The sequence below is a fragment of the Aulostomus chinensis genome, chromosome 1 (genome assembly GCF_037954235.1).
Source record: "Aulostomus chinensis isolate RoL2024-O1b breed Wild chromosome 1, RoL_Achi_v1.0, whole genome shotgun sequence".
Lineage (NCBI taxonomy): Eukaryota > Metazoa > Chordata > Actinopteri > Syngnathiformes > Aulostomidae > Aulostomus > Aulostomus chinensis.
The window spans coordinates 25,031,572-25,175,750 of record NC_141320.1 but is presented as its reverse complement, the minus strand read 5'-3'; the positions used below and the strand labels follow the sequence as shown (position 1 = coordinate 25,175,750).

Sequence of the window (144,179 nt, the reverse complement as noted above, 5' to 3'; positions counted from 1 at the left end):
GGTTCTTTGAAACTCTTACTGCATTACTGTAAGCATCACTGAGTTTATTCCCAACTATCATTACATTACTGTTAGCATCATTTTGAGTTCATTAGCAATTCTTACGACATCACTGTCCCATCAGTTTGAGAGCATTACCAATTCTTCTGACATCACTGTCGCATTATTTTGATGTTCGAAGCAACTCTTACTACTTTACCGTTGCATTATTTTAAGGTTCATAGCAACCCTTACTACATGACTTTCAGAATCACTTTGAGGTTGTTCGAAACTCTTACTACATTACTGTCAGCATCACTTTGAGTTCATAAGCAACTATCACTACATTACTGTTGGCATCATTTTGAGTTTATTAGCAATTCTTACCACATCACTGTCAGCATCATTTTTAATTTACTCGCAACTCAAACCACATGACTGTCAGCATCACTTTGAGGTTGTTCGAAACTTTCACTCCATTACTGTTAGCATCATTTTGAGATCATTAGAAATTCTTCCGACATCACTGTCGCATTATTTTGAGGTTCGTCGCAACTCTTCCTACATGACTGTCAGCATCACTTTGAGGTTATTTCAAACGTTCACTCCATTACTGTTAGCATCATTTTGAGTTCATTAGCAATTCTTACTAAATCACTGTCGCATCATTTTGAGATCAGTAGAAATTCTTCTGACAATACTGTCGCATTATTTTGAGGTTTGTAGCAACTCTTATTACATGACTGTCAGCATCACTTTGAGGTTGTTCGAAACGTTCACTCCATTACTGTTAGCATCATTTTGAGTTCATTAGCAATTCTTACGACATCACTGTCCCATCAGTTTGAGATCATTACCAATTCTTCTGATATCACTTTTGCATTATTTTGAGGTTCGTAGCAACACTTACTACATGACTGTCAGCATCACTTTGAGGTTATTCGAAACGTTCACTCCATTACTGTTAGCATCATTTTTAGTTCATTCGCAATTCTTCCGACATCACTGTCGCAATATTTTGAGGTTCGTAGCAACTTTTACTACATTACTGTCGCATTATTTTGAGGTTCGTAGCAACTCTTAGTACATGACTGTCAGCATCACTTTGAGGTTATTCGAAACGTTCACTCCATTACTGTTAGCATCATTTTGAGTTCATTAGCAATTCTTACTAAATCACTGTCGCATCATTTTGAGATCTTTAGCAATTCTTCTGACATCACTATCGCATTATTTTGATGTTCGTAGCAACTTTTACTACATGACTGTCAGCATCACTTTGAGGTTATTCTAAACACTTACTACATTACTGTAAGCATCACTGTGAGTTTATTAGCAACTATCACCACATAACTGTTAGCATCATTTTGAGTTCATTAGCAATTCTTACGACATCACTGTCCCATCAGTTTGAGATCATTACCATATCTTCTGACATCACTGTCGCATTATTTTTAGGTTCGTAGCAACTCTTACTACATGACTGTCAGCATCACTTTGAGGTTGTTCGAAACACTTACTACATTACTGTAAGCATCAATGAGTTGATTAGCAACTATCACTACATTACTGTTAGCATCAGTTTGAGTTCATCGGTAATTCTTCCGACATCACTGTCGCAATATTTTGTGGTTCGTAGCAACTTTTTTGACATTACTGTCGCATTACTTTGAGGTTCGTAGCAACTCTTACTACATTACTGTTGCATTATTTAAAGGTTCATAGCAACTCTTACTAAATTACCTTCAGCATCACTGTGAGTTTATTAGCAACTATCACCACATTACTGTTAGCATCATTTTGAGTTCATTAGCAATTCTTACGACATCACTGTCCCATCAGTTTGAGATCATGACCAATTCTTCTGACATCACTGTCGCATTATTTTGAGGTTCGAAGCAACTCTCACTTTTTTACTTTTGCATTATTTAAAGGTTCGTAGTAACTCTTACGACATTACTGTCAGCATCACTTTGAATTTATTAGCAACTATCACTACATTACTGTTAGCATCATTTTGAGTTAATTAGCGATTCTTACGACATCACTGTAGCATTAAATTGAGTTCATTAGCAACTCTTACTACTTTACTGTTTCATTTTTTAAGGTTCGTAGCAACCATTACTACATGACTGTCAGAATCACTTTGAGGTTGTTCGAAACACTTACTACATTACTGTAAGCATCACTGAGTTTATTAGCAACTATCACTACATTACTGTTCGCATCATTTTGAGTTCATTAGCAATTCTTCCGACATCACTGTCGCAATATTTTGAGGTTCGTCGCAACTTTTACTACATTACTGTCGCATTATTTTGAGATTCATAGCAACTCTTAGTACATGACTGTCAGCATCACTTTGAGGTTATTCGAAATGTTCACTCCATTACTGTTAGCATCATTTTGAGTTCATTAGCAATTCTTACTGAATCACTGTCACATCATTTTGAGATCTTTAGCAATTCTTCTGACATCACTGTCGCATTATTTTTAGGTTCGTAGCAACTGTTACTACATGACTGTCAGCATCACTTTGAGGTTATTCGAAACACTTACTACATGATTGTAAGCATCACTGAGTTAATTAGCAACTATCACTTCATAACTGTTAGCATCATTTTGAGTTCATTAGCAATTCTTCTGACATCACTGTCGCAATATTTTGAGGTTCGTAGCAACTCTTACTACATGACTGTCAGCATCACTTTTAGGTTATTCGAAACTTTCACTCCATTGCTGTTAGCATCATTTTGAGTTCATCAGCAATTCTTACTAAATCACTGTCGCATCATTTTGAGATCATTTGCAATTCTTCCGACATCACTGTCGCATTATTTTGAGGTTCGTATCAAATCTTACTACATGACTGTCAGCATCACTTTGAGGTTATTCGAAACACTTACTACATTACTGTTAGCATCACTGAGTTGATTAGCAATTATCACTACATTACTGTTCGCATCATTTTGAGTTCATTAGCAATTCTTCCAACATCACTGTCGCAATATTTTGAGGTTCGTAGCAACTTTTACTACATTAATGTCGCATCATTTTGAGATCTTTTGCAATTCTTCTGACATCACTGTCGCATTATTTTTTGGTTCGTAGCAACTCTTACTATATTACTGTTGCATTATTTAAAGGTTCCTAGCAACTCTTACTAAATTACCTTCAGCATCACTGTGAGTTTATTAGCAACTATCACCACATTACTGTTAGCATCATTTTGAGTTCATTAGCAATTCTTACGACATCACTGTAGCATTATTTTGAAGTTTGTAGCAACTCTTACTACCTGACTGTCAGCATCACTTTGAGGTTGTTCGAAACTTACTACATGACTGAAAGCATCACTGAGTTTATTAGCAACTATCACTACATTACTGTTAGCATCATTTTGAGTTCATTAGCAATTCTTACGACATCACTGTAGCATTAAATTGAAGTTAGTAGCAACTCTTACTACCTGACTGTCAGCATCACTTTGAGGTTGTTCGAAACTCTTACTACATGACTGAAAGCATCACTGAGTTTATTAGCAACTATCACTACATTACTGTTAGCATCATTTTTAGTTCATCAGCAATTCTTACTAAATCACTGTCACATCTTTTTGAGATCATTAGCAATTCTTCCGACATCACTGTCGCATTATTTTGAGGTTCGTAGCAAATCTTACTACATGACTGTCAGCATCACTTTGAGGTTATTCAAAACACTTACTACATTACTGTAAGCATCACTGAGTTGATTAGCAATTATCACTACATTAGTGTTCGCATCATTTTGAGTTTATTAGCAATTCTTCCAACATCACTGTCGCAATATTTTGAGGTTCGTAGCAACTTTTACTACATTACTTTCGCATTATTTTGAGGTTTGTAGCAACTTTTACTTCATTACTTTCGCATTATTTTGAGGTTTGTAGCAACACTTACTACATGACTGTCAGCATCACTTTGAGGTTATTCGAAAGTTTCACTCCATTACTGTGAGCATCATTTTGAGATCATTAGCAATTCTTACTACATCACTGTCGCATCATTTTCAGATCTTTAGCAATTCTTCTGACATCACTGTCACATTATTTTGAGGTTCGTAGCAACTCTTACTACATTATTGTTGCATTATTTTAAGGTTCGTAGCAACTCTTACTACATGACTGTCAGCATCACTTTGAGTTTAATAGCAACTATCACTACATTACTGTTAGCATCCTTTTAAGTTCATGAGCAATTCTTACTACATCACTGTCGCATCATTTTGAGATCATTAGCAATTCTTCCGACATCAATGTCGCATTATTTAAAGGTTCGTAGCAATTCTTACTACATTACTGTTAGCATCACTTTGAGTTCATTCGCAACTATCACTACATTACGTTTAGCATCATTTTGAGTTCATTCCCAATTCTTACGACATCACTGTAGCATTAAAATGAGGTTAGTAGCAACTCTTACTTCATGACTGTCAGCATCACTTTGAGGTTGTTCGACACTCTTACTACATTACTGTAAGCATCACTGAGTTTATTTGCAACTATCACTACATTGCTGTTAGCATCATTTTCAGTTCATTAGCAATTCTTCCGACATCACTGTCGCAATATTTTGAGGTTCGTAGCAACTTTTACTCCATTACTGTTGCATTATTTTGAGGTTCGTAGCAACACTTACTACATGACTGTCAGCATCACTTTGAGGTTATTCGAAACTTTCACCCCATTACTGTTATCATCATTTTTGGTTCATTAGCAATTCTTACTACATCACTGTCGCAACATTTTGAGATCATTAGCAATTCCTCTGACATCACTGTCGCATCATTTTGAGGTTCGTAGCAACTCTTACTACATGACTTTAAGCATCACTGAGTTTATTAGCAACTATCACTACATTACTGTTAGCATCATTTTGAGTTCTTCAGCAATTCTTACGACATCACTGTCGCATCATTTTGAGATCATTAGCAATTCTTCTGACATCACTGTCGCACTATTTTGAGGTTCGTAGCAACTCTTACTACATTACTGTTGCATTATTTAAAGGTTCGTAGCAACTCTTACTACATTACTGTAAGCATCACTGAGTTTTTTAGCAACTATCACTACGTTACTGTTAGCATCGTTTTGAGTTCAATCGCAATTCTTACGAAATCACTGTCATCATCATTTTTAATTTACTCGCGACTCAAACCACATGACTGTCAGCATCACTTTGAGGTCATTCGAAACTTTCACTCCATTACTGTGAGCATCATTTTGAGTTCATTCGCAATTCTTATTACATCACTGTTGCATCATTTTGAGATTATTAGCTATTTTTCCGATATCACTGTCACATTATTTTGAGGTTCGTAGCAACTCTTACTACATGACTGTCAGCATCACTTTGAGGTTGTTCGAAACACTTACTACATTACTGTCAGCATCACTGAGTTTCTTAGCAACTATCACTACATTACTGTTAGCATCATTTTGAGTTCATTAGCAATTCTTACTCCATCACTGTCGCATCAGTTTGAGATCATTAGCAATGCTTCCAACATCACTGTCTCATTATTTTGATGTTAGTAGCAACTCTTACCACATGACTGTCAGCATCACTTTGAGGTGATTCGAAACTTTCACTACATTACTGTTAGCATCATTTTGAGTTCATTAGCAATTCTTCCGACATCACTGTAGTATTATTTTGTGGTAAGTAGCAACTCTTACTACACGACTGTCAGCATCACCTTGAGGTTGTTCGAAACTCTTACTACATTACTGTAAACATCACTGAGTTTATAGCAACTATCACTACATTACTGTTAGCATCATTTTGAGTTCATTAGCAACTCTTACTACATGACTGTTAGCATCACTTTGAGGTTGTTCGAAACTCTTACTACATTACTGTAAACATCACTGAGTTTATAGCAACTATCACTACATTACTGTTAGCATCATTTTGAGTTTATTAGCAACTCTTACTACATTACTGTCAGCATCACTTTGAGATCATTAGCAACTATCACTACATTACTGTTAGCATCATGTTGAGTTTATTAGCAGTTCTTACTCCGTCACTGTCGCATCATTTTGAGATCATTAGCAATGCTTCCAATATCACTGTTGCATTATTTTAAGGTTCGTAGCAACACTTACTACATGACTGTCAGCATCACTTTGAGGTTATTCGAAAGTTTCACTCCATTACTGTTAGCATCATCTTGAGTTCATGAGCAATTCTTCCGACATCACTGTCGCAATATTTTGAGGTTCGTAGCAACTATCACTACATTACTGTTAGCATCATTTTGAGTTGTTGAGCAATTCTCACGACATCACTGCAGCATTAAATTGAGTTCATTTGCAACTCTTACTAAATGACTGTCAGCATCACTTTGAGGTTATTCGAAACTCCTTCTACATTACTGTAAGCATCACTGAGTTCCTTAGCAACTATCACTACATTAATGTTAGCATCATTTTGAGTTCATTAGCAATTCTTCCGACATTACTGTCGCATTATTTTGAGGTTCGTATCAACTTTTACTACATTACTGTCGCATTATTTTGATGTTCGTAGCAACACTTACTACATGACTGTCAGCATCACTTTGAGGTTATTCGAAAGTTTCACTCCATTACTGTTAGCATCATCTTGAGTTCATGAGCAATTCTTCTGACATCACTGTCGCATTATTTTGAGGTTCGTAATAACTCTTACTACATTATTGTTGCATTATTTTAAGGTTCGTAGCAACTCTTACTACATTACTGTTAGCATCATTTTGAGTTGTTGAGCAATTCTCACGACATCACTGCAGCATTAAATTGAGTTCATTTGCAACTCTTACTAAATGACTGTCAGCATCACTTTGAGGTTATTCGAAACTCCTTCTACATTACTGTAAGCATCACTGAGTTCCTTAGCAACTATCACTACATTAATGTTAGCATCATCTTGAGTTCATTAGCAATTCTTCCGACATCACTGTCGCATTATTTTGAGGTTCGTAGCAACTCTTAGTACAAGACTGTCAGCATCACTTTGAGGTTATTCGAAACGTTCACTCCATTACTGTTAGCATCATTTTGAGTTCATTAGCAATTCTTACTAATTCACTGTCGCATCATTTTGAGATCATGAGCAATTCTTCTGACATCACTGTCACATTATTTTGAGGTTCGTAGCAACTCTTGCTACATGACTGTCAGCATCACTTTGAGGTTATTCGAAACACTTACTACATTACTGTTAGCATCATTTTGAGTTCATTAGCAACTATCACTACATTACTGTTAGCATCATTTTGAGTTCATTAGCAATTCTTCCGACATCACTGTCGCAATATTTTGAGGTTCCTAGCAACTTTTACTACATTACTGTCGCATTATTTTGAGGTTCGTAGCAACACTTACTACATGACTGTAAACATCACTTTGAGGTTATTTGAAAGTTTCACTCCATTACTGTTAGCATCATTGTGAGTTCATTCGCAATTCTTACTACATCACTGTCGCATCATTTTGAGATTATTAGCAGTTCTTCCGACATCACTGTCGCAATATTTTGAGGTTCGTAGCAACTCTTACTACATTATTGTTGCATTATTTTAAAGTTCGTAGCAACTCTTACTCCATTACTGTCAGCATCACTTTGAGTTTAGTAGCAACTATCACTACATTACTGTTAGCATCATTTTGAGTTTTTGAGCAATTCTCACGACATCACTGTTGCATTAAATTGAGTTCATTAGCAACTCTTACTACATTACTGTCAGCATCACTTTGAGGTTATTCGAAACTTTCACTCCATTACTGTTAGCATCATTTTGAGTTCATTAGCAATTCTTACTAAATCACTGTCGCATCATTTTGAGATCATTAGAAATTCTTCCGACATCAATGTCGCATCGCAATATTTTGAGGTTCGGAGCAATTTTTACTACATTACTGTCGCATTATATTGAGGTTCGTAGCAACTCTTAGTACATGACTGTCAGCATCACTTTGAGGTTATTCGAAAGTTTCACTCCATGACTGTTAGCATCATTTTGAGTTCATTAGCAATTCTTACTAAATCACTGTCGCATCATTTTGAAATCATTAGCAATTCGTCTGACATCACTGTCGCATTATTTTGAGGTCCGTAGCAACTCTTACTACATGACTGTCAGCATTTCTTTGAGGTTGTTCAAAACACTTACTACATTACTGTAAGCATCACTGACTTGATTAGCAACTATCACTACATTACTGTTAGCATCATTTAAAGTTCATGAGCAATTCTTCCGACATCACTGTCGCAATATTTTGAGGTTCGTAGCAACTTTTACTACATTACTGTCGCATTATTTTGAGGTTCGTAGCAACACTTACTACATGACTGTCAGCATCACTTTGAGGTTATTCGAAAGTTTCACTCCATGACTGTTAGCATCATTTTGAGTTCATTAGCAATTCTTACTGCATCACTGTCAGCATCATTTTGAGATCATTAGCAATTCTTCTGACATCACTGTCGCATTATTTTGATGTTCGTAGCAACTCTTAGTACAAGACTGTCAGCATCACTTTGAGGTTATTCGAAACTTTCACTCCATTAATGTTAGCATCATCTTGAGTTCATGAGCAATTCTTACTACATCACTGTCGCATCATTTTGAGATCTTTAGCAATTCTTCTGACATCACTGTCACATTATTTTGAGGTTCGTAGCAACTCTTACTACATGACTTTCGCATTATATTGAGGTTCGTAGCAACTCTTACTACATGACTGTCAGCATCACTTTGAGGTTATTTGAAACTCTTACTACATTACTTTAAGCATCACTGACTTGATTAGCAACTATCACTACATTACTGTTAGCATCATTTTGAGTTCATTAGCATTTCTTCCGACATCACTGTCGCATTATTTTGAGGTTCGTAGCAACTTTTTCTGCATTACTGTTGCATTATTTTGAGGTTCGTAGCAACACTTACTACATGACTGTAAGCATCATTTTGAGGTTATTCGAAAGTTTCACTCCATTACTGTTAGCATCATTTTGAGTTCATTAGCAATTCTTACGACATCACTGTCGCATCATTTTGAGATCATTAGCAATTCTTCTGACATCACTGTCGCATAATTTTGATGTTCGTAGCAACACTTGGTACAAGACTGTCAGCATCACTTTGAGGTTATTCGAAAGTTTCACTCCATTACTGTTAGCATCATTTTGAGTTTATTAGCAATTCTTACTACATCACTGTCGCATTTTTTTGAGATCATTAGCAATTCTTCCGACATCACTGTTGCATTAAATTGAGTTCATTAGCAACTCTTACTAAATGACTGTCAGCATCACTTTGAGGTTGTTCGAAACTCTTACTACATTACTGTAAGCATCACTGAGTTTCTTAGCAACTATCACTACATTACTGGTAGCATCATCTTGAGTTCATTAGCAATTCTTCCGCCATCACTGTCGCAATATTTTGAGGTTCGTCGCAACTTTTACTACATTACTGTCGCATTATTTTGAGGTTCGTAGCAATTTTTACTACATTACTGTCGCATTATTTTGAGGTTCGTAGCAACACTTACTACATGACTGTCAGCATCACTTTGAGGTTATTCGAAAGTTTCACTCCATTACTGTTAGCATCATCTTGAGTTCATGAGCAATTCTTCCGACATCACTGTCGCAATATTTTGAGGTTCGTAGCAAATCTTAGTACATGACTGTCAGCATCACTTTGAGGTTATTCGAAACGTTCGCTCCATTACTGTTAGCATCATTTTGAGTTCATTAGCAATTGTTACTTAATCACTGTCGCATCATTTTGAGATCATTAGCAATTCTTCTGACATCACTGTCGCATTATTTTGAGGTTCGTAATAACTCTTACTACATTATTGTTGCATTATTTTAAGGTTCGTAGCAACTCTTACTACATTACTGTCAGCATCACTTTGAGTTTATTAGCAACTATCACTACATTACTTTTAGCATCATTTTGAGTTAATGAGCAATTCTTACTACATTACTGTGAGCATCATTTTGAGATCATTAGCAGTTCTTCCGACATCACTGTCGCAATATTTTGAGGTTCGTAGCAACTCTTACTACATTATTGTTGCATTATTTTAAGGTTCGTAGCAACTCTTACTACATTACTGTCAGCATCACTTTGAGTTTATTAGCAACTATCACTACATTACTCTTAGCATCATTTTGAGTTCATGAGCAATTCTCACGACATCACTGTAGCATTAAATTGAGTTCATTAGCAACTCTTACTAAATGACTGTCAGCATCACTTTGAGGTTGTTCGAAACTCTTACTACATTACTGTAAGCATCACTGAGGTTCTTAGAAACTATCACTACATTACTGTTAGCATCATCTTGAGTTCATTAGCAATTCTTCCGACATCACTGTCGCAATATTTTGAGGTTCGGAGCAATTTTTACTACATTACTGTCGCATTATATTGAGGTTCGTAGAAACTCTTACTACATGACTGTCAGCATCACTTTGAGGTTATTCGAAACACTTACTACATTACTGTAAACATCACTGAGTTGATTAGCAACTATCACTACATTACTGTTAGCATCATTTTGAGTTCATTAGCAATTCTTCCGACATCACTGTCGCAATATTTTGAGGTTCCTAGCAACTTTTACTACATTACTGTCGCATTATTTTGAGGTTCGTAGCAACACTTACTACATGACTGTAAACATCACTTTGAGGTTATTTGAAAGTTTCACTCCATTACTGTTAGCATCATTGTGAGTTCATTCGCAATTCTTACTACATCACTGTCGCATCATTTTGAGATTATTAGCAGTTCTTCCGACATCACTGTCGCAATATTTTGAGGTTCGTAGCAACTCTTACTACATTATTGTTGCATTATTTTAAAGTTCGTAGCAACTCTTACTACATTACTGTCAGCATCACTTTGAGTTTAGTAGCAACTATCACTACATTACTGTTAGCATCATTTTGAGTTGTTGAGCAATTCTCACGACATCACTGTTGCATTAAATTGAGTTCATTAGCAACTCTGACTACATTACTGTCAGCATCACTTTGAGGTTATTCGAAACTTTCACTCCATTACTGTTAGCATCATTTTGAGTTCATTAGCAATTCTTACTAAATCACTGTCGCATCATTTTGAGATCATTAGAAATTCTTCCGACATCAATGTCGCATCGCAATATTTTGAGGTTCGGAGCAATTTTTACTACATTACTGTCGCATTATATTGAGGTTCGTAGCAACTCTTAGTACATGACTGTCAGCATCACTTTGAGGTTATTCGAAAGTTTCACTCCATGACTGTTAGCATCATTTTGAGTTCATTAGCAATTCTTACTAAATCACTGTCGCATCATTTTGAAATCATTAGCAATTCGTCTGACATCACTGTCACATTATTTTGAGGTTCGTAGCAACTCTTACTCCATGACTGTCAGCATCACTTTGAGGTTGTTCAAAACACTTACTACATTACTGTAAGCATCACTGACTTGATTAGCAACTATCACTACATTACTGTTAGCATCATTTAAAGTTCATGAGCAATTCTTCCGACATCACTGTCGCAATATTTTGAGGTTCGTAGCAACTTTTACTACATTACTGTCGCATTATTTTGAGGTTCGTAGCAACACTTACTACATGACTGTCAGCATCACTTTGAGGTTATTCGAAAGTTTCACTCCATGACTGTTAGCATCATTTTGAGTTCATTAGCAATTCTTACTGCATCACTGTCAGCATCATTTTGAGATCATTAGCAATTCTTCTGACATCACTGTCGCATTATTTTGATGTTCGTAGCAACTCTTAGTACAAGACTGTCAGCATCACTTTGAGGTTATTCGAAACTTTCACTCCATTAATGTTAGCATCATCTTGAGTTCATGAGCAATTCTTACTACATCACTGTCGCATCATTTTGAGATCTTTAGCAATTCGTCTGACATCACTGTCACATTATTTTGAGGTTCGTAGCAACTCTTACTACATGACTTTCGCATTATATTGAGGTTCGTAGCAACTCTTACTACATGACTGTCAGCATCACTTTGAGGTTATTTGAAACTCTTACTACATTACTTTAAGCATCACTGACTTAATTAGCAACTATCACTACATTACTGTTAGCATCATTTTGAGTTCATTAGCATTTCTTCCGACATCACTGTCGCATTATTTTGAGGTTCGTAGCAACTTTTTCTGCATTACTGTTGCATTATTTTGAGGTTCGTAGCAACACTTACTACATGACTGTAAGCATCATTTTGAGGTTATTCGAAAGTTTCACTCCATTACTGTTAGCATCATTTTGAGTTCATTAGCAATTCTTACGACATCACTGTCGCATCATTTTGAGATCATTAGCAATTCTTCTGACATCACTGTCGCATAATTTTGATGTTCGTAGCAACACTTGGTACAAGACTGTCAGCATCACTTTGAGGTTATTCGAAAGTTTCACTCCATTACTGTTAGCATCATTTTGAGTTTATTAGCAATTCTTACTACATCACTGTCGCATTTTTTTGAGATCATTAGCAATTCTTCCGACATCACTGTTGCATTAAATTGAGTTCATTAGCAACTCTTACTAAATGACTGTCAGCATCACTTTGAGGTTGTTCGAAACTCTTACTACATTACTGTAAGCATCACTGAGTTTCTTAGCAACTATCACTACATTACTGGTAGCATCATCTTGAGTTCATTAGCAATTCTTCCGCCATCACTGTCGCAATATTTTGAGGTTCGTCGCAACTTTTACTACATTACTGTCGCATTATTTTGAGGTTCGTAGCAACTTTTACTACATTACTGTCGCATTATTTTGAGGTTCGTAGCAACACTTACTACATGACTGTCAGCATCACTTTGAGGTTATTCGAAAGTTTCACTCCATTACTGTTAGCATCATCTTGAGTTCATGAGCAATTCTTCCGACATCACTGTCGCAATATTTTGAGGTTCGTAGCAAATCTTAGTACATGACTGTCAGCATCACTTTGAGGTTATTCGAAACGTTCGCTCCATTACTGTTAGCATCATTTTGAGTTCATTAGCAATTGTTACTTAATCACTGTCGCATCATTTTGAGATCATTAGCAATTCTTCTGACATCACTGTCGCATTATTTTGAGGTTCGTAATAACTCTTACTACATTATTGTTGCATTATTTTAAGGTTCGTAGCAACTCTTACTACATTACTGTCAGCATCACTTTGAGTTTATTAGCAACTATCACTACATTACTTTTAGCATCATTTTGAGTTAATGAGCAATTCTTACTACATTACTGTGAGCATCATTTTGAGATCATTAGCAGTTCTTCCGACATCACTGTCGCAATATTTTGAGGTTCGTAGCAACTCTTACTACATTATTGTTGCATTATTTTAAGGTTCGTAGCAACTCTTACTACATTACTGTCAGCATCACTTTGAGTTTATTAGCAACTATCACTACATTACTCTTAGCATCATTTTGAGTTCATGAGCAATTCTCACGACATCACTGTAGCATTAAATTGAGTTCATTAGCAACTCTTACTAAATGACTGTCAGCATCACTTTGAGGTTGTTCGAAACTCTTACTACATTACTGTAAGCATCACTGAGGTTCTTAGAAACTATCACTACATTACTGTTAGCATCATCTTGAGTTCATTAGCAATTCTTCCGACATCACTGTCGCAATATTTTGAGGTTCGGAGCAATTTTTACTACATTACTGTCGCATTATATTGAGGTTCGTAGAAACTCTTACTACATGACTGTCAGCATCACTTTGAGGTTATTCGAAACACTTACTACATTACTGTAAACATCACTGAGTTGATTAGCAACTATCACTACATTACTGTTAGCATCATTTTGAGTTCATTAGCAATTCTTCCGACATCACTGTCGCAATATTTTGAGGTTCCTAGCAACTTTTACTACATTACTGTCGCATTATTTTGAGGTTCGTAGCAACACTTACTACATGACTGTAAACATCACTTTGAGGTTATTTGAAAGTTTCACTCCATTACTGTTAGCATCATTGTGAGTTCATTCGCAATTCTTACTACATCACTGTCGCATCATTTTGAGATTATTAGCAGTTCTTCCGACATCACTGTCGCAATATTTTGAGGTTCGTAGCAACTCTTACTACATTATTGTTGCATTATTTTAAAGTTCGTAGCAACTCTTACTACATTACTGTCAGCATCACTTTGAGTTTAGTAGCAACTATCACTACATTACTGTTAGCATCATTTTGAGTTGTTGAGCAATTCTCACGACATCACTGTTGCATTAAATTGAGTTCATTAGCAACTCTGACTACATTACTGTCAGCATCACTTTGAGGTTATTCGAAACTTTCACTCCATTACTGTTAGCATCATTTTGAGTTCATTAGCAATTCTTACTAAATCACTGTCGCATCATTTTGAGATCATTAGAAATTCTTCCGACATCAATGTCGCATCGCAATATTTTGAGGTTCGGAGCAATTTTTACTACATTACTGTCGCATTATATTGAGGTTCGTAGCAACTCTTAGTACATGACTGTCAGCATCACTTTGAGGTTATTCGAAAGTTTCACTCCATGACTGTTAGCATCATTTTGAGTTCATTAGCAATTCTTACTAAATCACTGTCGCATCATTTTGAAATCATTAGCAATTCGTCTGACATCACTGTCACATTATTTTGAGGTTCGTAGCAACTCTTACTCCATGACTGTCAGCATCACTTTGAGGTTGTTCAAAACACTTACTACATTACTGTAAGCATCACTGACTTGATTAGCAACTATCACTACATTACTGTTAGCATCATTTAAAGTTCATGAGCAATTCTTCCGACATCACTGTCGCAATATTTTGAGGTTCGTAGCAACTTTTACTACATTACTGTCGCATTATTTTGAGGTTCGTAGCAACACTTACTACATGACTGTCAGCATCACTTTGAGGTTATTCGAAAGTTTCACTCCATGACTGTTAGCATCATTTTGAGTTCATTAGCAATTCTTACTGCATCACTGTCAGCATCATTTTGAGATCATTAGCAATTCTTCTGACATCACTGTCGCATTATTTTGATGTTCGTAGCAACTCTTAGTACAAGACTGTCAGCATCACTTTGAGGTTATTCGAAACTTTCACTCCATTAATGTTAGCATCATCTTGAGTTCATGAGCAATTCTTACTACATCACTGTCGCATCATTTTGAGATCTTTAGCAATTCGTCTGACATCACTGTCACATTATTTTGAGGTTCGTAGCAACTCTTACTACATGACTTTCGCATTATATTGAGGTTCGTAGCAACTCTTACTACATGACTGTCAGCATCACTTTGAGGTTATTTGAAACTCTTACTACATTACTTTAAGCATCACTGACTTAATTAGCAACTATCACTACATTACTGTTAGCATCATTTTGAGTTCATTAGCATTTCTTCCGACATCACTGTCGCATTATTTTGAGGTTCGTAGCAACTTTTTCTGCATTACTGTTGCATTATTTTGAGGTTCGTAGCAACACTTACTACATGACTGTAAGCATCATTTTGAGGTTATTCGAAAGTTTCACTCCATTACTGTTAGCATCATTTTTAGTTCATTCGCAATTCTTCCGACATCACTGTCGCAATATTTTGAGGTTCGTAGCAACTTTTACTACATTACTGTCGCATTATTTTGAGGTTCGTAGCAACACTTACTACATGACTGTCAGCATCACTTTGAGGTTATTCGAAACGTTCACTCCATTACTGTTAGCATCATTTTGAGTTCATTAGCAATTCTTACTAAATCACTGTCGCATCATTTTGAGATCTTTAGCAATTCTTCTGACATCACTATCGCATTATTTTGATGTTCGTAGCAACTTTTACTACATGACTGTCAGCATCACTTTGAGGTTATTCTAAACACTTACTACATTACTGTAAGCATCACTGTGAGTTTATTAGCAACTATCACCACATAACTGTTAGCATCATTTTGAGTTCATTAGCAATTCTTACGACATCACTGTCCCATCAGTTTGAGATCATTACCATATCTTCTGACATCACTGTCGCATTATTTTTAGGTTCGTAGCAACTCTTACTACATGACTGTCAGCATCACTTTGAGGTTGTTCGAAACACTTACTACATTACTGTAAGCATCAATGAGTTGATTAGCAACTATCACTACATTACTGTTAGCATCAGTTTGAGTTCATCGGTAATTCTTCCGACATCACTGTCGCAATATTTTGTGGTTCGTAGCAACTTTTTTGACATTACTGTCGCATTACTTTGAGGTTCGTAGCAACTCTTACTACATTACTGTTGCATTATTTAAAGGTTCATAGCAACTCTTACTAAATTACCTTCAGCATCACTGTGAGTTTATTAGCAACTATCACCACATTACTGTTAGCATCATTTTGAGTTCATTAGCAATTCTTACGACATCACTGTCCCATCAGTTTGAGATCATGACCAATTCTTCTGACATCACTGTCGCATTATTTTGAGGTTCGAAGCAACTCTCACTTTTTTACTTTTGCATTATTTAAAGGTTCGTAGTAACTCTTACGACATTACTGTCAGCATCACTTTGAATTTATTAGCAACTATCACTACATTACTGTTAGCATCATTTTGAGTTAATTAGCGATTCTTACGACATCACTGTAGCATTAAATTGAGTTCATTAGCAACTCTTACTACTTTACTGTTTCATTTTTTAAGGTTCGTAGCAACCATTACTACATGACTGTCAGAATCACTTTGAGGTTGTTCGAAACACTTACTACATTACTGTAAGCATCACTGAGTTTATTAGCAACTATCACTACATTACTGTTCGCATCATTTTGAGTTCATTAGCAATTCTTCCGACATCACTGTCGCAATATTTTGAGGTTCGTCGCAACTTTTACTACATTACTGTCGCATTATTTTGAGATTCATAGCAACTCTTAGTACATGACTGTCAGCATCACTTTGAGGTTATTCGAAATGTTCACTCCATTACTGTTAGCATCATTTTGAGTTCATTAGCAATTCTTACTGAATCACTGTCACATCATTTTGAGATCTTTAGCAATTCTTCTGACATCACTGTCGCATTATTTTTAGGTTCGTAGCAACTGTTACTACATGACTGTCAGCATCACTTTGAGGTTATTCGAAACACTTACTACATGATTGTAAGCATCACTGAGTTAATTAGCAACTATCACTTCATAACTGTTAGCATCATTTTGAGTTCATTAGCAATTCTTCTGACATCACTGTCGCAATATTTTGAGGTTCGTAGCAACTCTTACTACATGACTGTCAGCATCACTTTTAGGTTATTCGAAACTTTCACTCCATTGCTGTTAGCATCATTTTGAGTTCATCAGCAATTCTTACTAAATCACTGTCGCATCATTTTGAGATCATTTGCAATTCTTCCGACATCACTGTCGCATTATTTTGAGGTTCGTATCAAATCTTACTACATGACTGTCAGCATCACTTTGAGGTTATTCGAAACACTTACTACATTACTGTTAGCATCACTGAGTTGATTAGCAATTATCACTACATTACTGTTCGCATCATTTTGAGTTCATTAGCAATTCTTCCAACATCACTGTCGCAATATTTTGAGGTTCGTAGCAACTTTTACTACATTAATGTCGCATCATTTTGAGATCTTTTGCAATTCTTCTGACATCACTGTCGCATTATTTTTTGGTTCGTAGCAACTCTTACTATATTACTGTTGCATTATTTAAAGGTTCCTAGCAACTCTTACTAAATTACCTTCAGCATCACTGTGAGTTTATTAGCAACTATCACCACATTACTGTTAGCATCATTTTGAGTTCATTAGCAATTCTTACGACATCACTGTAGCATTATTTTGAAGTTTGTAGCAACTCTTACTACCTGACTGTCAGCATCACTTTGAGGTTGTTCGAAACTTACTACATGACTGAAAGCATCACTGAGTTTATTAGCAACTATCACTACATTACTGTTAGCATCATTTTGAGTTCATTAGCAATTCTTACGACATCACTGTAGCATTAAATTGAAGTTAGTAGCAACTCTTACTACCTGACTGTCAGCATCACTTTGAGGTTGTTCGAAACTCTTACTACATGACTGAAAGCATCACTGAGTTTATTAGCAACTATCACTACATTACTGTTAGCATCATTTTTAGTTCATCAGCAATTCTTACTAAATCACTGTCACATCTTTTTGAGATCATTAGCAATTCTTCCGACATCACTGTCGCATTATTTTGAGGTTCGTAGCAAATCTTACTACATGACTGTCAGCATCACTTTGAGGTTATTCAAAACACTTACTACATTACTGTAAGCATCACTGAGTTGATTAGCAATTATCACTACATTAGTGTTCGCATCATTTTGAGTTTATTAGCAATTCTTCCAACATCACTGTCGCAATATTTTGAGGTTCGTAGCAACTTTTACTACATTACTTTCGCATTATTTTGAGGTTTGTAGCAACTTTTACTTCATTACTTTCGCATTATTTTGAGGTTTGTAGCAACACTTACTACATGACTGTCAGCATCACTTTGAGGTTATTCGAAAGTTTCACTCCATTACTGTGAGCATCATTTTGAGATCATTAGCAATTCTTACTACATCACTGTCGCATCATTTTCAGATCTTTAGCAATTCTTCTGACATCACTGTCACATTATTTTGAGGTTCGTAGCAACTCTTACTACATTATTGTTGCATTATTTTAAGGTTCGTAGCAACTCTTACTACATGACTGTCAGCATCACTTTGAGTTTAATAGCAACTATCACTACATTACTGTTAGCATCATTTTAAGTTCATGAGCAATTCTTACTACATCACTGTCGCATCATTTTGAGATCATTAGCAATTCTTCCGACATCAATGTCGCATTATTTAAAGGTTCGTAGCAATTCTTACTACATTACTGTTAGCATCACTTTGAGTTCATTCGCAACTATCACTACATTACGTTTAGCATCATTTTGAGTTCATTCCCAATTCTTACGACATCACTGTAGCATTAAAATGAGGTTAGTAGCAACTCTTACTTCATGACTGTCAGCATCACTTTGAGGTTGTTCGACACTCTTACTACATTACTGTAAGCATCACTGAGTTTATTTGCAACTATCACTACATTGCTGTTAGCATCATTTTCAGTTCATTAGCAATTCTTCCGACATCACTGTCGCAATATTTTGAGGTTCGTAGCAACTTTTACTCCATTACTGTTGCATTATTTTGAGGTTCGTAGCAACACTTACTACATGACTGTCAGCATCACTTTGAGGTTATTCGAAACTTTCACCCCATTACTGTTATCATCATTTTTGGTTCATTAGCAATTCTTACTACATCACTGTCGCAACATTTTGAGATCATTAGCAATTCCTCTGACATCACTGTCGCATCATTTTGAGGTTCGTAGCAACTCTTACTACATGACTTTAAGCATCACTGAGTTTATTAGCAACTATCACTACATTACTGTTAGCATCATTTTGAGTTCTTCAGCAATTCTTACGACATCACTGTCGCATCATTTTGAGATCATTAGCAATTCTTCTGACATCACTGTCGCACTATTTTGAGGTTCGTAGCAACTCTTACTACATTACTGTTGCATTATTTAAAGGTTCGTAGCAACTCTTACTACATTACTGTAAGCATCACTGAGTTTTTTAGCAACTATCACTACGTTACTGTTAGCATCGTTTTGAGTTCAATCGCAATTCTTACGAAATCACTGTCATCATCATTTTTAATTTACTCGCGACTCAAACCACATGACTGTCAGCATCACTTTGAGGTCATTCGAAACTTTCACTCCATTACTGTGAGCATCATTTTGAGTTCATTCGCAATTCTTATTACATCACTGTTGCATCATTTTGAGATTATTAGCTATTTTTCCGATATCACTGTCACATTATTTTGAGGTTCGTAGCAACTCTTACTACATGACTGTCAGCATCACTTTGAGGTTGTTCGAAACACTTACTACATTACTGTCAGCATCACTGAGTTTCTTAGCAACTATCACTACATTACTGTTAGCATCATTTTGAGTTCATTAGCAATTCTTACTCCATCACTGTCGCATCAGTTTGAGATCATTAGCAATGCTTCCAACATCACTGTCTCATTATTTTGATGTTAGTAGCAACTCTTACCACATGACTGTCAGCATCACTTTGAGGTGATTCGAAACTTTCACTACATTACTGTTAGCATCATTTTGAGTTCATTAGCAATTCTTCCGACATCACTGGAGTATTATTTTGTGGTAAGTAGCAACTCTTACTACACGACTGTCAGCATCACCTTGAGGTTGTTCGAAACTCTTACTACATTACTGTAAACATCACTGAGTTTATAGCAACTATCACTACATTACTGTTAGCATCATTTTGAGTTCATTAGCAACTCTTACTACATGACTGTTAGCATCACTTTGAGGTTGTTCGAAACTCTTACTACATTACTGTAAACATCACTGAGTTTATAGCAACTATCACTACATTACTGTTAGCATCATTTTGAGTTTATTAGCAACTCTTACTACATTACTGTCAGCATCACTTTGAGATCATTAGCAACTATCACTACATTACTGTTAGCGTCATGTTGAGTTTATTAGCAGTTCTTACTCCGTCACTGTCGCATCATTTTGAGATCATTAGCAATGCTTCCAATATCACTGTTGCATTATTTTAAGGTTCGTAGCAACACTTACTACATGACTGTCAGCATCACTTTGAGGTTATTCGAAAGTTTCACTCCATTACTGTTAGCATCATCTTGAGTTCATGAGCAATTCTTCCGACATCACTGTCGCAATATTTTGAGGTTCGTAGCAACTATCACTACATTACTGTTAGCATCATTTTGAGTTGTTGAGCAATTCTCACGACATCACTGCAGCATTAAATTGAGTTCATTTGCAACTCTTACTAAATGACTGTCAGCATCACTTTGAGGTTATTCGAAACTCCTTCTACATTACTGTAAGCATCACTGAGTTCCTTAGCAACTATCACTACATTAATGTTAGCATCATTTTGAGTTCATTAGCAATTCTTCCGACATTACTGTCGCATTATTTTGAGGTTCGTATCAACTTTTACTACATTACTGTCGCATTATTTTGATGTTCGTAGCAACACTTACTACATGACTGTCAGCATCACTTTGAGGTTATTCGAAAGTTTCACTCCATTACTGTTAGCATCATCTTGAGTTCATGAGCAATTCTTCTGACATCACTGTCGCATTATTTTGAGGTTCGTAATAACTCTTACTACATTATTGTTGCATTATTTTAAGGTTCGTAGCAACTCTTACTACATTACTGTTAGCATCATTTTGAGTTGTTGAGCAATTCTCACGACATCACTGCAGCATTAAATTGAGTTCATTTGCAACTCTTACTAAATGACTGTCAGCATCACTTTGAGGTTATTCGAAACTCCTTCTACATTACTGTAAGCATCACTGAGTTCCTTAGCAACTATCACTACATTAATGTTAGCATCATCTTGAGTTCATTAGCAATTCTTCCGACATCACTGTCGCATTATTTTGAGGTTCGTAGCAACTCTTAGTACAAGACTGTCAGCATCACTTTGAGGTTATTCGAAACGTTCACTCCATTACTGTTAGCATCATTTTGAGTTCATTAGCAATTCTTACTAATTCACTGTCGCATCATTTTGAGATCATGAGCAATTCTTCTGACATCACTGTCACATTATTTTGAGGTTCGTAGCAACTCTTGCTACATGACTGTCAGCATCACTTTGAGGTTATTCGAAACACTTACTACATTACTGTTAGCATCATTTTGAGTTCATTAGCAACTATCACTACATTACTGTTAGCATCATTTTGAGTTCATTAGCAATTCTTCCGACATCACTGTCGCAATATTTTGAGGTTCCTAGCAACTTTTACTACATTACTGTCGCATTATTTTGAGGTTCGTAGCAACACTTACTACATGACTGTAAACATCACTTTGAGGTTATTTGAAAGTTTCACTCCATTACTGTTAGCATCATTGTGAGTTCATTCGCAATTCTTACTACATCACTGTCGCATCATTTTGAGATTATTAGCAGTTCTTCCGACATCACTGTCGCAATATTTTGAGGTTCGTAGCAACTCTTACTACATTATTGTTGCATTATTTTAAAGTTCGTAGCAACTCTTACTACATTACTGTCAGCATCACTTTGAGTTTAGTAGCAACTATCACTACATTACTGTTAGCATCATTTTGAGTTTTTGAGCAATTCTCACGACATCACTGTTGCATTAAATTGAGTTCATTAGCAACTCTTACTACATTACTGTCAGCATCACTTTGAGGTTATTCGAAACTTTCACTCCATTACTGTTAGCATCATTTTGAGTTCATTAGCAATTCTTACTAAATCACTGTCGCATCATTTTGAGATCATTAGAAATTCTTCCGACATCAATGTCGCATCGCAATATTTTGAGGTTCGGAGCAATTTTTACTACATTACTGTCGCATTATATTGAGGTTCGTAGCAACTCTTAGTACATGACTGTCAGCATCACTTTGAGGTTATTCGAAAGTTTCACTCCATGACTGTTAGCATCATTTTGAGTTCATTAGCAATTCTTACTAAATCACTGTCGCATCATTTTGAAATCATTAGCAATTCGTCTGACATCACTGTCGCATTATTTTGAGGTCCGTAGCAACTCTTACTACATGACTGTCAGCATTTCTTTGAGGTTGTTCAAAACACTTACTACATTACTGTAAGCATCACTGACTTGATTAGCAACTATCACTACATTACTGTTAGCATCATTTAAAGTTCATGAGCAATTCTTCCGACATCACTGTCGCAATATTTTGAGGTTCGTAGCAACTTTTACTACATTACTGTCGCATTATTTTGAGGTTCGTAGCAACACTTACTACATGACTGTCAGCATCACTTTGAGGTTATTCGAAAGTTTCACTCCATGACTGTTAGCATCATTTTGAGTTCATTAGCAATTCTTACTGCATCACTGTCAGCATCATTTTGAGATCATTAGCAATTCTTCTGACATCACTGTCGCATTATTTTGATGTTCGTAGCAACTCTTAGTACAAGACTGTCAGCATCACTTTGAGGTTATTCGAAACTTTCACTCCATTAATGTTAGCATCATCTTGAGTTCATGAGCAATTCTTACTACATCACTGTCGCATCATTTTGAGATCTTTAGCAATTCTTCTGACATCACTGTCACATTATTTTGAGGTTCGTAGCAACTCTTACTACATGACTTTCGCATTATATTGAGGTTCGTAGCAACTCTTACTACATGACTGTCAGCATCACTTTGAGGTTATTTGAAACTCTTACTACATTACTTTAAGCATCACTGACTTGATTAGCAACTATCACTACATTACTGTTAGCATCATTTTGAGTTCATTAGCATTTCTTCCGACATCACTGTCGCATTATTTTGAGGTTCGTAGCAACTTTTTCTGCATTACTGTTGCATTATTTTGAGGTTCGTAGCAACACTTACTACATGACTGTAAGCATCATTTTGAGGTTATTCGAAAGTTTCACTCCATTACTGTTAGCATCATTTTGAGTTCATTAGCAATTCTTACGACATCACTGTCGCATCATTTTGAGATCATTAGCAATTCTTCTGACATCACTGTCGCATAATTTTGATGTTCGTAGCAACACTTGGTACAAGACTGTCAGCATCACTTTGAGGTTATTCGAAAGTTTCACTCCATTACTGTTAGCATCATTTTGAGTTTATTAGCAATTCTTACTACATCACTGTCGCATTTTTTTGAGATCATTAGCAATTCTTCCGACATCACTGTTGCATTAAATTGAGTTCATTAGCAACTCTTACTAAATGACTGTCAGCATCACTTTGAGGTTGTTCGAAACTCTTACTACATTACTGTAAGCATCACTGAGTTTCTTAGCAACTATCACTACATTACTGGTAGCATCATCTTGAGTTCATTAGCAATTCTTCCGCCATCACTGTCGCAATATTTTGAGGTTCGTCGCAACTTTTACTACATTACTGTCGCATTATTTTGAGGTTCGTAGCAATTTTTACTACATTACTGTCGCATTATTTTGAGGTTCGTAGCAACACTTACTACATGACTGTCAGCATCACTTTGAGGTTATTCGAAAGTTTCACTCCATTACTGTTAGCATCATCTTGAGTTCATGAGCAATTCTTCCGACATCACTGTCGCAATATTTTGAGGTTCGTAGCAAATCTTAGTACATGACTGTCAGCATCACTTTGAGGTTATTCGAAACGTTCGCTCCATTACTGTTAGCATCATTTTGAGTTCATTAGCAATTGTTACTTAATCACTGTCGCATCATTTTGAGATCATTAGCAATTCTTCTGACATCACTGTCGCATTATTTTGAGGTTCGTAATAACTCTTACTACATTATTGTTGCATTATTTTAAGGTTCGTAGCAACTCTTACTACATTACTGTCAGCATCACTTTGAGTTTATTAGCAACTATCACTACATTACTTTTAGCATCATTTTGAGTTAATGAGCAATTCTTACTACATTACTGTGAGCATCATTTTGAGATCATTAGCAGTTCTTCCGACATCACTGTCGCAATATTTTGAGGTTCGTAGCAACTCTTACTACATTATTGTTGCATTATTTTAAGGTTCGTAGCAACTCTTACTACATTACTGTCAGCATCACTTTGAGTTTATTAGCAACTATCACTACATTACTCTTAGCATCATTTTGAGTTCATGAGCAATTCTCACGACATCACTGTAGCATTAAATTGAGTTCATTAGCAACTCTTACTAAATGACTGTCAGCATCACTTTGAGGTTGTTCGAAACTCTTACTACATTACTGTAAGCATCACTGAGGTTCTTAGAAACTATCACTACATTACTGTTAGCATCATCTTGAGTTCATTAGCAATTCTTCCGACATCACTGTCGCAATATTTTGAGGTTCGGAGCAATTTTTACTACATTACTGTCGCATTATATTGAGGTTCGTAGAAACTCTTACTACATGACTGTCAGCATCACTTTGAGGTTATTCGAAACACTTACTACATTACTGTAAACATCACTGAGTTGATTAGCAACTATCACTACATTACTGTTAGCATCATTTTGAGTTCATTAGCAATTCTTCCGACATCACTGTCGCAATATTTTGAGGTTCCTAGCAACTTTTACTACATTACTGTCGCATTATTTTGAGGTTCGTAGCAACACTTACTACATGACTGTAAACATCACTTTGAGGTTATTTGAAAGTTTCACTCCATTACTGTTAGCATCATTGTGAGTTCATTCGCAATTCTTACTACATCACTGTCGCATCATTTTGAGATTATTAGCAGTTCTTCCGACATCACTGTCGCAATATTTTGAGGTTCGTAGCAACTCTTACTACATTATTGTTGCATTATTTTAAAGTTCGTAGCAACTCTTACTACATTACTGTCAGCATCACTTTGAGTTTAGTAGCAACTATCACTACATTACTGTTAGCATCATTTTGAGTTGTTGAGCAATTCTCACGACATCACTGTTGCATTAAATTGAGTTCATTAGCAACTCTGACTACATTACTGTCAGCATCACTTTGAGGTTATTCGAAACTTTCACTCCATTACTGTTAGCATCATTTTGAGTTCATTAGCAATTCTTACTAAATCACTGTCGCATCATTTTGAGATCATTAGAAATTCTTCCGACATCAATGTCGCATCGCAATATTTTGAGGTTCGGAGCAATTTTTACTACATTACTGTCGCATTATATTGAGGTTCGTAGCAACTCTTAGTACATGACTGTCAGCATCACTTTGAGGTTATTCGAAAGTTTCACTCCATGACTGTTAGCATCATTTTGAGTTCATTAGCAATTCTTACTAAATCACTGTCGCATCATTTTGAAATCATTAGCAATTCGTCTGACATCACTGTCACATTATTTTGAGGTTCGTAGCAACTCTTACTCCATGACTGTCAGCATCACTTTGAGGTTGTTCAAAACACTTACTACATTACTGTAAGCATCACTGACTTGATTAGCAACTATCACTACATTACTGTTAGCATCATTTAAAGTTCATGAGCAATTCTTCCGACATCACTGTCGCAATATTTTGAGGTTCGTAGCAACTTTTACTACATTACTGTCGCATTATTTTGAGGTTCGTAGCAACACTTACTACATGACTGTCAGCATCACTTTGAGGTTATTCGAAAGTTTCACTCCATGACTGTTAGCATCATTTTGAGTTCATTAGCAATTCTTACTGCATCACTGTCAGCATCATTTTGAGATCATTAGCAATTCTTCTGACATCACTGTCGCATTATTTTGATGTTCGTAGCAACTCTTAGTACAAGACTGTCAGCATCACTTTGAGGTTATTCGAAACTTTCACTCCATTAATGTTAGCATCATCTTGAGTTCATGAGCAATTCTTACTACATCACTGTCGCATCATTTTGAGATCTTTAGCAATTCGTCTGACATCACTGTCACATTATTTTGAGGTTCGTAGCAACTCTTACTACATGACTTTCGCATTATATTGAGGTTCGTAGCAACTCTTACTACATGACTGTCAGCATCACTTTGAGGTTATTTGAAACTCTTACTACATTACTTTAAGCATCACTGACTTAATTAGCAACTATCACTACATTACTGTTAGCATCATTTTGAGTTCATTAGCATTTCTTCCGACATCACTGTCGCATTATTTTGAGGTTCGTAGCAACTTTTTCTGCATTACTGTTGCATTATTTTGAGGTTCGTAGCAACACTTACTACATGACTGTAAGCATCATTTTGAGGTTATTCGAAAGTTTCACTCCATTACTGTTAGCATCATTTTGAGTTCATTAGCAATTCTTACGACATCACTGTCGCATCATTTTGAGATCATTAGCAATTCTTCTGACATCACTGTCGCATAATTTTGATGTTCGTAGCAACACTTGGTACAAGACTGTCAGCATCACTTTGAGGTTATTCGAAAGTTTCACTCCATTACTGTTAGCATCATTTTGAGTTTATTAGCAATTCTTACTACATCACTGTCGCATTTTTTTGAGATCATTAGCAATTCTTCCGACATCACTGTTGCATTAAATTGAGTTCATTAGCAACTCTTACTAAATGACTGTCAGCATCACTTTGAGGTTGTTCGAAACTCTTACTACATTACTGTAAGCATCACTGAGTTTCTTAGCAACTATCACTACATTACTGGTAGCATCATCTTGAGTTCATTAGCAATTCTTCCGCCATCACTGTCGCAATATTTTGAGGTTCGTCGCAACTTTTACTACATTACTGTCGCATTATTTTGAGGTTCGTAGCAACTTTTACTACATTACTGTCGCATTATTTTGAGGTTCGTAGCAACACTTACTACATGACTGTCAGCATCACTTTGAGGTTATTCGAAAGTTTCACTCCATTACTGTTAGCATCATCTTGAGTTCATGAGCAATTCTTCCGACATCACTGTCGCAATATTTTGAGGTTCGTAGCAAATCTTAGTACATGACTGTCAGCATCACTTTGAGGTTATTCGAAACGTTCGCTCCATTACTGTTAGCATCATTTTGAGTTCATTAGCAATTGTTACTTAATCACTGTCGCATCATTTTGAGATCATTAGCAATTCTTCTGACATCACTGTCGCATTATTTTGAGGTTCGTAATAACTCTTACTACATTATTGTTGCATTATTTTAAGGTTCGTAGCAACTCTTACTACATTACTGTCAGCATCACTTTGAGTTTATTAGCAACTATCACTACATTACTCTTAGCATCATTTTGAGTTAATGAGCAATTCTTACTACATTACTGTGAGCATCATTTTGAGATCATTAGCAGTTCTTCCGACATCACTGTCGCAATATTTTGAGGTTCGTAGCAACTCTTACTACATTATTGTTGCATTATTTTAAGGTTCGTAGCAACTCTTACTACATTACTGTCAGCATCACTTTGAGTTTATTAGCAACTATCACTACATTACTCTTAGCATCATTTTGAGTTCATGAGCAATTCTCACGACATCACTGTAGCATTAAATTGAGTTCATTAGCAACTCTTACTAAATGACTGTCAGCATCACTTTGAGGTTGTTCGAAACTCTTACTACATTACTGTAAGCATCACTGAGGTTCTTAGAAACTATCACTACATTACTGTTAGCATCATCTTGAGTTCATTAGCAATTCTTCCGACATCACTGTCGCAATATTTTGAGGTTCGGAGCAATTTTTACTACATTACTGTCGCATTATATTGAGGTTCGTAGAAACTCTTACTACATGACTGTCAGCATCACTTTGAGGTTATTCGAAACACTTACTACATTACTGTAAACATCACTGAGTTGATTAGCAACTATCACTACATTACTGTTTGCATCATTTTGAGTTCATTAGCAATTCTTCCGACATCACTGTCGCAATATTTTGAGGTTCGTAGCAACTTTTACTACATTACTGTCGCATTATTTTGAGGTTCGTAGCAACTCTTAGTACATGACTGTCAGCATCACTTTGAGGTTATTCGAAACGTTCACTCCATTACTGTTAGCATCACTTTGAGTTCATTAGCAATTCTTACTAAATCACTGTCGCATCATTTTGAGATCATTAGCAATTCTTCTGACATCACTGTCACATTATTTTGAGGTTCGTAGCAACTCTTACTACATGATTGTCAGCATCACTTTGAGGTTGTTCGAAACACTTACTACATTACTGTAAGCATCACTGACTTGATTAGCAACTATCACTACATTACTGTTAGCATCATTTTAAGTTCATGAGCAATTCTTCCGACATCACTGTCGCAATATTTTGAGGTTCGTAGCAACTTTTACTACATGACTGTCAGCATCACTTTGAGGTTATTCGAAAGTTTCACTCCATTACTGTTAGCATCATTTTGAGTTCATTAGCAATTCTTACTACATCACTGTCGCATCATTTTGAGATCATTAGCAATTCTTCTGACATCACTGTCGCATTATTTTGATGTTCGTAGCAACTCTTAGTACAAGACTGTCAGCATCACTTTGAGGTTATTCGAAAGTTTCACTCCATTACTGTTAGCATCATCTTGACTTCATGAGCAATTCTTCCGACATCACTGTCGCAATATTTTGAGGTTCGTAGCAACTTTTACTACATCACTGTCGCATCATTTTGAGATCATTAGCAATTCTTCTGACATCACTGTCGCATTATTTTGATGTTCGTAGCAACTCTTAGTACAAGACTTTCAGCATCACTTTGAGGTTATTCGAAAGTTTCACTCCATCACTGTTAGCATCATCTTGAGTTCATGAGCAATTCTTCCGACATCACTGTCGCAATATTTTGAGGTTCGTAGCAACTTTTACTACATTACTGTCGCATTATTTTGAGGTTCGTAGCAACACTTACTACATGACTGTAAGCATCACTTTGAGGTTATTCGAAAGTTTCACTCCATTACTGTTAGCATCATTTTGAGTTCATTAGCAATTCTTACTACATCACTGTCGCATCATTTTGAGATCATTAGCAATTCTTCTGACATCACTGTCGCATTAGTTTGATGTTCGTAGCAACTCTTAGTACAAGACTGTCAGCATCACTTTGAGGTTATTCGAAACGTTCACTCCATTACTGTTAGCATCATTTTGAGTTCATGAGCAATTCTTTCTGAATCACTGTCGCATCATTTTGAGATCTTTAGCAACTCTTCTGACATCACTGTCGCAATATTTTCAGGTTCGTAGCGACTTTTACTACATTACTGTCGCATTATATTGAGGTTCGTAGCAACTATCACTACATTACTGTTAGCATCATTTTAAGTTCATTAGCAATTCTTCCGACATCACTGTCGCAATATTTTGAGGTTCGTAGCCACTTTTACTTCATTACTGTCGCATTATATTGAGGTTCGTAGCAACTCTTACGACATGACTGTCAGCATCACTTTGAGGTTATTCGAAACACTTACTACATTACTGTAAGCATCACTGAGTTCATTAGCAACTATCACTACATTACTGTTAGCATCATTTTGAGTTCATTAGCAATTCTTCCTACATCACTGTCGCAATATTTTGAGGTTCGCAGCAACTCTAACTACATGACTGTCAGCATCACTTTGAGGTTATTCAGAACTTTCACTCCATTACTGTTAGCATCATTTTGAGTTCATTAGCAATTCTTACTAAATCACTGTCGCATCATTTTGAGATCATTAGCAATTCTTCTGACATCACTGTCGCAATAATTTGAGGTTCGTAGCAACTATCACTACATTACTGTTAGCATCATTTTAAGTTCACTAGCAATTCTTACTACATTACTGTTAGCATCATTTTGAGATCATTAGCAGTTCTACCGACATCACTGTCGCAATATTTTGAGGTTCGTAGCAACTCTTACTACATTATTGTTGCATTATTTTAAGGTTCGTAGCAACTCTTACTACATTACTGTCAGCATCACTTTGAGTTTATTAGCAACTATCACTACATTACTGTTAGCATCATTTTGAGTTCATGAGCAATTCTCACGACATCACTGTAGCATTAAATTGAGTTCATTAGCAACTCTTACTAAATGACTGTCAGCATCACTTTGAGGTTGTTCGAAACTCTTACTACATTACTGTAAGCATCACTGAGTTTCTTAGCAACTATCACTACATTATTGTTAGCATCATCTTGAGTTCATTAGCAATTCTTCCGACATCACTGTCGCAATATTTTGAGGTTCGTAGCAACTTTTACTACATTACTGTCGCATTATATTGAGGTTCGTAGCAACTCTTACTACATGACTGTCAGCATCACTTTGAGTTAATTCGAAACACTTACTACATTACTGTAAGCATCACTGACTTGATTAGCAACTATCACTACATTACTGTTAGCATCATTTTGATTTCATGAGCAATTCTTCCGACATCACTGTCGCATTATTTTGAGGTTCGTAGCAACTCTTACTACACGACTGTCAGCATCACTTTGAGGTTATTCGAAAATTGAACTCCATTACTGTTAGCATCATTTTGAGTTCATTAGCAATTCTTACTACATCACTGTCGCATCATTTTGAGATCATTAGCAATTCTTCCGACATCACTGTCGCGATATTTTGAGGTTCGTAGCGACTTTTACTACATTACTGTCGCATTATATTGAGGTTAGTAGCAACTCTTACGACATGACTGTCAGCATCACTTAGAGGTTATTCGAAAAACTTACTACATTACTGTAAGCATCACTGACTTGATTAGCAACTATCACTACATTACTGTTAGCATCATTTTGAGTTCATTATTAATTCTTCCGACATCACTGTCGCATTATTTTGATGTTCGTATCAACTTTTACTACATTACTGTCGCATTATTTTGAGGTTCTTAGCAACTCTTACTTCATGACTGTCAGCATCACTTTGAGGTTATTTGAAAGTTTCACTCCATTACTGTTAGCATCATTGTGAGTTCATTCGCAATTCTTACTACATCACTGTCGCATCATTTTGAGATCATTAGCAGTTCTTCCGACATCACTGTCGCAATATTTTGAGGTTCGTAGCAACTCTTACTACATTATTGTTGCATTATTTTAAAGTTCGTAGCAACTCTTACTACATTACTGTCAGCATCACTTTGAGGTTATTCGAAACTTTCACTCCATTACTGTTAGCATCATTTTGAGTTCATGAGCAATTCTTACTAAACCACTGTCGCATCATTTTGAGATCTTTAGCAATTCTTCTGACATCACTTTCGCAATATTTTCAGGTTCGTCGCGACTTTTACTACATTACTGTCGCATTATATTGAGGTTCGTAGCAACTATCACTACATTACTGTTAGCATCATTTTAAGTTCATTAGCAATTCTTCCGACATCACTGTCGCAATATTTTGAGGTTCGTAGCCACTTTTACTACATTACTGTCGCATTATATTGAGGTTCGTAGCAACTCTTACGACATGACTGTCAGCATCACTTTGAGGTTATTCGAAACACTTACTACATTACTGTAAGCATCACTGAGTTTATTAGCAACTATCACTACATTACTGTTAGCATCATTTTGAGTTCATTAGCAATTCTTCCTACATCACTGTCGCAATATTTTGAGGTTCGTAGCAACTCTAACTACATGACTGTCAGCATCACTTTGAGGTTATTCGAAACTTTCACTCCATTACTGTTAGCATCATTTTGAGTTCAATAGCAATTCTTCTGACATCACTGTCGCAATAATTTGAGGTTCGTAGCAACTATCACTACATTACTGTTAGCATCATTTTAAGTTCATTAGCAATTCTTACTACATTACTGTTAGCATCATTTTGAGATCATTAGCAGTTCTACCGACATCACTGTCGCAATATTTTGAGGTTCGTAGCAACTCTTACTACATTATTGTTGCATTATTTTAAGGTTCGTAGCAACTCTTACTACATTACTGTCAGCAACACTTTGAGTTTATTAGCAACTATCACTACATTACTTTTAGCATCATTTTGAGTTCATGAGCAATTCTCACGACATCACTGTAGCATTAAATTGAGTTCATTAGCAACTCTTACTAAATGACTGTCAGCATCACTTTGAGGTTGTTAGAAACTCTTACTACATTACTGTAAGCATCACTGAGTTTCTTAGCAACTATCACTACATTATTGTTAGCATCATCTTGAGTTCATTAGCAATTCTTCCGACATCACTGTCGCAATATTTTGAGGTTCGTAGCAACTTTTACTACATTACTGTCGCATTATATTGAGGTTCGTAGCAACTCTTACTACATGACTGTCAGCATCACTTTGAGGTTATTCGAAACACTTACTACATTACTGTAAGCATCACTGACTTGATTAGCAACTATCACTACATTACTGTTAGCATCATTTTGAGTTCATTATTAATTCTTCCGACATCACTGTCGCATTATTTTGATGTTCGTATCAACTTTTACTACATTACTGTCGCATTATTTTGAGGTTCTTAGCAACTCTTACTTCATGACTGTCAGCATCACTTTGAGGTTATTCGAAACACTTACTACATTACTGTTAGCATCATTTTGAGTTCATTAGCAACTATCACTACATTACTGTTAGCATCATTTTGAGTTCATTAGCAATTCTTCCGACATCACTGTCGCAATATTTTGAGGTTCCTAGCAACTTTTACTACATTACTGTCGCATTATTTTGAGGTTCGTAGCAACACTTACTACATGACTGTAAACATCACTTTGAGGTTATTTGAAAGTTTCACTCCATTACTGTTAGCATCATTGTGAGTTCATTAGCAATTCTTACTACATCACTGTCGCATCATTTTGAGATCATTAGCAGTTCTTCCGACATCACTGTCGCAATATTTTGAGGTTCGTAGCAACTCTTACTACATTACTGTCAGCATCACTTTGAGTTTAGTAGCAACTATCACTACATTACTGTTAGCATCATTTTGAGTTGTTGAGCAATTCTCACGACATCACTGTTGCATTAAATTGAGTTCATTAGCAACTCTTACTACATTACTGTCAGCATCACTTTGAGGTTATTCGAAACTTTCACTCCATTACTGTTAGCATCATTTTGAGTTCATGAGCAATTCTTACTAAACCACTGTCGCATCATTTTGAGATCTTTAGCAATTCTTCTGACATCACTGTCGCAATATTTTGAGGTTCGTAGCAACTTCTACTACATTACTTTCGCATTATTTTGAGGTTCGTAGCAACTCTTAGTACATGACTTTCAGCATCACTTTGAGGTTATTTGAAACGTTCACTCCATTACTGTTAGCATCATTTTGAGTTCATGACCAATTCTTACGAAATCACTGTCGCATCATTTTGAGATCATTAGCAATCCTTCTGACATCACTGTCACATTATTTTGAGGTTCGTAGCAACTCTTACTACATTTTTATTGCATTAAATTGAGTTCATTAGCAACTCTTACTAAATGACTGTCAGCATCACTTTGAGGTTCTTCGAAACTCTTACTACATTCCTGTAAGCATCATTGAGTTTCTTAGCAACTATAACTACATTACTGTTAGCATCATCTTGAGTTCATTAGCAATTCTTCCGACATGACTGTCGCAATATTTTGAGGTTCGTAGCAACTTTTACTACATTACTGTCGCATTATTTTGAGGTTCGTATTAACTCTTACTACATGACTGTCAGCATCACTTTGAGGTTATTCGAAAGTTTCACTCCATTACTGTTAGCATCATTTTGAGTTCATGAGCAATTCTTACTCCATCACTGTCGCATCATTTTGAGGTTCGTAGCAACTCTTAGTACATGACTGTCAGCATCACTTTGAGGTTTTTCGAAACAGTTACTACATTACTGTAAGCATCACTGAGTTTATTAGCATCTATCACTACATTTCTGTTCGCATCATTTTAGTTCATTAGCAATTCTTCTGACATCACTGTCGCATTATTTTGAGGTTCAAAGCAACTCTTACTACATGACTTTCATCATCACTTTGAGGTTTTTCGAAACACTTCCTACATTACTGTAAGCATCACTGAGTTTATTAGCATCTATCACTACATTACTGTTAGCATCATTTTGAGTTCATTAGCAATTCTTCTGACATCACTGTCGCATTATTTTGAGGTTCGTAGCAACTCTTACCGCATGACTGTCAGCATCACTTTGAGGTTGTTCGAAGCACTTACTACATTACTGTAAGCATCACTGACTTGATTAGCAACTATCACTACATTACTGTTAGCATCATTTTGAGTTTATTCGCAACTATCACTACATTACTGTTAGCATCATTTTGAGTTCATGAGCAATTCTCACGACATCACTGTAGCATTGAATTGAGTTCATTAGCAACTCTTACTAAATGACTGTCAGCATCACTTTGAGGTTGTTCGAAACTCTTACTACATTACTGTAAGCATCACTGAGTTTCTTAGCAACTATCACTACATTACTGTTTGCATCTTCTTGAGTTCATTAGCAATTCTTCCGACATCACTGTCGCAATATTTTGAGGTTCGTAGCAACTTTTACTACATTTCTTTCGCATTATTTTGAGGTTTGTAGCAACACTTACAACATGACTGTCAGCATCACTTTGAGGTTATTCGAAAGTTTCACTCCATTACTGTTAGCATCATTTTGAGTTCATTAGCAATTCTTACTACATCACTGTCGCATCATTTTGAGATCTTTAGCAATTCTTCTGACATCACTGTCGCATTATTTTGAGGTTCGTAGCAACTCTTACTACATGACTGTCACCATCACTTTGAGGTTGTTCGAAACACTTACTACATTACTGTAAGCATCACTGAGTTGATTAGCAACAATCACTACATTACTGTTAGCATCATTTTAAGTTCATTAGCAATTCTTCCGACATTACTGTCGCATTATATTGAGTTTCATGGCAACTCTTACGACATTATTGTTGCATTATTTTAAGGTTCGTAGCAACTCTTACTACATTACTGTCAGCATCACTTTGAGGTTATTCGAAACGTTCACTCCATTACTGTTAGCATCATTTTGCGATCATTACCAATTCTTCTGACATCACTGTCGCATCATTTTGAGATCTTTCGCAATTCTTCTGACATCACTTTCGCATTATTTTGAGGTTCGAAGCAACTCTTAGTACAAGACTGTCAGCATCACTTTGAGGTTATTGGAAACACTTACTACATTACTCTAAGCATCACTGAGTTTATTAGCAACTATTACTAAATTACTGTTAGCATTATTTTGAGTTCATTAGCAATTCTTCTGACATCACTGTCGAAATATTTTGAGGTTCGTAGCAATTTTTACTACATTACTGTCGCATTATTTTGAGGTAATGTAGCAACTCTTACTACATTATTGTTGCATTATTTTGAGGTTTGTAGCAACTCTTACTACATTACTGTCAGCATCACTTTGAGTTTATTAGCAACTATCACTACATTACTGTTAGCATCATTTTGAGTTCATGAGCAATTCTTACTCCATCACTGTCGCATCATTTTGAGATCATTAGCAATTCTTCCGACATCACTGTCGCATTATTTTGAGGTTCGTAGCAACTCTTACTACATTACTGTCAGCATCACTTTGAGGTTATTCGAAACACTTACTACATTACTGTAAGCATCACTGAGTTGATTAGCAAGTATCACTACATTACTGTTAGCATCATTTTAAGTTCATTAGCAATTCTTCCGAATTCATATTCAATTCCGAATTCAATTCCCTCCACCTGATATACCTCAGGCGGATGAGGGCCTGCTGCTTCCTTGAAATATTTCTAAATATTTCAGTTGCAACTGTATAGTGATGGTGGCTCAGTTTAGAGCTGTCAATCAATGTTAATAATTGATCTTAGCATCTGGAGATTATTTTAGGAACACAAATACTTTTACTTCATTCTGAGGATGAGCAGACGTTCAATATAGTTCTTATTTCCTGGTCAAAGACTCCTGCTAGTCAGAGAGGATCTGGGCTGGATTGGAAAGCTTCAGAGAGGAAAACCTTCACTCTGGACTGGACTGAGAACGGAGCAGCCTCAGCTTCCTGGAGCCTGACTTGCCTCTGTGGTCTAAGGTTGTGTGGGCTGACATCACAGTGAAACTCCTGAGATCACAGAGCCTTTGAGATCACAGGCTGACTTCCTTTTTATCCCTAAAATGAAGAAGAAAAATGTTGTGTCTGTGTTTGTGTTGCTGCATCAGTTAAACAGTGACTCTGACAGAGGGGGTGTAGCTCAGTGGTAGAGCGCATGCTTTGCATGTGTGAGGACCCGGGTTCAATCCCCGGCATCTCCAGCTGGTCCTGTGTAGCCTTCATCTTATCAGCTAAATTGATCCATAAATGTGACAACAAACTACCAGAAGAGAAACCAGTCTGTTGCATATCAAAGTATTTGTAGCAGGCTCAGTGTGACTGTGAGCCTTCATAGCCAGCATGAAGGAGCTGGTTTTATCTTTGCTGGGGAAATCCCACACACAGCTGCTCTCAGTTCCAAATGTGTGTGTCCTCACTCCTCCGTCCTCCTGCTGCCCTCAGAATACAGACACAATTCAACCTGGCAAGTTTGGAGCATAGAAGTGCTCCTGAAGAGATGTGTGTCAGCCCACAGCTGGCTGTTCTTACCTGGAACCTCAAGATGAAACTGCTTCCACAGATTGGAAATGAATCTGATGTTGACTTTTGGACAAATCACCTGTTCATCAGTTCATCATCACTTCCATCCATTTCTACTGCTTATCTTGTTATAGAAAGGAGTCTATCTGCTGTGTGACGGAGGCAGTTACTGTGAGCTGCTGCATGTCTCAGTGTGTGTGTGTGTGTGGGGGGGCTGTGTGTGACTGGTCGGCTGCCAAGGATTATTGATGAGATCAATCATGATCAGCTCAGAGATCACGGCACAGAAGAAGGAGACTTTTTGATTTTTGGGGGTTCAGTTTCTAAGTCAGACACATCATCACAATTTGAAGTTTTCCTCCAGTAAAAAACAAAACAACACAAAACCAAACAAAACCATGGTTTGACTTTTGATGTCTACATTTTTTGGAAATTGTGAGTCCAACAAGCAGGAGGCCGTTTGAGCTTGGAAACTGTGAAGCATCACCAGTAACTGCTGGTTAATTTACAGGTGTTTCCTCCAAAAAGTTTAAAATGAACTCAATGCTGAATCCCTCGTCGTCATCACTGAGCTGCAGAACTGGTCCATGCAGGAGGCTGAGCAGGTCTTCCTCTCTGGTCCAGTGTCTCAGCACAGGTCAGAGTAGAGAATTAAAACATGAACACAAATCTTTATCAGCTGTTTACTGATATCAGTGACTACCTTCAAGTAAGAGTGTTAGTGAATGGACCCTTTTTAAAGTTTATGTTATAATGTTTGAAAAATGAAGCTCACAAAAACACTATAAAAGTGTTTGTGGTAAAATGATTCCAGTAGATTTTATTGCCATTTTAAGAGTTCAAGCGTATTTTGATGACATTGTTTGATATCATGACTCAGTTACTTTAGCAGGACCATCGTGACATGAAATCTTCCTCATCATCCCATATCGACCCTCAACCCCTCACACAGAACCAGGAGCCCTCAACTGAAGGAACCTTTAAAACTGAGAAGTTGGACAGAAAGCAGTATTTTGGTGGAATGAACCTTTAAAACTATAAATTAGAAAGTATTTGGTGGAACGAACCTTTAAAACTATAAATTAGAAAGTATTTTGGTGGAATGAACCTTTAAAACTATAAATTAGAAAGTATTTTGGTGGAATGAACCTTTAAAACTATAAATTAGAAAGTATTTTTGTGGAATGAACCTTTAAAACTATAAATTAGAAAGTATTTTGGTGGAATGAACCTTTAAAACTATAAATTAGAAAGTATTTTTGTGGAATGAACCTTTAAAACTATAAATTAGAAAGTATTTCTGTGGAATCGTAATAAACCTTGAATACTATAGTTATAAAGTATTTTGCTGCCACCCGACTCAACAGGTGGCGTTGTAGGGAACTGCAGCTCTCTGGTGCTGCAGGATCTCCTCTTGAAAAGCCTCACACTTCAGAGTCGTTCCAGAATCTAGGAGCAGAAACCAAAGTCTCCTACGACGAGGATGGGATTGGAACCCACGCCTGCAGAGCTCAATGGGGTTTCAAATGTTGAAAAGCACTCTAGTAATTTATCATCGCATCAGTTAAAGACAACAATACATAAAGAAATTGCTTACCGTTGCAATCGGCCATTTTCCAAAAAAGAAAGACTTCTCTCCTGGTGAAAAGAAAAGAAGAGTCGTACGGTCCTCTGAGGTCCTGTTGTGTCTTTTGGTCAGAAGCAAACAAAGTGTGTGCCAAGTCGGCTGTGATGAATCTCCCAGTAAACCAGGGGTTGGGTTCCCCACACCTTCCTCCCCTCAAACAGAAGGCCAGACGTGTGACTTGGAACACCAAACAGGACCAATGGTCTGTGTGAGGCTTGAGGGAGGACATGTCTGTCTTCTTGCAGTAGTTACTTTCCCTGGTGAGGAGTTACTTTCAGAGTGGAGGAACTCAGGTACTATCTCAGTTACATTTTGGCAGAAGTAACTAGTAACTATAACTACCTACTTTTGCAAAGTCCCGTGCCAGACACTGAACATGAGACACTTGCGGTCTCTTGGTGTGACAATCAGCCGCTCTGTGACAGCAGTGGAGACACCAGCAGACAGGGCGGAACTAACAGTGCAGAGGAAGAGGAAGTAGCCCCACTAGAGCCCTCCCTCCCTCTCAATCTTTCTCTCTCTCTCTCTCTTTTGTCTTTTCTTCTATTTATTTGCGTTCTGCTGTCTGTCCTTTCCTGCTCTCGTTTAAAAACCAACCACAGCAGACGTCCGTTCCCATGATGAAAATTAATATAAAAGATAGATTTGTTTTCCTCTTAAGTTTCGAAGCATTTTCAGATTCATGAAAAGATCATCAATCAGTGCAGTATTTCAGACAGACTTCTGGTCCGTGAGGACGAGGAATCCAGGACAGATCCACAGAACTCCAACTGCCATCTTTGATGGTTCCTTCTCAGTCTGTAGGGTGGAGAGATCCTCCTGAGTCAACGAGCCCTTTTAGGATCCACCTCCATTTATGGATGGAATTTATACAGCATCCACTCACCAGTGGAGTCTGATATTCAACAATAAAGATTCCCAAGTCACTGTCCAACACTGGCTGGAGCAGCAGAGCTGGCAAAATGTCATCTTTTCTGTCATTGTTTCAAAATGTCCTCACTAAGATGGTTATTAATTCCTCATTCTCAGCTGCTACAGCCTTTAAAGAAAACCTTTGACTGGTGGCTCTAACAAAGATCAGATGTTGTCTCCTCTAGAACATCAAAATGATAACAATAAAGATAAGAATAAAGATAATTTGGTGAATTTCAGTCTCCTACAAATGTGTGTGAATGTGGTTGTTGTGGCCGAGTGGTGAAGGCGATGGACTTGAAATCCATTGGGGTCTCCCCGCGTAGGTTCGAGTCCTGCCAACAACGTTCAACTGTTGATGGTCCATATCAGACCTCTTCCCCTACTTTGTGCTCCAGTTGTCTCCTCATCAGGCACCACAGGATCCAGGAGTCAAAGCAAATCATGAGTGACTTTAAAAATGGCCATCAAACACAAAATAAAGCTTGAAATAAGTTTCAAATTTAATTTTATGTTGACATGTTTCATCCATTTCACCACCACACTGTCCTTCATCACAACATTTAACATCAGGACTGCTCCCAGATCAGCTCCATGATCAGAGATCAAAGACTGAAGCAGGAGATCAATGCTCAGAACCCCGAGATCAAACACAGATTTCAGAGACCAAACACAGAATTCAGAGATCAAAGAAATAACCTATGGAGGCTACACCCCCCCCCCCGACAGTTTCCATTTCAGTCAAATCAATTTTATTTTTTTAGCGCCAAATCACAACAACAGTGATCTCATGACACTCTACAAGAAGAGCAGGTCCAGCACCTCAGTCCTTCCATCAGTTAACACCCAACAATTCTCCATCAGCAAGCACATCCTGCAACAGGAGTGACTAAAACCTTCCTTTAACAGGCAGGAATGTAGAGCAGATCCAGGATCAGTGGGGACTGATGTCTGCTTTGACCCCCTGGTGAAAGAATATGTCCTGTCTTGTCTCCTGTCTTCCTCCAGAAAGGTGGCAACCTGACAGCAAACAAACCCATCCTCTGAACTAGGAGTCTCAGTTGAGGCTCCATCTGAAACCAAAGACTTTGGATGAATGACTATCAACCTCCATTCTTTGTTGGACTAAACATTCATTAGTTAGCAGGCAGCTAAGCTACCTGTGGTCAAACCTGCAGCTGATGGAACACAGTAAGAGCAGGCTAGCTAACATTCAGGTTTGATTTATGAATGGAAAGAACCAGAGACAAATAGAATGACATCATCAAGACAAAACCTGGTGCTTACAAAGGTGAGGTGAACAATTTTAACAGTCAATCCCAAATTTAGGCCTGAAGTTAGAAAATAATATTAGCTAGTTAGCAATGTTAGCGTATTCTGCCCAAGTAGAAAACATGATTTGTTTATCTGGATGAAATAAAAATGGATGAAAACGTCCAGAACTTCCCTCCCAAATCTGATTTCTTCAATTGAAAGAACGCTAACATTTCTAGATTCATTCCCTCCAGTAAGGTCTTATTTCCAGCTCTGTTCTCCCTCCACTACTGTTCAGTGTAGTATTTATTTTACTGACTACTTCATTGACAGGTGGTAAAAATGTCTGGTGTTTCCTGAACTTAACTGAGTGCTGCTCAGTAAAGTTGCCATGACTTGAGATTCTCTTCCTGCTGGGTCCATTTCAACATTCTTATCCTTCCTATCACTGGAGATAAAATATCAGTCAGGGCTGTACTTGATTAGTACTGCATATAGTACACATCAGTCACTGCCATTACACAGTGGAATGGTAGTTGAAGTACTGTTTAGCAGCAAGCTGAAAACTGTTGTGGTCTTTGACAGTTCTCTTGTTTCTGAATGAAAATCCTGTGAAGGAGAATCATGGAGACATCCTAAAAATGGCTGAGGTCTCTGAGCTGCAGCAGGTCTGAGCTGCTTTTGATGCCCAGATGATGAGGAGGCAGTGAATGTTGGGTTTGGTGGAGCTGGAAAAAGGCTGCAGGTGGGGAGGGGTCTGCTGGTGTCAGGACCTGAGTCGTTGGGTCACAGTCCAAATCCATTTTTGTCGTCATGACAGCTGGACTCCCACAACATTCGGAGGATGATAGTGGCCTGGGTCTGTCCCTGACTCAAGATGTTGTGTGTCTGACCTGAGCAACAGACTGCAACGTGGTAAGTACAGCCTCAAGATTTGCACAATAGAAGTCAATTGTCTCCCTCCTTTAATCCACTCTCAGGTATCCACTATACATTACAGGAGAGTTTGATGGCCTTCTGCTGGGTGACAGGGGTTCCCCATGCCAACGCAGGCTGCTGACCCCTTACCTGCACCCTGAACCAGGCCCCCAACAGAACTTCAACTGGGCTCACTGCAGGACCAGAGCCCGGGTGGAGATGACCACAGGCCTGCTAAAAGCCCGTTTCCAGTGCCTACGTCACCTCAGGGTGACCCCTGAGAGGGCCTGTGATATTCTTGTGGCATGTGTTCTTCATAACATTGCCACTATGAGAGGAGAGCAACACCCTGCCCTACAAATGGAAGAGCCTGATGACGACCCCATCCACCTGCCAGCTATCCAGGACAGCAGAGCCGTCAGAGACACCATATGTCAGAATCACTTTGGCATTTAATTAGCAATCATCCTCCCCACCACAGTCCAATAAAGGAACAATACACATTTCATTTGGTCTTCTTTATTTCCTAGCAATCAAAAAGCTCGTTCAGTTCACATTCCACTAGTTAACATATTCACCTGGAGCCATGCACCCCCCTCTAACTTGGGCTCCAGTCGTTCTGTTTCCAGATCTGCTTTCCTAATCTGGCGGTCCAAGGACTGCATTTCTTTGTCACTTTTTTACATTTTTCTCAGCAGGTGGACTCTGTAAAGTTCCTTTACTGGTAACTGAGAACATGAGGATTAGACAGTTGGACATGAATCTGTTGACTGAACATCTCACTGTGTCAGTGTGTGCACTGGAGGTCGAGGGACCCTCCTGCCCAGCCATGCTCTGTTAAAGAGGACAAGACTGTCTTCATACTTCAGTGTAGGCTGATGTCTCTATATTCCACCAGAATGGTAAGAAATATGAATGGGAGAAGAATCAGGAATGTATCAAGATGTGACTTCTACAGGCCTTTCTGGGTCCCCCACTGTAAAGGCAGCAGACAGCGTTTGTCCATCCTCTTCGTCCTGGAGGAGAGATGTTTCAGTGACTTAAAATAACATTGAGAAAATCTTTACTGACAGTTACTGTGTCTGTTGTGGCTCAAGGCAAATGGCACCAGCAGAACCTGTTGGGAAATAAAGTCATGGGTACATATCTATATATATATATCTATATATATATCTATATATAGATATATCTATCTATATATCTCTATATATCTATATATATATAGAGAGAGACAGCCATATTACATTTTATGAAGGCACTGGTGTCTTGGGGGTTGGGTTCTAAGGATGAACTCCCTCAGCCACTGGCCTTCCTAAACTCTGGCTCCTGTGCCTCTGTTAGAGGTGGTGGTGCTGGACCACCACCTGTTTTACGGGCGTCTGCCTTCTTTCTGTTGTCACACATTGACCCGAGCAGCAAAGTTCCTCCACGCCATCTCTCTCTCTTTTGCAGCTGCAGCGGTGTTGCACTTCTTTTTAACGCGTGTTGGAACTCTTCACATGATCGCATCAAGATTTCCAACTGCACTGACGTGAAAAACAAAGCTCTCCTCTTCTCCGTTGCCATGGTGACTCGGTGGATCGGGGCTCCCATTATGCTGGCTTTTTATAGTTGTTGTGATCGCGCTTTACCCCAGGTGGACCTACTCAGAGTTGATCAAACTGATTCAAATCCGCTGTTCTGAAACCAAAAACTCAGAGTTTTCTATCTCAGGGTAGATCAACTCAGAGATCAGGATGAAACTCAGGGTTTGATGAACCTGCTTTGTGAAACGGGCCCCTCAAGTCCCAGTCTTCAAGAGTTTCTCCCCAAACTGTCAACCTGCTGTGACTCATAGGACAGCCGACACACAAACATCTGTTAAAATGACTCAACATTTCAAATGCTTTTATTGTGAAGCCCTGGATGGAACACATTCCCATGAAAATGCTTCTTTTATTGTGAGGCTTGGCCTCCAAATAGTCCACACATTCAACTCTGATGTCATCAGATCAGAAGGTGGCAGTGTTGTGTCTGTTTGTGTGTCTCTGGTTCCTCTTCCTGCCTCTGCTCTCTTCTTTCAGGTCTTCTTGATGGTCCGGCTTCTTCTCCTCCATCGAGGGGTTGCTCTCACCGTGTGGAAGCCTTGTAAACCTGGTGATTCCAAGATGGCTGCTGCGTTCATTCCTCGTTACTGTTATGGTGTTGATTCACTACACGCCCACATTGTTGTGCTGATTAGAGAAAAAGGTTATGTTTCCATCCAAGTGTCCTGCATAACTCTCAGCTAGTAACTTAACATAAGAGGTAACTTGGTGTGGAGAGTAGAAAATACTTGAAGTGGGAAAATACTTGAAGTGGGAAGACTGAGAATACTTCAATATGTGAGTCTGTGTACTTGAGCTTTGGCCTTGTTTCAGTGTCAGGAACCAATCAGAGCAGCCTCCTCCTGACTAAACAGCTCTACTCATCAAGCCCCTGACCCCAGACTCTTCTTGGTGAACTGATCAGAGATCAGATTAGTAGAGAAGCAGTGACACAAAGGGAAACTTCCTCATTCCCTGAACGCAGCTTCATCAAACAGAGCAATGCTAACTGTTCACCTGAAGTAGTGATGTCATCAGGACAGGAAGTTGATCAGACATGGGAACTTTGACTCAGATCAACCAGGGAGGGAGGAGTTCTCAGAGTTTGATTGTGCTGATGAATCATCAGAACTCTCCATCACGCCGTGGTCTCAGCGTTTGACCTGAAGTCCCAGGCTTCAAGGGTTCTCCCCAAACTCTCAGGGTGGGTCTGACCACATCTGAAGGAAGTCATTCCACCTGTGTTACACTCAATAACATGTCTCCCTACTACAGAGATCCCTGATTCTGAATTGAGTCATTGGAGGTGGACCTCATAGCAGATAAAACTGCAGGTTCACTACCAACAACTCCAGACTCCATTGCTCCTTTAAAAGAAGATAAACAAAAGAGAACAGCTGTGTGGTAGACTTCCATCACCAGGCAACTAAACAAGAGGCAGACAAGTCTTCAAATGGATAAGAAGGTCCTCAGTAGAGCCAGAGCCTCCTATTATTCATCACTAACAGAGGAACAGAAAACAGTCCAGGTTTCTTTCCAGCACTGAGCTAAACTGACAGAGTCCTGACTCTGTAGACCCTGGACTCCTTCAGCTCTCAGTAGAGACGACTTTAGGAGCTTCTTTGAGGACAAGATAGGAACTATTAGGATCAAATTAATCAGCTCCTGTCCTCAAGAGATTCTAATTTACCTGTAAACTCAGTCAACACAGAAACTGCTGTTGAACCAGATGTTTCTTTAGACCACTTTTATCAAATTAACAGTCCAGAACTTCATTCAATGATGACCTCATCAAAACCTTCAACCTGTCTCTTAGATTCAAGACCTTCCAGGCTGCTGGATGAAGTCTTTCCCTCTGTGAGTCGATTAGAGTTTGTACTCATTTATGATAAATCTTAGATCTAACCAAAATTTAAACACGGTGTTCCCCAAGGTTCAGTGCTGGGGCCGATACTCTTCATTTTATATATGCTTCCTTTAGGTCATTTTATTCAAAAACACTCCATACATTTCCACTGTTACACAAATGATACCCAGTTTATTTCTCAATAAAGCTGGATGAAGGCCAACAGTTGTCTAAACTACAAGCATGCATTCCAGACATGAAGGCCTGGATGACTTATAACTTGTTACTGTTCAACTCTGATAAGACAGAAGTTCCTGTGCTTGGCCCCAAACCCTTCGAGACACATTATCTAGTGATGTCACTGCTCTATTGTGACTCTTTATTATCAGGCTGTACTAACAAGTGTTTGAAGACTCTGCAGCTGGTCCACAATGCAGCTGCATGCAAATTGACAGGAACTAAGAAGCAAGACCCCCAAGTCTTAACTTCGCTGCACTGGCCTCCAGTAAAATCCAGCGTGGAGTTTAAAATCCTTCTCCCCACTTGTGAAGCTCTTCAAGGACAATTCCAGTGCAAAACAAACCTAATGTGTGTTCTTGTGTTATTAATTATTTTGAAGAATTTCAGGGATGTATTTTTGCAGCATCTAAATGTAACCAATTTTGGGTGCATACCGCAAATTAGCTCCCAACACAGGTTTAACAGAAAAGTCACACAGAATCTCATGTTTTTCATGATGTTTCTGGTGTTGCAGCAGGTATGTGGAGGGTGGGCGAGTTGGAAGCACCTGGGCCCATTTTTGAATTACTGTTGTGTTTTAATAGTTAAATACATTCATTATTTGACTTTCAACCTGCTTCTCCCACTCTTTTGTCACAGCTTCAGTGCCATGTTTGGAAAAATGGTTTCTCCCCGGGGTGCGTTCTTATGTGTTTTTTCAGATTTCCCTTGTCTGACCATCTTTTGCCACAAACTGAGCAGGGGAATGGCTTCTCCCCTGTGTGAGTTCTCATGTGCTTTTTTAGACATCCATTTTCTGAAAATCTTGTGCCACACACTGAGCAGGGAAATGGTTTCTCCCCAGTGTGCGTTCTCATGTGCCTTATCAGTGAGCTGCAATGAGTCACTTCCTGTCCTGGGCTCAATTTCTGAAGCAAATTCCTCCTTGAACCAAAGGGTTCCTTGTGCTCAGAGGTGGCCGTGTTATCAGGTCTGACCCAATCATCCTCACTGACTTCAGGCTCAGCTTCAGAAGAGTCTGACATCTGGTCGTCAGTCTGGGGTTGTACAAGTGGATCTGGATCTACCTTGCTGGCTGGTTCAGGTTCTGGTCCTCCACTCTCTTCTCCATCAGCTTCTGTTTTCAGAGGATGAACTGGGCTGCTGCTCAGAGACTCTTCTTTCAAGTTCTCCTCAGTTAGACTCTGATGAAGCTGTGGGAACTGAGGTTTCTCTTCGTTCCCTTCACTCTTCACAGGGACCAGAGTGAAGGGGAACGTGGTGATATCAGCCTCCTGCTGCCCTTGAAGCTGCCCTCCCTCCTCACTGGTCCAGAGCTCCTCCCACTCCTCTTTAATGGGGGGGGGCTCTGGGTCCTGCAGCTCAGGGGGAACCTCTTCTTTAATCACCAGCAGCTGCTCCACATCTGCAGGACACAAACAGCAACATCAGAAATCTCTTCATTTGACTCTGAAACAGCGGAGCAACAGACAGAAACAGAAATCAACTCAATAAAAGAGACGTCCTGCTACTGAGGACCAGTCAGCAAACTGGGAACAGAAACGCTGGCTTCAGAAGCTTGGATCAACGTTGGGTCACCCAGGTCAAAGGTCATAGGTCCCCTCTGCTGAATGGTTTTGTCCATTCATTCCTCCGTGTCATTGATGCGTCTCAGCATCTTGGGAGAGTTCCTTCTCTGCTTTGTCACAGATCTGAACCCCCTACCATCAAACCACGTTCCATCAAAGAAAGAGGACTTTGGTCAACTTGGGCCATGAGAAGTCCAGAACACATGACTTGGATATGGAGGTTTGTTAGAGTTTGCAAAGGGAAACAGGAGGCTGTTGTTGAGGAGTGGATTGGTGAGAAAGGAGAGTGGAGCTGTTCAGGGGCTCCAAACAAGAAGCTGAGAACAGGACAAGAAGACAAACAAGAGGTTTAACACAACGCCAACCCTTCAGTTTGGTAAATATCGGCTACATTGAGAGCTCTTATTGAGTCTGACTTTATTTTGTAAGTTGATCTCAGAATTGGAACCAGAAATGTTTTTGTAGTTTTCTTTTTTAATTTGGCCCAGAGGGACTGCCACCTCCTCCTGGTCAGGGGTTTGGGGCCTCAGGGACCCTCAGAGTTCCACCAGCAGAAGCTCAAGCCCTGTTCAAACTACGCTACTTTTTGTTAGCGACAGGCCCTGCTGTTCACACCATCGACGCTCAATCAGGCTGCTGTTCACACCACAAGATTTGTTGGCGCACAGGAGTGTTCAGACTACATGATTTTCCCCGTCAGAAGGCGTGGCCAACTGCACAGCTGACCAGGAAACTCTTGGACGCAGCGCACGCCCCTTTCATTGTAAACATGGAGGTGGAGCAGAACGCAGCCCTCCAGGTCCTTTGTGCGCTACCATGGAGCCAAGAATCCTGTGTCCAAGGATGTGGTGAACCCTTCATAGAATCCATGCCCCTCCTCATTGTAGTTGTTGGCTCTGCGTCACTCCCCCACTGCCAGAGCTCCCATGTCTGCTGTCCTGGATCTGTTCACCCTCATTACTGTAGTGTGGTGGTCATTGATGCCTCAGCCTGATGGGGAGGGAAGTGACTGACGCCTAAAATCTTGGAGTGAACTGGGCTTTAGCCTTCATGTGGGACCAGGTTGAACCGGTCTGAGGGTGAAGGTCTGACAAAGTGCAATCCAATTACATGACAACAACAGTGATCCAGAGAACCACCTACCCCCCCCACCCCCCAACACCACCACACCCTTTCCCGCCTCAGTGGCCACCATGTGCCCCCTTCACATTCCTGTCTGCCCCCTTACAAATGCCTGTCTAGAACCGGCCCTGCTGCAGCTCCACTTCCTGGCTGAATGAGGGGCCCAGCAGGTCCGGGGGACTCACCTGCTCTGTCCAGCCTGACTCGGGGCTTCAGCACGGCATCGAGCAGCAACCTCTGCCGGCGGTTCTCCCGCTCGTACTCCGCCACGGTTTCCTCCAGCAGAGCCACGATCTGCTCCGCGGCCGCCGCCAGCCGCTCGGTGAGCAGCGCTCTCAGCACCGGGACTCCAGCCGCTGAGTCTCCTTCTCCCAGCTGCAGCAGGAAGTCTTCAGCGGCGGCGAGGATCCGCTCCTGGACCGACACCCGCAGCAGCTGCGCGGCGCACATGTTGAGGTTCTACCGGCGCCACTCAGCCTTCAGGAGACAAAGACCGAGGCCGGGGCTTCACGGACTTCTCCTTCTTTTCTTGTTGTGTTCAAAGCTTCCCGCGTCTTCTTCTCGTTTTGTGAAGCGCGTATTGATGACGTATGTGGTGACGTCCGAAGCCTCGCCAGCCAGCAGTGACCACGTGACTGATTCAGGACCTGCTTCTCCGGCTTGGCGTGAGATTCTAAATGTAAAGCAGTGAAACGCCGTGGTTTCCTCCCTCTGGTCCGCGCGTCTGTTGGAGCTTCGTTTCCATCACAGCTCTCTCAGCCCCATCAGCCATGTTGTTCATCATCGTGTTGGTTTTTGGAAATTGTACTAAAAGGACGGTTTGTTTGTTTGTTTGTTTTTTCTTTAAATGACCTGTGGCAGCACTTGGATGATGAAGTGGGGAGACTTGGAAGAAGTGGAACTCCAGCGAGTACAGCAAGTACATCAAGTACATCAAGTACAGCGAGTACATCAAGTACAGCGAGTACAGCGATACTAGCAGATACTGGACGGACTCAAGATCCTCTGGTGCACTGAAGAGCCAGCAGACTGCCTGTCCCAGCCTCTTCCTGCTGGCCACAGACTTCCTGTGCAGGCCGTCATCATCAGGGCCATGTGAGCGTGTGTTCTCCACGGCAGGAGAAATCGCTTCAAGAAACCCAACAGACTTGATTTGAAAACGTTGGAAAAACTTCTTTTTTTAATAAAAATTGTAAAAACCAAGCGTCCTCATTCCCATCACTTTCACTGAGACTTTCACATCATGGTCCCATTGTTCAAAGACATGGAACGATCCAGTAGGAACGCAAAGACTTCAATGATCTCATTGTGTTCACGGGTCATCAAATCAGTGTCAGTTCAGTCGGTCAAGCCTGCAGGGAAGTTTACAGTCCAGCAGGTGTCAGTATTCAGTGACAGTAACACAGTGTCATGGCGTCCACAGGCTTCATGACGCCTCATTCACCCTTCACTACTTCTCCTGTCTGTCCACCAGTCTCTTCCCTTCTCTCTCTCTTTATCTCTGTCCCTCTCTTTCCTTCTGTATATCTGTCTTCCTCCATTATCTGTCTTTGTCTCTGCCCTGCTCTCTTGCTCTCTTTCCCCCCAACCGGTCAAAGCAAACATCCCTTTCTACTGATCCTGGATCTGCTCCACGTTCCTGCCTGTTAAAAGGAAGGTTTTCATCACCACTGTTGCAGGATGTGCTGCTGGTGGAGAATTGTTGGGTGGAGGTTCATTGAAGGAGTTTGGTGCTGGACCTGCTCTACTAGTAAAGAGTCATGAGAGAACTTTTGTTGTGATTTGGCGCAATACAAATAAAATTAACTTGACCAGTGTCATTTGTGGTCTTTTGTTAATTGCATGCCACATGAAATTATTAGTGGTCACTTTTCTAGCGACTGTCTCACAGTAGCAAGACAAGAACACTTCTACTTTTGATGATGACAGTTTGTTCAACACTAAACTTCATCCAGTACCATGTTGTCAAACACTGGAACCTCCACAGCACCTGAACAGGGACTTGAACCCTGGACCCTCAGATTAAAAGTCTGATGCTCTACCGTCTGAGCTCCTCAGGCTCTTTCTACAGCATTGAGACAGGAACAGAAACACCTGTGAAGGTCAAACTGATGCTTTCTTGACTTGTTCAGTCCTCCATGTTGAAGTCCACCATGCTTTTGATTGGCTCTGATTCTCTGTGGCAAAATCCAACAAGAGGCTCCAAAAATGTCCTGAATGTCACAAGAATGCACAGGACAAGATGTTAGTTTCCTTCATGTCTGCAGTTCCTCCACTGGAAAGTAAAGTCAATGCTGCTCCTCTGCTGAAACCTGGGATCGGAAGAGGGACCTTTAGATCTTCAGTCTAAGGCTCTCCCAACTGAGCTGGTTCAGTTCTGAGTGAGGGCCCTGCTTCTCTCATTTATAATCTCTCCCACTCTCACTGGACCTTAGAGAGGATTGGAGCTTCTGAAGTCCTGACACAAATCAAACCAGGGACTTTAAACTACACAGTGAAGGAGTTGGTCATCAAGGTCGATGACAGCTTATTAAGTTCTAGCTTTGATCAAATATAAGAAATGTAAATGAATTCAACATTGATTGCATTTCCCTCCTTTCTTTGGTGCCCTCAGACTTTCTGAGAACTGTAGGAGGAACTGCTCTCTGTTCTGTGTTTGTTCTGCTCAATGGAGGAAGGAACCAAGGACCGGAGCTCTAAGTTTTCCAGTTCCTACATCAGTGAATGGACTTTCTGTGCTGCAAGGAGCCAAAGCCACTAAGGAGGATTACAGTTTGTCCTTGCAGGAGTCAGTGACTTAATAGAGTCAAACAAAGGGTTGAACCTGAATGAGACAGTCACCCTTCAACATGGGGCCATGGCAGAGTGAACCAAGAACACTACAATGGGGGGTGAGCCATGGTGGATTCACACTTCATCACCTCCACCATCATGTGGACCACCTGATCACCTCTCCCTCAACCTCTAAATAACTCATTCCCTGACCAGGAATCAAACCCGGGCCGCGGCGGTGAAAGCGCCGAATCCTAGCCACTAGACCATCAGGGACCACACTGACCTCTCCAACAACAGAGACTATAGACAATGACTCAAGAACACAGGACTCTGTGGTCTCAGCTTGAGATACAGAGGGTCCACCAAGACCACCAGACACCTCAGCCCCCTAAAGACAGTCCACCCCCAGGATCAGCTTCTATCACTCAGTGGTCCAGAACCATGATGAAGCCTGATCAGGAATGTGAGCAAAGCTCTTGGAACAGGCCTGCTGCCACCACAACTAAGATCCTGCAGGTCACTAGATCTCCAGTGTCCAGCTGACAAGTGGACGTTCCTCTGATCTGTGGTGGTGCTGAGTTTAGCAAACACCTCCAACAAGAAGATGAAGGAGGCCATCAACTCCTCCAAGCTCAACATCTATACTGGCTTTACTGGGAGATCAGGAGGTCAAAGCAGATCTTCCCCCTCCACCTCAGATGGTTTCTACTCACAGAGATGAGGGACCAGTTCAAACCAGCTCCCTGGAGCTCCCTTAAGACATTGTCCCCCTCAGCTAACATCTGGATCTGGACCTGCACCGGTGCTGACTTGTGTCTTGAGTCCCCAGAGTTTGTTGAACCAGAGAAGCTTCAACTGGTGGCGGTCGTACAACCAAGCGTGAAGGTGAGCCTGCATTGTCTGATCTGGAGCTAACAGGAATTAGCAAGTTAGCGACTGTTCTAGAGTTGCTGCTGAGTTGAATTTGAATTTATTTGTTGAAAGGTTCCAGTTTCTATGAGGTCAGGGAAGATTGGTGTGGATCTAAAGGTCCCTGTTGATCCCAGGACATTGTTTTGACTCATTTGAACATTTTCAAACCCTCGTTGCTCAGATTTTACAGGAATTTGATCATGACTTTAGACAAATGTCCTGTTTATTAATTAAATAATCACTTTAGTGATGAATTTAGTGAGTCAACCAGACTTGGTCAAAGATAAAAGTTAGTCTGGTTATTATTCAGTTTCCAGTCAGTAGGGACACACACACACACACACACACAGCCTGTCTTCAGTATAAAATGGTCTGTCACGTTCTCTCACGTTGGAAGATTTCTCTGACTCCATTGTGAATACAGAGATTCTTCATCTGCCACCTGAGTCTTGATCCACTGATTCCTCTGATCCACCTCTTTCTGCTCCAACAAGGCTGACATGGATCAGGTGGGTCCATGTCATCCAATCAGGAGGTTTCTCCTCTCAGTTAATTTTCTTCATCCCAGTTTAGATTGATTCTTCTCAGCCTGATGAAGGAGCGTCTGATCAGGTGTTTGACTGCTTGTTGGTTGTAATTCCATAGATTTTAATCTCAGATGTTATAGAATGAAGAATGCAATGGCAGTCCTGCCAAGTGACATCAGTCACATGACAGGATGGCCCAGTCATGTGACTGAAGGAGCTGAGAGCTTCTACACACCATTGTTGATGGTGTCTTCCACTGTAGTCAGCAGCCACAACTCCTCTATCAACACCTGTCAGAGACCTGCTGGAGGCCCCACTGAGGTTTGAACTGGGATCACTGGATTCAGAGTCCAGAGTGCTCACCATTCCACCATGGAACCATCAAAGATGAAACAAGTGAGACAAACTATGGCACTAATCATGTATGAGGGACTGCAGTGGTTTTCTGGATCTAATTTCCACAAACAAATGATGATTTGGGGAAAGGTCTGACAAAGTCTGACAAACATACCCTGATTTTTTCACAAACAAATGATGATTTTTAGACAGTGACACAGGGCTCTTATTTTGGAGGGCCATCAGGATGTGAAATATCCCAGACCTCTGAGATCAGAGGGTTCACTTTGATCTCAGGGTCCTGAATTTGGAGGTTCTTCCTTTGGTCTCCAAGTTCTAACTCCCATCTGACTGAATCCTTTTTTTAATGAACTCCTCAGACCCTGATGATGTCAGGAAGAAATCCAGACATTCAGTTCTCATCTCAGCTGTTCTGACTGAGACGTCAAGCAGTCAGGAAAAAAGTGTTACGACCCAAAGTGGGACCTTTACAGGAGCTAACAAAGTGTCTTTTTTCCTAAACTACTTGAGGAACTGGTTAAACCAGTAAAATATGCATTTCTGTGTGCAGACCAGTGGGGAGCCTGGGTGAGTGGAAGGATGTTTACCACCAACACAGAACCCAGACTTTAGTCATGTGATGAGATGAAGTTAATGGACAAAATGTGAATTGAAGGATGAACACAAATGTGATTTTGAACCAAACACATTTCTTCAGCAGACTTTGATCCAACATTGAAGTTAGAGTTTGGTGGCTGCTCCATGTTGGAGGAAACCAGGCGATGTTGGACCATCACAGGGAAGCTCCTTTGCCTCCTCTGCTGCCAGTTCAACCACTCACTCCCATCAGTGGAGAGCAGCTTCAACTGGGTTTGGAATGTACCGCTGTGGATGCATAAGAATGTGGAGAAAATGTCCTTTGTCAGAAGTGGGATTTGAACCCATGCCTCCAGGAGAGACTGTGGCCTGAACGCAGCGCCTTAGACCGCTCAGCCATCCTGACAGAAACTGAAAGTTGGAGACTGCAATATGAAATGAATTAATTCACTGACAAAGTAGAATTTTTGTTAACATTAAACACACAGTCTGTGTTCATGGCAGGAAGAAATGAATGTGTGTGTGTGTGTGTGTGTGTGTGTGTGTGTGTGTGTGTGTGTGTGTGTGTGTCAAGTCACAACAAAAGTTATCTCATGACTCTTTACTAGTAGAGCAGGTCCAGCACCAAACTCCTTCAATGAACCTACACCAACAATTCTCCATCAGCAAGGACATCCTGCAACAGTGGTGATGAAAACCTTCCTTTTAACAGGCAGGAACGTCGAGCAGATCCAGGATCAGTGGGGACGGCCTTCTGCTTTGACCGGTTGGGGGGGAAAGAGAGCAGGAGAGCAGGGCAGAGACAAAGACAGATAATGCTCTCCTAAAACAAGGCCTGTTCAGTCAATGGTAGCACAGAGCGGAGCAGAGGAAGCGTGCTGGGCCCATAACCCAGAGGTCGATGGATCAAAACCGTCTTCTGCTAAAAGAAGAAAAATAAAATGAACTGGTGTCTTTAGAAACGTGTGTCTCTTAAAAAGAGGTTCATAAGGATTTTTTCTTCCTCCACAATCACCAACCATTGTGAGAGTTAACAACAGTCCACTTTCTGACTGAAGCAAAAGTAGACTTCAAAAGGTTTTTCTGATTCAACATAGCAGCTAAATTTCCATTTCCTGAACAGGACAGGTTAAAAAAAAGGGAATGTCATGACTTCCTCTGTATGTTAGAATATGAACGACTAAAAATGTTCATCCACAGTTTTAAGTTAGAATTAAACTGAAAATACCAAAATCTTCCCTCTTCAATCCTGTCACTCAGTGTTGTAAACTGTTTCAAACAAATTCTACTGTTCAACAGTTCAAGTGTTTCTAATGAAGCTGAATGTTCTCCTCTACTTACCTCAATTGTGTTTCTCTCATGTCCTCCTGAGATCAAAGACAGAATTCTGGGTACAAATAAAGACATTATCAAAGCCCTGATGACATCATCATCAATTCTGACTTTGATCTGGAGGCTCTTGCTTTAATCTTGGCTTTGTTCTGGCTAATGTTTCCTGACAGGTTGCTGTTTCCACTCCAGAGCAACCAGTAGTTGATCCTATCAGACCAGTATGGTGAACAAAGCTTTTCAGTTTACCAGTGGAATCACTGGGAAAAGAAACTCCTCCTGTCAGATGAAGGCTTCACTGTGTTGAGGAGGGTTTCTTCAGATGATTCTGGAAGAATAAATCAAAACCTCATCATTGAACATGAACATTAATCACTGATGACTGTTTTAACTGAACCTACTGGATACTGTGGTGCCTGATGAGGAGACAACTTGGGTACAAAGTTGAAGAAGAGGGTTTTTGGAGAGGAGATTTAGATTAGATGGTTTCCAAATCAAATCGGTTGTCACAAGGGAAAGTCTGCATGGAAACACACGCACACACACACACACAAACACACACACACAGAGTCCGACTGACTAACCCATGTTTTTCTTCAGTTAAACCACCACTGGAGTATTGAAAGAGATTGCATGAGACACCATCAACTTACATTAAAAACCCCTGACTGCCTTTAATTCCCTCCTGGCTGCAGGAAATTAGACAGACCAGCCCATAGCGGGGCTGCACGGTGGTGCAGTGGTCAGCACTGTGCCCTCATAGCAAGAAGGTCCCGGGTTAGAGTCCCGGCTCGGGCGTGGGATCTTTCTGTGTGGAGTTTGCATGTTCTCCCCAGGCCTGCGTGCGTCCTCTCTGATACTCCGGCTTCCTCCCACTGTCCAAAGACATGGACATTAGGGGACTAGGCTGATTGAAACTCTAAATTGACCGTAGGTGTGAGTGTGAATGGTTGTTCGTCTCTGTGTGTTGGCCCTGCGATGGACTGGCGACCTGTCCAGGGTGAACCCCGCGTCTCGCCTGTAGATGCTGGGATAGGCTCCAGCCCCCCCCCCCCCGTGACCCTTACTAGTAAGGAATAAGCAGAAGATGACGATGGATGGCCCATAGAGTGGAGGTGACACCACAACCATGCTCTACAATCAATATTTACATCAAACCAGCACCATCTCAACAACTTAACCTGACTAAATATATACATGATTACAGACTACTACACCAACTCAATCATACATCCACATGCATAATCATTCAATGAACCTTGCCTGTGATTGTACCCCCTCCCCCATCTGGGAGCAACGGTTTGCACCTACAGCTCCAAAGGAGCTTCCTTGGGCCACTCTCCCCTTTTGGCTCCACCCCCTTTAAGGAAACCACCAGGAAGAGGTGAGGACTGACCGTGATGACTGAAACTGCCACATTTACATGAGACAAACTAGATCAACACAAAATACCAGGCCTTGCACAGTGATTCCCACTGACTGACACTGGGGTCTTCATTTTCCACAGGCAGGATGGCCGGTCCCCCTGTGCTTCCCAGGTCCCTCCCTGGAACACATGGCACAGAAAATGTTTCACATGTTTGCTGATTCAATAAACCTGACCATTAACATGTGTGTGTGCCTCTAATTTACATAAACTGTTAATACCAAGACAAATGCTACCTTCAATTAATCATTCATGTCATGGAACCCTGGGTCTCCATTACATTGGTCAACCAGAGAAGCTTCAACTGGTGATGCTCATTCAACCATGCATGAAGGTCAACCTGCATTATCTGCTGTGCTCCTTAACAGGGGAATTAGCTCCAATGGTAGAGCACTAGCTTAGCATGTGAGAGGTAGAGGGATCGATGCCCTCATTCTCCAGAATACTTTAACTCGTTCTGTTGATCAGAGGAGCTGCTGGGTGATGAATGCTGATGTTTGTCCACTGGTGTGATAAAGTGTCCCCTGTTACTGAGATGTGAATGAACACCTGCTCAGGTCAAAGCTGCAATGAAGTCAAGTCATAACCCTGTAAATCACCAAATAACAACAAAAGTTACACTTTACAAGTAGAACAGGTCCAGTTGAACACTCCTTAAATGAATTTACACCCAACAATTCGTCATGAGCAAGCACATCCTAGCTTAGGCCCAACTTTTCTTGGTGCTCTCCCAGATCCTTGGGAGCTGCTGGGGGAGCGCTAGTTGGGCCTAAGCTAGGAGCTAAGCTAAGGTGGTCTGCACCAGCTACTGAGGGTTGGCTAGCTCTTGCAGCTTTTGGTGCAGAGCCGCTGCAGGTCCAATTCAACATCGCTAAGCCTCACCTCCAACACAACAAAAAAACTACATTTAACACACTTATCAGTATCACTAAAGGAGGCAGAGGAGGAAGAAAACATGTGGCACCCTGAGCAGGAGAGAGGAGAACAAGAGGGAGAAGCCATCGTTAGCTTAGCGTGTTTACAAGGCAGAAAGACTGTTGCTACCAGAATGATGGTCTTTTAAACTTCAGCCAAATAAAGCAAGTAGGTATTTATTTTTGGTGGGTAATTAGTCAATGAAATAAGGAATTAGCAGGGAGGATCACACTTTAGCTAGCACAATGAAGCAAGGCTCTACGTTCAGCAACACAGAAAAAGGAGTTGAGGTCACAGGCTTCCTGCAACCAAGGTCAAAAATCCAGGACGGACGAAGGGGAGGACAACAAAGACAAAGACACAAGAAACAGAGATAACAACCATCAACTCCATAACAACCATAACAAATATAACCATACAGAACAGATAGAACAAATATAACAAGAAAAGCATTAAAAAATATGTCACCTCTGGTCAAATACCCTGATTTGCATTTGTGTCTGTCAGCATTTTCATTTTCATGTTAAAGCCTCCAGATTGAGGGGAGGGGTCAGGGGCAGTTTTCTGTGTTGTCTGCAAACTGAATTACAGGAAACCTGAACTTCCACTGTCAATGTATCCAATTGATGAATAATTGTTTGATCTATACATAGATAACTCGTAGTTATTGCCCACACACACAAACACACACACACACACACACACACACACACACATTTTGTGAAACAACTGAGGAGTCATCAGGTGTTTTACTCAGAGGGATTCATTCATGATAAATGAGCATGGAGGAGACCCAGTAATCATCAACACAAGCGTCACATGAGCAGGTCACCACCCACTTTTATTGATTGGTTCTTGTAAGAATCACTCCTAATGCCATCAGGAGGTCATTTTTTATCCTGCCCTGTCTCAACTGTTGGAGCACAACTACGGCCTGAACTCTGCCACTACCTTATCCCTCCCTAACAACCTCATACAGACCCACTATCTGGACTAGCCTGACCCCCCTGACCCTCATCAGTCACTCGTAGTGCCTCACACCGGAGGGAATAGGAGCATCGGTGAGCTCTGACTGTTGGGATGCACATCCATGTGATTGAAGAGCTGTTTTAAACAGGGAATCATTTGACGTCTTGACCTGTTTGGGCAGGTACAGAGGGACGATTCTTCAGATGGACAATTCCATCATGAACAATAATATTACTAAACAAATGGGTCTTTAGCTTCTTTCTGAAGGTGTCCACAGCGTCCTCATGTCCAGTGGGAGAGCGTTCCAGAGTCTAGGAGCTGCAACCTGGAAGGTTCCCTCTCCTTCAGTGAGGCTGAATCCCTGTGGTCAGGGAGGATAAGGGACCCCACAGGTATCACTAAAGTGCTTCAGACTGCAAAGCACTCAGCTAATCAAGCTGGGATCAACTGCTGTGGTGATCAAGGTATCATAATATATAACAAACAAAGAAAACAAAGTTGAGGAAAAGCACACAAAGAAAAAACTATGAACATAAACAGAGCATCTTCTACACCAGATGTCACACGGCTCAGGAGACCTCTGGTTTGACCCGCAGCAGGTCCAGTCTCCAGGGTGCCCCCACCATTCTGCTTTTCAGTTGCTGGACATGCAGCAGAATCCCATCGCTCCTCTGCAGAAGAACATGTGAGAGCGTCTGCTTGCTCTTCTCTGGCTGGATGTCGGGGAGAGTCTGCTTGCTCTTCCCTGGCTGGACGTAGGGGAGAGTCTGCTTGCTCTTCTCTGGCTGGACGTAGGGGAGAGTCTGTTTGCTCTTCCCTGGCTGGACGTAGGGGAGAGTCTGCTTGCTCTTCCCTGGCTGGACGTAGGGGAGAGTCTACTTGCTCTTCCCTGGCTGGACGTAATGGAGAGTCTGTTTGCTCTTCTCTGGCTGGACGTAGGGGACAGTCTGTTTGCTCTTCTCTGGCTGGACGTAGGGGACAGTCTGTTTGCTCTTCCCTGGCTGGACGTAGGGGAGAGTCTGTTTGCTCTTCCCTGGCTGGACGTAGGGGAGTGTCTGTTTGCTCTTCCTCTGGCTGGACGTAGGGGAGAGTCTTTTTGCTCTCCCCTGGCTGGACGGAGGGGAGAGTCTGCTTGCTCTTCTCTGGCTGGACGTAGTGGAGAGTCTGCTTGCTCTTCTCTGGCTGGACTTAGGGGAGAGTCTGTTTGTTCTTCTCTGGCTGGACGTAGGGGAGAGTCTGTTTGCTCTTCTCTGGCTGGACGTAGGGGAGAGTCTGTTTGCTCTCCCCTGGCTGGACGGAGGGGAGAGTCTGCTTGCTCTTCTCTGGCTGGACGTAGGGGAGAGTCTGTTTGCTCTTCTCTGGCTGGACGTAGGGGAGAGTCTTTTTGCTCTTCTCTGGCTGGACGTAGGGGAGAGTCTGCTTGCTCTTCTCTGGCTGGACGTAGGGGAGAGTCTGTTTGCTCTTCAGAAGTTTGCTGAACCTTCGCTTTAAGGTCATGATTTTCCTCTTTCAAACAGCTTTTTAAATCATGAAGATTTCCCAGGATTTCCCACTGAGCACTGCTCCTTTTCTTCTTTTGTGTTCTCACTGCACATAGAAGACTCTGAACTTCACCTTTCAGACTGCCAGTCTTTGTGGGGTCCTGGTCCTTCCTTGATTCAAGGTGGGCCAACTCAGCAGTGAAGGTCTCTGTCTCCTGAGATGCAGTAGAAACTCGTCTCCTCAAACATCCATTTTCAGCCTCTCTCTCCTCACTCTGGGACCTCAGCTGTTCAAGAGTCGTCTTCTTCTCAGTGAGTTCTTCTCTCATTTTGTTCTTCTCTGCCTGGATGGAGTTGAGCTCACACTTGAGGTCACACTTCTCCTTGTAAACCATCTTCACCTCAAGCTGAAGATTGTGGACTTGTGTGTTCAGGTCTCTGATCTGAGTCTGGTTCTCCTCCCTCACAGATTCAAGGTTGCCCACCATGGCAGACATGTTCTCTACCAGCTGATATGCAATGATCTTCTCTTGTCCAAGACTAGAAACCTGTCCCCACAAATTCTGGTTTTCTGTCCATCTCTTGTCACACAGAGACTGAAGCTGATCAAGTGCACTTTTCTTCTCAGTCAGGTCTTCCTCAAGACATTTCATCTCCATCTGTTCACTCTCCCTCAGAGACTGAACCTGGGTCAGCTCTTTTCTGAGCTCATTGTTCTCTCCATCAACCCTCCTCCCCTCACACTGAAGACTGTGGACTGTTGCGTTCAGATCTTCTATCTGAGTCTGGTTCTTGTCCTGGTCCATTTTGAGGTTGGCCACCACAGCAGTGAGGTTCTGTAGCTCCTGGATTGCTTTTTTATTCTCACGTTCAAGAGTAGAAACTTGTTCCCTCAAATTCTGGTTTTCTGCCTGTGTGTTGTCACACAGAGACTGAAGCTGCTCAAGTGCAGCTTTCTTCTCAGTCAGGTCCTCCTGCTCTGTCAGCCTTTGAGATGGAGGAGCAGGATCACATTGACCAGGATCATTCAGTGGATAAATACAGCTCCTACTGAGATCCACCAGATCTCTGAATGCTCCAACGATACAATCCAATGGAGTCATAACCTTCTGTCCTGGGTTGATCTGAAGATCTTGAGCCAGACTAAATCTCCTGGAACTGTGAAGTCTTTAAAGACCAAAACTGCACCATAAATGTGGAGCCTGGGTTCTTTTCTATAATGTGACGGCAGTGACAGTCCTGCAGAGTGACATCACTGACATGACTGGATGACTTCAGTCACGTGACTGGATGACTTCAGTCATGTGAGTGGATGACTTCAGTCATGTGAGTGGATGACAGTGTAGATGCCAATGTAGAGGTTGGGGAAATAGTCTCTGAGAATCCCGCTTGAACCCACGCCCTCCTTGTCCTTCTAAAACCCAAACAGCGACCATCAGTCTCCCTCCAATCCTGTACTTGGGTTCAATGTTGCTGTTCCATTTTGCAGCAGTAGGTGTCGCTGTGATACCAGGTTCAGTTCAAGATTCCCAACTCCAGCTCATGTTGGTGACCTCAGTGGCAGGTAAAATGGTGCTTCAGTGGATCATGTGATCAACTCATGTGTGTCCTCACTGCTCCACAGGTCTGTCAAATGTTCTGTAAAATAGTTGGACCCAGCAGAGCTGCTAGATTAGGAGTTGATGGAGTCGTTGCAGATACCAGGGTCCAAAGTCCAGCTTGAACCTGGTTTGTGCAGTTCTTTGTCAAGCTAGCAGCCATTCTTTTCACTGCCAAGCTAAAGTGACTTCTGTCAACAAAGGTCAACATACAAAAGGACATTTCTACTGGCAGTTCAAGATTTTGATCAAACTCCTTTTTCAGAGCTGGAACCTTCCTCTTGTGTCAGCTTTCTGTTCCCATCTCTATGGTAACGGTCAGTTTTGACCCACGTCTTCAATCAGCTGTCAAATAAACTAGAACAATTTTCTATCCTCCAAGTTGTTTCCATCTCTTGGTGACCTTTTTAGGCTTCCTTATCCATGGAAATATTGGTTTGAAGATTTAGTTGTGGGCCTCTGGACCTTTTTTTAGTCACTAAACCCTCCATTTCAGTTTAAAAATGGTAAAATGAACCTCAAGAAAATCCTAGAAATAAACAAAAGGTTGTTGTGTTTCCTGACCGTTACTGAGGGTGTTAGAACACATCTCTGACATGGACTGGTTTGATTTAGTATTCATTTTAATATCATTAACTATTGGAACATCCATGTTGTTATGGGTCAGTTTAGACCCTCATAAATTTACTTCAAGAAAAAGAGAAAAAGTCTCTTTTTCAGCAACAGAACTTTAATACAAACACAAAATGAAAAGCAGAACAAGCCAGAACCCAAAATATGACATGAGCCAATAGTGGTGGTGTCTCTAAAGAGGTGGAGCTCTGTCCTTCACCTGTTAGGTTCCAGCAGGCAGCTCAGGTCTAGTTTTCTTCACTGAGCCACCATGATGAGTTTCCTCCTGAGAAGTTCTTCTCCAAGGTCCTGTCTGAGACCCCAGCTCCACACCATGGAGAGCCTCCTGGATGATGTCCTCAAGCAGCGTCCCTGTTTGTCTCCTGGCTGCAGCTGGATGCCCTCACAACCCTTAGACAGAGACAACCAGCACTGGCATCATTTTAATGCCACCGTTCAACAGTGAATCTGCTGGTTTCCTGTTTTTAGGAGCTGATGGGAGCTGCACAGAGAAGCTCTTTGAGACAGGAACCATTCAGAGCTCCACCCTGCTTCTTCCAGCAGGATCCACAGATCCACCAACACACCAGCTGCCTGATGTCCATCCCTTCAACTCTCACATTCCTGTTCTTGTCTCAGTCCTGCTCTCCTAAATCAAGGCCTGTTCAATAGATGGTAGAGCAGAGAGGAGCAGAGGAAGAGAGCTGGGACCAGAACCAGAGGTTGATGGATCAAAACTGTCCTCTGGTAAAGGAAAAGAACAAAATAAACCTGTTAGTTTAGAAATGTGAATCTGATAAAAAGGGGTGGAAAACAAATTGATCTTACGGCAGAATCACAAACCATTGTGAGTTAACAACAGTCTCCTTTCTGACTGAAGCAAAAGTTTACTTCAAAAGGTTTTTCTGATTCAACATAGCAGCTAAATTTCCATTTCTATACTGATTATCTGCAATGGTACATGGGGGGTGGAGCCTATCACAGCTGACATTGGTCGAGGGGCGGGGTTCACCCTGGACAGGTCACCAGTCCATCACAGGACCAACACATAGAGACAGACAACCATTCACACTCACAGTCACACCTACAGTCAATTTAGAGTATCAATCAGCCTCATCCCCTCTTGATGTCTTTGGACTGTGGGAGGAAGCTGGAGTACCAGAGAGAACCCACGCAGGAACAGGAGAACATGGAGACTCCACACAGAAAGATCCTGTGCTGGAGCCAGGACTAGAACCTGGAACCTTCTTGCTGTGAGGCGACAGTGCTGACCACTGCACCACCGTGCAGTCGCTGTCTAATGTGTGGAGGCTTTTGACCAGGATTCCTAGACAGCACAGCTGGACTCACTCAACAGCTAACTTGTTAGCACCGACTAGACAGGAGTGCTTCTATGGTTTTACTCAGAGTTTCAATGTTTTTAAAAGATGTCTCATTCAGCCTGTGGGTTTGAGTGATCACTCTTCAGTCTCCTGTTCTGTTTTCTGTTTGAGAGTCAGGTTGTCATCAACACTCACCGTCACACCGTGATGTCACTGCTTGACCTGAAGTCCCAATCTTCAAGAGTTTCTCCCCAAACTGTCAACCTGCTGTGACTCATATAACAACCGATACACACAAACATCTGTTAAAATGACTCAACATTTCAAATGCTTTTATTGTGAAGCCCTGGATGGAACACATTCCCATGAAAATGCTTCTTTTATTGTGAGGCTTGGCCTCCAAATCAGTCCACACATTCAACTCTGATGTCATCAGATCAGAAGGTGGCAGTGTTGTGTCTGTTTGTGTGTCTCTGGTTCCTCTTCCTGCCTCTGCTCTCTTCTTTCAGGTCTTCTTGATGGTCCGGCTTCTTCTCCTCCATCGAGGGGTTGCTCTCACCGTGTGGAAGCCTTGTAAACCTGGTGATTCCAAGATGGCTGCTGCATTCATTCCTCGTCACTGTTATGGTGTTGATTCACTACACGCCCACATTGTTGTGCTGATTAGAGAAAAAGGTTATGTTTCCATCCAAGTGTCCTGCACAACTCTCAGCTAGTAACTTAACATAAGAGGTAACTTGGTGTGCAGAGTAGAAAATACTTGAAGTGAGAAAATACTTGAAGTGGGAAGACTGAGAATACTTCAATATGTGAGCCTGTGTACTTGAGCTTTGGCCTTGTTTCAGTGTCAGGAACCAATCAGAGCAGCCTCCTCCTGACTAAACAGCTCTACTCATCAAGCCCCTGACCCCAGACTCTTCTTGGTGAACTGATCAGAGATCAGATTAGTAGAGAAGCAGTGACACAAAGGGAAACTTCCTCATTCCCTGAACGCAGCTTCATCAAACAGAGCAATGCTAACTGGTCACCTGCAGTAGTGATGTCATCAGGACAGGAAGTTGATCAGACATGGGAACTTTGACTCAGATCAACCAGGGAGGGAGGAGTTATCAGAGTCTGATTGTGCTGATGAATCATCAGAACTCTCCATCACGCCGTGGTCTCAGCGTTGGACCTGAAGTCCCAGGCTTCAAGGGTTCTCCCCAAACTCTCAGGGTGGGTCTGACCACATCTGAAGGAAGTCATTCCACCTGTGTTACACTCAATAACATGTCTCCCTACTACAGAGATCCCTGATTCTGAATTGAGTCATTGGAGGTGGACCTCATAGTAGATAAAACTGCAGGTTCACTACCAACAACTCCAGACTCCATTGCTCCTTTAAAAGAAGGATGACTTCAGTCACATGACTGGATGACACTGTAGATGCCAATGTAGAGGTTGGGGAAATAGTCTCTGACTGTGTGTTCACACCAAACGCGAATTCACCCATTCGCACGAATAGTTTCCATCCAAAGTCTATGCAAACGCGCGAATGACGCAAATTTTCAGTCGGCCGGCGCAAATGACGCAAATTCACGTCCACGATATTTGCCATTGGCTCAAGTTGAAAATATTCAATTTTGGCAAAAAATTCGCGTCACGATAGCCAATCAGCGTTGAGCATGTCCCGACGTCATGGCTGACTGTGTCACTAAATGGAGGACAAGTTGATTATGGCTGTGTGTGACACACATACAAGTGTCAAAATTACAAGAACTGGTTGAATAAGCTGGTGTACATTCGTTACATTCTGTCACCGATCCTCGCAAGCAGGTTGTCAAACTGGCCAGTCGTCATCCGAAAACACCGCTGGAACAGGCAGTTATCCACCACAGCCCCTGGAGGAGCTCGAATCACCGAGTGGTGAAATTCACCTAGCTGAGCTCGCCTCCAGATGGTGTTCTTCACCCAGATACGACGGCGTTTAGTTTTCCAACGTACTTCGGCCTTCCACGGCAGGTACAACGCAACAGTTCTTTGAATATTCATGGTGAAATGGTGGAAAGAAACGTTGCCGGAAAAACTCACTACTCAAGCAATTGAGTGAATTCGCGTATTCGCGCGAATGACACAAATGGACACTAAAATGATCTGGCATCAAATTTGCGAGAATAACGCGACGTGAAATTCACATTCGTGTTTGGTGTGAACACAGTGAGAGACACATTACTGAGTGATATCACTGCTCTGGATGGCATCACTATGGCCTCCAGCAGCACTGTTAGGAACCTAGGAGTTCTATTTGGTCAGGATTTGTCCTTCAATTCCCACATTAAACAAATTTCAAGGACCGCCTTTTTTCATCTACACATCTCAAAAATTAGAAACATTCTGTCTCAAGATGATGCTAAAAAACTACCCAATACATTTGTTACTTCTAGGCTGGACAACTGTAACTCTTTATAATAAGGCTGCAGTAACAAGTGGTTGAGGACTCTGCAGCTGCTCCAGAATGCAGCTGCACATGTATTGACAGGAACGAGGAGGAGAGACCACATCACCCAAGTCTTAGCTTCGCTGCACCGGCCTCCAGTAAAATCAAGACTAGTGCTTAAATTCTTCTCCCCACTTGCGAAGCTCTTAAAGGACAATTCCAGGGCAAAACAAACCTAACGTGTGTTCTTGTATTCTAATTATTTCAAACAATTGCAGGGATGTGTTTTAACAGCATCCAAAAGTAATCTGGTTTCGGCCCATACCGCAAGTTAGCTCCCAACGCAAGGCAAGGCAAGACAAGGCAATTTTATTTGTAGAGCCCGTTTTCACCACCAGTTTGTCTCAAAGGGCTTCACATGGCATCATAACAACATCCTCTGCCCTCAGACCCTCACATCGACTGAGGAAAAACTCCATAGAAAACCCTTTTAACAGGGAAAAATCTGAGAAACCTCAGGGTGAGCAACAGAGGAGGGATCCCTCACCCAGGACGGACAGACGTGCAGTTGATGTTGTTCCAGACAAGAAAACAGTTTACAATACAAAATGTGAGAAACACGGAAATGTTAATAACAGCTGAAGAAGAAGCTTCTGGTAGGGGAGGCAGGGAGAGCAAGCCAGCTTGATGGGGGACTGGATGGCAGACTGGTTCATGGAAGGGGAGCGCAGGCCAGTGCAACAGTAGGGAATAAGAGGGGGGGGGGGCGATGCAGGCGGCGGTTGGGGCTCTGGTGGATCTGTGGAAACACAGAGAGACTGCGAGACACCAAGGCCAAACTACAAAGTGCAACAAGTAGTGGTAATGACAGTTCCAAAAATGTACGGGGAGGAGAGAGGGGGAGAGGAGAGGAGAGGAGGGAAGGGCTCCATGTAACCTGATGTGTCCCCCAGCAGTCTAAGCCTGTAGCAGCATAACTATCAATGGTTCAGAGCTACCTGAACCAGTCCTAACTGAAGGCTCTGTCATAGAGGAAGGTCTTAAGCCTGGACTTAAACGTAGTTAAAGTGTCTGCCTCTCTGACCCATGGAGAGAGCTGGTTCCACAGTAAAGGAGCCCGGTAACTAAAGGCTCTACCTCCCAGTCTGTTTTTATTGATACTGGGAATCACTAAAAGACCTGCATTCTGGGAGCGGAGTGCTCTGGTGGGACAGTAGGGACTAATGAGCTCTTTCAAATAGGATGGAGCTTTATCATTGAGAGCCTTATAAGTTAGCAGAAGGACTTTGAAGTCGATTCTAGATCCTACAGGAAGCCAGTGGAGAGAAGCTAAAGTGGGAGAGATGTGTTCTCTCTTCTTAACTCCCGTCAAAACCCTCGCTGCAGCGTTCTGGACCAGCTGGAGACTCTTTAGAGAGTATTTAGGACATCCTGAGAGGAGAGAGTTGCAATAGTCCAGCCGAGAAGTGATAAATGCATGCACCAGTTTTTCAGCATCACTCTGGGAAAGGTTGAACTGAAAAGTCACGTGGAACCTCATGTCTTTCATGATGTTTCTTGTGTTGCAGCAGGTATCTGGAGGGTGGGGAGCTGTTCATTCCTCCTAGTTGGACGCACCTGGGCCCATTTTTGATTTTTTTTTTTTTTTTTTAGATAAATACATTCATTATTTAGTTTTCAACTTGCATCTCCCACTCTTTTGTCACAGCTCTAGTGCCATGTTTTGACAAATGGTTTCTCGCCAGTATGCATTCTTACCGTATGTGTCTTGTCAGAAGTCCCCGATCTGAGAATCTTTTGCCACCAACTGAGCAAGGGAATGGTTTCTCTCCAGTATGCGTTCTCATGTGTCTGTTCAGATTTCCCTTTTCTGAGAATCTTTTGCCACAAATAGGGCAGAGGAGTGGCTTCTCCCCTGTGTGCATTCTCATGTGTGTTTTCAGATATCCCTTAGCTGAGAATGCTTTTCCACAAAAGGAGCAGGGGAATGGTTTCTCCCCAGTGTGTGTTCTCATGTGGTTTTTCAAATATCCACTTTCTGAAAATCTTGTGCCACAAACTGAGCAGGGGAATGGTTTCTCTCCAGTATGTGTTCTCATGTGTCTGTTTAGATGTCTCTTTTCTAAGAATCTTGTGCCACAAATTGAGCAGGGGAATGGTTTCTCTCCAGTGTGTGTTCTCATGTGTCTTGTCAGATTTCCCTTTTTTGAAAATCTTGTGCCACAAATGGAGCAGGGGAACGGTTTCTCCCCACTGTGTGTTCTCATGTGTGTACCTAAACCACTTCTGTAACTAAAACCTTTACTGCATGTTGAGCACCTAAAAGGACGCTCATCCTCACTGACTTCTGTCTGAGAATCAGAAGGACCAAAGTTCACGTTCCTGACGATCTCTGATTCTCTTTCAGTCTTTAATTTTTGCTCTTTTGAGCTGCAATGAGTCACTTTCTGTCCTGGTCTCAATTTCTGAAGCAAATTCCTCCTTGAGCCAAAGGGTTCCGTGTGCTCAGAGGTGGCCGTGTTATCAGGTCTGACCCAATCATCCTCACTGACTTCAGTCTCAGCTTCAGAAGAGTCTGACATCTGGTCGTCAGTCTGGGGTTGTACAAGTGGATCTGGATCTACCTTGCTGGCTGGTTCAGGTTCTGGTCCTCCACTCTCTTCTCCATCACCTTCTGTTTTCAGAGGATGAATTGGGCTGCTGCTCAGAGACTCTTCTTTCAAGTTCTCCTCAGTTAGACTCTGATGAAGCTGTGGGAACTGAGGTTTCTCTTCGTTCCCTTCACTCTTCACAGGGACCAGAGTGAAGGGGAACGTGGTGATATCAGCCTCCTCCTGCCCTTGAAGCTGCCCTCCCTCCTCACTGGTCCAGAGCTCCTCCCACTCCTCTTTAATGTGGGGGGGCTCTGGGTCCTGCAGCTCAGGGGGAACCTCTTCTTTAATCACCAGCAGCTGCTCCACATCTGCAGGACACAAACAGCAACATCAGAAATCTCTTCATTTGACTCTGAAACAGCGGAGCAACAGACAGAAACAGAAATCAACTCAATGAAAAGAGACGTCCTGCTACTGACGACCAGTCAGCAAACTGGGACACACACAGACAGCCTCTCTTCAGTATAAAAAGGTGTGTCACATTGGAAGACATCTCTGACTATGTTGTTAGCAGGGCTGCTGTGTCTCCATCCACAGATTTCTCTCATCCACCTCTTTCTGCCACAACAATCCTGAAAGTGACAGTCTGGGTTTGAGCTAAGCAAAGTTACACCAGACCACTTGGAAACCTGACGACGCCAGCTAATGTTGGTCAGGAAGCAGCCAAGATGGCGCCCAGCATGTCCCGGGCCTGGTGAGGTTTAACGGCTCCAACAACACAGAACAGCCATCAACTATTAAATACTTCTACGTTGTTCCACTCCTGCTCAGACAGTTAGACACAAGGACCCGGATTCCGGTCACAACTGGACCAGAGACACTTGCTGGCTAGCATTCGCATGAGCGGTGCCTCCCGGTTCTCCTGGTCAGTGTGTGGGGTCCAGGGATGTCCTGGCCACGGGAAAAAGTGGGGTAATTCTCGAATGGCCAGTTCAGCCCAGGCGGGCCAGGGAGCAAACAAAAATATTTTTTTTAATAGGCCTGTATAATTTCCAATATATGTGGCACAGTGGTGCAGTGGTTCAACCTGTCGCCTCACAGCAACAAGGTTCTGGGTTCAAGCCCCGGCTCAGGCACAGGATCTTTCTGTGTTGAGTCTGCATGTTCTCCCTGGGACTCTCCCAAGCTGGCAGAACGACTCCAGCCAGGGTCCTGCTGAGTGTTGTGATGCTCCGTGTTTAGCTGTCAAGCTAGCAGCTCTGGACTCACTGATCTGGACTGAAACTGCATTGAAATGAAACAACAGAGCTTCACTGGTGTCTGCAGGAGGTTTGCCTTTGGATTTTGTCCACTAAATCGACTGTAACGTTGGTTCATTCTGACGGGACTCATTTGGATATCATGTGACTTGCTGCAGGACACAGAGACTGCTGACACGTGTGTGTGTGTGTGTGTGTGTGTGTGTGTGTGTGTGTGTGTGTGTGTGCTGACTGAGTCCTGTGCTGCCCTTTTAGCATCAACATCCTGGTCCTCCTGATGTGTCTGGTGGTCTTCAGCCTGGCAGCAACCACCTTCAGCTGCTCCACAGCTTTCCTCATGTCTCTGATCCATGATGGTGGTAGAATGGAGCTCCATCATCAGAACAAGTCCCACCAACATTGTGCTGCCTGCTCTTTGACTTTTACTGACTTGTTGTTGTTGATTTGATCCACCATCTTTATCTGAGGGGGCACTGAGCAGGTCTGGGATCATGGATGGGATTGGACCACCTTTGCCTTCAGAAAAACAATCCAATCCTTCTTTCTGGCTCCTGAAGGTGGAGTTTGTCTCAGGGATTTTTCCACAAAATTAAGTTAAAAACCCCACAAATCCTGATGGACTCCCAACATTACTGGATTAAGAGTTGACAAAATGATCTGCAGGAGCGGAAAAATCTGCTGAAAAAGGTACGTGATACAGTGTCAGCTTCCTCTCATCTCTCTGTCACACCGCTCTGTGTGTGTGTGTGTGTGTGTGTGTGTGTGTGTGTGTGTGTGTGTGTGTGTGTGTGTATATCTTCTCATGACGCGCGGCACACACGTGTGCACACACACCCCACTCCAACTCCACAGCCCTCCATCAACACCCAATCACTGTTTGGATGCAAACGACCCAGGACGTAGCCTGTCAGGTTCCAGCAGGGATCTGCTCCACGTTCCTGCCTGTTAAAAGGAAGGTGTTCATCACCACTGTTGCAGGATGTGCTGCTGATGGAGAATTGTTGGGTGGAGGTTCATTGAAGCAGTTTGGTGCTGGACCTGCTCTACTAGTAAAGAGTCATGAGAGAACTTTGTTGTGATTTGGTTCAAACAAATAAAAATGATTTGACTTGAGAGTTACACCAGCAGAAGCTGAGCCTTCAGGTGGGATAAGGGGGACCAGGTTTGACCGGTCTTAGGGTAAAGGTCTGATAAAGTGCAATCCAATTACATAACAAAAACAGTTATCCAGAGAACCAACTACCCCCCCCCCCCAAAAAAAAAAAAAAACAATCACCACCACCCTTTCCCACCTCTGTCCCCCCTTCATATTTCTGTCTGCCCCCGTCTAGAACCGGCCCTGCTGCAGCTCCACTTCCTGGCTGAATGAGGGGCCCAGCAGGTCCCTGCGGGGACTCACCTGCTCTGTCCAGCCTGACTCGGGGCTTCAGCACGGCATCGAGCAGCAACCTCTGCCGGCGGTTCTCCCGCTCGTACTCCGCCACGGTTTCCTCCAGCAGAGCCACGATCTGCTCCGCGGCCGCCGCCAGCCGCTCGGTGAGCAGCGCTCTCAGCACCGGGACTCCAGCCGCTGAGTCTCCTTCTCCCAGCTGCAGCAGGAAGTCTTCAGCGGCGGCGAGGATCCGCTCCTGGACCGACACCCGCAGCAGCTGCGCGGCGCACATGTTGAGGTTCTACCGGCGCCACTCAGCCTTCAGGAGACAAAGACCGAGGCCGGGGGTTCGCGGACTTCTCCTTCTTTCCTTGTTGTTTGAAAACGTCCCGCTTTCTTCTTTTTCTTCTTCTTCTTCTTCTTCTCCTTTTTCTTCTTCTTTGGTTGTCATCCAGCTTATTGGTGCATTACCGCCACCTTCTGATCCGGAGTGTGGACCACACAGTAACTTCCAGTCTTCCTATCCTAACCAGATCTACTACAATATTCTACCATCACGTCTATCATTAAACTCCTTATCCCACTCCTGTGTCCCCTACTGCCTCCCTGTTCTTCTACCCCCCCCCCCCTCCATCCATTCAGTTCTCTCATGACCACCAGTCTCCCTCCAGAAAGCTCTCAGCACCCTAACCTGGGCTCTCACCCAGACTCAGGAATCTTTTTGGTGTAAACTCCTGCACCCCTGAGTCCTTCAGCTTCTTCCTCCTGACTTTCTCTGCTCCTCATCCCTTCTCCACCTCAGAAATCCCTGCTCCACCGACTCCTCCTCCTGACATCCTTCACACAAGCCTGTCTGGTGCTTCCCTATCAGTTTCAGTGGTTTATTTTGTGCTCTGACAAGTCAAGACTAAGAAGATGATTGTGGACATGAGGAAGGAGAGGAGACCTCAGGGGCCACTGTTCATCCAGGAGCTTGAAGAGGAGAGGGTGAGCAGCTTCAAGTACCTGGGCGTCCACATCAGCGAGGACCTCACCTGGACACTAAACTCCACACAGCAGGTGAAGAAAGCACAACAGCGGCTGGACTTCCTGAGGAGGCTGAGGAAATCTGGCATGTCACCTAAGAGCATCAGCAACTTCTGCAGCTGCATCGTTGAGAGCATCTGAGCAGCTGCATCACAGTGTGGTACGGCAGTGCTGCTGCTGTGGACCACAAACACCTGCAGAGAGTGGTGGAGACTGCTGAGGAGACCACCAGGACTCCACTGCCCCCCCCTGCAGAGTGGTGGAGACTGCTGAGGAGACCACCAGAACTCCACTGCCCTCCCTGCAGAGAGTGGTGGAGACTGCTGAGGAGACCACCAGGACTCCACTGCCCCCCCTGCAGAGAGTGGCGCAGACTGCTGAGGAGACCACCAGGACTCCACTGCCCCCCTGCAGAGAGTGGTGGAGACTGCTGAGGAGACCACCAGGACTCCACTGCCCTCCCTGCAGAGAGTGGTGGAGACTGCTGAGGAGACCACCAGAACTCCACTGCCCTCCCTGCAGAGAGTGGTGGAGACTGCTGAGGAGACCACCAGGACTCCACTGCCCCCCCTGCAGAGAGTGGCGCAGACTGCTGAGGAGACCACCAGGACTCCACTGCCCCCCCTGCAGAGAGTGGCGCAGACTGCTGAGGAGACCACCAGGACTCCACTGCCCTCCCTGCAGAGAGTGGCGGAGACTGCTGAGGAGTCCACCAGGACTCCACTGCCCCCCCTGCAGAGAGTGGCGCAGACTGCTGAGGAGACCACCAGGACTCCACTGCCCCCCCTGCAGAGAGTGGTGGAGACTGCTGAGGAGACCACCAGGACTCCACTGCCCCCCCTGCACAGGCTGGCGGAGACTGCTGAGGAGACCACCAGGACTCTACCGCCCTCCCTGCAGAGCATCGACCACTGCAGTCCACAGCAGAGCTGCCTCCATCTTGAAGGACCCACCCCAACACGTCTGTTCACACTTCTACCCTCAGGCTGGAGGGACACAAGTGTGAAATGTAGAACAACAGGACTAAAGAACTCTTTCTTTCCCTCTGCAATCAGACTCCTGACCTCCTAACAAAACCACCTCAGGACCCTACTTGACCTCTGCCTGCATCAACAATTCTTGTTTTTGCAATACTCAAATATTTTGCACAGCACTGTTTAATTGCACTGTTTCCTCACTTCTCTACAGTCACTGTTTATTGTAAATTTAAATTTCTTTTTATGTTCCTGATGTTAGGAATTCTGTGGGCAGCAAAGTAAGAATTTCATTGTTCAGGGAAACATGTTTCTATACTGTACACATGACAACAAACACTTTAATCTTGAATCTTTGAATCTTGAGTTCTGTGTTTGATCTTAGAATTCTTTCTTTGATCTCAGAGTTCTGTTTGATCTTAGAAGTCTTTCTTTGATCTAAGAGTTCTGTGTTTGATCTTAGAATTCTTTCTTTGATCTCACCTTGATTTCTCAATGATTTCTTTGAGCACACAAATTGTCTTTGATCTCTCAGTGAGACAAAGACACAGAAGCTCAAGCTGCTGTTGAGGAGGCCTGATCCTCAGTCATCAAATCAGCGTCAGTTCAGGTTGCCTGCAGGGATTTTTAAGTCCAGCAGGTGTCAGTATTCAGTGACACAGAATCAACACAGTGTCATTGTGTCGACACGCTTCATGACGCCTCATCGACCATCACTATGTCCGGGAGTGTTTATGATTCTTTTCAGTGCCGCAGGATTTCTTTTTGAGCGACTGAAAATAGCGACTCCCTCATTTGTTGTAATTCAATGTTGCGGTGAAGCCGTGTGATTGGCGAGCGCCGGCGTCTTCTTCTGCTTTATTTTAGTTAAGCGACCAGCTGCTGCCCTCTACTGGCAAGACCCTCCGGAGGAAGAACTCAATTGGAAAAAAACAATTCTGCTTCTTTTTCATCCACAACTGAGGATCATTTAAGATTAAAAAAAGAACCTGAGAAAAAGGTTCCTCTTCTCTCAGCACAATCTTCATCTGATTTAAATGCAGCATTTATCCACATCCTGTCAGAATTCTTTGTACAAAAATTCAGTGGGTGACATTTTGTTGAGGACGTTCAGAGCGAGAGGAGAAAATAACTGGGAGATTCTCCCTCAGTGAGAGATAATTAGGATCCGTTTGAAACTCTCAACGTGTGGTTGTTGAACGACTCTCACGACCAGAACACTCGGACAAAAAGACAGGAATCTTCCAACTTTGTAACACGTGACACCACATTAGTGCACACAAACAGTGATGCACACAATCCAGACCTGTTCTTGTCAGTCCAGGAGTTTGACAGTTTTCTATTTTCCCAGATTAAAAAAACAAACAAAATTCAAACATTGTTTTAATTTGATTTTTTTATTCGCAATTCAATGAACACAAAACATTTCATTAAGATCATCAATTTTCAGTGACAAAAAAAACAAACGGAAAAAAAGACACATTAAAACAGAGGTTACAAGAAAGAAAATTAAGAACAAAAAACAGTTAACAGGAAAAAGGAGGCACATTAAAACAAAGGCTGCAATAACAAAAAAAAACCAAACACATTTTTAATTCTTATGTATATATTTGACACACACACACACACACACCTGCAGATAAGAGTCAGGACCCCCTTCCCGACCCCAAAGGGCAGGGAAGCAACCCTTTCGTCCACTGGGGTGAACCCCAATGTACAGGCAGAGTCTGGGGGCTATCAGAAAGCCCACCCCGACCCTCTCACCCTGAGCAAAGGAGAGTCCAACGCCTCTCAAGGACTTGGGTTCAGGAGCCGGAGCAACGTGTGGAGGTGAGGCCGACTGTCTAGCCAGGAACGCTCCACCTCCTCCACCACCTCCAGCTCCTTACCCACCAGAGAGGTGACATTCCATGTCCCAAAAGCCAGCTTCCATCACCAGGGATCAGACCACCAAGGCCCCCACCTTGGTCTGCTGCCCGATCCACACTGCACCAGACTCTTCCGGGTCCTCCTGCAGGTGGTGGGCCCATGGGGGGACGAGACCATGTATGCAGCTCGGGCTGGGCACAGCCCCACCCCATGGGCAAGGGCATGGCCACCAGGAGCTCGCCCATGGGCCACTACCCCGGGGGGGGGGGGGGTAACCCTCAGGGCCAGGTACTCAGTCTCTTGGCCCTCTTCCTGTAGGTCTTTTGAACCATTCTTTGTCAGGCCCTTCACCAAGAACCAGTCTGCCTTGGGAGACCCTACCAGGGGCAAAATGCACCAGACAGCACAGCTCCTAGGGTCATGAGGGCACTCAAACTCCTCCACCAGGATAAGGTGACGGTTCCAGGAGGAGTAGATATAAATCTATACATATGGATATATCTATATATATATATATATATAGATATATCCATATAATAGATATAGATATATATGTAGATAGACAAAAAAATACACATTAAAATCTACAATCACAATTTTTAAAAAATAAATAAAAGTCAAAAGAAAACACATTGTTAAAACAGAGGTGAACATCACAACTTTCAAATAAAAAACAAAACCCCAACATCAAAAAGCATGAAAAACAGGATCCGATTAATAAAATAACGGAAAAAAAACAAACAATAAAATCAAATCAATAAAAGCTCCCACCCACCATCTCCCTCCACCGCTCAGATTTATTCAGATTTCTCTCAGGTGTCCAGTGTCGTCTCTCTCTGTTCATCAGGTAGATATCTTTGTACACGTAGACCATCATCAGGTACGCACACACCTCCATCATGTTCCTCAGGTATTTAGCTGGTGATCAGGTATTTGTCTAGAAAGATGATCACCAGGTGAAGATCTAGAAAGACATTCAACAAGTTTACATCTGGATGTAGAGATTTTTGGGACATTGGTCAACATGGTTTTTTGTCCAAGTCAGCAGATATCCCATGATGCTTTTGACTGAGTGTCTCTGCCTGGAGGATTTGGCGTCACCTTTGAGACCTTTAAAAAAAAGCTTTTAGATCCGTCCCTGATGGTGGTCCACATTTCTATCTAGATATGTACCTGATGGTGGTCCACATTTCTATCTAGATCCGTCCCTGATGGTGGTCCACATTTCTATCTAGATCCGTACCTGATGGTGGTCCACATATCTATCTAGATATGTACCTGATGGTGGTCCACATTTCTATCTAGATATGTACCTGATGGTGGTCCACATATCTATCTAGCTATGTACCTGATGGTGGTCCACATTTCTATCTAGATCCGTCCCTGATGGTGGTCCACATTTCTATCTAGATATGTCCCTGATGGTGGTCCACATATCTATCTAGATCCGTACCTGATGGTGGTCCACATTTCTATCTAGATATGTCCCTGATGGTGGTCCACATATCTATCTAGATCCGTACCTGATGGTGGTCCACATTTCTATCTAGATCCGTACCTGATGGTGGTCCACATTTCTATCTAGATCCGTCCCTGATGGTGGTCCACATTTCTATCTAGATCCGTCCCTGATGGTGGTCCACATTTCTATCTAGATATGTACCTGATGGTGGTCCACATTTCTATCTAGATATGTACCTGATAGTGGTCCACATTTCTATCCAGATATGTACCTGATGGTGGTCCACATTTCTATCCAGATATGTACCTGATGGTGGTCCACATTTCTATCTAGATATGTACCTGATGGTGGTCCACATTTCTATCCAGATATGTACCTGATGGTGGTCCACATTTCTATCTAGATATGTCCCTGATGGTGGTCCACATTTCTATCTAGATATGTACCTGATGGTGGTCCACATTTCTATCCAGATATGTACCTGATGGTGGTCCACATTTCTATCTAGATATGTACCTGATGGTGGTCCACATTTCTATCTAGATCCGTCCCTGATGGTGGTCCACATTTCTATCTAGATATGTACCTGATGGTGGTCCACATTTCTATCTAGATATGTCCCTGATGGTGGTCCACATTTCTATCTAGATATGTACCTGAGGGTGGTCCACATTTCTATCCAGATATGTACCTGATGGTGGTCCACATTTCTATCTAGATATGTACCTGATGGTGGTCCACATTTCTATCTAGATATGTCCCTGATGGTGGTCCACATTTCTATCTAGATATGTCCCTGATGGTGGTCCACATTTCTATCTAGATATGTACCTGATGGTGGTCCACATTTCTATCTAGATATGTCCCTGATGGTGGTCCACATTTCTATCTAGATATGTACCTGATGGTGGTCCACATTTCTATCTAGAGCCGTCCCTGATGGTGGTCCACATTTCTATCTAGATATGTACCTGATGGTGGTCCACATTTCTATCTAGATATGTACCTGATGGTGGTCCACATTTCTATCCAGATATGTACCTGATGGTGGTCCACATTTCTATCTAGATATGTACCTGATGGTGGTCCACATTTCTATCTAGATATGTACCTGATGAACACATCAAAGTGTGGAGGGATGTATTTAAACTGATTCAGACAGATGAAAACCTGTGGGGACGGTTATTTACCCCAAGAATCTCTAAACAGACACAAACCTAACGCATGTCTGCAAATATCGACATGTGGAACATGAACATCTAAGAACATGTGGATTTCTACCAGGTGAAGGGCCGAGGTTGGAAGAAAACCTGAGAGCAGCCAGACAGACAGTGGACGGGAGCTTTTTTCTAGGTATCAAGGTTATTTTCTCTCAAACAAACTCCCTTAAAACAAACATAACAAAAAAAAAAAAAAAAACAAGCACAAAAGAAAGAAAGACATCTGGACCCATTAAAACTGAGAATAAAGTTACAATTTTTGATTAACAAAAACAAAAAAAGGACAAAAACTATTTAAAAACACAATCAATTACAATTTTTTTTTTAAATTAGAAAAGCATTTAAAAAGATGAAAAGAGGCTCCAGTCGTTCTCATGGTTCACCTCAGTGGTTCCGGCCTCTCAGGCCAAACTGTCCTCGGCTCCTTCCAGCAGCCTGTGCAGCCCCTGGGGCCCCGGTGAGGACTTGGGGGGGCCATCATCTTCAACTTATCCCAGCCAGGTGAAGAAGAGACGCACGGATTCCAAGGCTCGCTGCTCTGCACCGTCACTTCCCTGCCACTTGAGGAAGACCTCGGTGTAAATGACATCTTCTTCAAAGGAGACGTCAAAGACCGTCAGGAGCAGCACTGCGGGGACGCCGCAACACGGCAGCTTTTATCATGGACTGGTTTAGGGGCTTTGGAGCCAAAACAAGACTCATCCCACCCTCCAGGGAGGTCAGGAGGTCAACACTCACTTTTGGGGTGATGCATCTCTGCCATCAGCTGCTGGAGGGCCAAGAGGGCCTGAAGTTGTTTGGGTCCATCGATCAGAAACCTCTTGAGAAGCCTGACTCTCTTAGTCAGCCGTCCTGCATCCAGACAGTTGCGGTGCTCGCCTGAAACTAGCAGATAAACCGGTGGAAAACTTCTGAGTATTCAATTCCATGTCAGCAGGGTCACGACCCAGAACTGAATATGAGGACAGTCAAAAAAAACAAACAAAACACATGAGTCCCACGTACCGACGACGGCAGACCTGCACAGTTGTCATCAAAGCTCTGAGGAACTCCACAGAAGCGGTCTGGCTTTCATCCAGGTTGGCCTGAAAAAGAGAGGAGGACAATCCAGGTTCACCATGATTGACCAACAGACTGATGTGGTCCCGTCACCCCACAACCAGAAAACACACACCTGCACCCAGTCCCAGATCTGCTTGTTGCTGGCCTCGTCCCGCAGCAGCCTGTCCAGATGCTGCCTCATCTCTCTGGTGGTGAGGCTCTGAAAGACCATTAAAAACAGTTTCAAAATGCTCTTCGGCAACTCGTCGATCCAACAAACCGTCACCAACTGAAGTAATCAGAGCATGAACCCCAGACAGCCTGCTGACCTGCTTCCTGACACACTTGGTCAGGTCCCTGGATGAAGCAGCAGGGGACAGGTGGCCAGGTCCACGCTTGACTGGAGGGAAAGAAAGACAATAAGGGGTTGAAGTTCAGTCCCGATCATGTGAGACAGAGGCTTTAGCTGAAAGTTCCTACCTGTGACGTCGGCGCTACGACGCCCGTCCCTCCAGTTGGACTCTCGGCAGGAGGGTCGCCAGCGGCCCCACGTGTCCCCTCGGCTCCTCAAATGGTCCCCAGCAGCAGGCTAGCAAAACAACATGAGATTTCAAGTTCAGTCACCAAGACTTCAGTGGTGTATTATGTTAAAAGCTATTTAACAGGTGGCGTGTATTCCAGAGTTAGATTAGTGCAGGTTATCATAATTGTTCACATAGGTTAGATTAGCGCAGGTTAGCATAATTGTTCACACAGGTTAGATTAGCGCAGGTTAGCATAATTGTTCACATAGGTTAGATTAGCGCAGGTTAGCATAATTGTTCAAACAGGTTAGATTAGCGCAGGTTAACATAATTGTTCACACAGGTTAGATTAGCGCAGGTTATCATAACTGTTCACATAGGTTAGATTAGCGCAGGTTAACATAATTGTTCACATAGGTTAGATTAGCGCAGGTTATCATAACTGTTCACATAGGTTAGATTAGCGCAGGTTAACATAATTGTTCACATAGGTTAGATTAGCGCAGGTTAACATAATTGTTCACATAGGTTAGATTAGCGCAGGTTAACATAATTGTTCACATAGGTTAGATTAGCGCAGGTTATCATAACTGTTCACATAGGTTAGATTAGCGCAGGTTAACATAATTGTTCACATTGGTTTGATTAGCGCAGGTTAACATAACTGTTCACATTGGTTTGATTAGCGCAGGTTATCATAATTGTTCACATAGGTTAGATTAGCGCAGGTTATCATAATTGTTCACAGAGGTTAGATTAGCGCAGGTTATCATAATTGTTCACATAGGTTAGATTAGCGCAGGTTAACATAATTGTTCACATAGATTAGATTAGCGCAGGTTAACATAATTGTTCACATAGATTAGATTAGCGCAGGTTAACATAATTGTTCACATAGGTTAGATTAGCGCAGGTTAACATAATTGTTCACATAGGTTAGATTAGCGCAGGTTAACATAATTGTTCACATTGGTTAGATTAGCGCAGGTTAACATAATTGTTCACATAGGTTTGATTAGCGCAGGTTAACATAATTGTACACATAGGTTAGATTAGCGCAGGTTAACATAATTGTTCACATAGGTTAGATTAGCGCAGGTTAACATAATTGTTCACATTGGTTAGATTAGCGCAGGTTAACATAATTGTTCACATAGGTTGGATTAGCGCAGGTTAACATAATTGTTCATATAGGTTGGATTAGCGCAGGTTAACATAATTGTTCACATAGGTTGGATTAGCGCAGGTTAACATAATTGTTCACATAGATTAGCTTAGCGCAGGTTAACATAATTGTTCACATCTATTAGATTAGCGCAGGTTAGCATAATTGTTCACATAGATTAGCTTAGCGCAGGTTAACATAATTGTTCACATAGGTTAGCTTAGCGCAGGTTAACATAATTGTTCACATAGATTAGCTTAGCGCAGGTTAACATAATTGTTCACATAGATTAGCTTAGCGCAGGTTAACATAATTGTTCACATAGATTAGCTTAGCGCAGGTTAACATAATTGTTCACATAGGTTAGCTTAGCGCAGGTTAACATAATTGTTCACATAGATTAGCTTAGCGCAGGTTAACATAATTGTTCACATAGGTTAGATTAGCGCAGGTTAACATAATTGTTCACATAGGTTAGATTAGCGCAGGTTAGCATAATTGTTCACATAGGTTAGATTAACGCAGGTTAGCATAATTGTTCACATAGGTTAGATTAGCGCAGGTTATCATAATTGTTCACATAGGTTAGATTAGCGCAGGTTAGCATAATTGTTCACATAGGTTAGCTTAGCGCAGGTTAGCATAACTTTAACTGACTAATAATCGTATATTTTCCCCTGAAACAATGCAGTGTTTTCCTCCACCTTCATTTCATTGACAGTTCTTGAACTATAACTTGCTAGCAGTCCCATGGCTAAAGGTTGTTCGAACTGTTGCGTCACCTTCAAAGGTTCAAGCTCCTACATTTGCGGTCGACTCACCTGGACGCGCTCTCCCGCCTTGTATCGGAGCAGAGACACATTCTGATTGGTCCTCAGACGGAAATCAGTGCAGGAAAAAGCCATTAATGGTCCAAAATTAAGTGCAGACCGGTGCTGAGGACAGAGTTTGGTTGTCACTGCCGCCAGCAACGGCCGACTGAGGAATGCTGCGTCACTTCCGGGTCTTATACTCTCGATTTCGAACGCAGACGCATCAAAGGAATGATGAGAAATTCAACATATGAATGATACCCGCGGAGTGGGCGGGGCTTAACATCAGAGAGGCTCAGATTCTGAACAGCACCATCTGCTGGACGACTTTAAAAGTGCAACTTAAAACTCTGGACTCAACTCAATGTGTGGGAGGTTTGAGGGCGTCTGCAAGTCAGTGTTTACTTTGATATCCTCGCTTTATTGTGTGATTCTACTGATTCTACCCTGAATTTAGTAGAATAACCACCTAAAGTGAGTCGATGGAACAATACAGCTAAATGAAGACAAATACATTTGAATGGACCGCTCAGCACCACAGTCCTGTCCTTTTGATACCATCATCAGAGACCGGCTCATTCAGGCTTGATGTGGGTTTTCCACTCCTTCAGGAACATTTTTGAATCACCAAACATTCACTGAAACGTCTGTTCAGACAAGAGAACAAACCTAGAAACCTGTCTCTTGCTGCCCTCTACTGGCGAGATACCCCAGGAGAAAATATTTGCTCAGATTGATTTAGAATTATTTATTTTTGAATTTATTAATTTATTTAGAATTATTTTTTATTTTTTTATTAGATTTATTGAACATCAATCAAAAGTACTGGTTTCAACCGGATCCCTGTTCAAAATCCACCTTTTAATTGATTGAGATCTTGACATGAAATTTGAAGTCAAAAGAAAACTTGTCTGACCTAAAATAAAATCCTCTACTAACAATCCTGGTTCGGACTTGGATGGGAGACCGCCTGGGAATACCAGGTGCTGTAAGCTTTTTTGTTTCATTGTGAGGAGCAACTCTAACCACATCACTGGAGCATCATTTTGACTTCATTAGCAATTAATTATTAATTGGACTACTTCCAGATGTTCAAGGGTCCAATAAGGTGACTTGCAGCTAAGTCATTGATTCTGCCTGGGATGCATGAGCAGGAGATCCTGGATCCATCACTGACACGAAAGAAGTACATTGATGAACTAAATACAGTGTTGGATCATTTCCTACCTCTTTGGGAACGGCCACAGAAACATCTTTATTACAGTTCTCCTCCATGAGTTCTGGAGGTCAGGGATTAAAGGTCAGAACCTGTGTTTTAGAATGGAGAATTTATATCCAGCAGAGCTTCCCAGTGTTTCAAAGAGTTTTATTAATGCAGGTCCTGTGTTAGGGGCTCACTTCAACATGTTAAAACATCACCAGCGTCCAGCGCCACCTTGTGTTCGTCTCCATTTATGATTCTCAACCACTGTAGGAGGGGCTCGATAGAAAGAGCTGGAAGCAGCAGGAACTGGGGGGTCATGTCTCAGAGTCTGTCTTTTATTTTGATATCACATTTGTGTCCTGTTCTTCCTGTTTCAGTTTGACGTTGAACCTCCCCTCTCATTTTCAGGTGACTTCACTTGCCCTCATCTTCTGTCTGCCTGAGTCTCTCGGTGCATCCCAACAGACGTCAGGACTCTGACAGGGACGACCTCAGCAGAGACTCCTCTGTTCAGAGGACAGGAGAGCTGAGAGAAGACTTTTTGACATCATTCTACATCCTGAGGGACGATCAAAGTTGTATTTATATACAACACATAAAATCAAACAATGTGAAGCAGGCTGATGAACAATAAATCAAATATAAAAATGCTTTATTTTAAGATCTAGAATATCTTGTGAATATCTGGAGCTTCATTCCAGCAGCAGACCTCCTCAGGTGATGACTTCATATTTGACATGTTTACCATTCAATGAGACTCATTGTCAGTCCATTGAAATCTACTGGTGTTCCTGGTGAGTTGATTTAACAACATGAGCTGACAGAACCTACGTTCAGGTAGGAACCACCACATCCAGGGGTCTGGACCTTTGAGCAGGCAGAGCCATCAAAGTAGCAGACTAAGCTAGCAGACGTTAGCATTGAGAAGAAACTGATACCTGAGCCTACTTTTGGGTCTGGACCTTTTAGCAGGCAGAGCTGTCAAAGTAGCAGACTAAGCTAGAAGACGTTAGCATTGAGAAGAAACTGATACCTGAGCCTACTTTTGGGTCTGGACCTTTTAGCAGGCAGAGCCATCAAAGTAGCAGACTAAATTTACAAAGAAATTTGTCTCATGCTGCCGTGACCCAGATTTGAACCAGGGTTGCTGCAGCCACAACACAGAGTACTGACCACTATAGGATCAGAGCCTCCTCAACAGGAGCTTGAGCGTCTATGTCTTTGTCTCATTGAGTGTTGCGGCGAACAGCTGTTGAACCGCTGACGCGCGACTGCGGCGGCCCCTGATGCAGGAGACGGGCCAGGCCCCGTTCAGAAGGTGGTGGATATTATTCTTGGTGTTTTTGGACCCAGCAGGAATAGAATCTCAAGTCATGGCAACTTTACTGAGCAGCACTCTAAACCTGCTTTGTGAAACGGGCCCCTGGTCTCTTTTAAACGCCCGGGCTACTAATTGGTCATTTACGGTACATATGCATGCGCACACACACACACACACACACACACACACACACACACACACACACACACACACACACACACACACACTTGGATATATATGCCTTTAACTGCTTCAATTACTGCAGGAACCAACCAGAACCATCCAGAACCTGAACCTCTATATCTGATCCTGGGTCTGTTTGTTTCCATAGGCTAGCACACGGCACAGGTCAGCCTGGTTTCAGAATGTTTCTTGGAATCCTTATTATCAACAAAGTATCAAATATTTTGCATAATAAATGCATGCATGGCCTCATATTTTGCCATTTTAACGTGCTTTAAGTTGACGGTGCCCACCTGTCGTGTCAATGTTTCTATGTTTGTCTGTTCTGGTCTGAATGAAAGAGGAGGTTTTCTTGGTCATGTGACGTGGATGAGAGTTCAACTAGAACTTCCTGCTTCAACAGGATTTTAGTTTGTTGGGATTTTGATTTTCCTGGATTGAATTGGTGTTTTGTGTGTTTTTAGGCCTCCTGGCACCGATGAATGAATGAACCATTGTTCCAGAGGGAGCTGGTGTCAGGTCAGTCCCTGTTTCTACAAGACCTCCTGCTGCAGAGCCACATTGGGAAACATCCATCCATCCATTTTCTTCCACTTATCCTGTTTAGGATTGTGTGTGTGTGTGTGTGTGTGTGTGTGTGTGTGTGTGTGTGTGTGTGTGTGTCAAGTCAAGTCAAGTCACAACCAAAGTTCTCTCATGACTCTTCACTAGTAGAGCAGGTCCAGCACCAAACTCCTTCAATGAACCTCCACCCAACAATTCTCCATCAGCAGCACATCCTGCAACAGTGGTGATGAAAACCTTCCTTTTAACAGGCAGGAACTTCGAGCAGATCCAGGATCAGTGGGGACGGCCTTCTGCTTTGACTGGTTGTGGGGAAAGAGAGCAGGAGAGCAGGGCAGAGACAAAGACAGATAAGGCTGTCCTAAAACAAGGACTGTTCAGTCAATGGTAGAGCAGAGTGGAGCAGAGGAAGCGTGCTGGGCCCAGAACCCAGAGGTCGATGGATCAAAACCATCCTCTGCTAGAAGAAGAAAAATAAAATGAACCAGTACCTTTGGAAATGTGTGTCTGTTAAAAAGAGGTTCATGAGGATTTGTCAAATGAGTCTGCTGTGGAGGGTCAGTCTGTCCGTCCACATTCAGATCATTAACGCAGCGACTCCTAAGCACCAGCAGAGCCTGCTCATCGTCCCTGGGTGGGCTCGAACCACCAGCCTCTCTGTTAACAGCCGAGCGCGCTGACCGATTGCGCCACAGAGACTCTGAGTCTCCTGCTTTTCATGAAGAGTTTTCAGGCTAAATTCAGTGTGTGAGGTCCACACTGCACATTTGAGGGACCATGAAGGACAGAGGAGAGTCTGACTGTCATGGTGAAAGCATACAAAACTCTCTGTGTTGTAAACTGTTTCAAACAAATTCTACTGTTGAACAGTTCAAGTGTTTCGAATGAAGCTGAATGTTCTCCTCTACTTTCCTCAATTGGGTTTCTTTCATGTCCTCCTGAGATCAAAGACAGAATTCTAGCTACAAATAAATACACTATCAAAGCCCCCTGATGACATCATCATCGATTCTGACTTTGATCTGGAGGCTCTTGCTTTAATCTTGGCTTTGATCTGGCTAATGTTTCTTGACATTTTTGCTGTTTCCAATCCAGAGCAACCAGTAGTTGATCCTATCAGACCAGTCTGATGAACGAAGCTTTTCACTTTACCAGTGGAATCACTGGGAAAAGAAACTCCTCCTGTCAGATGAAGGCTTCACTGTGTTGAGGAGGGTTTGTTCAGATGATTCTAGAAGAATAAATCAAAACCTCATCATTGAACATGAACATTAATCACTGATGACTGTTTTAACTGAACCTACTGGATACTGTGGTGCCTGGTGAGGAGACAACTTGGGTACAAAGTTGAAGAAGAGGGTTTTTGGAGAGGAGATTTAGATGAGATGGTTTCCAAATCAAATCGGTTGTCACAAGGAAAAGTCTGCATGGAAACACACACACACACACACACACACACACACACACACACACACACACACACACACAGAGTCCTACTGACTAACCCATGTTTTTCTTCACTAAAACCACCACTGGAGTATTGAATGAGATTGCATGAGACACCATCAACTTACATTAAAAACCCCTGACTGCCTTTTATCCCCTCCTGGCTGCAGGAAATTAGACAGACCAGCCCATAGCGGGGCTGCATGGTGGTGCAGTGGTCAGCACTGTGCCCTCACAGCAAGAAGGTCCCGGCTCGGGCGTGGGATCTTTCTGTGTGGAGTTTGCATGTTCTCCCTGTTCCTGCGTGGGTTCTCTCCAGGTACTCCGGCTTCCTCCCACTGTCCAAAGACATGTAATTTGAGGACGAGGCTGATTGGATTCTCTAAATTGACCGTAGGTGTGAGTGTGAATGGTTGTTTGTCTCTGTGTGTTGGCCCTGCGATGGACTGGCGACCTGTCCAGGGTGAACCCCGCCTCTCGCCCATAGATGCTGGGATAGGCGCCAGCCCCCCCGCGACCCTTACTAGTAAGGAATAAGCAGAAGATGACGATGGATGGCCCATAGAGTGGAGGTGAGACCACAACCATGCTCTACAATCAATATTTACATCAAACCAGCACCATCTCAACAACTTAACCTGACTAAATATATACATGATTCCAGACTACTACACCAACTCAATCATACATCCACATAATCATTCAATGAACCTTGCCTGTGATTGTACCCCCTCCCCCATCTGGGAGCAAAGGTTTGCACCTACAGTTCTTAAGGAGCTTCCTTGGGCCACTCTCCCCTTTTGGCTCCACCCCCTTTAAGGAAACCACCAGGAAGAGGTGAGGACTGACCGTGACGACTGAAACTGCCACATTTACATGAGACAAACTAGATCAACACAAAATACCAGGCCTTGCACAGTGATTACCACTGACTGACACTGGGGTCTTCATTTTCCACAGGTAGGATGGCCGGTCCCCCTGTGCTTCCCAGGTCCCTCCCTGGAACACATGGCATAGAAAATGTTTCACATGTTTGCTGATTCAATAAACCTGACCATTAACATGTGTGTGTGCCTATAATTTACATAAACTGTTAATACCAAGACAAATGCTACCTTCAATTAATCATTTATGTCATGGAACCCTTGGTCTCCATTACATTGGTCAACCAGAGAAGCTTCAACTGGTGACGCTCATTCAACCATGAAGGTAAACCTGCATTATCTGCTGTGCTCCTTAACAGGGGAATTAGCTCAAATGGTAGAGCGCTCGCTTAGCATGTGAGAGGTAGAGGGATCGATGCCCTCATTCTCCAGAATACTTTAACTTGTTCTGTTGATCAGAGGAGCTGCTGGGTGATGAATGCTGATGTTTGTCAGCCACTGGTGTGATAAAGTGTCCCCTGTTACTGAGATGAGGATGAACACCTGCTCAGGTCAAAGCTGCAATGAAGTCAAGTCCTAACCCTGCAAATCACCAAATAACAAAAGTTACACTTTACAAGTAGAACAGGTCCAGTTCCACACTCCTTAAATGAATTTACACCCAACAATTCTTCATGAGCAAGCACATCCTAGCTTAGGCCCAACTTTTCTTGGCGCTCTCCCAGATGCTTGGGAGCTGCTGGGGGAGCGCTAGTTGGGCCTAAGCTAGGAGCTAAGCTAAGGTGGTCTGCACCAGCTAGTGAGGGCTGGCTAGCTCTTGCAGCTTTTGGTGCAGAGCCGCTGCAGGTCCAATTCAACATGGCTAAGCCTCACCTCCAACACAACAAAAAACTACATTTAACACACTTACCAGTATCACTAAAGGAGGCAGAGGAGGAACAAAACATGTGGCACCCTGAGCAGGAGAGAGGAGGACAAGAGGGAGAAGCCATCGTTAGCTTAGCGTGTTTACAAGGCAGAAAGACTGTTGCTACCAGAATGATGGTCTTTTAAACTTCAGCCAAATAAAGCAAGTAGGTATTAATTTTTGGTGGGTAATTAGTCAATGAAAAAAGGAATTAGCAGGGAGGATCACACTTTAGCGAGCACAATGAAGCAAGGCTCTACGTTCAGCAACACAGAAAAAGGAGTTGAGGTCACAGGCTTCCTGCAGCCAAGGTCAAAAATCCAGGACGGACGAAAGGGAGGACAACAAAGACAAAGACACAAGAAACAGAGATAATAACCTTAAACTCCATAACAACCATAACAAATATAACCATACAGAACAGATATAACAAATATAACAAGAAAAGCATTAAAAAATATGTCACCTCTGGTCAAATACCCTGATTTGCATTTGTGTCTCTCAGCATTTTCATTTTCATGTTAAAGCCTCCAGAATGAGAGGGGAGGGGTCAGGGGCAGTTTTCTGTGTTGTCTGCAAACTGAATTACAGGAAACCTGAACTTCCACTGTCAATGTATCCAACTGATTCATATTTTTTTTATCTATACATAGATAACTTGTAGTTATTGCCCACACACACACACACACACACACACACACACACACACACACACACACACACACACACACACACATTTTGTGAAACAACTCAGGAGTCATCAGGTGTTTTACTCAGAGGGATTCATTCATGATAAATGAGCATGGAGGAGACCCAGTAATCATCAACACAAGCGTCACATGAGCAGGTCACCACCCACTTTTATTGATTGGTTCTTGTAAGAATCACTCCTAACGCCATCAGGAGGTCATTTTTTGTCCTGCCCTGTCTCAACTGTTGGAGCACAACTACAGCCTGAACTCTGCCACTACCTTATCCCTCCCTAACAACCTCATACAGACCCACTATCTGGACTAGCCTGACCCCCCTGACCGTCATCAGTCACTCATAGTGCCTCCCACCGGAGGGAATAGGAGCATCTGTGAGCTCTGACTGTTGGGATGCACATCCATGTGATGGAAGAGCTGTTTTAAACAGGGAATCATTTGACCTCTTGACCTGTGTGGGCCGGTACAGAGGGACAATTCCATCATGAACAATAATATTACTAAACAAATGGGTCTTTAGCTTCTTTCTGAAGGTGTCCACAGCGTCCTCATGTCCAGTGGGAGAGCATTCCAGAGTCTAGGAGCTGCAACCTGGAAGGTTCCCTCTCCTTCAGTGAGGCTGAATCCCTGTGGTCAGGGAGGATAAGGGACCCCACAGGTATCACGAAAGTGCTTTAGACTGCAAAGCACTCAGCTGATCAAGCTGGGATCAACTGCTGTGGTGATCAAGGTATCATCATATATAACAAACAAAGAAAACAAAGTTGAGGAAAAGCACACAAAGAAGAAACTATGAACATAAACAGAGCATCTTCTACACCAGATGTCACACGGCTCAGTAGACCTCTGGTTTGACCCGTAGCAGGTCCAGTCTCCAGGGTGCCCCCATCATTCTGCTTTTCAGTTGCAGGACATGCAGCAGAATCCCATCGCTCCTCTGCAGAAGAACATGTGAGAGCATCTGCTTGCTCTTCTCTGGCTGGACGTAGGGGAGAGGCTGTTTGCTCTTCTCTGGCTGGACGTAGGGGAGAGTCTGTTTGCTCTTCTCTGGCTGGACGTAGGGGAGAGTCTGCTTGCTCTTCTCTGGCTGGACGTAGGGGAGAGTCTGCTTGCTCTTCTCTGGCTGGACGTAGGGGAGAGTCTGCTTGCTCTTCTCTGGCTGGACGTAGGGGAGAGTCTGCTTGCTCTTCTCTGGCTGGACGTAGGGGAGAGTCTGCTTGCTCTTCTCTGGCTGGACGTAGGGGAGCGTCTGCTTGCTCTTCTCTGGCTGGACGTAGGGGAGAGTCTGTTTGCTCTTCTCTGGCTGGACGTAGGGGAGAGTCTGCTTGCTCTTCTCTGGCTGGACGTAGGGGAGAGTCTGCTTGCTCTTCTCTGGCTGGACGTAGGGGAGAGTCTGCTTGCTCTTCTCTGACTGGACGTAGGGGAAAGTCTGTTTGCTCTTCTCTGGCTGGACGTAGGGGAGAGTCTGCTTGCTCTTCTCTGGCTGGACGTAGGGGAGAGTCTGCTTGCTCTTCTCTGGCTGGACGTAGGGGAGAGTCTGTTTGCTCTTCAGAAGTTTGCTGGACCTTCACTTGAAGGCCATGATTTTCCTCTTTCAAACAGCTTTTTAAATCATTAAGATTTCCCAGGATTTCCCACTGAGCACTGCTCCTTTTCTTCTTTTGTGCTGTCACTGCACATAGAAGACTCCGAACTTCACCTTTCAGACTGCCAGTCTTTGTGGGGTCCTGGTCCTTCCTTGATTCGAGGTGGGCCAACTCTGCAGTGAAGGTCTCTGTCTCCTGAGATGCAGTAGAAACTCGTCTCCTCAAACATCCATTTTCTGCCTGTCTCTCCTCACTCTGGGACCTCAGCTGTTCAAGAGTCGTCTTCTTCTCAGTGAGTTCTTCTCTCATTTTGTTCATCTCTGCCTGGATGGAGTTGAGCTCACACTTGAGGTCACACTTCTCCTTGTAAACCATCTTCACCTGAAGCTGAAGATTGTGGACTTGTGTGTTCAGGTCTCTGATCTGAGTCTGGTTCTCCTCCCTCACAGATTCAAGGTTGCCCACCATGGCAGACATGTTCTCTACCAGCTGATATGCAATGATCTTCTCTTGTCCAAGACTAGAAACCTGTCCCCACAAATTCTGGTTTTCTGTCCATCTCTTGTCACACAGAGACTGAAGCTGATCAAGTGCACTTTTCTTCTCTGTCAGGTCTTCCTCAAGACATTTCATCTCCACCTGTTCTCTCTCCCTCAGAGACTGAACCTGGGTCAGCTCTTTTCTGAGCTCATTGTTCTCTCCATCAACCTTCCTCCCCTCACACTGAAGACTGTGGACTGTTGCGTTCAGGTCTTCTATCTGAGTCTGGTTCTTGTCCTGGTCCATTTTGAGGTTGGCCACCACAGCAGTGAGGTTCTGGAGCTCCTGGATTGCTCTTTTATTCTCATGTTCAAGAGTAGAAACTTGTTCCCTCAAAATCTGGTTTTCTGCTTGTGTGTTGTCACTCAGAGACTGAAGCTGCTCAAGGGCAGCTTTCTTCTCAGTCAGGTCCTCCTGCTCTGTCAGCCTGAGAGATGGAGGAGCAGGATCACATTGACCAGGATCATTCAGTGGATAAATACAGCTCCTACTGAGATCCACCAGATCTCTGAATGCTCCAACAATACAATCCAATGGAGTCATAGCCTTCTGTCCTGGGTTGATCTGAAGATCTTGAGCCAGACTAAATCTCCTGGAACTGTCAAGTCTTTAAAGACCAAAACTGCCCCATAAATGTGGAGTCTGGATTCTTTTCTATAATGTGATGGCAGTGACAGTCCTGCAGAGTGACATCACTGACATGACTGATGACTTCAGTCATGTGACTGGATGACTTCAGTCACATGACTGGATGACAGTGCAGATTCCAATGTAGAGGTTGGGGAAATAGTCTCTGAGAATCCAACTTGAAGCCACGCCCTCCTTGTTCTTCAAAAACCCAAACAGAGACCATCAGTCTCCCTCCAGTCCTGTACTTGGTTCAATGTTGCTGTTCCATTTTGCAGCAGTAGGTGTCGCTGTGATACCAGGTTCAGTTCAAGATTCCCAACTCCAGCTCATGTTGGTGACCTCAGTGGCAGGTAAAATGGTGCTTCAGTGGATCATGTGATCAACTCATGTGTGTCCTCACTTCTCCACAGGTCTGTCAAATGTTCTGTAAAATAGTTGGACCCAGCAGAGCTGCTAGATTAGGAGTTGATGGAGTCGTTGCAGATACCAGGGTCCAAAGTCCAGCTTGAACCTGGTTTGTGCAGTTCTTTGTCAAGCTAGCAGCCATTCTTGTCACTGCCAAGCTAAAGTGACTTCTGTCAACAAAGGTCAACATACAAAAGGATATTTCTACTGGCAGTTCAAGATTTTGATCAAACTCCTTTTTCAGAGCTGGAACCTTCCTCTTGTGTCAGCTTTCTGTTCCCATCTCTATGGTAACGGTCGGTTTTGACCCACGTCTTCAATCAGCTGTCAAATAAACTAAAACAATTTTCTATCCTCCAAGTTGTTTCCATCTCTTGGTGACCTTGTCAGGCTTCCTTATCCATGGAAATACTGATTGATTGATTGATTGTGTGTGTTTAGATTCATGTGTGACACTTGTGTGTGTTCTCTGCAGAGATGTTTCCTGCAGTTGAAGCACTATCCGTTTGTCCTGCTGTCCTGACTGCTTGGGCAGACCTGACACCTCTTTCTTCTGGAATCAGGTCCTGAGTGGGGTTGTGGCTGTGGCTGTTCTGGTTGGTGTTGAGGCAGGGCTGCTGAGGAGGATGCTGTTGCACTCTTGGTTGATGTGGGTCCACAACACAAATGCATTCTATGCAGACACATCAAGGATGGTCTTTGTTTGTTGTGTTGTTGTGCAGGTCGATGGGAGAACGAGGCTGATGAGAGTCCCTGAAGCTCCCATGACTGGGAGAGGAGCTGCTGGCAGTGTTGCTGACAGTGCACTTCTGACTTCAGGTTTGGCTCTGACTGTTGCTTTATCATCTTATTTTGATAACTGGGTCTAAACCAATCCTAATGATTTTATAATTCAGTGAAAAACATTTTTTCTTTTATTTTGTTGAACTAGAGGTTCCTGACAAAGTCAAAAATCCTTGATACAATAAACAAATTGATCTGCTTCTTTGCTGCATTTAAAACCTCCAACAGGTCCCACAGGAGGAAGGTTAAATCATGTGACCATCATCATAACAGCTGTTGACCTTGTTTAACTACTTGGTGGTGCTAAATATCACCAGCTTGCTAACGTTAACTAGCTAACGTAGCCAGCTAGCTAATATTATTTTCTAACTTCAGGCCTAAATTTGGGATTGACTGTTAAAATTGTTCCCCTCACCTTTGTAACACCAGGTTTTGTCTTGATGATGTCACTGTCACTGCCTTTCTGATTCTAAAATATAAATGCATCCAAGAATAAAAAGTCAAACTGCCCCTCCATGGAAACATCATATTTAATATACTGCAATATTCTTTTCCAGTGTACTACACTATATTTTTGTTTTATCAGAGAGACTTTAATGTCTGTCTTTGATCTCTAAACTCTGACTCTGATGTCATTGGTGGTGACTGAATTCTACCCCCTGACAGACTGGGAAGGCTCATATTGGTGATGTCATCATAAATATATGAAGGTCTTGTTTCAAAGTAACTTGTTATTTTGTTCTTGGTTGTCATGGTGACTCGTGGTATCAGGTGATGATGTCATTTTGTCGTGGTTGTGCACGTGTGCCACTCAAAGTGAACACACTCAGTTGATTGGACCAACTCAGATCAGCTGTTCTGAACCTGATACTAGTTTCCATCTCAGTGTCAACTCAGGAGTGACTGAGGAGAAGAGTTTCAGAACAGCCACAGTTGGGGGACTTCCATCCAGCAGCCATTTTCTATCCCTGTAAGGAGTGAAGGGATCTGGAGCTGCTGGGTTCAGGTGGATCCAGAACACAAGATGGAGGTCAGTCAGGACCCCAGAAGGAGACCAGCATCTGGAAGGTGGCGATGCTTTAATCTGACACCGTTGTGTCAACAGTTCTGAAATCAGAACAAAAATAAACAGTAGTATTTCCACCTGCTACTCCTGCATGTATTCAAGTGAACAGGAACACAGATTCATGCTCAACTTCTCCTGTGTGTTCATCCACAGTCACCAAACAACAACCAGACTGAAGAACTCCTTCATCCCCCGAGCCATTAAACTGTTAAACTCCTCACTGGAGGGGGGGAGGGCCAACAGAAGGACTGTAGGAGAGGGCTGAGCACCATTAGCTTGCCCCAATAGCAACCGGACACTCGTGCAATATAAGAGACTGTACATTATTATTATTATTATTATTATTATTATTATTATTATTATTATTATTATTATTATTATATATATAATTATTGTTACTACTGCTATTATTATTATTATTATTATTATTATTATTATTATTATTATTATTATTGTTACTACTGCTATTATTATTATTAGTATGATTATTATAACTATTATATTTTTATTATATTATATCATCATCACCATTATTATGTTATATCATCATCATTATTGTTGTTATAATAACAATTAAGAACAATTATTATTATGATTATTCCTGTCACTATGCATATATACATAACCATCCAGGTACACACAGACACACGCACATGTATATATATATATATATATATATATATATATATATATATATATATATATATATATATATATATATATACACACAGTAGATAGTCTTTGTTTTTTCTTCTTTGCAATTTATAGTCTATTCTATGGTAACAGTGCTGTGAGTGTATGTTGAGGAGAGTGCGATTTCCCTCACGGAACGTCCAAAAGGGATTAATAAAGTAGTCTGTCTGTCTGTCTGTCTGTCCAAACCAGACAAAAGAGGGTTTGCTAGCATGGCTGCTGAGATAGAAAGGCTCTGTTTAAATTGAGTCCTTTTACCATTTCTTTCCCGGCTTCTTCAAGCGGTGCTGTCGTCACTTCCTGAGACCACGGGAGGGAAGGGGTCACCCTTCAGAATAAGTTTGAAATCATTGTTACTTCCTGTTCAACATGCCTTTAGCAGACCAACTCACTGACCTGCTCAGTGAGGTAGTGTGGCTGAGTGGTCTAAGGTGCTGGATTAAGGCTCCAGTCTCTGAGGAGGCGTGGGTTCAAATCCCACCACTGCCATCATGTCCCAGGTCTCTGGAGAGGTGTGGCAGGTCTCTCCCAGCCTCTCTGTGCTGGAGGTGTTGGCTGCTCTTATCACTCAACAATGTGCAGTAACGCTGAGCTGCCTTCAAGCCAACAACATGGGCACAGTGTACCCAGAGCCACAGGCTCCTCCCAGTATATGCAGCACTGCCAGTGACCTCTGCTTCAGTGTAACAGTGACTCTCCAAACTGAAGCTGTTCCAGGACCAGCTCAGGAGGAGACATGGAGCAGACAGGCTCTCTGATTTAATGCTGCTGTCTGTTGAGAGGAACATCCCAGTTGACTCCAACAAGGCTGCTGATGTCTTCAAACCCAGGACCAGAAGAAGAACCCTCCTCTGAGTCCACAGACCTGAGCACCACTGCTCTGACTACCAGGTTACCTCCTGGTTATCAGGGTGAAGTCATGGTGAGGTGGTCAGTTGTTCCTTGGGTTTTATTCCAGAGGCCTGGGAGTTAAACACTGAAGTAAATCATTTTAATTCTTTACATGAAGTTTCTTGCTGTTTAGCTGGAAATGTTTGACAACTTCCTCCATGCTGGTGCCCCATCACACACAACAGGTGCACTTGTCCTCTTTTCACCTCTGACCCTCAAACATTCCACCAGTGAACGTCCAGAAATTGAAGCATCAACAGTTCAGCAACAATGAATTCTTCAAATCACCTCTGAAATAAGAGATGAATCTTTACCTGCTGAGGCTTCAGAGGCAAATTGTTAAACCTTCAACACTCACATTCCTGTTCTTGTCTCAGTCCTGCTCTCCTAAATCAAGGCCTGTTCAATAGATGGTAGAGCAGAGAGGAGCAGAGGAAGAGAGCTGGGCCAGAACCCAGAGGTTGATGGATCAAAACCCTCCTCTGCTCAAAGAAAGGAGCCAAATAAACCTGGTTGTTTTGAAATGTGGATCTGTTAAAAAGGGGTGGAAATCAGAATTCAAACCATTGAGAGAGTTAATAACATTCTACTTTACCACTGAAGCAAAAGTAGACTTCAGAAGGTTTTAGTGATTCAACATAGCAGCTAAGTTTCCATTTCTATACTGATTGTCTGCAATGGTTCGTGGGGGTGGAGCCTATCACAGCTGACATCAGGTGAGGAGGGGGTTCACCCTTGATGGGTCGCCAGTCCATCCCAGGACCAACACACACAGACAGACAACCATTCACACTCACAGTCATTCAGAGTGTCCAGGTAACCACTACCCTCTTGATGTCTTTGGACTGTGGGAGGAAGCTGGAGTACCAGAGAGAACCCACACAGAGACAGGGACAACCTGCAGGAGGGGTGGAGATAGATGAGTCCTGGAGACGTTCAATAATGTCCACAACTTTGGCACCAGGAAGACAGCAGGTGATGGCACCTGGGAGTTCAACAGACCTGATGATTGAACCACCAATCACAAGGATTTCAGCCTCCATTGTAAACAGAGCGTTTAGATGAGAGAGAACCTGCTGTCAGCCTCACCAGTCAGGACAGTGGCAGAGGCAGCAGAGTTGAATGAAGCAGGATCACCTGGCAGGTCTCAGCTGGAGGTGATGACATCACTGGCCTCAGTCCTCACCAGTGCTCTGCCTAGCAACAGGGACGATGGAGAGAAACCAGTAGAAGCACTCTGAGAGTTGGAGACAGCAGGAGGAGAGAGACCACGACAGAGTCACCCATGGGAAACTGTTGGATCCACTCAGGACCGGCTGCTCCAGAGAGGTCCAGGCACCTGGAGCCACTGGATCAGTTTGATCTTTGAGCAGCACAAAGTAGTTTGACATAGGAAGAAGGTCGTCTGGAGAGAAGAGAGGAAGAGAAATCTGTCTCCCTTCTCCTCAACGGATGAACACAGGAGAGGACGGACATCAGATGGACAGAGAGCAACACTGCTGGACTCTCACAGCTGTGAGGGCGACCAGCTGCAGCCAGGAGACAAACAGGGACGCTGCTTGAGGACATCATCCAGGAGGCTCTCCATGGTGTGGAGCTGGGGTCTCAGACTGGAAGCTCTGGCTGCTGAGTTGTCCAACCAGCCGTCACATCACCTCCTGAGCTCTCAGCCTCCTCTTGACCAGGTTCTGGATGCTGATTCAGCAGGAGACAGGAAAGTAAAAAATGTTGAAGGAATTCCAAAGCGTCCATCAACCTGAAGGACAAACTCCTTCACTGTATGGGAGGTTCAGAGTCCCTGGTTTGATTGCAGCTTTGACCTGAGCAGGTGTTCATCCACATCTCAGTAACAGGGGACACTTTATCACAGCAGTGGACAAACATCAGCATTCATCACCCAGCAGCTCCTCTGATCAACAGAACAAGCTGAAGTATTCTGAGAAGGAGGGCATGGATCCCTCTCCCTCTCACATGCTAAGCTAGCACTCTACCATTGGAGCTAAGTCCCTGCTAATGAGCAGCAGATGATGAAGGTTGACCTTCATGCAGGGTTGGATGACCTTCACCAGTTGGAGCTTCTCTGGTTGACCAACATGTGGAATCTCTTTCAATACTCCAGTGGTGGTTTAAGTGGTGACAATATGGGTTAGTGACTGGGAGGGTGTGTGTGTGTGTGTGTGTGTGTGTGTGTGTGTGTGTGTGTGTGTGTGTGTGTGTGTGTGTGTGTGTTTGTTTGTTTGTGTGTTTATATGCAGACTTTTCCCTGGAACAACGGTTTTTATTTGAAGCAAGAAAGCAAGAGCCTCCAGATCAAAGTCTGAATTGCTGATGATGTCATCAGGGCTTTTATTCTTCATTTATTTGTACCTAGAATTCTGTCTTTGATCTCCGAAGGACATGAAAGAAACTCAACTTTAAAAAGTATATGAGAGCATCCAGCTTGGTTAGAAAACATTCAACAACTTTCAACAGGAGAATTTGTCAGAAACAGTTTACAACACTCAGAATTAAATTGAAGATACAAAAACCTTCCACACTTAAATCCTGTCTCTAACTTCAAACTGGGGATGAACATTTTTATAATCAATCTGTTTCTATGTGTTGGCCCTGCCATGGACTGGTGACCTGTCCAGGATAAACCCCGCCCCTCACCTGAAGGCTGCTGGGATAGGCTCCACCCCCTAGGAACCATTGCAGATCATCAATGACCAAAGCTACTAAGGAGGATTACAGAGTTTGGGAGCCAGTGACTTAATAGAGTCTAACAAAGGGTTGAACCTGAATGAGACAGTCACCCTTCAACATGGGGCCATGGCAGAGTGAACCAAGAACACTACAATGGGGGTGAGAGTGGAGCCATGATGGACTCACAGTTCATCACCTCCACCATCACGTGGACCACCTGATCACCTCTCCCTCAACCTCTAAATAACTCATTCCCTGACCGGGAATCGAACCCGGGCCGCGGCGGTGAGAGCGCCGAATCCTAGCCACTAGACCATCAGGGACCACACTGAGCTCTCCAACAACAGAGACTATAGACAATGACTCAAGAACACAGGACTCTGTGGTCTCAGCTTGAGATGCAGAGGGTCCACCAAGACCACCAGACACCTCAGCCTCCTAAAGACAGTCCACCCCCAGGATCCTGTCCCCCTCTGCTCCAACTCAGCCCTCCATTCATAACGTGACTTTCGCTACATCCGAACTGCCAAGTACCAACATACGTCCTCCTGCTACGACCTACAGCTACGTCCTCCTGCTACGACCTAAACATGGCGGCACCACTCAGACACCCGAGAAGATTGGTGGTGAAGTACGACCTCTGCTGGCAGAGTACAGATACCGCAGTTAGGTAGACAGCACCAACGAAAGCCCCACCTGCTGGCCTGACTGTGGTACTGCACTCCACTCTGAACATACCTTTCATTCATTCTCTATTATTAAGCACGTTAACGCACCTGTACAGGTGTGTTCACATTATATACATATTATATATTTATGCTTGGCCGTTTTTGATGAACTTGGGCGGGACTCTGGTGCAGGGATGAGGTCATGGAGCTGATCTGGGAGCAGTCCTGATGTTAAATGCTGTGATGAAGGACAGTGTGGTGGCAAAATGGGTCAAATTTAAATTGTCAACAGTTCAACGTTGTTGGCAGGACTCCAACCTGAGCAGGGAGACCCCAATGGATTTCTAGTCCATCGCCTTCACCACTCGGCCACAACGACCACATTCACACACTTTTGTAGGAGACTGAAATTAGACAATGAAAGTTCATGTCAGCACAGTCAAATATTTTTTGTCCTCTCTCAAAGACAAACTATTTGTGTGTGTGTGTGTGTGTGTGTGTGTGTGTGTGTGTGTCAGTGTTGTGACTGAGCAGTGAAGAAGACGACCTTCTGACTCCATTTTCTTTGTTGCTCTTCCATCAGTTCCTCAGTTTCACTCATCAAGTGAAGCAGCTTTGACAGGTTTACTTCTCTGTGTGTTCACAACTTTGGTCTTTAAACTCCTGACAAACTCACCACGTCACACATTTGGTGAATTAAAGCAACAAATAATGACATCATGATGATCCAGGTTAGGGGGCACGGCCTGGAGGAAGAGTGGCCGTCTAGCAGAGTTGCTGGTTCAGTTCTCACTTCAGCTGGTGACCATGTTGAAGTGTCCTTGAGCAAGACGCTGAGCCCCTCATTGCTCCTGATGACCAGCATCCAAGACCAACAAGCTTCTGATTGGCTCTGATTCTCTGAGCCAAAGTCCAACACAGGAAACAGAAAATCTTGAGGTTGTCTCACATTTTTTAAAGAAACTCAGCACAGGACAGTGATAGGAGGCTGGTTTCCTTGATGTGGGCTTCACCTCCTTGACCTAAACTGGTCAACATCAGCTGGTGTTCACTCTGATGATGTAGCGATGGTCTGGATTCTTCCTTCTGGAGCACCAAGCTGCTGGGAAGAAGCCTGATGATGTCAGAGTTGTGTTCAGTGGCTCCTGCTGGGTCCATTTCTGACAAATGGGCTCCAAAGAGTTCAGCTGTTTAAAAGGTCAGGGTTGCTGTTAGCAGACGAGGTGGCCGAGTGGTTAAGGTGATGGACTGCTGATCCATTGTGCTCTGCACGCGTGGGTTCCAATCCCATCCTTGTCGCAGGAGACTTTGGTTTCTGCTCCTAGATTATGGAACGACTCTGAACTGTGAGGCTTTAAACTGACACAGATACCAGTTGAGTCAACTTCCCTTTCACAACCTGACCAAAACAACTCTGACACCCAGAGCTCACATGTGTCAATCACCTCTGGAGAAGGTTCCGCCCCCTTGGAGCCATAAATCCTCCCATCAGTGAAGAAAACTGAAGACACCTCTTGGATGAGAGCTGAAGCGTCTTCAAGAAACCTGAAACAGTCCACTTGGTACGTTTAAATCATTCTACAATCCTACAGTTTCATTGAGCTTTTGTCCAAAGCCATGTTCATGTCTCACATGTATATAATATATATGTGACACTCTTTCATCTACTCATTGACCAAAAATGCAGTCTAATTCCAGTAAATTTGTGCAGAAGAAAACGTTATTTGTGCTGCTTCTTTATTTATTTATTAAGTTTAGTTAGTATTTTTTAATGTGTTTTCTTTCAAGTCACATTTTGTCCATTAACTTCATAATCAGAGTCTCCATCTCATCACATGACTAAAGTCTGGGTTCTGTATTGGTGGTAAAATATCCTTCCATGCCCCTCACTAGTTTGCACACAGAAAAGCATATTTTACTGGTTTCAGATCTCTTAGCTTGTTCTCTCTCTTAAACCAGCTGAGGCAGCTTTCATTGTGTGATTCATTTTAAAATATAAAGATGGAACAGAACCATTGGAATCAGATGTCAGGACATTTGAAGGAATGTCAATCTCCTGTTGAAATGTTGCAGTGTGCAGCTGAGGCTCTCTGGCAGTGGCACCAGGAGCCACAATGGCAGAACCTGGACCCTCCTGGAGGAGAACCACAGGTGAGGGCCTTCTTGGCTCCAGATTGATGGAAATCAAGTGTCTGAGGCTGTCAGCAGCCATTAAGTTGATCTGGTTGGGCACTGGTATTTGTTCTTGCTGCAGCTCAGGAGTGATTCAGGAGAAGAGTTTCAGAACAGCCCAGGTTGGGGACTGGAATTCTAAAATTTCCCCTGGAACCAGACAAACTTTGGAGCTAAAACCTCCAATCATAGCCACTCAGATGCAGCAGCAGAAGAAGCTGTCATCCATCCTGACAGTCAGAGCATCAAGTCAAGAAAACATCACCATCTTGTAGTTCCAAACCTCCACCTGTCAGATTCAGCTACTTCTTATTGTGGGACTTTAAACTTGAACACCATCAATTTGGACAAGGAGTTTTCCTTCCAGTCCAAACATCATCGTCCAGCCTCCAACCAGAGGTCCATCAGTTATCATGGAGCCACAGGTGGAGTCTGGATTCTTTTCTGGAATGAGACGGCAGTGACAGTCCTGCAGAGTGACATCACTGACATGAATGGATGACTTCAGTCACGTGACTGGAGGACACCCAGATAGCAAAGGTCCACTCATGTGTGTCCTTACTGCTCCACAGGTCTGTCAAATGTTCTGTAAAATAGTTGGACCCAGCAGAGCTGCTAGATTAGGAGTTGATGGAGTCGTTGCAGATACCAGGGTCCAAAGTCCAGCTTGAACCTGGTTTGTGCAGCTCTTTGTCAAGCTAGCAGCCATTCTTTTCACTGCCAAGCTAAAGTGACTTCTGTCAACAAAGGTCAACAAACAAAAGGATATTTCTACCGGCAGTTCAAGATTTTGATCAAACTCCTTTTTCAGAGCTGGAACCTTCCTCTTGTGTCAGCTTTCTGTTCCCATCTCCATGGTAACGGTCAGTTTTGACCCACGTCTTCAATCAGCTGTCAAATAAACTAAAACAATTTTCTATCCTCCAAGTTGTTTCCATCTCTTGGTGACCTTGTTAGGCTTCCTTATCCATGGAAATATTGGTTTGAATATTTAGTTGTGGGCCTCTGGACCTTTTTTTAGTCACTAAACCCTGGATTTATTTTTTCAGCAACAGAACTTTAATACAAACACAAAATGAAAAGCAGAACAAGCCAGAACCCAGACAGAAGGAGGCTCAGGCCCTAACAACACTGCCTCCAGCTTTAATTAAGACCTCAGTTTTGTTCTCTGCCTCCATGACAGGTTAATGGACATCAACTGGTCCTGAGTCACCAGGAGACACAGAGATGTCCAGCTGAGTGACATCAGCAGAACTGTGGAGGTTTATACTGAGTCTCCTGATGACAAGTGGCAGTACAGAGATATTAAAGAGGGTCTGAGCTAAAACTGAAGTTGAACAGAGTTCTGTGTTTGATCTTAGAATTTTTTCTTTGATCTCAGAGTTCTGTGTTTGATCTTAGAATTCTTTCTTTGATCTCCTTGATTTCTCAATGATTTCTTTGTGGACTCCAATTGTCTTTGATCTCTCAGTGAGACAAAGACATAGCAGCTCCAACCTCAGCCTCCAGGAGGCCCTGATCCTCTAGTGGTCAGTCCTCTGTGTTGTGGCTGCAGCAACCCTGGTTTGAATCAGGGTCCCAGCAGCAACATTCCTACTGACTAGTGTTTGTTGTTCAGCTGGACAGTTGGTCTGGTGAAGCTCTCTCAGACACTCCTTTCTTCATCCTCCCTTCAGGCTCAGCAGCATCAGAGTCAATGTGTCTGACTAGGATCAGAACCCTCAACCTGGAGGCTGTGGTGCAATGAGAACACATCTGACAACCAATCAGAGGAGGGTCTGTTTGACTCCTGGAAACTCCATGAAAGCCTGAGAGGAACTTGTTCTTCATCTCCAAATTCCCTCCCTGCACGTTGTCTCTCCAGAAATCATTCAAGTCCAAGTTGAACCTTAGACTAAAAGCTCCCAGTAGGTGATGCAGGCTCCACCTCACTCCTGGTTCTGGAACCTCACCAGTTCTTGCTCTCTCACCACTTGGATCTCATGTTCCTGACATCTCTGAGCTTGTTTCCTATCCACCTGTCTCATGTTGATGAGGTCATCCAGCCTGATGATCTCTAGGTTCTCCTTTGAGTGGTTCCCTCTGGGAGAGTTCTCTCTCTGTAACTTGTGTGTGTGTTTGCTCGTATCCTGTTTCTCCTTGACAGCACTTTAGTGTTTTTACCACTGGTGTCTCATCTGAGATTCATCTTTTATTTTACTTCTTTGTCAAAGATGAAGGTGTTTGTGGTCATTCATCAATCATGTGATGGCTCATGTGACTGTGAATGATGAAGCGCTTGTAGCGTCTCTCACTCTGATAACTTCATGCTATTGAAGCTACTCAGATGTAGCCTGACTAGCTCAGTCGGTAGAGCATGAGACTCTTAATCTCAGGGTCGTGGGTTCAAGCCCCACGTTGGGCGTTCATCTTGAACATCCCTGCTTGTTCTCTCACTTTCTGCAGCTGTGATTGGGAATGTAGGATGAACGATAGTGACCTCCAACCAAATGAAGAGGACTGAGTGGAGGCTGACCAGCTCTACGGAGTCAGGTGGAGTTTGGCAGCGAGACAGGAGTCCAGGCCTGAATCGGTGAAAACCAACGTAACCGGCTTACGTTCTCAGCTGGATTCTCCCATCGATGTACGACGCCTCTCCAACGAACTGGTGGGAGGACGGCCTCCAAAGCCTCCACCTCGTCGACCGTGGCTCCCGCTGAGATTCGCTCGATGAAGAAGGGAAGCGCGTTGATTGGCTACCCTCTGGTCTCAGGCTGCTGGCTGCCTGGACGAAGCTGCTATTCTCCGACACAAAGGTGGCTTCTCTCTCTTCAAGGCTCACAGGAGGTCAAGAGTGTAGCGACCGTGAGCCGAGATCGATGATGAATTACAAAAATAGAAAATCAAAAAAATAAATTTGTGGAATAGAAAAGAAAAGGGGGAGGAGCCGGACCAGCTGCTCTAGGAGCTCACACACAAAGGGCAGAAACAAGAAGCACTGAAGAGAGCGCCAGCAGTGGATGGTGCCACCACTGTTACAGTAAACTGGTCCGCCTCAGAGCAGTGACCTTTGACCTGTGAGGGGTTGTTGGCCAATCAGCACACTTTGCTGTCTTCAGTCCTTCTCAGATATCAACAAATGAAGCTGGTTGAACAGACAGCAATCATCATCACTCAGAGACATCACCTGGAGAGGAAGACTGCTCCGAGTTCTGACAATGACAGTGAAGAGACAAGGAGAGCTGGACAACCACAGACAGTGAAACATTCGGAACATCATGTTTCTACACGTGTGTGTGTGTGTGTGTGTGTCAGAATCAGAATCAGAATCTTTTATTTTCGTTGTGGGGGGGGGGGGGTACAGTGACAATAGTTAGAGCGCTCTTCCAGAGCCACTGTGCACCACAGAATGCAGATACAAAGAAAAGATAGAAAAGATAAAAGCAAGATAAAAGACACTGTTAGAACAGAAAGATCCATCAACCCACCAACCAGAGGTGTGTCTGGTACAGATGTGGAATTATTGGCTCACACAATGTTGAGGACACTGGAAGAAGACAAACAAAAATGTCTGGTGTGATCCAGACCTTCATCAAAAATGGTCCTGGAGAACTGTTCAATGTGTCAGGACTTCTGTCCATTGTCTTCTGCTTATCCTGTTCAGGGTCATGAGGGGGTGGAGCCTATCCCAGCAGCTTTTGGACGACAGGCCGTGTTCACCCTGGACAGGTCACCAGTCCATCACAGGGCCAACACATCCACAGACAAACATTCCAAGCCAGACTCAGGAGGATCTCTCCACCCTACAGACTGTAAAGGAACCATCAAAGATGGCAGTTGGAGTTCTGTGGATCTGTGCTGGATTCCTCGTCCTCACGGACCAGAAGTCTGTCTGAAATACTGCACTGATTGATGATCTTTTCATGAATCTGGAAAAGCTTCTAAAATGAAAGGAAAACAATCCTATCTTCTTCATGTCTCAAGCCAAATCAAACCAAGAGTTCTTTTATCATATTTTTTTAACCGGACGTCTGCTTTGACTGGTTGGTTGTTGAAAGAGAGCAGGACAGGACAGACAGCAGAAGACAAATATAGAGAAGGAAAGACAAAAGACAGAGAGAAAGGAGGGAGAGAATGACAAAAAGATGGGAACAAGATGAGGGTGAAAGACAAGCAGAGAGAAAGACAGAGGGACAGGGGGATGGAAGACAGACACACAACCAACAACAGCAGCAGCAATAATAGCAAACTAGCTGCCAATGATAACGTCTCCTGGTCGCTGAAGCAATCAACTTCATAATAGGAGGATTGAAGAGCCAGGAAATAAAATATTAGCACAATACTGATGTGAATGTTCCTGCAATACTGAGAACACTGATATGTAGACGACTAGTAGGGGCGGCACGGTGGTGCAAGAAGACAAACAAAAAAGGCTGGTGTGATCCAGACCTTCATCAAAAATGGTCCTGGAGAACTGTTCAATGTGTCAGGACTTCAGAAGCTCCAATCCTCTCTAAGGTCCAGTGAGAGTGGAAGAGATTATAAATGAGAGAAGCAGGGCCCTCACTCAGAACTGAACCAGCTCAGTTGGGAGAGCCTTAGACTGAAGATCTAAAGGTCCCTGGTCCGATCCCAGGTTTCAGCAGAGCAGCATTGACTTTACTTTCCAGTGGTGGAACTGCAGACATGAAGGAAACTAACATCTTGTCCTGTGCATTCTTGTGACATTCAGGACATTTTTGGAGCCTCTTGTTGGATTTTGCCACAGAGAATCAGAGCCAATCAAAAGCCTGGTGGACTTTAACATGGAGGACTGAACAAGTCAAGAAAGCATCAGTTTGACCTTCACAGGTGTTTCTGTTCCTGTCTCAATGCTGTAGAAAGAGCCTGAGGAGCTCAGACGGTAGAGCATCAGACTTTTAATCTGAGGGTCCAGGGTTCAAGTCCCTGTTCAGGTGCTGTGGAGGTTCCAGTGTTTGACAACATGGTACTGGATGAAGTTTAGTGTTGAACAAACTGTCAACATTAAAAGTAGAAGTGTTCTTGTCTTGCCACTGTGAGACAGTCGCTAGAAAACTGACCAATAATAATTTCATGTGGCATGCAATTAACAAAAGACCTACATTGATGGTCGAGGGGGGTGGAGCCTATCCCAGCATCTACGGGCCAGAGGCGGGGTTCACCCTGGACAGGTCGCCAGTCCATCACAGGGTTAACATACAGAGACGAACAACCATTCACACTCACATTCATACCTACGGTCAATTTAGAGTGTCCAATCAGCCTCGTCCCCAATTACATGTCTTTGGACAGTGGGAGGAAGCTGGAGTACCTGGAGAGAACCCACACATTCATGAGGAGAACATACAGGCTCTACAGAGAAAGATTCCCCACCCGAGCCTGGACTCAAACCCAGAACCTTCTTGCTGTGAGGCCACAGTGCTGACCACTGCACCATCATGCTGCCAAGCTCTCTTCTACTTTCCTCAATTGTGTTTCTTTCATGTCCTCCTGAGATCAAAGACAGAATTCTAGCTACTGTCAAAGCCCTGATGACATCATCAGGAATTCTGACTTTGATCTGGAGACTCTTGCTTTAATCTGAATTTGACCTGACTAATGTTTTAGTTTAGGTTGCATGACACCGACCACCTCATTTCTCCTGGGATCGCCCCCCCCCCCATGACCCTTAAAGGACAAGAACAGAAAGTGGATGGAGGGATGGACTCAACACTGAAATCAGCTGATCTGATCCACATTCTAATGTTTCCTGTCCCTCTTTAGGAGTCAATGAGAATAGTAGTGTATATAATAATGTATATCCAACCTTGTAGTATCTTTCCAAAGCTTTTAGTATTTCTTCTTGTTTCTACTTGTAGTTTTAGTGTCTGGATCTTTTCTTTTGATGTCCTGCTGTCTGCTCTTTGCTTTTGACAACCCAGTCTCATGTCAAAACGTGAAAAGGCTCCGTTTGTCCACAGGTCAAAACCTATCAGTTCTACGATAAAGGCCAAAAAATTGTGAAATGTGTAGGTTTTTTCCCCCTCTTCTTTTCTATTGGAGCGCTGGTAGGTCATGTGACTCTTTCATGAGGGTCTCTCAAAACAAAAACATGGCAGCCGCTCCTGTCATTTTCGGAGGAAAGTGCCTTCTTCCAAGATAGTTTTGATTTAATAAAGCATTCTGATGACATTTCTAGAGAGAAATATGCATTTTGTTTTCATAATCTTCGCTCAGTTCTTGTGTTTAATCTTTGGTTTGTTCGTTATTACGGTGAATCTTTCACCTCTCAGAAGAGAGTCGTTACAGTGTCACGTTTCTACTGTTGCTATGTTGGTTGCTAAGGACGCCATTACGGACGAGCGTCATTTCAAGATAGGTTTGATTTTTAAAAAGCATTTTAAGGACATTTCTGGCGAGAAATATAAATTTTATTTCCATAATGTTCGCTGTTCAATAAAAAATAATATGAAATGGATTTTAGTGCCCCAGGAATTACAAACATCTGCTTCCGTGGAAGTCGCCCCCCGTTCTTCTGTGAGAAAATCCGGTAGTTGTCGCTCACTCCGAGGAAAAAAAAACAAATATTTTTAATACTTCATCTTTTGATTAATAAGACAATCTACAAATTCATTTAATTTCTGGATGTTTATTCTACCTACAAAGTCCATTTGTCACCATTATAGATCGACCAATCAGCATTAAGAATATAAACAATGACTCAAACTAATGGCGGTCTGCTGACGTCACATCCGTCACAGAGGCTCACTCCTGCACTCAGAGGTGGCCTTTTAGTTCCATCACTTCACGCTGTATTTACAGATTTATGATTGAGGGGAACAAACCACTCTGATGTCTGGGTTCATCAAGGATATCATTAAAGAAATCCTAACTATCTGGCCAGTTAAATTGATCCTAACTGTTCTTCAGATGTTGTGCTGGTAATGTCATGTAGTTTCTTTTCCAATGTAACTTTGTCGTTCTGATGTGTGTATTTTTACTGCTCCAACAAAGCTGTTCCTCTTCTGGGGAAATCAATCATTCAGGCAATCAATAACTGAGTGTCTCTGATGCTGTACTGTAGTATTGCAGTACAACAACACTCTGATCCTTCCTTTTCAAATGTTTTTATTGTGTTTCTCTTATCAGGTGTTCAAAATGATGACAATAAAAATCAATAATTTATATTCAGCTTTGTTTCAACAATAATAACTGATCAGAAATGAGGCCTGATGGCTGCAATAGCAGCTTTGTGCTGTTCAGTGACTCCTGCTATAAAAAGGAGTCAAGGCGGTCTTAAAGATGTGAAAATGTTCCAAAGATCCTTCTTCATGTTGGTCCTGAACAAGATTGGTGACAGGCCTTTTTTCAAAGGAGCTCCAAAAGGCTCACTTAACCCTTTGAGGCCTGGCTGAGACACGAGGCCTGTTGACCTTTGACCCTGTTGCTCTTTTGCTCTCATTGGCCTCTCCAGTGGATACAGACCTGAAACTTTATGAAATCCTAATCTGGTGGAATAATTCTAGAACCCCCTCCCAAACAGGAAGTAGTTTCAGGAAGGAGGTGGGGCTTCAAAGTTTTAAATGTTGGTTTCTGGCAGAGGTGTGAACTCCTCCCAGAAAGCTCATCTCATTTGGAGCAACTTTGACCAGTTATGATGCTTCATTTAAAGACTTTACTGGACTTTGCCACGCCCTTTATGGACAGCAGAAAGGACTTAGGGGGGTCAAACCAGCACAGATGCAATCCTTCAAGAACAGAACAACACACTCAAATTTCAACTTCCTCGGTTCAAAGAGAAAAAACTATCCCCTTGTGAAACTGGGCAAAATCAGGGTCTGGGACTTCTGCACTCCGAGAGCCTTTTGGAGCAGAATTGAGGATCAAATCTGGGTTCTGGTGTTTGTACTTGGGCTACATCCACCAAACTTTACACACATAGTGTGATGCCCCAGAGTAGCATGTGCTGGGAATTTCAGCCATCTAGGTGCTAAGGGGCCCAAGCACGGTCCCGGGGCATCCACTAACCCTAAGGGGCTCCTCAAAGTCTGGCCCCTCTTCCCTGGTTTCATTTGAGCTGAAGCCACCAAAAGTCACACCAATGGTGGATGTCAGTGAGAGGACTGATTCTGACATTTTCAGCCATCCAGAAGTTACAGAGCTGAAACACAAGACCCCAAAGCCCCTTCCATGTTTGTTGCCAGAGATATCGTAGTCATGACAGTGCACCTCCTTTATGAAGAAAAACAAAACAACTACTGCTTTGGGGCTTGTGTTCAGGGGTATTATATTATTATATTATATTATATTATGTGTGTAAAGTTTGGTGGATGTAGCCGGATGGGCCGGTGTGAGCAGGCATTTCAAAATATATATTTCTGGTAAAAACGCAGAAACAGCGGTTAGTTTGTTTTGTGTTAAAATGAGAAACAGACCCATCCAGTTGTAGTGCCACCACTCAGCGGCCGCCTTGCAGTCAGAAGCCATGAAGAATGTTGCCCAGTAAGAGGAAGGAGAAAGGAGGAGCCGAAAAAGAGAGACTCCCGAGAAGAAAAGCAGCCGAATTTCCAAAACTCGACGCGTTCTTTCCAGGGCTGGACTGGGAAGAAGAGACGTCAGGTGTTGGAACGTGTAGTGGAAGAAGAAGGTCTCTGAGTAGTGAAAGAGTATCACTCTTTTAACATGGTTACTGTCTTCCATGTAGAATACTGCACTTTATTTTAATTTTTGAAACTTCAAAATGTGCGCATACATCCTCTGGTATGGCGTGTGCTTACACATATCGTGTAAATAACCATGGAGGGCTGCCAGGGATGAAAAATGCCAGGGCCATTTTTTGGTCCCAGTCCAGCCCTGCTTCTTAACCTGCTCACAGTGTCCTGTCAGCTGTCTTCCCTCAAGGAGGTGGCCAGTCTTGCTCTGGAGCAGTTTCAAAAATAGGCCTCAGCACACTGCCTCTGTGCCATGCCTCTCTCATGCTCCTCTACTCTTTGGTGCACATGCCTCCAGTCTGTCAGGCCTCTAATGAAGACACTTGGATCACTGGGCTTGCTAAAAGCAGGGCAAACAAAACAAAACAAAGCATGACGTTGACCACAATAAGTCAGCCATTTCCACGTCGTGCCGTCCGTTCTAACGAAGAGCCTCTGGACGACAGGGTTTATGGAATCTTGTTGAGGATGAAACTTTAAAAAATCAGTCCTCTGTGTGGAAGAAGGGCGACTAAAATAGTCTCCAACTGTCTGATCTGACTCCTCCACTTCCATTGCAACAGCATGGCTTGACTAAGAGAAAGAGAGAGAGCGGAGAGATTTCATTGGACGAGCCCAATGTCCTTCAAGAAAATCAACCAATGGGCCGCGTTTCGCGTCTCCGATACCGTTACGGTCGATTAAAAACTATACACTTTTGAAAAAAAAATTATGACAGTTATGGGCCGGCCCAAAGATGTGCATCGGCCAGATGGCCAGTCCAGCCCTGGGTTCACCCTTGATGGGTCGCCAGTCCATCCCAGGACCAACACACACAGACAGACAACCATTCACACTCACAATCATTTAGAGTGTCCAGGTAACCACTACCCTCTTGATGTCTTTGGACTGTGGGAGGAAGCTGGAGTACCAGAGAGAACCCACACAGGAACAGGGAGAACCTGCAGGAGGGATGGAGGTCGATGAGTCCTGGAGACGTTCAATAATGTCCACAACTTTGGCACCAGGAAGACAGCAGGTGATGGCACCTGGGAGTTCAACAGACCTGATGATTGAACCACCAATCACAAGGATTTCAGCCTCCATTGTAAACAGAGAGTTTAGATGAGAGAGAACCTGCTGTCAGCCTCACCAGTCAGGGCAGTGGCAGAGGCAGCAGAGTTGAATGAAGCAGGACCACCTGGCAGGTCTCAGCTGGAGGTGATGACATCACTGGCCTCAGTCCTCACCAATGCTCTGCCTAGCAACAGGGACGATGGAGAGAAACCAGTAGAAGCACTCTGAGAGTTGGAGACAGCAGGAGGAGAGAGACCACGACAGAGTCACCCATGGGAAACTGTTGGATCCACTCAGGACAGGCTGGACAGACACAGATCAAAGACAGAATTGATGATGTCATCAGGAGGCTTTGATAGTGTATTTATTTGTACCTAGAATTCTGTCTTTGATCTCAGGAGGACATGAAAGAAACCCAATTGAGGAAAGTAGAGGAGAACATTCAGCTTCATTAGAAACACTTGAACTGTTGAACAGTAGAATTTGTTTGAAACAGTTTACAACACTGACTGACAGGATTGAAGAGGGAAGAGTTTTCTACTTTAAATTTAATTCTAACTTTAAACTGGGCATGAACATTTTTAGTAGTTCATATTCTAACATACAGAGGAAGTCATGACATTCCCTTTTTTTTAACCTGTCCTGTTCAGGAAATGGAAATGGAAATTTAGCTGCTATGTTGAATCAGAAAAACCTTTTGAAGTCTACTTTTGCTTCAGTCAGAAAGTGGACTGTTGTTAACTCTCACAATGGTTGGTGATTGTGGAGGAAGACAAAACCCTTATGAACCTCTTTTTAACAGACACACATTTCTAAAGACACTGGTTCATTTTATTTTTCTTCTTTTAGCAGAGGATGGTTTTGATCCATCGACCTCTGGGTTCTGGGCCCAGCACGCTGCCTCTGCACCACTCTGCTCTACCATTGATGGTGCCAGGAGGCCTAAAAACACAAAACACCATTCAATCCAGGACCTTGGAGCCTAAACTGAAACTCCATCCCACGGTGGCTCTGCTGGGGCTCCCACAGGTGAGTGAGGCTGAGCTCCAGTCTGCTCTGAGGAGGCAGCAGACATCTGCACCACTCAGAGGTTTGGTTGGTGGCTTTGACAAAATCCCAACAAACTAAAATCCTGTTGAATCAGGAAGTTCTAGTTGAACTCCTCTTTCATTCAGACCAGAACAGACAAACATAGAAACATTGACACGACAGGTGGGCACCGTCAACTTAAAGCACGTTAAAATGGCAAAATATGAGGCCATGCATGCATTTATTATGCAAAATATTTGATACTTTATTGATAATAAGGATTCCAAGAAACTTTCTGAAACCAGGCCGACCTGTGCCGTGTGCTAGCCTATGGAAACAAACAGACCCAGAATCAGATATAGAGGTTCAGGTTCTGGATGGTTCTGGTTGGTTCCTGCAGTAAAAGGCATGTATATCCAAGTGTGTGTGTGTGTGTGTGTGTGTGTGTGTGTGTGTCAAAAACTGACCCACTTCTTTTGCCAACATGAGCCCACAGTGGTGGTGTCTCTAAAGAGGTGGAGCTCTGTCCTTCACCTGCTAGGTTCCAGCAGGCAGCTCAGGTCTAGTTTTCTTCACTGAGCCTCCATGATGAGTTTCCTCTGAGAAGTTCTTGTCCAAGGTCCCAGCTGGTAAAACCATTGTCACCAGTGATACTGGGACCCTGCAGTCCAGTGGTCTTATCAGGACCACACTGGACCTGCCGTCTTTGTTTGTTGTGTTGTTGTGCAATGTGAGAGAACGTGACAGACCATTTTATACCAAAGAAAGGCTGTGTGTGTGTGTGTGTGTGTGTGTGTGTGTGTGTAACCATGTTAAACTCTTTTAAATAAATGTTTCAACCTGCTATTATTTGGATGCTGTATGATTCCTGCAACCCCAGACTAACTCAGGTGTATAATGTAATATAATATATATATAATATAATATATGATACTAAGGTATCATCGATGCAGCGACTCTGCTAGGATCAAACTACTCAGGATGAAACAGACCAATGTTGACATCAAGTAGCAACTCAGCAGCTGATCAACAGAGTCCTCAGCACCAGTAGAGCCTGGTCCTGGTCCCTGGGGGGCTCCAACCACCAGCCTCTCTGTTAACAGCCGAGCGCCACAGAGACTCTGAGTCTCCTGCTGTTCATGAAGAGTTTTCAGGCTAAATTCAGTGTGTGAGGTCCACACTGCACATTTGAGGGACCATGAAGGACAGAGGAGAGTCTGACTGTCATGGTGAAAGCCTTCAGCACTAGAACTGAAACAGCCCCCACCATCTTAACCCCCCAGACCAAACATCATCGTCCAGCCTCCAACCAGAGGTCCATCAGTTATCGTGGAGTCTGGATTCTTTTCTAGAATGAGACGGCAGTGACAGTCCTGCAGAGTGACATCACTGACATGAATGGATGACTTCAGTCACGTGACTGGATGACTTCAGTCACATGATTTCAGTGCCAAACAGTGCACACTGGTGCCTACCAGTCAAAACCACCTCAGACTGTATCATTCTATATGCTTGGCTGTAGTGTGTGTGTGTGTGTGTGTGTGTGTGTGTGTGTGTGTTTTTAAAAAGGCAAAAAAGTCTTTTTTTCAGCAACAGAAATTTAATACAAACACAAAATGAAAAGCAGAACAAGCCAGAACCCAAAATATGGATTTACAGAGGAAGCGTGCTGGGCCCAGAACCCAGAGGTGGATGGATCAAAACCATCCTCTGCTAAAAGAAGGGAACAAAATAAACCTGGTTGTTTTGAAATGTGAATCTGTTGAAGAGGGTGGAAATGGTGAGGGAGTCAGTTGTTCCTTTTGTTTTGTGACAGAGACCTCATTGTTAACTAAATCATTTTAATTCTTTACTTGAAGTTTCCTGCTGTTTCGCTCAAAATGTTTGACAACTTCCTCCATGTTGGTGACCCATCACACACAACAGGTGCACTTGTCCTCTTTTCTCCTCTGACCCTCAAACATTCACAGTCTTCCAGTGAACGTCCAATTGTCCTCTGAAATAAGAGATGAATCTTTCCCTGCTGAGACTCCTGATCTCTGACTGTCACTAGCATGTGCTAGCAGAATACAGCACTCCTTCTTCATGATCTGTCTTTGTCTCTGACCAGCTCTCCTGCTCTCTTTCCTCCTACCAGTCAAAGCAGACATCTTCACCTACTGATCCTGGATCTGCTGCCCGTTCCTGCCTGGTAAAAGAAGGAACCAGCACCTGGTTCTCCAGGCTGAATGAACTCCAGGACGTTGCCCCAGCTGGCACCAGGTGCTGACCCAGGTCCTGCATGGGAGATACTGTCAGTTCTGTTCTGCCCTGCTCACAACCACAGGCTGGTGTTGAGGCCTGCAGCAACCAGGGCCCCAGTCACCAAGAGTATAAAGGCTGGTCATTGTGGCAGTGGGAGGAGTCAAAATGAAGACAGACCAATGTGAGCAGGACGTTCCTGGAGAAGTCAGAAGAACTTGACCATGTTTCCTACAGTACCCAGGAGGCCTGGTAGTTGTTGAAGGAAGCTCCAAAAGCAAAGAGCAGACAGCAGGACATCAAAAGAAAAGATCCAGACACTAAAACTACAAGTAGAAACAAGAAGAAATACTAAAATCTTTGGAAAGATACTACAAGGTTGGATATACATTATTATATACACTACTATTCTCATTGACTCCTAAAGAGGGACAGGAAACATTAGAATGTGGATCAGATCAGCTGATTTCAGCGTTGAGTCCATCCCTCCATCCACTTTCTGTTCTTATCCTTTAAGGGTCACGGGGGGGGGGGGGGGGCGATCCCAGGTGACATTGTTCAAGAGGCAGGGTTCATCCTAGACAGGTCACCAGTCCATCAGGAGAAATGAGGTGGTCGGTATCATGCAACCTAAACTTAAACATTAGTCAGGTCAAATTCAGATTAAAGCAAGAGTCTCCAGATCAAAGTCAGAATTCCTGATGATGTCATCAGGGCTTTGACAGTAGCTAGAATTCTGTCTTTGATCTCAGGAGGACATGAAAGAAACACAATTGAGAAAAGTAGAAGAGAGCATGGCTGCACAGTGGTGCAGTGGTGAGCACTGTGGCCTCACAGTAAGAAGGTTCTGGGTTTGAGTCCAGGCTCGGGTGGGGAATCTTTCTGTGTAGAGCCTGCATGTTCTCCCCTCCTCTATGCTGCTACAGGCTGAGACTGCTGGGAGACACATCAGGTTACATGGAGCCCTTCCCTCCTCTTCTCCCTGCACATTTTTGGAACTGTCATTACCATTACTTGTTGCACTTTGTAGTTTGGCCTTGGTGTCTCGCAGTCTCTCTGTGTTTCCACAGATCCACCAGAGCCCCAACCGCCGCCTGCATCGCCCCCCCCCTCTTATTCCCTACTGTCACACCGGCCTGTGCTCCCCTTCCATGAACCAGTCTGCCATCCAGTCCCCCATCAAGCTGGCTTGCTCTCCCTGCCTCCCCTTCCAGAAGCTTCCTTCTTCAACTGTTATTAACATTTCCATGTTTCCCACATTTTGTATTGTAAACTGTTTTCTTCTCTGTAACAACATCTACTGCACGTCTGTCCTCCTGGGTGAGGGATCCCTCCTCTGTTGCTCACCCTGAGGTTTCTCAGATTTTTCCCTGTTAAAAGGGTTTTCTATGGAGTTTTTCCTCAGTCGATGTGAGGGTCTAAGGGCAGAGGATGTTGTTAAGATGCCACGTGAAGCCCTTTGAGACAAACTGTTTGTGAAAACGGGCTCTACAAAGAAAATTGCCTTGCCTCCCCGTCCATGTGTGGGTTCTCTCTGGTACTCCGGCTTCTTCCCACCGTCCAAAGACATGTAATTTGGGACGAGGCTGATTGATACTCTAAATTGACTGTAGGTATGAATGTGAGTGTGAATGTGAGTCTCTGTGGCGCCCGGCTGTTAACAGAGAGGCTGGTGGTTGGAGCCCCCCAGGGACCAGGACCAGGCTCTACTGGTGCTGAGGACTCTGTTGATCAGCTGCTGAGTTGCTGCTTGATGTCAACATTGGTCTGTTTCATCCTGAGTAGTTTGATCCTAGCAGAGTCGCTGCATCGATGATCTGAATGTGGACGGACAGATTGACCCTCCACAGCAGACGCCTGTGACAGATCTCTTGATGAGACGCTTCAGTCTTCAATTTTAGTAGCAGTATGGAGGAGGCCGGCCGGCTGTGGTTAAAGTGGTGGGGGCTCTGGAATGAAGGGGGTCACTGTTTGGTTCTCAGATGCTCCAGCTCAGGTTAGCGAGGTGGTGGAGAAATGAGTGAGAGCTCTGCCAGCTGGAGCCTCTTGGGTCCCGGGAGGCTTCACTCCTGGAGGTGGAAATGATGAGGAGTTTGTTGAAGCCCCTCCCCTCTGTAGGGCTGGTGGCGCAATGGATAACGCGTCTGACTTCGGATCAGAAGATTCTAAGTTCAACTCCTGGCCAGCTCAGTTCAAACTTCATAAACAAAAGCTTTCACACCTGAAGTGAGAACCAGTGATCAAAGTCCGTGAAGTCCTCCCAGGTTTCCTCCTTGTCTGCTGGAAACATGAACACATGAATGATCCTGCTACCTCTCATGTTAAGCTGCACTTGACAGTGACAGCAGGAGAACAAAAATCCCAGTGTGTCATCAACATTTCCTGTCAAATCAATGATAGAAGCTGTTGAGTTTCTGGATCAGAACAAGGAGAAAGGAGCCCCAGTGAAAGAGTGATGGTTCTTGATTCTGATTTTGTTCTTCACTCCTACACCAGAGAGTGAAAGTGTGGGCTGGCTGGGAGCAACTGCCTGCTTCAGAGTGGGAGGAGCCTCAGGACTTTCCAGTGAGAGCTGCAAACTTCCACCAGCGCCCAGTGCCAGCAGGTCTTCATGATGGAGCTGAGAAGAACACAACAACACCAGATCACTGGAGAATTACTGTGTTCTCTTTTGGTGTCCCAGTGTTAATTTGAGGATCTAAACCTGATATTTAGAAAATCAGACAGCACAGAAAAAGAAAATGCCACCACATCATTGAAATTTTCTGTTATACAAATGAACGTGTTGACTCTTTTTGTATGAGCCCTGCCACTGAGGTCCCCAACATGAGCTGGAGTTGGGAATCTTGAACTGAACCTGGTATCACAGTGACCCCTGCTGCTGCAACATGGAACAGCAACACTGAACCCAAGTACAGGATTTGAGGGAGACTGATGGTCGCTGTTTGGGTTTTTGAAGAACAAGGAGGGTGTGGCTTCAAGCTGGATTCTCAGAGACTATTTCCTCTGCTACTCTTACATCCACGTCTGTCAACGTGCTGACATCTTTCTCGTTTCTGCGTACTTCAGGTGACAGCAGAGCTGCTGAGATGGCTGGTTGCTGCTGGAGGAAACGGTCCAGCATCTCCAGTGAGCTATTCCAACGTGTCACCACGTCAATCACCATCTTGTGCTCAGGAAGCTCCAGCACCCTTTGCTTCTCACTGAGGATGCGGCTCGCCGTAGAGCTACGATGAAAAAATGCAGCGATGCGTCTGACTCTGCCGAGCAAGCGTGCAGCTGTAGGGACTTAAATTAAGAAGGTGTGCAAAGCAACCAATGTGCAACAAGCCCGTCATCTCCGCAGCGCGGACAATATTTGCTGCTGAGTTTTCTCGCTGTGTGGCTGGTTTCCACGGCTCTGGTTTGAAGAACATGGCATGCGAGGATCCAGTCGCGAATGTAGTGAGCTGTAATGGTCAGATATGAATGATGATGTCATCAGGGCTTTGACAGTAGCTAGAATTCTGTCTTTGATCTCAGGAGGACATGAAAGAAAGACAATTGAGGAAAGTAGAAGAGAGCATGGCAGCATGATGGTGCAGTGGTGAGCACTGTGGCCTCACAGCAAGAAGGTTCTGGGTTTGAGTCCAGGCTCGGGTGGGGAATCTTTCTGTGTAGAGCCTGCATGTTCTCCCCATGAATGCGTGGGTTCTCTCCGGGTACTCCGGTTCCTTCCCACCGTCCAAAGACGTGTAATTTGGGACGAGGCTGATTGGACACTCTAAATTGACCGTAGGTATGAATGGTTGTTTGTCTCTGTATGTGGCCCTGTGATGGACTGGTGACCTGTCCAGGGTGAACCCCGCCTCTGGCCCGTAGATGCTGGGAAAGGCTCCAGACCCCTCGACCATCAATGTGGGTCTTTTGTTAATTGCATGCCACATGAAATTATTGTTGGTCAGTTTTCTAGCGACTGTCTCACAGTGGCAAGACAAGAACAAAAAATGAACAAAAATGACTGTCACTGACTTAAATAAATCAAATCTACTTCAAAGTTCCTTCTGTTGTCATAAGTCAGCCATTTTAAGTGTACTTGTAGTTCCAGAACATTCCAAGAGGAGATGATATGAATCCATTTTGTTAGATGAACTCTGTTCCTCTGCTTTGATGTTGGTGGACTGAGGGGAGTTTGCCTGAACCTGCTTGGACCTGCTGGCTCCTGCTCAGTCCCTCACTCAGCCTCACTCAGCCTCAGCAGCACCGCTCCACTGAGGCCTGATTCACGTTCCTAGCAACCAAATAGGAGGAGAGCTGAACCTTCTTGCTGTGAGGCCACAGTGCTGACCACTGCACCATTGTGTCCCCTGAAAATGCCACCATGTTGTTGGGCTTTTCTGTAACAGCAAGCACACATGAACACAGCTGCTTCTCCACAGGGCTGGTGGTGCAATGGATAACGCGTCTGACTACGGATCAGAAGATTCTAGGTTCAACTCCTGGCCAGCTCGCTTTAAACTTTATACTGAGAAGATGAAGTGAGAACCAGTGATCAAAGTCACTGAAGTCCTCCCAGGTTTCCTCCTTGTCTGCTGGAAACATGAACACATGAATGATCCTGCTACCTCTCATGTTCAGCTGCACTTGACAGTGACAGCAGGAGAACAAAAATCCCAGTGTGTCATCAACATTTCCTGTCAATCAATGATAGAAGCTGTTGAATTTCTGTATCAGAACAAGGAGAAAGGAGCCCCAATGAAAGAGTGATGGTTCTTGATTCTGATTTTGTTCTTCACTCCTACACCAGAGAGTGAAAGTGAGGGCTGGCTGGGAGCAACTGCCTGCTTCAGAGTGGGAGGAGCCTCAGGACTTTCCAGTGAGAGCTGCAAACTTCCACCAGCGCCCAGTGCCAGCAGGTCTTCATGATGGAGCTGAGAAGAACACAACAACACCAGAGCACTGGAGAGGAGCACAACACTTCTTTGCTTCCTGGCCACTCTCATGTCTGTCTGTCCATCTGGAGCTGGGGGGAGGAGCTTCACATGTTTTTCTTTTTTTAAAAAGGGAATGACATGACTTCCTCTGTATGTTAGAATATGAACGACTAAAAATGTTCATCTCCAGTTTAAAGTTAGAATGAATTTAAAGTAGAAAAACCTCCCCTCTTCAATCCTGTCAGTCAGTGTTGTAAACTGTTTCAAACAAATTCTACTGTTCAACAGTTCAAGTGTTTCTAATGAAGCTGAATGTTCTCCTCTACTTTCCTCAATTGGGTTTCTTTCATGTCCTCCTGAGATCAAAGACAGAATTCTAGGTACAAATAAAGACACTATCAAAGCCTCCTGATGACATCATCATCAATTCTGTCTTTGATCTGTGTCTGTCCAGCCGGTCCTGAGTGGATCCAACAGTTTCCCATGGGTGACTCTGTCGTGGTCTCTCTCTCTCCTGCTGTCTCCAACTCTCAGAGTGCTTCTACTGGTTTCTCTCCATCGTCCCTGTTGCTAGGCAGAGCACTGGTGAGGACTGAGGCCAGTGATGTCATCACCTCCAGCTGAGACCTGCCAGGTGATCCTGCTTCATTCAACTCTGCTGCCTCTGCCACTGCCCTGACTGGTGAGGCTGACAGCAGGTTCTCTCTCATCTAAACTCTCTGTTTACAATGGAGGCTGAAATCCTTGTGGTTGGTGGTTCAATCATCAGGTCTGTTGAACTCCCAGGTGCCATCACCTGCTGTCTTCCTGGTGCCAAAGTTGTGGACATTATGGAACGTCTCCAGGACTCATCGATCTCCACCCCTCAGCTCACATCCTGATTATACAGGTGTGTGTGAATGACATCACGAAGAGGCAGCCAATCATACTTCATGACCAGCTTGAGTCTCTTGCTAGTTCAAATCAGAGTCTGGGTAAATTCTGTGTTTTTTCTGGCTCCATCTCTGCTCCTTCCAGAAGCAGGGAGCATTTCAGCCTCTTTACAGTCTGCATGAATGCTGAAAGGCTTCTGTACTGTTTGGCTTTGCTGTTCCCTGCAGCTTGGACATCAGATTAGAACGAACCACACTCACTAACTCACCTGTTCTTAACCACTGAGAGCTGATTTGGTTAAACATGGAAAAATACTGACTCACTATGAGGATGTTCTCCTGCCCTGTGTGGGTGGAGCCAAGAGAGTAAAAAGACTGTGAGACCCAGAAATCAGGGCTTCTTCTCCTCCATCTTAAGGTGGTTAGACTGAAGTCTCAGCTCTGACTCTGGATCTGTTCTCTGTGTGCCAACATAAATGTGATTGGACCAGAGAAGTTGATGAGTATTTAGTGAACCTTTCCACTGAGGTGGAACCATCCTGGGAAGAAGGAGAGGAAATGAAAGCTTCTCAGTGTAAAGTTTTAATTAAGCTGGCCAGCAGTTGAACCTAGAAGCTTCTGATTTGTAGTCAGACACATTATCCAGTACCCCTGAGATTAGTGTAGTGTGTTCATGTGTACTTGATTTTACAGAAAATACAAACACTCTGGTGGCATTTTCAGGGTACAAAATGGTGCGATGGTTCGTGCTGTTGCCTCACAGCAAGAAGGTTCTGGGTTTGCATGTTCTCCTGTTCCTGTGTGGGTTCTCTCTGGTACTCCAGCTTCCTCCCACAGTCCAAAGACATCAAGAGAGGACGAGGCTGATTGATACTCTAAATTGACTGTAGGTGTGACTGTGAGTGTGAATGGTTGTCTGTCTCTATGTGTTGGTCCTGTGATGGACTGGTGACCTGTCCAGGGTGAACCCCGCCCCTCGACCAATGTCAGCTGTGATAGGCTCCACCCCCCATGTACCATTGCAGATAATCAGTATAGAAATGGAAATTTAGCTACTATGTTGAATCAGAAAAACCTTTTGAAGTAAACTTTTGCTTCAGTCAGAAAGGAGACTGTTGTTAACTCACAATGGTTTGTGATTCTGCAGTAAGATCAATTTGTTTTCCACCCCTTTTATCAGATTCACATTTCTAAACTAACAGGTTTATTTTGTTCTTTTCCTTTACCAGAGGACAGTTTTGATCCATCAGCCTCTGGTTCTGGTCCCAGCTCTCTTCCTCTGCTCCTCTCTGCTCTACCATCTATTGAACAGGTCTTGATTTAGGAGAGCAGGATTGAGACAAGAACAGGAATGTGAGAGTTGAAGGTTCACAATTTGGCTCTGAAGCCTCAGCAGGTAAAGATTCATCTTTTATTTCAGAGGTGATTTGAAGAATTCATTGTTGCTGAACTGTTGATGCTTCAATTTCTGGACGTTCACCGGTGGAATGTTTGAGGGTCAGAGGTGAAAAGAGGACAAGTGCACCTGTTGTGTGTGATGGGGCACCAGCATGGAGGAAGTTGTCATACATTTCCAGGAAATAGCGTGAAACTTCAAGTAAAGAATTAAAATTATTTAATTCAGTGTTTAACTCCCAGGCCTCTGGAATAAAACACCAGGAACAACTGACCACCTCACCATGACTTCACCCTGATAACCAGGAGGTAACCTGGTAGTCAGAGCAGCGGTGCTCAGGTCTGTGGACTCAGAGGAGGGTTCTTCTTCTGGTCCTGGGTTTGAAGACATCAGCAGCCTTGTTGGAGTCAACTGGGATGTTCCTCTCAATAGACAGCAGCATTAAATCAGAGAGCCTGTCTGCGCCATGGCTCCTCCTGAGCTGGTCCTGGATCAGCTTCAGTTTGGAGAGTCACTGTTACACTGAAGCAGAGGTCACTGGCAGTGCTGCATATACTGGGAGGAGCCTGTGGCTCTGGGTACACTGTGCCCATGTTGTTGACTTGAAGGCAGCTCAGCGTTACTGCACATTATTGTTTTGGAGAGTTCAAGATGAGGAGAACACCTCAAGTTCAGGACATTTTCTTCCCAGAGTGATAAAAGCAGCCAACACCTCCAGCTCAGAGAGGCTGGGAGAGACCTGCCACACCTCTCCAGTGACCTGGGACATGATGGCAGTGGTGGGATTTGAACCCACACCTCCTCAGAGACTGGAGCCTTAATCCAGCACCTTAGACCACTCAGCCACACTACCTCACTGAGCAGGTCAGTGAGTTGGTCTGCTAAAGGCATGTTGAAAAGGAAGTAACAATGATTTCAAACTTATTCTGAAGGGTGACCCCTTCCCTCCCGTGGTCACAGGAAGTGACGACAGCACCGCTTGAAGAAGCCGAGAAAGAAATGGAAAAAGGACTCAATTTAAACAGAGCCTTTCTATCTCAGCAGCCATGCTAGCAAACCCCCTTTTGTCTGGTTTGGACAGACAGACAGACAGACAGACTACTTTATTAATCCCTTTTGGACGTTCCATGAGGGAAATCGCACTCTCCTCAACATACATTCACAGCACTGTTACAATAGATTAGACTAAAAATAGCAAAGAAGAGAAAACAAAGACTATATATATATATATATATATATATATATATATATATATATATATATATATATATATATATATATGCATATATATATATATGCATATATACATGTGCGTGTGCCTGTGTGTACCTGGATGATTATGTATTTGTGCATAGTGACAGGAATAATCATAATATTAATTGTTCTTAATTGTTATTAAAACAATAATAATGATGATGATATAATATAATAATGATTATGATATAATATGATAAAACATATAATAGTTATAATAATAATAATAATAGCAGTAGTAACAATAATTATATATATAATAATAATAATAATAATAATAATAATAATAACAATAACAATAATAATAATAATGTACAGTCTCTTATATTGCACGAGTGTCCGGTTGTTACTGGGGCACGCTAATGGTGCTCAGCCCTCTCCTACAGTCCTTCTGTTGGCCCTCCCCCCCTCCAGTGAGGAGTTTAACAGTTTAATGGCTCGGGGGATGAAGGAGTTCTTCAGTCTGGTTGTTGTTTGGTGACTGTGGATGAACACACAGGAGAAGTGAAGCATGAATCTGTGTTCCTGTTCACTTGAATACATGCAGGAGTAGCAGGTGGAAATACTACTGTTTATTTTTGTTCTGATTTCAGAACTGTTGACACAACGGTGTCAGATTAAAGCATCGCCACCTTCCAGATGCTGGTCTCCTTCTGGGGTCCTGACTGACCTCCATCTTGTGTTCTGGATCCACCTGAACCCAGCAGCTCCAGATCCCTTCACTCCTTACAGGGATAGAAAATGGCTGCTGGATGGAAGTCCCCCAACTGTGGCTGTTCTGAAACTCTTCTCCTCAGTCACTCCTGAGTTGACACTGAGATGGAAACTCTGGACCAAGTCAGATCAGCTTTTCTGAACCTGATACTCAATCAGCTGTGAGTACGTTCACCTTGAGTGTCACATGTGTACAACCATGACAAAATGACATCATCAATGGAGCCCTGATACCACGAATCACCATGACAACAACAAACAAAATAACAAGTTATTTCACTTCAATTCACTGAAACAAGACCTTCATATATTTATGATGACATCACCAATATGAGCCTTCCCAGTCTGTCAGGGGGTAGAATTCAGTCAGCACCAATGACATCAGAGTCAGAGTTTAGAGATCAAAGACGGACATTAAAGTCTCTCTGATAAAACAAAAATATAGTGTAGTACACTGGAAAAGAATATTGCAGTATATTAAATATGATGTTTCCATGGAGGGGCAGTTTGACTTTTTATTCTTGGATGCATTTATATTTTAGAATCAGAAAGGCAGTGACAGTGACATCATCAAGACAAAACCTGGTGTTACAAAGGTGAGGGGAACAATTTTAACAGTCAATCCAAAATTTAGGCCTGAAGTTTGAAAATAATATTAGCTAGCTAGCAACATTAGCTAGTTAACGTTAGCAAGCTGGTGATATTTAGCACCACCAACTAGTTAAACAAGGTCAACAGCTGTTATGATGATGGTCACATGATTTAACCTTCCTCCTGTGGGACCTGTTTTAGGATTTAAATGCATCAAAGAACCACATCAATTTGTTTATTGTATCAAGGATTTTTGACTTTGTCAGGAACCTCTAGTTCAACAAAATAAAACCAACAAATGTTTTTCACTGAATGACCAAATAGTGAGGGTCTGTCTGGACCAGTTATCAAAATAAGATGATAAAGCAACAATCAGAGCCAAACCTGAAGTCAGAAGTGCACTGTCAGCAACACTGCCAGCAGCTCCTCTCCCAGTCATGGGAGCTTCAGGGACTCTCATCAGCCTCGTTCTCCCATCGACCTACACAACAACACAACAAACAAAGACCATCCTTGATGTGTCTGCATAGAATGCATTTGTGTTGTGGACCCACATCCACCAAGAGTGCAACAGCGTCCTCCTCAGCAGCCCTGCCTCAACACCAACCAGAACAGCCACAGCCACAACCCCACTCAGGATCTGGTTCCAGAAGAAAGAGGTGTCAGGACTGCCCAAGCAGTCAGGACAGCAGGACAAATGGATTGTGCTTCAACTGCAGGAAACATCTCTGCAGAGAACACACAGAAGTGTCACACATGAATCTAAACACACACAATCAATCAATATTTCCATGGATAAGGAAGCCTAACAAGGTCACCAAGAGATGGAAACAACTTGGAGGATAGAAAATTGTTTTAGTTTATTTGACAGCTGATTGAAGACGTGGGTCAAAACTGACCGTTACCATAGAGATGGGAACAGAAAGCTGACACAAGAGGAAGGTTCCAGCTCTGAAAAAGGAGTTTGATCAAAATCTTGAACTGCCAGTAGAAATATCCTTTTGTATGTTGACCTTTGTTGACAGAAGTCACTTTAGCTTGGCAGTGACAAGAATGGCTGCTAGCTTGACAAAGAACTGCACAAACCAGGTTCAAGCTGGACTTTGGACCCTGGTATCTGCAACGACTCCATCAACTCCTAATCTAGCAGCTCTGCTGGGTCCAACTATTTTACAGAACATTTGACAGACCTGTGGAGCAGTGAGGACACACATGAGTTGATCACATGATCCACTGAAGCGCCATTTTACCCTGGAACTGAGGTCACCAACATGAGCTGGAGTTGGGACTCTTGAACTGAACCTGGTATCACAGCGACACCTACTGCTGCAAAATGGAACAGCAACATTGAACCAAGTACAGGATTGGAGGGAGACTGATGGTCGCTGTTTGGGTTTTTGAAGAACAAAGAGGGCGTGGCTTCAAGCTGGATTCTCAGAGACTATTTCCCCAACCTCTACATTGGAATCTACACTGTCATCCAGTCATGTGACTGAAGTCATCAGTCATGTCAGTGATGTCACTCTGCAGGACTGTCATTGCCATCACATTATAGAAAAGAATCCAGACTCCTCATTTCTGGGGCAGTTTTGGTCTTTAAAGACTTGACAGTTCCAGGAGATTTAGTCTGGCTCAAGATCTTCAGATCAACCCAGGACAGAAGGCTATGACTCCATTGGATTGTATCGTTGGAGCATTCAGAGATCTGGTGGATCTCAGTAGGAGCTGTATTTATCCACTGAATGATCCTGGTCAATGTGATCCTGCTCCTTCATCTCTCAGGCTGACAGAGCAGGAGGACCTGACTGAGAAGAAAGCTGCCCTTGAGCAGCTTCAGTCTCTGAGTGACAACACACAGGCAGAAAACCAGAATTTGAGGGAACAAGTTTCTACTCTTGAACGTGAGAATAAAAGAGCAATCCAGGAGCTACAGAACCTCACTGCTGTGGTGGCCAACCTCCAAACGGTCCAGGACAAGAACCAGACTCAGATAGAAGATCTGAACGCAACAGTCCACAGTCTTCAGTGTGAGGGGAGGAAGGTTGATGGAGAGAACAATGAGCTCAGAAAAGAGCTGACCCAGGTTCAGTCTCTGAGGGAGAGTGAACAGGTGGAGATGAAATGTCTTGAGGAAGACCTGACAGAGAAGAAAAGTGCTCTTGATCAGCTTCAGTCTCTGTGTGACAAGAGATGGACAGAAAACCAGAATTTGTGGGGACAGGTTTCTAGTCTTGGACAAGAGAAGATTATTGCATATCAGCTGGTAGAGAACATGTCTGCCATGGTGGGCAACCTTGAATCTGTGAGGGAGGAGAACCAGACTCAGATCAGAGACCTGAACACACAAGTCCACAATCTTCAGCTTGAGGTGAAGATGGTTTGCAAGGAGAAGTGTGACCTCAAGTGTGAGCTCAACTCCATCCAGGCAGAGAAGAACAAAATGAGAGAAGAACTCACTGAGAAGAAGACGACTCTTGAACAGCTGAGGTCCCAGAGTGAGGAGAGAGAGGCAGAAAATGGATGTTTGAGGAGACGAGTTTCTACTGCATCTCAGGAGACAGAGACCTTCACTGCTGAGTTGGCCCACCTTGAATCAAGGAAGGACCAGGACCCCACAAAGACTGGCAGTCTGAACGGTGAAGTTCAGAGTCTTCTATGTGCAGTGAGAACACAAAAGAAGAAAAGGAGCAGTGCTCAGTGGGAAATCCTGGGAAATCTTCATGATTTAAAAAGCTGTTTGAAAGAGGAAAATCATGACCTTCAAGTGAAGGTCCAGCAAACTTCTGAAGAGCAAACAGACACTCCCCTACGTCCAGCCAGAGAAGAGCAAGCAGACTCTCCCCTACGTCCAGCCAGAGAAGAGCAAGCAGACTCTCCCCTACGTCCAGCCAGAGAAGAGCAAACAGACTCTCCTCTACGTCCAGCCAGAGAAGAGCAAGCAGACTCTCCCCTACGTCCAGCCAGAGAAGAGCAAGCAGACTCTCCCCTACGTCCAGTCAGAGATGAGCAAGCAGACTCTCCCCTACGTCCAGCCAGAGAAGAGCAAGCAGACTCTCCCCTACGTCCAGCCAGAGAAGAGCAAGCAGACTCTCCCCTACGTCCAGCCAGAGAAGAGCAAACAGACTCTCCCCTACGTCCAGCCAGAGAAGAGCAAGCAGACTCTCCCCTACGTCCAGCCAGAGAAGAGCAAGCAGACGCTCTCACATGTTCTTCTGCAGAGGAGCGACGGGATTCTGCTGCATGTCCTGTGACTGAAGAGCAGAATGATGGGGGCACCCTGGAGACTGGACCTGCTAGGGGTCAAACCAGAGGTCTACTGAGCCGTGTGACATCTGGTGTTGAAGATGCTCTGTTCATGTTCATAGTTTTTTCTTTGTGTGCTTTTCCTCAACTTTGTTTTCTTTGTTTGTTCTATATGATGATACCTTGATCACCACAGCAGTTGATCCCAGCTTGATTAGCTGAGTGCTTTGCAGTCTAAAGCACTTTAGTGACACCTGTGGGGTCCCTTATCCTCCCTGACCACAGGGATTCAGCCTCACTGAAGGAGAGGGAACCTTCCAGGTTGCAGCTTCTAGACTCTGGAACGCTCTCCCACTGGACATGAGGACGCTGTGGACACCTTTAGAAAGACGCTAAAGACCCATTTGTTTTGTAATATTATTGTTCATGATGGAATCGTCCCTCTGTACCTGCCCACACAGGTCAAGAGGTCAAATGATTCCCTGTATAAAACAGCTCTTCCATCGCATGGATGTGCATCCCAACAGTCAGAGCTCACAGACGCTCCTATTCCCTCCAGTGTGAGGCACAACGAGTGACTGATGAGGGTCAGGGGGGTCAGGCTAGTCCAGATAGTGGGTCTGTATGAGGTTGTTAGGGAGGGATAAGGTAGTGGCAGAGTTCAGGCTGTAGCTGTGCTCCAACAGTTGAGACAGGGCAGGACAAAAAATGACCTCCTGATGGCGTTAGGAGTGATTCTTACAAGAACCAATCAATAAAAGTGGGTGGTGACCTGCTCATGTGACGCTTGTGTTGATGATTACTGGGTCTCCTCCATGCTCATTTATCATGAATGAATCCCTCTGAGTAAAACACCTGATGACTCCTGAGTTGTTTCACAAAATGTGTGTGTGTGTGTGCGCGTGTGTGTGTGTGTGGGCAATATGTGTTATGTTTGTTCTGGAGTTTAAGGTTATTATCTCTGTTTCTTGTGTCTTTGTCTTTGTCGTCCTCCCCTTCGTCTGTCCTGGATTTTTGACCTTGGTTGCAGGAAGCCTGTGACCTCAACTCCTTTTTCTGTGTTGCTGAACGTAGAGCCTTGCTTCATTGTGCTCGCTAAAGTGTGATCCTCCCTGCTAATTCCTTATTTCCTTGACTAATTACCCACCAAAAATAAATACCTACTTGCTTTATTTGGCTGAAGTTTAAAAGACCATCATTCTGGTAGCAACAGTCTTTCTGCCTTGTAAACACGCTAAGCTAACGATGGCTTCTCCCTCTTGTCCTCCTCTCTCCTGCTCAGAGTGCCACATGTTTTGTTCCTCCTCTGCCTCCTGTAGTGATACTGATAAGTGTGTTAAATGTAGTTTTCTTGTTGTGTTGGAGGTGAGGCTTAGCGATGTTGAATTGGACCTGCAGCGGCTCTGCACCAAAGCTGCGAGAGCTAGCCAGCCCTCATTAGCTGGTGCAGACCACCTTAGGTTAGCTCCTAGCTTAGGCCCAACTAGCGCTCCCCCAGCAGCTCCCAAGCATCTGGGAGAGCGCCAAGAAAAGTTGGGCCTAAGCTAGGATGTGCTTGCTCATGAAGAATAGTTGGGTGTAAATTCATTTAAGGAGTGTTGAACTGGACCTGTTCTACTTGTAAAGTGTAACTTTTGTTATTTGGTACTTTACAGGGTGATGACTTGACTTCATTGCAGCTTTGACCTGAGCAGGTGTTCATTCACATCTCAGTAACAGGGGACACTTTATCACAGCAGTGGACAAACATCAGCATTCATCACCCAGCAGCTCCTCTGATCAACAGAACAAGTTAAAGTATTCTGGAGAATGAGGGCATTGATCCCTCTACCTCTCACATGCTAAGCGAGCGCTCTACCATTTGAGCTAATTCCCCTGTTCAGGAGCACAGCAGATAATGCAGGTTGACCTTCATGCATGGTTGAATGAGCGTCACCAGTTGAAGCTTCTCTGGTTGACCAATGTAATGGAGACCAAGGGTTCCATGACATGAATGATTAATTGAAGGTAGCATTTGTCTTGGTATTAACAGTTTATGTAAATTAGAGGCACACACACATGTTACATGTACCGTAAATGATCAATTTGTAGCCCGGGCGTTTAAAAGAGACCAGGGGCCCGTTTCACAAAGCAGGTTTAGAGTGCTGCTCAGTAAAGTTGCCATGACTTGAGATTCTCTTCCTGCTGGGTCCATTTCAACATTCTTATCCTTCCTATCACTGGAGATAAAGTAGCAGTCAGGGCTGTAGGGTAGGGTTTTCTATGGAGTTTTTCCTCAGTCGATGTGAGGGTCTAAGGGCAGAGGATGTTGTTATGATGCCATGTGAAGCCCTTTGAGACAAACTGTTGGTGAAAACGGGCTCTACAAATAAAATTGCCTTGCCTTGCCTTGCCTTGTACTTGATTAGTACTGCATATAGTACACATCAGTCACTGCCATTACACAGTGGAATGGTAGTTGAAGTACTGTTTAGCAGCAAGCTGAAAACTGTTGTGGTCTTTGACAGTTCTCTTGTTTCTGAATGAAAATCCTGTGAAGGAGAATCATGGAGACATCCTAAAAATGGCTGAGGTCTCTGAGCTGCAGCAGGTCTGAGCTGCTTTTGATGCCCAGATGATGAGGAGGCAGTGAATGGTGGGTTTGGTGGAGCTGGAAAAAGGCTGCAGGTGGTGAGGGGTCTGCTGGTGTCAGGACTTCCTCTCCAGGTCTGAGGGCTCCCCCCTGCAGTTCCCACAAACACCACAACAGTCCTGGAACCCCTGCAGATGGTGGAGGACCATGATGACCCCGATGCACCATCAGGCCATCAAAAACCAGTCCTGATGGTCAAAAAGGTCCCTCCACTCATCCAGGCTCAACTCTAGAAGAAGCTTCTGGAACAGATGAGCAAACACTCTCAAATATAAATCCTGATGTAAACACACTGGCAAACCAACATTTACCACAATGTTGATTTTTACAATTTCCTTCAATGTTTGAAAAACATCAAAGTGGACAGAAGCCCAGATGGTCCAAACCTGTTTCCTGTCTCCTGCCATTGTGGAGAGCCTCTGTTCTGTCCTGCTGCTGTCCAGTTGTCTCTACTGAGCTCCTCTGCTGGTTCCACCTTGAAGAGGGTCTGAGCTAAAACTGAACCTTGGGGAACTTCAACCTTTGATCTCAGAGTTTTGTGTTTGATCTTAGAAGTCTTTGTTCTCTCAATGTCAAGTGTTTTATTCTTTTTGCTGTTTTCCCCACACTTGAAGGAGAGTTGTACCAATCAAGAACATCAGGCAGGAATGCACTCCAAACCAAACTGCTTTTTCTCGTTTTTATTTTTTCTTCATTTTTTCATCCACACCTACTGATCTTGGATCTGCTGCCCGTTCCTGCCTGGTAAAAGAAGGAACCAGCACCTGGTTCTCCAGGCTGAATGAACTCCAGGACGTTGGCCAGCTGGCACCAGGCGCTGACCCAGGTCCTGCATGGGAGATACTGTCAGTTCTGTTCTGCCCTGCTCACAACCACAGGCTGGTGTTGAGGCCTGCAGCAACCAGGGCCCCAGTCACCAAGAGTATAAAGGCTGGACATTGTGGCAGAGGGAGGAGTCAAAATGAAGACAGACCAATGTGAGCAGGACGTTCCTGGAGAAGTCAGAAGAACTTGACCATGTTTCCTACAGTACCCAGGAGGCCTGGTAGTTGTTGAAGGAAGCTCCAAAAGCAAGAGCAGACAGCAGGACATCAAAAGAAAAGATCCAGACATAATCCTCCTCTGAGTCCACAGACCTGAGCACCGCTGCTCTGACTACCAGGTTACCTCCTGGTTATCAGGGTGAAGTCAATAAAATAATTAATAATAATAATAAAAGAAGAAATAAATAATACTAAATCAAGGCCTATTTAATAAATGGTGGTGCAGAGGAAGCGTGCTGGGACCAGAACCCAGAGGTTGATGGATCAAAACTGTCCTCTGGTAAAAGAAAGTAGTTTTTTTTTTTAAATGTGAATCTGTTAAAAAGAGGTGGAAATCAGAATTCAAATCATTGAGAGAGTTAATAACATTCTACTTTTCCACTGAAGCAAAAGTAGACTTCAGAAGGTTTTCGTGATTCAACATAGCAGCTAAGTTTCCATTTCTATACTGATTGTCTGCAATGGTTCATGGGGGTGGAGCCTATCACAGCTGACATCAGGTGAGGAGGGGGTTCACCCTTGATGGGTCGCCAGTCCATCCCAGGACCAACACACACAGACAGACAACCATTCACACTCACAGTCATTTAGAGTGTCCAGGTAACCACTACCCTCTTGATGTCTTTGGACTGTGGGAGGAAGCTGGAGTACCAGAAAGAACCACCACAGAGACAGGGAGAACCTGCAGGAGGGGTGGAGATCGATGAGTCCTGGAGACGTTCAATAATGTCCACAACTTTGGCACCAGGAAGACAGCAGGTGATGGCACCTGGGAGTTCAACAGACCTGATGATTGAACCACCAATCACAAGGATTTCAGCCTCCATTGTAAACAGAGAGTTTAGATGAGAGAGAACCTGCTGTCAGCCTCACCAGTCAGGGCAGTGGCAGAGGCAGCAGAGTTGAATGAAGCAGGACCACCTGGCACGTCTCAGCTGGAGGTGATGACATCACTGGCCTCAGTCCTCACCAGTGCTCTGCCTAGCAACAGGGACGATGGGGAGAAACCAGTAGAAGCACTCTGAGAGTTGGAGACAGCAGGAGGAGAGACACCACGACAGAGTCACCCATGGGAAACTGTTGGATCCACTCAGGACAGGCTGCTCCAGAGGTGGAGGCACCTGTACAGGGTGCTGGCACAGGTCTGGAAAGTCTTAAAAAAATGTGTGTGAAAGTATGGAAAACTTTTCTCTGGTAGGAGAATTTTAGAGGCACTCAAAGGCACATAATCTTGTCATTGCACATAATCTTGTGGAATCTCTTTCAATACTCCAGTGGTGTTTAAGTGGTGACAATATGGGTTAGTGACTGGGAGGGTGTGTGTGTGTGTGTGTGTGTGTGTGTGTGTGTGTGTGTGTGTGTGTGTGTGTCTGTGTCTGTGTCTGTGTTTGTTTGTGTGTTTATATGCAAATCTTTCCATGGAACAACGTTTTTTATTTGAAGCAAGAGCCTCCAGATCAAAGTCAGAATTGATGATGATGTCATCAGGGGGCTTTTATTGTTTATTTATTTGTACCTAGAATTCTGTCTTTGATCTCAGGAGGACATGAAAGAAACTCAACTTTAAAAAGTATATGAGAGCATTCAGCTTGGTTAGAAAACATTTTGACTGTTGAACAGCAGAGTTTGTTAGAAACAGTTTACAACGCTTTGAATTAAATTGAAGACACAAAAACCTTCCACACTTAAATCCTGTCTCTAACTTCAAACTGGGGATGAACATTTTTATAATCAATCTGTCTCGATGTGTTGGCCCTGCCATGGACTGGTGACCTGTCCAGGATAAACCCCGCCCCTCACCTGAAGGCTGCTGGGATAGGCTCCACCCCCCACGAACCATTGCAGATCATCAATAACCAAAGCTACTAAGGAGGATTACAGTTTGTCCTTGCAGGAGTCAGTGACTTAATAGAGTCTAACAAAGGGTTGGACCTGAATGAGACAGTCACCCTTCAACATGGGGCCATGGCAGAGTGAACCAAGAACACTACAATGAGGGTGAGAGTGGAGCCATGATGGATTCACAGTTCGTCACCTCCACCATCATGTGGACCACCTGATCACCTCTCCCTCAACCTCTAAATAACTCATTCCTTGACCGGGAATCAAACCCGGGCCGCGGCGGTGAGAGCGCCAAATCCTAGCCACTAGACCATCAGGAACCACACTGAGCTCTCCAACAACAGAGACTATACACAATGACTCAAGAACACAGGACTCTGTGGTCTCAGCTTGAGATGCAGAGGGTCCACCAAGACCACCAGACACCTCAGCCCCCTAAAGACAGTCCACCCCCAGGATCCTGCCCCCCTCTGCTCCAACTCAGCCCTCCATTCATAACGTGACTTTCGCTACGTCCGAACTGCCAAGTACCAACCTACGTCCTCCTGCTACGACCTAAACATGGCGGCACCACTCAGACACCCGAGAAGATTGGTGGTGAAGCACGACCTCTGCTGGCAGAGCACAGATACCGCAATTAGGTAGACAGCACCAACGAAAGCCCCACCTGCTGGCCTGACTGTGGTACTGCACTCCACTCTGAACACACCCTTCACTCATTCTCTATTATTAAGCACGTTAACGCACCTGTACAGGTGTGTTCACATTATATACATATTATATATTTATGCTTGGCCGTTTTTGATGAACTTGGGCGGGACTCTGGTGCAGGGATGAGGTCATGGAGCTGATCTGGGAGCAGTCCTGATGTTAAATGCTGTGATGAAGGACAGTGTGGAGGAAAAATGAGTCAAATTTAAATTGTCAACAGTTCAACGTTGTTGGCAGGACTCCAACCTGAGCAGGGAGACCCCAATGGATTTCTAGTCCATCGCCTTCACCACTCGGCCACAACGACCACATTCACACACTTTTGTAGGAGACTGAAATTAGACAATGAAAGTTCATGTCAGCACAGTCAAATATTTTTTGTCCTCTCTCAAAGACAAACTATTTGTGTGTGTGTGTGTGTGTGTGTGTGTGTGTGTGTGTGTGTGTGTGTCAGTGTTGTGACTGAGCAGTGAAGAAGACGACCTTCTGACTCCATTTTCTTTGTTGCTCTTCTATCAGTTCCTCAGTTTCACTCATCAAGTGAAGCAGCTTTGACAGGTTTACTTCTCTGTGTTCACAACTTTGGTCTTTAAACTCCTGACAAACTCACCACGTCACACATTTGGTGAATTAAAGCAACAAATAATGACATCATGATGATTCAGGTTAGGGGGGCACGGCCTGGAGGAAGAGTGGCCGTCTAGCAGAGTTGCTGGTTCAGTTCTCACTTCAGCTGGTGACCATGTTGAAGTGTCCTTGAGCAAGACACTGAGCCCCTCATTGCTCCTGATCACCAGCATCCAAGACCAACAAGCTTTTGATTGGCTCTGATTCTCTGAGGCAAAGTCCAACACAGGAAACAGAAACTCTTGAGTTTGTCTCACTTTTTTTTTTAAAGAAACTCAGCACAGGACAGTGATAGGAGGCTGGTTTCCTTGATGTGGGCTTCACCTCCACTGCTGTCCACATTTAAATGCTGGCTGATGCTGGTCCCCTGTTGAAACCTGGACCAGACCAGGGACCTTCAGACCTTCAGTCTAACGCTGTTCCAGCATTGGATGAAAGAGACTGGTGCTCTCATCTTCTTCAACACTGACTTGTTCTACCAGGACAAGAGAATCTGAGCTTGGATGTCATTTAGCAGTCAAAGGCTTGTTAAACTGGTCAACATCAGCTGGTGTTCACTCTGATGATGTAGCGATGGTCTGGATTCTTCCTTCTGGAGCACCAAGCTGCTGGGAAGAAGCCTGATGATGTCAGAGTTGTGTTCAGTGGCTCCTGCTGGGTCCATTTCTGACAAATGGGCTCCAAAGAGTTCAGCTGTTTCAAAGGCTCAGAGAAAGCAGCACATCATGGTGGTCAGGAGACGAGGTGGCCGAGTGGTTAAGGTGATGGACTGCTGATCCATTGAGCTCTGCAGGCGTGGGTTCCAATCCCATCCTCGTCGTAGGAGACTTTGGTTTCTGCTCCTAGATTCTGGAACGACTCTGAACTGTGAGGCTTTCCAAGAGGAGATCCTGCAGCACCAGAGAGCTGCAGTTCCAGGACCCCACAGCACCACCTACTGAATTGGATGATAAAATGCAGTTCTGGAACTTTTGTTTTTTGGTGACAGCGCCACCTATCAAATTAGATGATAGCAAAATACTACTTTCTAACTGTAGTATTAAAGGTTTATTCCACCAAAATACTACTTCCTGTCCTTTAGTTTCTAACTATAGTATAAAAGGTTTATTCCAATCCCAACAAAATACTTTCTAATTTATAGTTTTAAAGGTTTGTTCCACCAAAATACTTTCTAATTTATAGTTTTAAAGGTCCGTTCCACCAAAATACTTTCTAATTTATAGTTTTAAAGGTTCGTTCCACCAAAATACTGCTTTCTGTCCAACTTCTCAGTTTTAAAGGTTCCTTCAGTTGAGGGCTCCTGGTTCTGTGTGAGGGGTTGAGGGTCGATATGGGATGATGAGGAAGATTTCATGTCCCGATGGTCCTGCTAAAGGAACTGAGAGTCATGATATCAAACAATGTCACCAAAATACGCTTGAACTCTTAAAATGGTAATAAAATCTACGGAATCATTTTAGCACAAACACTTTTATTGTGTTTTTGTGAGCATCATTTTTCACACATTATAACATAAACTTTAAAAAGGGTCCATTCACTAACACTCTTACTTGAAGGTAGTCACTGATATCAGTAAACAGCTGATAAAGATTTGTGTTCATGTTTTAATTCTCTACTCTGACCTGTGCTGAGACACTGGACCAGAGAGGAAGACCTGCTCAGCCTCCTGCATGGACCAATTCTGCAGCTCAGTGATGACGACGAGGGATTCAGCATTGAGTTCATTTTTAAACTTTTTGGAGGAAACACCTGTAAATTAACCAGCAGTTACTGGTGATGCTTCACAGTTTCCAAGCTCAAACGGCCTCCTGCTTGTTGGACTCACAATTTCCAAAAAATGGAGACATCAAAAGTCAAATCATGTTTTTGTTTGGTTTTGTTTTTTACTGGAGGAAAACTTCAAATTGTGATGATGTGTCTGACTTAGAAACTGAACCCCCAAAAATCAAAAAGTCTCCTTCTTCTGTGCCGTGATCTCTGAGCTGATCATGATTGATCTCATCAATAATCCTTGGCAGCCGACCAGTCACACACAGCCCCCCCCCCCCACACACACACTCTGAGACATGCAGCAGCTCACAGTAACTGCCTCCGTCACACAGCAGATAGACTCCTTTCTATAACAAGATAAGCAGTAGAAATGGATGGAAGTGATGATGAACTGATGAACAGGTGATTTGTCCAAAAGTCAACATCAGATTCATTTCCAATCTGTGGAAGCAGTTTCATCTTGAGGTTCCAGGTAAGAACAGCCAGCTGTGGGCTGACACACATCTCTTCAGGAGCACTTCTATGCTCCAAACTTGCCAGGTTGAATTGTGTCTGTATTCTGAGGGCAGCAGGAGGACGGAGGAGTGAGGACACACACATTTGGAACTGAGAGCAGCTGTGTGTGGGATTTCCCCAGCAAAGATGAAACCAGCTCCTTCATGCTGGCTATGAAGGCTCACAGTCACACTGACCCTGCTACAAATACTTTGATATGCAACAGACTGGTTTCTCTTCTGGTACTTGGTTATCAACTGTTGTCACATTTATGGATCAATTTAGCCTCATGAATGCTCCAAAGGCCCAGCTGGAGATGCCGGGGATTGAACCCGGGGCCTCATACATGCAAAGCATGCGCTCTACCACTGAGCTACATCCCCTCTGTCAGAGTCACTGTTTAACTGATGCAGCAACACAAACACAGACACAACATTTTTATTCTTCATTTTAGGGATAAAAAGGAAGTCAGCCTGTGATCTCAAAGGCTCTGTGATCTCAGGAGTTTCACTGTGATGTCAGCCCTCACAGCCTTAGACCACAGAGGCAAGTCAGGCTCCAGGAAGCTGAGGCTGCTCCGTTCTCAGTCCAGTCCAGAGTGAAGGTTTTCCTCTCAGAAGCTTTCCAATCCAGCCCAGATCCTCTCTGACTAGCAGGAGTCTTTGACCAGGAAATGAGAATTATATTGAACATCTGCTCATCCTCAGAATGAAGTAAAAGTATTTGTGTTCCTAAAATAATCTCCAGATGCTAAGATCAGTTATTAACATTGATTGACAGCTCTAAACTGAGCCACCATCACTATACAGTTGCAACTGAAATATTTAGAAATATTTCAAGGAAGCAGCAGGCCCTCATCCGCCCCGGTCCACTCGACTGTGTCCCCTGAGACAGATGACAGCTCACTTCTGGCAGAGGCAGTTAGGTTGAGGACCGTTGCTGATGTCATCAACTGATGTCTCCATCACCAAAGGTGACAGACAGGATGGTCATGGACATAAAACAGAGGCCGAAGAATGAGAAAGAATGGTTGTCCTGACTGAAGTTTAGCTTGAGCTTTTTAATTTGTTACTAAAGAAAGTATTGGTACAAGTAAAGGCAGGCGAACTTTCCACAAATATTCAGAATTAACTTTGACAACCAAAACATGAACCAAGACGACAAAATAGTGAACATGAAAAAGGAACCAGTCCCACCTTCTTGTGTGTTCCTGCTGAAGTAAATGTTTATGAAGATTTGTTGTGTTCTTTTTCCAAAGGTCCAGCCAGCATTGCAGGTCTCAGGAGAAGGAGCCACTTCAGCAGGATCTGTGGGACAAATCCCCCCACGGTGAGACCTGTCCAGCTCCCTGCAGCTCTGCAAGTGTTACCAACTCTTCATTCCAGCTGTTTGGTTGAATCCCATTTTTTCACCTTTGAACCTTTTGAACACTGATGAGGAGGTGAGGCTGGAGGCAAAACCACAACCTCACGTCATCTCACAGGATGAACCAAAATGCCAGACACTTCCTGTCACTGCTCCAGCACCACCTGTCTCCCCTCCATGTCTTTACCATCTGTGCAGCTTCCTGCTGTCCCTGGACCCTCACAGGTGATCGCTCCACCTGGAGCCTCACAGATGGGTTCAAACCTCCCAATACCTGCAGCCCAGCCTCGACCCACTCAGACACAGTCACCCGTTCAAGCTGGGCCTGGTACCACACTCCAGTACAGACAGAGAGAAAGAAGACACACGGGATCCTTTGAAGAAAATGTAATAAAGACAGGAAGCCCCCATCACATTGTCAGTGTTTCAGTGACTGGCATTGGGAAGAGACTGAGACAAAGTCAGTTATGAATGGAGGGCTGAGTTGGAGCAGAGGGGGACAGGATCCTTGGGGTGGACTGTCTTTAGGAGGCTGAGGTGTCTGGTGGTCTTGGTGGACCCTCTGCATCTCAAGCTGAGACAACAGAGTCCTGTGTTCTTGAGTCATTGTCTATAGTCTCTGTTGTTGGAGAGCTCAGTGTGGTCCCTGGTGGTCTAGTGGCTAGGATTCGGCGCTTTCACCGCCGCAGCCCGCGTTCGATTCCCGGTCAGGGAATGAGTTATTTAGAGGTTGAAGGAGAGGTGATAAGGTGGTCCACATGATGGTGGAGGTGATGAACTGTGAATCCATCATGGCTCCACTCTCACCCCCATTGTAGTGTTCTTGGTTCACTCTGCCATGGCCCCATGTTGAAGGGTGACTGTCTCATTCAGGTTCAACCCTTTGTTAGACTCTATTAAGTCACTGACTCCCAAACTCTGTAATCCTCCTTAGTAGCTTTGGTTCCTTGCAGCACAGAAAGTCTGTTCACTGATGTAGGAACTGAAAATCTTAGAGCTCCGGTCCTTCGTTCCTTCCTCCACTGAGCAGAAGAAACACAGAATAGTGGGCAGTTCCTCCTACAGTTCTCAGAAAGTCTGAGGGCACCAAAGAAAGGAGGGAAATGCAATCAATGTTGAATTATTTTACATTTCTTATATTTGATCAAAGATAGAACTTAATAAGCGTCCATCAACCTGCAGGACAAACTCCTTCACTGTGTGGGAGGTTCAGAGTCCCTGGTTTGATTGCAGCTTTGACCTGAGCAGGTGTTCATCCACATCTCAGTAACAGGGGACACTTTATCACACCAGTGGACAAACATCAGCATTCATCACCCAGCAGCTCCTCTGATCAACAGAACAAGCTGAAGTAATCTGGAGAATGAGGGCATGGATCCCTCTACCTCTCACATGCTAAGCTAGCACTCTACCATTGGAGCTAAGTCCCCTTTTGAGCTTCCATTTGAGTTTTCTGTTCCCATCTCTATGGTAACGGTCAGTTTTGACCCACATCTTCAATCAGCTGTAAAATTCACTAAAAACAATTTTCTATCATCCAAGTTGTTTCCATCTCTTGGTTTCCTTGTTAGGCTTCCTTATCCATGGAAATATTGATTTGAATATTTTGTTGTGGGCCTCTGGACCTTTTTTTAGTCAGTAAACCCTCAATTTCAATTAAAAAAATGATAAAATGAACCTTTGGGTTTGGCATAAAAGTCTTTTTTTCAGCAACAGAACTTTAATATAAACACTAAATGAAAAGCAGAACAGGCCAGAACACAAACTCTGCTCTGCCGTCCTTCCTGGTTACTGGGCATGGACTGCTGGAAGGGGCATTTTCCTCAGAAAGGGACAAGACGTTCATCCACTCTCACCTCTGGCCCTGGGTTGAATGTTGGTGCAAGGAGCTGCACCCATCTTTCCCAGACATCCCCAATGGGGGCAAGCTTGTCAGTTCTTGCTCCGGTGTCTCTGTCGTCAAATCTGAGGACTCTTGATGTTCGTTGAAAGTTCTGAAGTGGCCTTGTGGCCCGGAAAATATTTCTGCCTGTCGATGCGTCCCAGAGACGATCAGTGGCCTCACTGCAGGATCTGAACACTCCAGGAAGAAGAAGAACACCAATAGAAGCATCCAGGTGTCCCTCATCAATGTCTTTCCACTTGTCACCATGGACTTTTTTTCCTTTGAGGTTTGTCACAGCAATGCTGACTCTTTGTAGTGACAGTGGCATGAACAGAACCATCAGCCATTAACAGCTCCAAACATGTCTTGATGTCACTGCCTCTCGTCACAGCAAACCTTGTGATTCCAGGGCTCATTTTGATGACATCAGCAGCAGCTGCCCTGCCATGTACATCAGGAGACACTGAGCTCCAGCCAATGTTCCCTCTAGTTTTTCATGTGTCTGGTTATCCTCACAAGCTCCCTGAGCTCACTGAGGACCACTGTGAGCACTGAAACTGGGAGACGGTTCCACAGGAGGGGAGCCTGATAGCTGAAGGCTCTGGCTCCATTCTACTTTTAGAACTCTAGGAACCACCAGTAACCCTGCATCCTGGGAGCGAAGGGTTCTAGCTGGATAATAGGGGACTAGGAGCTCTGTCAGGTAGGAAGGAGCCTGACTGTTGAGGACTTTGATGGTAGAAGGAGAATTTAGAATTCTATTCTGAATGTGACAGGGAGCCATGCAGAGAAGCCAGTACAGGAGAGACATGGTCTCTTCTACTAGTTCTAGTCAGGCAGCAGCATTCTGGACCAGCTGGAGAGTTTTCAGGACCCACTTCTTCTTTTGGTCACAGGTTTGAAGATACCTGTGGAAGTGAAAGGAAAGGCTGCGAGAGACCTGCCACACCTCTCCAGTGACCTGGGACATGATGGCAGTGGTGGGATTTGAACCCACACCTCCTCAGAGACTGGAGCCTTAATCCAGCGCCTTAGACCGCTCGGCCACACTACCTCACTGAGCTGTTCTCTGAGTTGGTCTGCTAAAGGCATGTTGAAGAGGAAGTAACATAATGATATAAAACTTATTCTGAAGGGGGACCCCTTTCCTCCCACGGTCACAGGAAGTGACGACAGCGCTGCTAGAAGCAGGAAAGAAATGGTAAAAGGACTCAGTTTGTACAGAGCCTTTCTACCTCAGCAGCACTCAAGGAGCTGAACAATGTCCTCTCATTCACACACACTCACACACTGATGCTGAAGGCTGCCATGCAAGGAGCCAACCTACTCATCAGAAGTATTTAGGGGTTCAGTCTCTTACTCAAGGACACTTTGACATGGTCACTGGAGAAAGTGAGGATCAAACCAGCCACCCTTTGGTTGCCAGACGGCCACGCTACTCCTGAGTCATGTGACCTGGATAAGATGGTGAACTACAGCTGATCGCCATGCTAGCAAACCTCTTTTGTTTGGTTTGGTTGTTGTTTAGTGACTGTGGATGAATACACAGGAGAAGTTGAGCATAAATTTGTGTTCCCTGTTCACTTGAATATCTGCAGGAGTGTGAGGTGGAAATAATACTTGGAGGAGAATGAGAGTTCAGTCTCAGCGCTAAGACCTGTGCTGACACTAAAACATGTCAGCCCACAAAACAAAGATGGCAGTCCTCTGGGAAAGCAGGTACACCACACATACATGAAGAAACCCTACAGGAAACAAATATGTTGCCAGAGACTTTTACTCTGTTTTTGTTGTTTACCCAAGTACAGGATTGGAGGGAGACTGATGGTCGCTGTTTGGGTCATGTGACTGAAGTCATCCATTCATGTCAGTGATTTCACTTGGCAGGACTCTCATTACCAAATCGGCCGCTCTGCAGCACAATACACAATCATTAGCTCAGTGCTACGTGAGCCAAGAGCAGCAGGTGAGCAGACAAGCCGCGTTACCTGTCCGAAGCAAAACATCCGGCGCGGAAATGACGTCACCCGTCAGGAGCAGCGAGAGAGAGAGAGAGAGAGAGATGGGGCAGGGAGGGAATCGCCCCTCTTATGAGTGAGGGCGCCTCCGGTGGTTGGCTGTGCAATTGCCAATTAGGCATGACAGCTCACAGCTGTCTGTGCTGCCACACACCGATTCAGGCCTGGACTCCTGTCTCGCTGCCAAACTCCGCCTGACTCCGTAGAGCTGGTCAGCCTCCACTCAGTCCTCTTCATTTGGTTGGAGGTCACCATCGTTCATCCTACACACCTTTCCACCTGCCTCTTTGACGTCTACTTGAAGCTCAGATAAATCCAGGCTAATTCATACCTGCTACTCAATATGGGCCTTAATTACTCTGCTGGAATTATCACTCTGTCTTAAGGGTTTTCTTCATTGTATTAAATCCTCTTTAATTTCCAAGAAGTCTTCCAACTCATTCATTCATGCAAGCCACTGATCCACAAGACCTCATTGATGAGCTTCAACCTGAGACTGAGTGTTTCTCGTTGGACGAGACACCCATTCAATGAGACTCATTGTCAGTCCATTGAAATCTACTGGTGTTCCTGGTGAGTTGATTTAACAACATGAGCTGAAAGAATCTACGTTCAGGTAGGAACCACCACATCCAGGGGTCTGGACCTTTGAGCAGGCAGAGCCATCAAAGTAGCAGACTAAGCTAGCAGACATTAGCATTGAGAAGAAACTGATACCTGAGCCTACTTTTGGGTCTGGTCAAGTGATGACACAATAATATGACATCATTGTCAGACTGACGCCTGCTCAACACTGACCAAACACTATGGCATTGTGGGAAATTTCTGCTTGGCTCGCGTCCATCAAAACACACAAAGAAATTTCTCCAGAATCAGGATTGACAGTGGATACAATTGAGTCCACACTGGTTTTTCATTCTGAGTCGGGTGCAGGTGTGGAACTTCAGACACAGTCTGTGTTTGTGTTGTTCATTCAGTGATTTTTCTTACAATTCCCAATCACAGCTGCAGAAAGTGAGAGGACAAGCAGGGATGTTCAAGATGAACGCCCAACGTGGGGCTTGAACCCACGACCCTGAGATTAAGAGTCTCATGCTCTACCGACTGAGCTAGTTAGGCTACATCTGAGTATCTTCAATAGCCTGAAGTGATCAGAGTGAGAGACGCTACAAGCTCTTCATCAGACTCACAGTCACATGAGCCATCACATGATTGATGAATGACCACAAACACCTTCATCTTTGACAAAGAAGTCAAATAAAAGGTGAACCACTGATGAGACACCAGTGGTAAAAACACTAAAGTGCTGTCAAGGAGAAACAGGATACGAGCAAACACACACACAAGTTACAGAGAGAGAACTCTCCCAGAGGGAAACACTCAAAGGAGAACCTAGAGATCATCAGGCTGGATGACCTCATCAACATGAGACAGGTGGATCAGTAGACTTTGATCCAACATTTGAAGTTCAGTTTTGGTGGCTGCTCCATGTTGGAGGAAACCAGGCGATGTTGGGACATCACAGGGAAGCTCCTTTGCCTCTTCTGCTACCAGTTCAACCACTCACTCCCATCAGTGGAGAGCAGCTTCAACTGGGTTTGGAATGTACCATTGTGGATGCATAGGAATGTGGAGAAAATGTCCTTTGTCAGAAGTGGGATTTGAACCACGCCTCCAGGAGCGACTGCGACCTAAACGCAGCGCCTTAGACCGCTCAGCCATCCTGACAGATATTTAGATGCAGACTGAATTAATTCACTGACAAAGTAGAATTTTTTCCACAGGAGCTACTGGCTCCTTAGTTGGTTTATTTATTGTTAACATTAAACACACAGTCTGAGTTCATGGCAGTAAGAAATGAATTTCATTTTTCTAAAGGACAAGAAATGAACCAGAACATTTGAACCACATTGCATCTCTTGATCAGTTTGTTACATGGGACACCTTCCAGACAGGAAGGTCCTTCTGAGACTTGAACTGGGATCACTGATCCAGAGTCCAGAGGGCTCACCCTTCCACCCTGGAACCAAACACAATGAGGAGGTTCCTCTAAATACAACTTGACATCACCTGCAATACGAACTGTTGCTATTTGGAGGTTCATCTTGCTCTTGTTCCAGACTACATGGACAAAAGGAACAAGAACCACAAGGAAATCATGGAACTCCAGATTTATTCAGGACTTTCTAACTCCATCGTATGACCTGGGAGCAAAGACTGGCCAGGCCTTCCTTAATTTATCAGTTAATTACTGCTTCAACAAACATGCCACTTAATTAAGTTACCAGAATTTCTCTCATTGAAAAACCCACCAGCCTGATTTCTTGACACGACATGAAAAATTCTCCAAGAACCCACAGTTGGGTGGAAAGATACCAGATTAACCAGGAGGAGTCCTGTTCCTGAACCATGGATGGAACAAAGTCCACTGGAAAACTCAGCAGTTCCTGAGTGCCAGATCCATCCGGGAGCTTGGGTCTCCCCTTGACTGTGGTGATCCATGAGATCAAGGAGGACAGAGGAAAGAAGGATCCTGTTGGAGATCTCCTCCCTTCTTCCTCCACTTCACTACTACTTGGATGTCAGGAATATGAGGTACTTTACTCAAATGAGGTATTAGGAGTTTCCTGTTTGACAAGAAGGAAGTCAGAGGTTCATCCCTCACTTGTTGGTGGTGCCCTCAACCTGCTGAGAGCATCACTTAGTTCTCTACAGAGAAACATGGCAGCTCTGCTGAAGGCTGCAGGAAACCTGCTGGAACGGAGACTTGGACTCAGGTCACTGGATTCAAAGTCCAGGGTGCCAACAGGTCCACCAGGGCATCTGTGCTTTACTTACCGTGTAAAAAGGACCACAGTGGTCATCTGGTTTTAATTTAACAAACAAATACGGTTGAAAACTTTGAGACAGAGACACAGGGCTCTTATTTGAAGGGCCATGGAATGGGAAATATTCCAGACCTCTGAGATCAGAGCGCTCACTTTGATCTCAGGGTCCTGACTTTGGGGGTCCTTCCTTTGGTCTTCAAATACTCGTGTTTTTATTGGCAGAACTTTCAACTTGCATGCAAAAAGAGAATCACAGTCAATGTAAACCCAGCAGACAGTGTTTATTTCTAATAAATCAGACAATCACACAAATGAGAATGAAAGGAAAAAACAATAAAATGTTTTAAAATCCTTCTCCACTCTAAAGCTTTTTAAAGTTCATTTGAAGGTTCAAAGGTGGAGGTGAGGAGGTCACCCTGATCCTCCCTGTCGTCACTGCCAGGATTCTTTCTTCTGGTGCTGTGGTTCTTCTGATGAAGGGGGCGTGATGTTTGCTGTCTCAGGCTCCACCAAATGTCCTCTTTAGGACGCCACAATGTGGCCTCTTCACTGCTCCATCTTCCCTGCATCGGAGACACCAGGGTTCCTCCTGGTGCCGACCCCCTCATCCTTCTACCCAATGGTGCGGCCATGGATCCTCAGAGGAGGCTGGGATCCTTTTCTCATCAGAGCCACAGTTTTTCCTGGAGGGAACAACAGGAGCTTTGTTGTAATGTTTTGCTCGGTG

At 43.4% G+C, this 144,179-nt stretch overlaps 1 protein-coding gene, 1 long non-coding RNA gene and 9 other non-coding genes across 13 annotated transcripts; 5 read left to right on the top strand and 6 right to left on the bottom strand.

Moving 5' to 3' along the window:
* The first annotated feature begins 36,926 nt into the window (after window positions 1–36,926).
* On the top strand, window positions 36,927–36,998 carry trnaa-ugc (transfer RNA alanine (anticodon UGC)). Its single transcript has one exon. It is a non-coding gene; the product is annotated as a tRNA-Ala (tRNA).
* A 3,123-nt stretch (window positions 36,999–40,121) lies between these two features.
* trnas-uga (transfer RNA serine (anticodon UGA)) lies at window positions 40,122–40,203 on the top strand. The gene has a single exon. It is a non-coding gene; the product is annotated as a tRNA-Ser (tRNA).
* A 21,914-nt stretch (window positions 40,204–62,117) lies between these two features.
* Window positions 62,118–68,297, bottom strand: LOC147270886 (uncharacterized). The gene is made up of 3 exons (XR_015115728.1): window positions 67,343–68,297; window positions 63,364–63,435; window positions 62,118–62,590 (listed from the first exon to the last, which is right to left on the bottom strand). It is a non-coding gene; the product is annotated as an uncharacterized LOC147270886 (long non-coding RNA).
* An 8,889-nt stretch (window positions 68,298–77,186) lies between these two features.
* On the bottom strand, window positions 77,187–81,052 carry LOC147270885 (uncharacterized). 3 transcript variants are annotated; one of them, XM_086203180.1, is made up of 7 exons: window positions 80,912–81,052; window positions 78,882–78,990; window positions 78,731–78,801; window positions 78,535–78,621; window positions 78,366–78,445; window positions 78,099–78,245; window positions 77,187–77,988 (listed from the first exon to the last, which is right to left on the bottom strand). In XM_086203180.1, the coding sequence occupies exons 1-6, from the start codon at window positions 80,993–80,995 to the stop codon at window positions 78,200–78,202; spliced, it is 477 nt and encodes a 158-aa protein (XP_086059306.1). In that variant the 5' UTR covers window positions 80,996–81,052; the 3' UTR covers window positions 77,187–77,988; window positions 78,099–78,199. The 3 variants fall into 3 exon arrangements, with proteins under 3 accessions (XP_086059306.1, XP_086059314.1, XP_086059324.1); XM_086203188.1 differs by having other exon boundaries at window positions 77,187–77,920; XM_086203198.1 differs by lacking the exon at window positions 80,912–81,052 and adding an exon at window positions 80,795–80,886.
* A 16,596-nt stretch (window positions 81,053–97,648) lies between these two features.
* On the bottom strand, window positions 97,649–97,720 carry trnae-cuc (transfer RNA glutamic acid (anticodon CUC)). The gene has a single exon. It is a non-coding gene; the product is annotated as a tRNA-Glu (tRNA).
* A 4,848-nt stretch (window positions 97,721–102,568) lies between these two features.
* Window positions 102,569–102,641, top strand: trnak-cuu (transfer RNA lysine (anticodon CUU)). Its single transcript has one exon. It is a non-coding gene; the product is annotated as a tRNA-Lys (tRNA).
* Window positions 102,642–115,370: 12,729 nt separating this feature from the next.
* trnar-ucg (transfer RNA arginine (anticodon UCG)) lies at window positions 115,371–115,443 on the top strand. Its single transcript has one exon. It is a non-coding gene; the product is annotated as a tRNA-Arg (tRNA).
* A 2,227-nt stretch (window positions 115,444–117,670) lies between these two features.
* trnar-acg (transfer RNA arginine (anticodon ACG)) lies at window positions 117,671–117,743 on the top strand. Its single transcript has one exon. It is a non-coding gene; the product is annotated as a tRNA-Arg (tRNA).
* A 17,924-nt stretch (window positions 117,744–135,667) lies between these two features.
* On the bottom strand, window positions 135,668–135,739 carry trnaa-ugc (transfer RNA alanine (anticodon UGC)). Its single transcript has one exon. It is a non-coding gene; the product is annotated as a tRNA-Ala (tRNA).
* A 3,839-nt stretch (window positions 135,740–139,578) lies between these two features.
* On the bottom strand, window positions 139,579–139,660 carry trnal-aag (transfer RNA leucine (anticodon AAG)). The gene has a single exon. It is a non-coding gene; the product is annotated as a tRNA-Leu (tRNA).
* A 2,010-nt stretch (window positions 139,661–141,670) lies between these two features.
* On the bottom strand, window positions 141,671–141,743 carry trnak-cuu (transfer RNA lysine (anticodon CUU)). The gene has a single exon. It is a non-coding gene; the product is annotated as a tRNA-Lys (tRNA).
* Between the last annotated feature and the right edge of the window lie 2,436 nt (window positions 141,744–144,179).

Coding starts and splice junctions, on each gene's coding strand:
- LOC147270885 (XM_086203180.1), bottom strand. CDS start 80,995: ATGGCTTTTTCCTGCACTGATTTCCGTCTGAGGACCAATCAGAATGTG. Junction 78,802..78,881: donor TCGTAGCGCCGACGTCACAG/GTAGGAACTTTC, acceptor CTTTCCCTCCAG/TCAAGCGTGGACCTGGCCAC. Junction 78,446..78,534: donor AGATCTGGGACTGGGTGCAG/GTGTGTGTTTTC, acceptor TCTCTTTTTCAG/GCCAACCTGGATGAAAGCCA.